The 144179-nt window shown below is 45.3% G+C and overlaps 1 protein-coding gene across 7 annotated transcripts; it reads right to left on the reverse strand.

Moving 5' to 3' along the window:
* Positions 1-1453: 1453 nt before the first annotated feature.
* On the reverse strand, positions 1454-84729 carry kiaa0930. Of its 7 annotated transcripts, none has more exons than XM_086008837.1 (11): positions 84631-84729; positions 47771-47919; positions 40659-40763; positions 37131-37208; positions 34759-34860; positions 32817-32957; positions 21979-22173; positions 19256-19285; positions 14738-14912; positions 11587-11742; positions 1454-9768 (listed from the first exon to the last, which is right to left on the reverse strand). In XM_086008837.1, the coding sequence occupies exons 2-11, from the start codon at positions 47879-47881 to the stop codon at positions 9728-9730; spliced, it is 1134 nt and encodes a 377-aa protein (XP_085864963.1). In that variant the 5' UTR covers positions 47882-47919; positions 84631-84729; the 3' UTR covers positions 1454-9727. The 7 variants fall into 7 exon arrangements, with proteins under 7 accessions (XP_085864963.1, XP_085864962.1, XP_085864961.1 ...); XM_086008836.1 differs by having other exon boundaries at positions 84551-84727; XM_086008835.1 differs by having other exon boundaries at positions 84517-84727.
* Positions 84730-144179: the final 59450 nt, after the last annotated feature.

Genomic DNA, 144179 nt, shown 5'->3' on the forward strand with positions numbered 1-144179 from the left:
TGACCACCAGGATAGTTTCATTGGTACCAACAACCCTTTAGTACCTTGTCTAAGTGGGTATTCTTCAGCAGTCAGGTCATTCACCATGTGAGGCAACACCTATTTCTGTCTTTACCCCTACATGCACTTCCCCACAGGAGTCACTGGGTGGAAGTTTGGAATGAGAGATCATGAAGAACGAACAAACAAATGTGCATTTATAGAACACCTTTCACTATCTCAGGACATCCGAAAGTGCTTTACAGCCAATTAAGTACTTTTGAAGTGTAGTCGCTGTTGTAATGTAGGAAACGTGGTATCTATTTTGTGCACAGCAAGCTCCCACAAACATCAATGTGATAATAACCAGATAATCAGTTTCTGATGTTGTTTGAGATAAATATTAGCCAGAACACAGTTTTCAAAATCATTTTTGTACGGTCTGCACACCTAATTTTGATGGGAGCAAAATTCAGGATCATTTTTAGCACGTTTTATAGCAGGTTGCTAATGGAACATATACTTATTGCTAAAAATGGCAAGCAAATAACCTAATTGAGTTCTCAAAACTTTAACAACTGGTTAAGTATACCAAAAAAACTCAACCTCTCGCACTCCTAATTGAAGAGATGGATACTAATAAATCTGAAAAAATTCTCTCTACTTGTTTCTATCTCTTCCCTATTCCTTCTGTTGTTTTTCCTTCCCTTGCCTCCCTTCTTCTATACTTTAACCACTCCCTGGTACAGTATAACATCTGTGATGCATTGATGCTGTTCGGTTGACTAAATCTTGCAAAAAGAATGGACAGCTAGAATACAAAGATAATTATAGACTGAACAAATATTCTAGGAGACAGAATAGTTCCTATGCTGTTGTCTGATGCATAGCAGGCCAAGGTTGAAACATGCACATGATAATGAATTAATATGGATTTACATTATTCATTTTGGAGATCAGAGTGTATGCAGAACATTCCCACGAGATTAAATGGGTTGGCTAGAGTCTATAAAAAGGTAGTTTGTACATGGTTGATGGAAGGAGTGGGCTTAATATACTGAATAACTTTTTCAATTACCTTTACATTCTTACAGCTTGCCTCCTCTGTCACACAATGGAGCTGTAACATTTTACCACTAGCTTCTTTAGTTTGTGTAAAATAAATCTGGTTAGACAACTGGATTCAGATTAAAAGTTACATTTGGATTTTGTGCAATGAAATACTGGCCTAAAAATACTATTCCACACTTAGTTTCAGCTGCATTTTGTTGTTTTGTTTTTCTACAAGTTATTCAGCAGAGAGCAGACAGTCAGAGGCACAAAGAACGCAAGAAAGCATGGAATGAGAAAAGGCGTTGGCCTATATATCGGAGTATCTTCTAAATGCAAGTTTAACACTTCTTGAAAGAAGTGTCTGTTCCAATCTATCAACATCCCATTTTCAGAGTTATTGAAATCATACAGCAGACTGATAATAGGCTTATCAATTTGTTTATTAAATTGTTTTGAAGCATCAGGACCTTTATAGTACATTTACATAGAAGACTGAAGCCTACTTTTCCACAACTTGACACCATATCTATATTAAATCGGACTGTGTTAAACACATCACTTTTGGCCTCAACACTATTTTTTAGGTAGCAACAGCAGCAGAGCTGTGTCTACAGTCTGTTCCCTTTTACACAACTCAACACAAGGAGAGAGTAAATTACAAGACAAATATGAAGGCTAAAAGAAAGCCTAAATAGGTAAATACTAAAGATTTTGCTTTTTATGAACTATAAAAACAGGTTAAAAAAAACTAGGAGACAAAAGATTGGTGAGCTATAAATTACACATGAAAAGCAGTGGGATTTGAAGACCCCGTGGGGAAATGAACCACAATTCACTGCTCAGCACTGTTCTTGAAATGTCACAATCATTCTTTTGGACATATTCTTTGCTGCTTATTTTCTTCAGGGCAACCTCGGCCCCCAAGTATAGCACCCTCGATCAGTATGTCTATCACAGACCAGTCTCTGCTCTGGGGGGGGGGGGGGGGGGGGGGGGATACAAAAACTCCAAAGAAATTCAAAAAGATTTTGAAAATATGTTTTAAAGCAATAATATACTATTGATGAACTGAAGCAGGACTAGCCTATCCTCAGTTCCACAGTACACAAGCTGCTACTTTATTGCTATTCCATGAAACCTTCAACATGACAGAAGAGAAATGAGTCTTTTGATGATGAAACCAGTTGGGTTTCCCTATTGAAAAATGTCACTGATTCCATTGAAAATTGTAAACCATGCAGCCCAAAGCACAGCAGCATTGTGTCTCAGGAGGGTATCTCCATCTGAATGTTAAAGGGCACTCAAGAGCCAATCGGAACACTGGGATGGCCCACCAGTATTAGTGGATAAGGATACAGAAGCTAGGTAAGAAAATATTTGTTTGATTAAAGTTCTACCATTATTAATATAAAGTTCAGTGCTGCTGTTATTCCCAGCCTACCAAGTTTCAGAAAACAGAAAGCAGCACTTAAGTGTTCAAGACCACCTACTAGTACTGCCTGAAGTGAAAGTTAGTGGGGGGAAAAGAGAGTATTTGTAGCTCTTAAGGAAATACATTTTGTTTTAATATCCTCCCTTTGGATTCCACTGCTGTAGGCAGCAGGTGACCTTTTTTATCGACAAGGCACTGCTGTACATACCTAACCAAGCCAGCATGTTACCATGGCAATGGGCCCTTCCTGTAGAATCACATCACCAACCTTCTAAGCTGTATATTATCTTTCTCTAACTGCATTATTCAGTGGTTGTTTACTTTCAAACCTTTTCATCAAGGATTGGACTCAAATAAAGCAACTAAAACTTTGTAGGAAAAAACCTAACTGGAGTATCACCAGAATGTTTTGCAAAATTTTCCTGCTCTGTGTTGCCTGAAGTGCAGTGGCCAATAAATCAATCCTGGGAACTTTCCCACGGGACGTTATCCCTCACATTGGTAAGACATGAAAAGAAAATCAGGCGGCAGATAAATTTAAATATATCTAAATTTAAGTAGCTGGAAGTTTGTGGGGGGTTATCTGTACAGGACTGCAGGTGATGTGGTGTCTCACTTGCCTCACCTGATGCACCACCTCTGGGAAGCAGTCACAACTATATCCACGGCCAATTCAGTTTTCTACAATAGTAGACTCCATTATAAAGATGGCAGCAGTCATACTCCATTTGAATAGATATGCTCCAACATTTATCTGACCCCAGGCCCTTGCAGAATATCTTCTGATCTGCTGAGCTCCTGGCATCATCCAGTGAGTGGTAATTCATATAAAAAGTGAGAAGCCAGACAGTAATGAGAAACTAAAAGACAGCAAGTCAGGCGCATTCTTCATCCAAATTAAGGTGTGTGTCAATTTTTGATGGGAAGAGAATAAAAGCCAGAACAACCATGCATTTATATTAGATCAAGATCACGCAAAAGTGACATGATGTGTTTTCATGAAGACAATGCCCCCTTTAATAAGGGACCCAATAGGTAGAAATTTGGAGACTTAAAAAAGTGCACAGCAAACCCGTCAACTACCAGTTCCTCTTGAGGGGGTGGGGGGAGAGGGAGAAGAAGGGCAAAGACAATCTAAAGTGCTTTGTTCAGTGGCTCAGCATAAAACTCTAATGATTTGTAACAGCTCACGGTCCTACATAGATTAGATCAATTGGCTATGCAATCACTGCAGACTGCCAAAAAAAAAGGAAAATCTCCAACCTGCAGGGTTCCCTTTAGAAGCTGCAGTTTCCTGTTCCTATTGGCACATTAGAGTTAAAAATAATGTGTTAGCAGACATTGTTACCACATAGGCAATTAATTAAAACAGACATGACAAAGTGTGTATAGATCACACATTTTTCAGCACACATTGGCTTTTGAAAAGTAGGGAATTTCTTGAGGTAATAAATGGCATTTGTCTCAAAAGCCTAAAGATTTATGTAAACAGCTATTTTACACACACAGTACATTCCCCTTTTCTTTGTTCCATTCCAGTCAAATATTGTTACTAACAGAAGTACTTCCAAGGGCTGCATTTCTGGGACCATTTCGGTATTCGTGATAGTCGTGAAGAATACTCGGTATATCAGATGCTATGAAATAGTGTAGTGTAACCTCAATTAATGAGCAATAAACAATGTAAGTTATACCTGAGGCTATGGTTTATCAGAAAGTATCATAAGCATGAACATTCTTTTGCAGGATCCTCGGTTAGAGGCATCATGTGAAAAGGTTTGCAAAAACAAAAAAGTTTGTCAAGCACTAACCCCATTGCATCACTCGTGAGTGATTGCATCATGAAAAAAATGACAGCTCTGAGCTTTGCTTTCCTTCCCAAAGTTTGCCAAACCATTAAGACATTTCCTTTTAATGAAGGAGCCCTAAAACAATTATGAAATAGCAAGAGGCTTACTGGGAGGAGCTATTGTACACCAATAAGAGGGTAGCTTTTACAAGACTCCAAAGCATTGTTCAGGAGGCATTTGAGCCAGTTACAGTGCCCATAACCAACATTTAAAAGATTATTCAATCCTGGGCTTACATCAGATTGTGATTCCAATGGGCATTTAATAGAGAATGCTCACATTGAAGGTTTCAACCAACCTAAAACATCATTGCAACTCTAATAGAATTTCAATCAAAATTAGACAAGAGTCCACACATTGTAGCTGAACACTAGTATTTGTGAAAAACAAAGCTCTGCCAAGGTGGGCACCTATACATTAGTGTGTGTGTCCTGTCCTTGGAAGCACTCTTAACATATTGTTTGACTAGGCTGTCACTTCCAACCTGAAATGATGGGGACGCAATGATACATATCCTGACTGCACAATGCCTGTGGTGCCACGAGAGTTGGGTAGCACTCAGCAACCACTGGATCCCACACAGCAGACGGTTTTGATCTAGGCCTGTGATATTGCACAAGTCTTCAATGTAAATAGATACAAGAAATTTGATAATGAAAAAAAACAGGAGAACAAATGAACCAGCATTTTTGTAGCCTCCATCTGAAAGCATGCACACACACACACTTATGGATAACAATGTTTCAGCTATAGTTTATCCCTTCTTCATTGCCTAGAACAGGGTACACTCTTAAAAAACTGAATCTCCTTCCAGCACATGAAGCAGACCTTTATTTTTCTTTCTTTCGCTCTGAAAGAAATATAATTCCAGGCTGTAGTTGGTGGAAGCACTTCAGCATTTGACAAAGTAGTGAATGCGTATCTTGCACAACTAAGGTGGCTAGTCAATTCCCTGCAAGGTCTCACAGACAACAACTTACTTACCAAAAGCGAGCCATCAGTGATTGATTAAAACCTTAACATTTCCTTTCTTAAAAGTTGAGGTTTTGTAGGTGGTGAGGTAAATATGAAAAAGTTAAACAGAAAGAAGATAGCAGAACACCCCCAAATACAAATCACGCAGGTGGTTTGTGTTAAAAGATAAAAAGGTGCAAATATCTGACCTGAAAGATAACCTACTAAAAATGTGTAGTTTCCTCAAAAATGTACGTTTCTAAAATCCTTTATTATTGGTAAGGTGATTTTTTTTTAAATTCTATTAAGATGCTGGAGGAACTGTGCCTTTATGCTGCACCTCCTAATCTTTTTAAAGTTACTGCCTACGGAAAGGTTGGAGTCTGTTCCTGTGTCTGACATTGGAGCACTTTTACGACTGGAACAGACGTTCATTAGCTGCTGCTTTTCTCTCTCCTGCGAGGAGAATCAGGATTTCATTCAATATCTCCCTCAATTAAATACTGCCCCAATCAAAAACTCAAAGAACATACAAGTCTCACTTTTTTGAAGTGTAAGACAGGACAGGAGAAACAAATAGTGTTTACAAACATGGACGAAAGAAAATGACCCTTCACCTAATCGGAACTTGGCTTTGCCACCTAAACTTAACAAAACAGAGTTTAACATTTCAGGTCACTTTCAGGATTTTACTTCTCAAAATCTTGTGCAGGAACACCTGGCTTTTGCACGGAATTTCTTTTGATAGGAAAAATAGGATCGTGGTCTCCATTTTATCAGCATAATACACATTATTACAGACTAATCCATGCCTTGTGTGTATGAAAATGAGATGGACGGTTATGGTGGAAAGAAGCACAAGGACAAAAGGAGAGAAAACGAAGAATAGAGGACAATGCGAAAATATAAGAGAAAGGCTGCTAAAAACAAATGGCACATTCTTTCTCTTCCCCCAACCAGATATTATGAACTTCTCTCAAAACTCTTACAAATAAGTTTGACATATTCAATGTTACTAAGGGAGCAGTGACTGAATTTATATAATTTCTAAAAGTTTGTACAACATCCCTAAAACTATATATATTGGTTACTACACTTTGGAGATGGCCTTTGTAAATGGTTTCCATTTTATTGCCTTGTAGTTAGCACACACTAATTTAGTTTTCTGAAAAGCACCTGCCAAACTTCTACTAAATTAGAAATCTCAGCCTTTTGGTAAAAAGAATTTTGGTGAAAATTACTTTTATGTCAATCATCGGCTGTGCAAGGAGAGGCAGGGGCACTGCGTAGGTAATGAAGATTTTTTCAAGTAAATACTTGAACACTGTACCAGCGATATTGGTTTGTGCGTCAGCACTTAAAAATCTCACCGTATACAAAGAAAACTACAAGGTGCTGAAATAAGAATTATCATGGAGAAAACTTGATTGCAGTTAACCAAATATTTAGGAAGACTTCTCTATCAAAAGGAAACAATTCTGCCAGTCTTTATATTCCTGTCAGTTTCTTATAATCATACTTCCTTCTACCAAGAGACCAGAGTGGTTTGAGCCACAGATTTCTTGCTGGCCACATTAACATTTTCCCAATTCAGGAAATGACGTTTGCAGGCTTCTTGCTGATTTGTCATATCTGCCTCTTCAACCCCATCCCCCTACTGTGAGGCGCTTCACCTAACGTTACTGCTACAGATAGCAGTGCACAAATGTGAACTGAGAAGATGATTGGAAGACAGCTTCCTGCCAAAGGAATCTAGTGTACTGCTAGAAAATAGACAATATATTAAAAAATTGGACTGCTTTAAGTCAGTATTAGATCACCAATAAAATGCTGCACTGTAAAACAAATCTGTGGCTCATTCAGCAGTGCATGTGGGGCTTCTGTACAAAGCAATGAGCAGTAAATATGCTTCATCACTGTTCAAGTTAGAGGAGAAAATCTGCATACATCAAAAAATGAGCATCAGATTCACGGCTGTGAGCCACTGACCACCCAAACATAAATCAATAAAAAAAATGTCTTGCCCGCACACCATGGTGACTTAAGTGCGGTTCTCCGATTAGAATGTGTTTGGCCTACCATATTTGCTTTTAATAAAAAACATTTCTACGTTTCACACCGAAAGCTCTATCCATCAAAGGTGGCACTGAACCAGTGAAGTTGGCATTCAGCCATTACATAATGGTGGCTTTTTCTCTCTTTCCCCCCCCCCCCCAAAGTGATTGTTCTCTGGGCCTCCTGTTCTATTCGACGCAATATTATACTGGTCCCGTTATTACTTAACGGACAAGTGGCAGGTGCCACACTCACTCCTTTACTTTAATGCCTATTAGTACAAAAGAATAAAGCTTTTTAGCAAACTAAATGAAAATATACAACACAACAGTCTGAAAAAACAGTAAAATATCACAAATCCAATCTAGGGCTTTTTTGGGTAGAGAGATGGATGAGCTTATTTATATATACATTTAATATTCCTTTCAAACTCCCCAATTCTCACACACTGGTTGGGATTAGTACAGTTTTGCTGTATCAACTACTGTTCTTTTTTGCCTTCATGTCAAGTATGCCATCATAAAATCTGGATACTTCAAAAGAGACAGACTGGAATGGATCTAATTTTAGCCTGACCATTACGGTTCCACCTTGCTCCGCATAGAGTTGCCACCTGTTCAGATTGAGTAGTGCATTGAGAAATTTCTAAAATGAAAACCAGATATTAAACGTCTGTTTTTTTAATAAAACTTAGAAGTCCATTTTTTCCTCCATTGACTTCTATGTTTTATGATGTGGAAACATTAGTTATTAATGCTATTGCAGTTCTTGATTTTTTTTAAAATGAACAGCATGGTAAGCATCCAAACTCAACCCATGATCCCAATCTGCCCCTGGTCTGCAATTGGGTGCAGCAAAATGTGGCAACCCTAGCTGAGCACCACAGAAATATGCCATCCAAGCGTTTCTGATTTAACAGCAAATATAATTAACACTGGAAACAAGGCCAAACTGGCTCCTGAAGAGAAAAGGGACAGGTCAGAGTAAAACCTGCCATCAGTCATATTTCCTGGATTGCAGAAGTAGTGGGATTACAAAATAAAATGAAACTTGGCACACAGGGTTTGGTGAACAATTCATTAAATAGTTGCAGCATCCCTATTCCAACAAGCTGTTGGCCAATTTTAGTTCAGTTTTGCTTCATCAAGAAAAAACAGCTTGAATGAGGGGGTCGAAATTGATAATCCACAGGTATGATGGTACAAAGGTATCAACTGGAGAAAAGCTGGATTAAGAATCTCAAGGTGGCAAGATTCCCTCTTCCCCCCACTAAAATTCATTTGTTTTATGGTCCAGTTTGTGTAAAAAGGTCTCAATATTCTTTACTCAACCATTCTCCAGATGTATCCCCATGGGCTGCTGCTGGGACAACCTATTGCAATACTGCTGGGTTCTCACAGTAAAACAATCCTCATTGTACAGATGGATTCACCAGGTAGAAGGACTCCAGCTCACTCCAAGCACCTTTGAGAATTTGCCACTCAAATCATACCTTGACAGTTTGTCGGTTGCGGCAGCTATCTGGACTAGTGGACCAGGGAAAGAAACAAAGTTCCATCTCACCACATGGAAATAAATATTCCAGGAAAAGGGATTCTGCAATAACATTAATTTTTACAGTTTCTGCTAAACACGTTCACACCTGATGTATACACAGGTGCAATGCAACAACCAACATCACACTTGCCTGTAGTATACAAACAGCACAAAACATTTCCCAAACGTTTGTTTCCCTTTCTGAGCACGCTTGGGTTTGACAAGATCAACAAAAGCCATCTTTTTTTTAAAAAGAGAGGAAGGCCACTTTCCCCCTTCCCCCAACAAATCCCTTTGATTATTAGAATTGATCTGCAAAATTTGATAACACTGTGTGGTCCCAGTGATTCCATGTCTTTTGTTGTCCTTTCACCCTATTTTAAAAAAGAGTTCAAGAATTACCCTACAACATTACTGGATATGAGCACTCAAATCAAATGGTTCTTTGACAAAGAATAGGGTATGGGGAGAAAACTGTTATCTACCTACTGAACACAGTTTCTTGAAGATTTAATTTAATGTTTTTAGTTTAATATCAAGTTCAGCAAATAATTCCCCTCCGCCTTTTGTTCTCCTTTACTGTTGTTGCTCGATACAAAGTAATTGTCTTCAGAAATTGTTTGTGAAGCATTCTGTATTGGTTTCTTAGTAAGAAGCAGCTCCTAACTGGATTCTATCAAAACACAAACGCAGTGTGATTGGAAAATGAACACTGGAAATGTCCTGTGGGCAGGTGAAGGAGGCACTTTGATTGGCTGGTATTCTAATTAACTTCCCTTCCATCCCGACACTAGGTGGTAGTATTGTCAAGAATCCAGTTGCAGTTAGGCACTTGGCTGCGAGTTTGTAAGGCAGTGCCTGCTCTCTGCTATGTCATCAAGATTGGTTTCTGCCGTATTTCTAGAATATCTGAGGGGAGATAAAAGCAGATTCATTAGTGTAAACCATTTAAACTCAAGATCAATCCTAAACACTATGTAGAACTTACAATCTCAAACTAATTAAGGTTCTGTGGGTGGGGGAAGAGGGGCTGGTCAATTAATTCCCATCACAATTTTCTCCATTATTTAGAGCTAAGAGATCAGATACAGAGAAACTTGGAATTTGATGGATCCCTATATGAGGAACATTGAATTATTTTTGGCTCACTTAACAGGGATTGATAATTATAATTCAGTCAGTTTGTTGTAAAAAGAAAAAGACTTGCATTTATATAGCGCCTTTCACGACCACCGGACGTCGCAAAGTGCTTTACAGCCAATGAAGTACTTTTGAAGTGGACTCCACTGTTGTAATGTAGGAAACGTGGCAGCCAATTTGCGCACAGCATGGTCCCACAAACAGCAATGTGATAATGACCAGATAATGTGTTTTTGTTGTGTTGGTTGAAGGATAACTATTAAGCCATTTTACTTCAATACTGCATGTAGATATTATGTTTGGGAAAAGATTATAAAAATCGCTGGGATCCGAAAATCTGATGACTAATATGATGTCATCAGGGTTTCTCAGAAAACTGAAAAAAATCATGCATTAAAAATAAAGAGTTCAAAGTAAACTAGGTGTCAGCCTCGTCTCAGTGGTAACACTCATGCCTGTGAGTCAGAAGGTTGTGGGTTCAAGTCCCACTCTGGAGACAATATCTAGTCTAATACTTCAGTGCAGTACTGAGGGAGTGCTGCACTGTCGGAGGTGCTGTCTTTCAGTTGAGACATTAATCCGAGGAGCCATCTTCCCTCTTGGGTGAATGTAAAAGATCCCATGGCACTATTTCGAAGAAGAGCAGGGGAGTTGTCCCAGGTGTCCTGGCCAATATTTATCTCTGAACCAACATCACTAAAGCAGATTATCTGATCATTGGCTGTAAAGCACTTTTGGATGCTCTGAGGTCATGAGAGGCGCTATATAAATGCAAGTCTTTCTTTAAACTGTAAATAATAAGTTTCCCAGTAACTTATAGTATATATGGAGGTTGGGGAGGGAAGTATATTTAAGTTCATTCACAAGCACCACTTAAACACTGGGGAAGCTCTGCCTACCATTCCATGGCACAGTAGGCTGGTAGACCTGTGTGACAATTGGTAGTTGGAGAAACAAAATTAGAAAGGGGGGCACGGTGGCATAGTGGTTAGCACTGTTGCCTCACAGCGCCAGGGACCCGGGTTCAAATCCGGCCTCGGGCGACTGTCTGTGTGGAGTTTGCACATTCTCCCTGTGTCTGCGTGGGTTTCCTCCAGGTGCTCCAGTTTCCTCCCGCAGTCCAAAGATGTGCGGGTTAGGTTGATTTGGCTATGATAAATTGATCCTTAGTGTTAGGGGATTAAATACGTGGGGTTACAGGGATAGGGTGGGATATGTGTCGGTGCAGGCTCGATGGGCCGAAATGGCCTCTATCTGCACTGTGGGGATTCTGGGATTCTGGGAAACCCCCCCAAAAAACTGAAAATGCTGGAAATGAAACCGAAAACTGGGGATACCCAGATGATCAGTCAGCATCTGCAAAGAGAGGTCAACATTTTGAGCAGTGCCCTTCCATTACTTTCATTAATCACATTACATACACCTTTCCTTAATTTAAAAAGGGTGAAGAAAGGTTTGCCATCCATTTTTTCCTTGGTGCCTCCTAAGCAACAATTCATTAATACAAAATCATCAATGCATTTCCTTTTGCATTGGCGTTAGTTGGGGCAGGCTGCCAGACAGCACTGAAGCTCTGACTGAATTTACCTGCTGTGATGCGATGCATTGGTAATGTAACATAGGTGAGGTGTGCATAGAGTAAAAAATTTTCTTCAGTTCGGTTCAACTTTAGCCAAGATCCAACCAAGGACCTCCCAGTCCCCGACAAAGAACGAGATCGTAGGTTGGATACGCCATGCATGTCTGCAAAGAAACAGAACAGGTAAGGAGCGGAAGATTAAGTTTCAAAATGAAAACATTTATTGCATCAGATAGCATTTCAAAATATAATCAAGTAAGAATAAGGGGAAAAAAATGCAAGAATGATGAAACCCAGCAATTTAGAATATTCTTTTAAAAAGTGATAGTAAAGCATAATCATAGCAATGGTAATTAGTAGTGCCTTTATGTAATGGATTTTCCTTCTGGCCTAGGGTAAGAGAAAGCCGGTAATAATGCAATTCCTACATTACAAGGTATCTTCAACTAGCAGTCTTAAGAAAAGGCTCTTACAAATCAATGATAATCCACTGTAAGGCATTAATCCTATTGTATGTCTTGGAAACCAACATTACCAACAACTTGCATTGATGTAGTGTCTTTTAATAGAAAAACATCCCAACGTCCTTCACAAATGTATTAAGAAAACAAACGCTGAGCCAAGGGAGGAGAGATTAGGAGGGGTGGTCAAATGCTGGTTAAAGATGCATGTTTTAGGGAGGGTCTTTAGAGGAGGAGGAGAGGGTGGTGGGGAGGCAGAAGGAATTCCAAAACATGAGGCTTAGGTGGCTGAAGGTACAGTTTGGGGGTTGCATAAGAGGTTTGAGATAAAGGAATGGAAAGTTGGGGCTTGGGGGGGGGGGGGGTGGGCGTGGAGAAGAAGTGGTTACAGAGATAGGGATTTAAACACAAGGATAGGAATTTTAAATTAGAGGCACTGCGAGACTGGAAGCCAACGTAAGCCAGTGAAGATGGGTATAGGCAATTGTAACAATGCAGGATAAGATACAGGCATCAGAGCTTTGAATGAGATGAAGCTTATGGTTGGGGGGGGGGGGGGGGGGGGGGGAAAGAGGGGATTTCAGCCAGGAGAGCACGCAACTAATTAACTCAAGGTGACAAAGGCATAAATGAGGGTTTCAGCGACGGATGGGCCGAGCTCGCGTCGGTTGAGAGATGTTATGCAGGTGCAAGTCTTTGTGATGGAGAGGATATAAATTCAGAAGCTCAGGTCAGGGTCGAACAGAGCTCCAAGGTTGAAAATAGTCTGGTCCAGCCTGAGAGTGGCCACAGAGGGGAATGCAGTTTGTAGTGAAGGTCGAAAACAGTGGCTTTGGATTTCCCAATGTTTAGCTGGAGGAATTTACAGCTCATGCAAAAGTCAGAGAAGTAGTCTGACACTATAGAGGCAGTGGAAATGTCAAAAGAGGTGGTGGAGAAACAGAACTAGGTGTGGTCAGCGTGGAAGCAAATCCCATGGCTTTGGATGTTACAAAGGGGCAGCCTGTAGATGAGGAAAAGGAGGGGGCCAAGGATGGAGCCTTGGGGATCTGCTAAGGTGACAGTCCAGGAATGGGAAGAGAAGTCATTGCTGGAGATTCTCTGGCTACGGTTGGATATATACAAGTAGAACCAAGCAAGGGCAGTCGCACGGAGCGGTGAGGATTGAGAGATCAACTGTGTGGAAGGTTGCAGCTCAATCAGTAAAGCATAATGCCCCACAGTAACAGATTTTTTTTTGTTTTGTTGTGGCTGTTAAGGCCATTTCAGTGCTGTGGAATGGGCAGAAATCTAATTGGAGGGATTCAAACAGGGAGTAGTGGGACAGCTGGATAAGGATCTGGGAAGTAACAGCACGTTCAAACACCATGAATTGCTCGAGCTTTACTTTCATGGTTTGATGTTTCCCGAATTATCACCCATAATTCATTTAGAAACATGCATCTCACAAACACATTACCTGAACACTGGTCCTAAAGTATTGCCTATAATTCATTGAGATATCCAATATATACGTACAGAAATACTCTACTTAAAGCCCAATTTTGGATTATTTCCTGTGTATAATTCACAGGTAATGGAGTTTCAAGAGATAAGAGATCTGGAATTCCTGTGAGGTTATGGTAGGAAACTGATGTAACCCAGGCAGGTAGGTGCCCATTCCACTGCACCACATTTCCCCCCCCCCCCCCCCACTCAAGGCACTTTGTTATTTTACTCAAAGAAATGTTGAACACATTATTGACCTGCCCAAACATGGCCAGGTGCATTATAATCTCAGACAAATGAAGCCGATGTGCCATATGACTTCTTTCCCATCATTTTTACCTTAGTAGCACTGGGGGTGGGAGGGGGAACAAGGCCATGTGTGTGTTCCTGGCATCGAGCGCTCCTAAAGGCAACAGGGTTGGCGGGGAGATGTAAATGTTAAAAGGCCAGTTTCAGCACCACAAACTTAAAAGCTGACAACTTTTTCCCCAAGGCCACATTTACACTGTGGCAAGGTACACAAGCAATTCCCTTTACCCTCTGAAGCAGGCACCCCATCAGTGCCATCAATTGCACCAGTGCCTGCCCAAAATATTTAAATGTGGAGGCAAAGGGTGGGCAACTGTCCCACCCAAGATCTGCCCTTTTTATGTTCCACAAGAATTTCTAACTGCTCAATATTGAAAACTGCAGAACTGAATGAATTTTATTCAAATCCCATCAATCCCACCACACAAAGAATGGAGGCCAATTAACACAATGCAAGTTGAATTTGGAAGTTAGCATTTTCATCTTTTCCCATTGAGCAGCAAAAGGATTAAAAGGGTGAACTTTAACCTCCTTGGGAAGGCCCCGCTTTATTTCATAGCCCCAATAATGACTGGTACTGCCTATCATGGAAAATCTGTGTGCATTGGAGGTTTCTTTCCCATCTTTTTTTGAATGTTATTTTGCTGTTGGTTGATGTCTTGCCCCAAGACCCCTGCCAGAGCAAGGTGCACACTGGCTGTCCTCAGCCCAGCTATGTTTGGAACCTCTCGTGAGGAATCAAGAGTACAACCGCCTCCTCTATCTACTGCCACATGACGGTGCGAGTCAGGACAAAGCAGGTGCGGGTCAGGACAAAAAAGATCAATTCACTACAAGATGCATCATCCAAAAACAAGCATAAGAAACTAGTTAGGAACTGTACAAAAAGCGCAAGCCGCACCTTCCGAGTCTCCATTGTCCGAGCCATGCCTGAAGAACTCCTCACTGTCATTGGCCGAATGAGACTTCTTCATCTCTGCCATCCGATTTTTGGGTGTCTTTCTGCGTAACGAAGGTGAGAAAAAGGATGGACGATTGTTGCGCTCAGGAGTTGGTGGCGTGCTGAAGGAAGTTACCTAAAAATGAACCCAAAAAATGAACTGAGCTCCAGTGTTGTTAGTTAAACATGCCCAAATACTGGATTACAGTGTTCTAATGTATGGGAATGGGAAATCATACAAGGAGATACTGGGACTATTTCCACTGGAACAGAAGGCTGAAGAGATTTAATAGAAGACCTTTTACACTGGTTGGGAATTGGTGATGAGGGGTGATCAATTTAACATCGTCACTAAGGTGTGGAGAGGGGTTGGGATAAATTTCTTCATGCAGAGGGTTATTGGAGCATAGTATGTCTTGTCACAAGGAGTGCTTGAGGCAGAGCGGTTGAATCTTTTAAGGGGAAATTGGATACATTTTTGATACAGGAAAATACAGAGCTACGGGGAGAGAGCAGCGCGGTGGGTTTAACTTTGGATTGTTCTAAAATAAAGAGCTGAAACAGACACACATTTAACTCCTTCCAAGGCTGTTTTCCAACCTATGTACCAGCTTAGTTCAGTTGGTAGCACACTTGCCATGGAGTCAGAAGGTTGCGAGTTCAAGCCCTGCTCCAAGGGCAGATAATCTGGGCTGACACTTCAGTGCAGTATTAAGAGAGTGCTCCATTGTCAATGGTGCGGTCTCTTGGATGAGACGTTAAACTAAGGCTCCACCTGCCTGTTCAGGAGGAGACCGCTTTAATGAGCTAAAGCTGACACTTATGTTCCATTTCCTGTCATTGCCCTTTCAATAATACTGGATATAGTCAAGCCTGTACAAAACAGGCATTGCTAGGGACTGTATAAAAGGTGGAAGTAAATTTAAGAGAGCCACAGCAGGTAATTTAATGAGTCTTGTAAAATCATTAATTTTGAATCATTTTATCAAACATTTCTCCCACTGCTGCTTAAACATCGAGCTTAGTCTCTTGCACCGTGGGGCTTCCCTTTTTGCATTCCTTCCATTTCAAACAGGGCTCTATGGGATTCCCATTTGGAACATCCACGCATCTATATTTGTTGGAGGAAGAGCAGGAGGCCAGACTGCTCAGGCACTGTAGGGCATATGGCACCTGCCCGCCTGCCTATTACCCCCCCCCCCCCCCGAATGTAGAGACCCGAGTGCTCCGACCTCCAGCTGACCCAGGAGCAGTGCTTGAAGAGGTTGCGTTTCACAAAGGAAGCCATCAAATGAGTTATGGTACAACCTGAGCTACAGTCCACCTACTCCACAGGTACATTACCAGTGGCTGTGAAAGTCACCATCATCCTCAACATTTATGGTACAGGGTTATTCTGGGCTGCCACTGGAAACATTAGTAACATTCCTGTAAACAGACGCATTGTTTGCTCGAGCAAGTTCCCCAAGGTCAGCAGAATAACAGGTGTTACCATTTTAGAGTGGCAGGATTTCCCAAAGTACAAGGAGTCACAGATCGCACTTGCATGGCCATATATGCTCCCCTCAATCTCATCACCTGCGTCCACTCGGTTGTGACCAGCTGCACTGCAGCATGCAAGGTTCCATCAGCCACGAGTGTCATCATAGAGCACACTATTGGAATTTTGAAAGCACACTTCAGGTGCCTGGATTGGTCCTTAGGGCCTCCGGGATGAGGCATCAGCTGCAGATCTGCCTGAAGCTGCCACACACTTCAGGATGGATGGCTGTGTTATCACTCAAAGGGCAAAGCATCATCAGGAGCTGTTTTTTTTAAGCTGCTGCAGGCATTTAAATTCTGTGGCAGCACATTATTTCCTCCCCTCCCTCCCACAGTGGTGCACTTCCAATCAGAGGTGGGAGCCCATCGCCACTGTTCAAACTACGCTGACCTTAGAATCTGAGTCAGCGATGAAGTGCTGCTAACTACACTTCAGGCAATTATAGTTGTGGAGGAAACTACTGGTGGCTATGGATTAGGTATTTAGTTAAACCCATAATTTGAAGCAGAGTACTTTCAATCCATTCATATTCAGCTAGGTCACCAAGAGTAGCAAAGGAAACAATGACCCATTTGTTTACTCTCCCAATGGCCCACAACCGCCCCAGCAGAAGAGATGAGTAACACAATCCAATTAATCAGGTACACTGCACAGGGCCCATGAGGAACTGCAGTTAGACCAGCTCAATTATTTCAGAAGCTGGCTTTCTATAAAATTAATATATTCTCCTTCCAAACAAAATTAATATGCTAATTAGAAAACAAACTTAAAATCAATCAATATTTAGAAATGGTGTGGAGATGCCAGTGTTGGACTGGGGTGGACAAATGTAAGAAGTCACACAACACCAGGTTATAGTCCAACAGTTTTATTTGAAATCACAAGCTTTCGGAGCGCTGCTCCTTCGTCAGGTGAAGTGGAGAGATGCCTATAGACACAGATTATATAGTCAGAGAATAATCTGTGTCTATAGGCATCTCTCCACTTCACCTGACGAAGGAGCAGCATTCCGAAAGCTTGTGATTTCAAATAAAACTGTTGGACTATAACCTGGTGTGTGTTGTGTGACTTCTAACATTTAGAAAACGGAAGGTTTTGAGCAGTCAAGGAGTTAATATTCACTGCATGGATTTGTATATGGCAGGCGGTTTCCTGCAGCTCAGGAGAGATCTGATAACACAAAAATGTCGTGCTCAGAGGTTGTACTACACATTCCACATAATGGATTTCAAGGGAATCAAAAGCAAACAGAAAGGGAACCACTCTGGCTCCAAGCCGACAAAACCCAAGCACCTGCTGTCTCTGCTCCAACATCTACTGCAAGCAAACTACAGCCTTGCTAACTCTTTAATTAACTGAACGAGGTACTTGGCAGATCACTGCACTCAGCTCAGTTATACTGCAGTCTTAATCACAGCCGTCATAAGACACAGTTCATTACAATGCAGTACGTAACTCCAGCCTTGCAGCAAAAATAATGACCTTTATAAATCTTGGTATTTCAACAGAGGAGTGAAAGAGAGAGAGCGAGAGAGAGAAGGGAGATGGGGAGAAGAGAACGCGAATGGAGATGGGGAGAGGAGAGAGAGCAACAAGGGAGGCGGAGAGAGAAGAGAGAAGGAGAAAGGAGGCAGGTAGAAGGCAGAGAGAGACCAGTAAAGGGGGGGTGGGGAGGGGACAGAAAGAGTGAGTGAGAAGGGAGGGAGGGAGGGATGGATGAAGAGGAAAAAACCCAAAACATGCACAATTATCATATTTGAATTATTAAGGAAGATCTGCAGTAGACAACATTTTCAATCTCTTGCTCCCATTAATAGCACCTTTGTATTGCACAGAACAATTGAAAATAAAGTGGGTTCAGATCCAGATCAAGCCAATAGGATGGAAGCCTATTTTCTTTGTCAGCTGTACATGAAATGTGTTTGAGCAACCTCAACCTAGCACCTAAAGGATTCCCGTCGACAGCATAAAAGTCACCATAGTTCAGCAGCAATTGACACTAAATACCTATATAACCATAAAAGGTTTATTCATTTGCACAAATAATGATCACAGTCAATTGAATTATCCTCCAGAGGAATCAAAGAGTCTAAATAACTGAGTAACCAAGTTGCAAGCCTGCAACATAACCATATGATATAAAAGATTTCATCGATTGCCACAGTTTCAGTGATTAGTGTCTTTTGCTCAAATTAAGCCTGATTTTGGTTTCAAGCTTCTTGGAAGGCCAAGTGTGCATGTAATGTCATAATTATTGATTACCACACAAGATTAAACAAATGGAGAGGAGGTACTTTTTAAGTTCAAATGCAACATGTGCAAGAAACAAAAAAATTATCTTGCTGACATTACATGCCTGATGAGTGATTCTATTTAGAAAAAATGGAAAGCCTTACCTTCTGGATTCACTAAAACAGGTCCTGTTTATATTTGAGAAGTACCATCATTTCATTCACTGGTTGGGATCAGTGCCGGCCTGATTTGACAGAAAGTTGTTCTGCCAATAACACCAGAAGTTGAATAATGCTCAGGCAGTGGGGAAGGGAGGGGAAGAAAAAGCCAGCAACAGCACATGGATGGTCACGGTGTTGGGTGGCAGGATGGCACGCAGGCATTTCTTAAATGAATGAAACAGATTGATGTTTATGGCCTGCAAACCTAGAGTCAGATAATACTAGCAGCTTGATCTTAATATGCCATGGTAGCTTTTACACTATAGTGAGCAGTACATTGGATTTTAAACAATGTATACACAAATATCCATCACACTCATCTACACATGCAACACTCTAGATCTAGTCACAAGGTAACAAGGATTTGCACAATTGTGAATATTGAGGGAAAGTAATTATCAGGCAGTGTTTTTGAGCCAAACTTTTTTTTTTAAAGGAAGGCACACAACACAACACAGACTAGTGGGGGTGATGTCAACCTACCCAAAATGCACTGCAGGAAGGAGAATCCCCCTGGTGGTGAGAAAGTGCAACGTTACAAGTTGGACAAGGTCACAACACAACAGAACATGCTTCAGAACAACTGTCAAAGGGGCTCCTTGGCAAAGTATTGGCATTTATTTTTGAAAAGACCCATTGCCATGACAGAACTAAACATGAGAGGGGGATAAAAAGTGGTGTGCTTGGGGAAGCACTCTCACATTTCATGAATATCTTTTTTTTTTTTTTTTTTTTTTTTTTAAGTCCACTCTCTCACCAAGTTATCTCCCCATTTCCCCCCTCCTCTCCTGAAGGTAACAATTAATGCTGTCATACAGGCATCAGCTCTCCATCTCACCAAATGGCCATTCTATATTTGTGATTCTTAGCAGTATTCAACTGAGCCTAGGGGAGTAAAGAAACGTTAGAACTGAACTAATCCTATCTTCAACCAGGGTCCACACACGTGCATCATTTCCAGCAGAGGTTACTAGATAGCAATCAGGAGCAGGAATTGCAGTCGATTTTTCTTTTACTTAGCCTGGGGACAATAAGGACAATTGTAGCATCCTAACCGGTGCCCTGGAAACAGCAATGAAAAGTTTTTGATAAGGTCCCGCATAAGAGATTAGCGTGTAAAGTTAAGGCACATGGGATTGGAGGCAAGGTATTGACTTGGATAGAGAACTGGTTGGCAGACAGAAAGCAAAGAGTTGGAATAAACGGGTCTTTTTCCGAGTGGCAGGCAGTGGCTAGTGGAGTACTGCAGAGACCGGTCCTTGGACCCCAGCTATTCACAATATATATTAATGATCTAGACAAGGGAACTAGATGTAATATCTCCAAATTTGCAGACGACACAAAGCTGGGTGGGCATGTGTGCTGTGAGGAGGATGCAGAGAAACTCCAGGATGATTTGGACAGGTTGGGTGATTGGGCAGAAGCTTGGCAGATGCAATAGAATGTGGATAAATGCAAGGTTATCCACTTTGGTGTCAAAAACAGGAAGGCAGATTATCTGAATGGCAATAGATTGGGAGAAGGTAAAGTGCAATGAGACCTGGGTGTCCTTGTGCACCAGTCGCTGAAGGTAAGCATGCAGGTGCAGCAGGCAGTTAAGAAGGCAAATGGTATGTTGGCCTTCGTAGCAAGAGGGTTCGAGTACAGGAACAAGGATGTCTTGCTGCAGTTGTACAGGGCCTTGGTGAGACCACATCTGGAGTATTGTGTGCAGTTTTGGTCACCTTATCTGAGGAAGGATGTTCTTGCCATGGAGGGAGTTCAGCGAAGATTCAGCAGGCTGATACCTGGGATGGCAGGAATGATGTACGAGGAGAGATTGGGTCGATTGGGCTTATACTCGCTGGAGTTTAGAAGAATGAGAGGGGATCTCATTGAAACTTATAAAATTCTGACAGGACTGGACTGGGCAGACTAGATGCAGGAAGGATGTTCCCGATGGCGGGGGAGTCCAGAACCAGGGGTCACAGTCTAAGGATAAGGATTTAGGACAGAAATGAGGAGGAATTTCTTCACCCAGAGAGTGGTGAACCTGTGGAATTCTCTAGCACAGAAGGCAGTAGAGGCCAATTCATTAAATATATTCAAGAAGGAGTTGGATATATTTCTTAAGGCTAAAGGGATCAAGGGATATGGGGAGAAGGCAGGGACAGGGTACTGAATTTGGATGATCAGCCATGATCGCGTTGAATGGTGGAGCAGGCTCGAGGGGCCGAATGGCCTACTCCTGCTCCTATCTTCTATGTTTCTATGTTTCCATGTTCCAGAGTACAACAGTCAATGTCACAGATATAGGCATTTATTCTTCTATTTAATTTATGCATGTGAAGTGGGATAATTAAAATACAGGCATCCATTTATGAATCCAATCCTCTAGTTGTAGTTTCTATGGAATGGCGAGTGTACAGGTAAGACCGCTAATGGATAAAACTGTAACTATTTTGGAACGGGCTGGAATAAAAGGTATGGACCACTTCATCCCAGCGCACATATATTGAATTGCAAGTGACTAAGCTTCTGGCCAATCATCTGACAGAGGTGCCAAAGAACATTCCGAGGATGAATCTCTCACGTTTGCTGCTCCTTTTGGGGAACTGCCCACCTTCATTCAGTTCCTCCTCACCTCCATTCAGTTCCTCCTCACTGACTAAGCTGAGACCAGGCACTCAACAGGTGCATGAACCCACATTCTGCCATTGGGTGGCAATATGCTGCAAGCCATTTCAAGGTAGATTTTCCAAAATAACAACAGAATACGCTGGAAAAACTCAGCAGGCCAGGCAACATCCGTGGAGAGAGAGATAGAGTCAACGTTTCAGGTCGAAACCCTTCTTCTGAACCTTTGCAACTTGCCCCCCACCATGGCATAAAACTAGCATTGCAGATTGCCCGCCCATCATTGGTTTCAAGGACAATGAAAATCAGGTGGTTTCTATAATGGGCATCAGCCAGTTTTACACCCAGGTGACAAGTTAAAAATCTACCCCATTGTTACTTGATCAAACAAAGAAATCTAGTCTAAGGGGCGGTAACACAGCTAAAAGTACGGAGAGATCATTAGATTTCTAAATTGTGGACAGGTCCAAAGTAAAGTCACCATAAATGATAAACCTAACTTCTGTGGATTGCATAAACGTTGGATTGTGGAAAGGCCGAGAGGAGCAGCTGCTTACAAGAGCTACACCCCAATGATTTCCTGTACTTACTTGTTCATGCAGAGGTGATCCTGGCTCAGAACCCTCCTCTGTCCCGTAGGGTGATGTGTCCCCAGTTGCAACACGACTCACAGCCATCTCAGCGTGCCCCTTTCCCTGGGGGCCTTTCATCCGGACAAATTCCATGTTGTTATATTTATAGAAACCAAAGGACATCTTCTGGGCCATCTTAGCAGCCACACTTACCTGAAAGAAAGAAACACACACACAGTGATTTAGTCAATATTCTTTGAGCCCCTCTCAAGGCTGGTGGCCCTCCAGTTGCATAATATTGTTTCTGTGTGAGCCAAACAGTCAGTCCTCACAAGTTACTCTACAGTGGGGATCTCTCAGCTGTGATTCATCTCATACTCCTTTGACATCGACATACTCTCCATTAGGGGGTTACTAGATAGAAACTACATCTAGGAACCACAGCTGACTTCTTCTCTAACCTAGAAACACAGGTCAATTGTAGTGCTCGCTCAACAGAGACCAGGGATCCAATCCTGGGACTGTCTGGCTGAGCGCTCACACCTTGTGGGTTATGCACTGAGCAAAAGGAGCCAGATGTGGTTTTTTTTTTTTATTTTTTTTTTTATAAATGTTAGAAGCCAAGTAGAGGAGATTTTGGAGGGGGGGGGGGGCACATTTTTCAGGAGTGCCAGTCTGTCTAAACTTGAATGAGCACTGCCACTACTTACACTGAGCAGTGAAGGGCAGAGCAACAATTATATATAAGATTTGAAGAAACATCCATGAATCGGAGCAGGATGCCGATCTGATCTCCATTGGGTAGCTTTAAAGCAACACGAACAATATTTACTAAAAGCGGAGAAAAACAGGCACTTTTTAATTAAAATTAGTCAAACAGATGAATGATGTAATTGCTAGTTTACACACATTTAAATATAGAGCAGCTGGGTTAGCTACAAGATGGTGCATAAAATGCATCTGGGAGCTGGTTACTCATCTCTCATTACTAGAACTGCTAGGAGAGCTGCAGTTTACCCAACAGGAGTCAGTCAGTCAGTCTCTTTCTTGATTTCTTTCTTTAAACAACCCATTCCCATGCATTTAACAAAGTAATTCTTCATTAGGGCATGAGTAAGCTAGGCAGTGCTTGAGGGAGAAGCCAGCCCAGCATTCAGCCTCTGAGGCTAGGCACTCTTGGAAGAAAGAGAATTATTGATCTGATGCTGACCCTGCAGTGCATTTCCAGCATTTTCTGTTTTTATGCCAAAGCTATTTTCATGGTCACATAGTTTCCGCTCAATTCACTGCACGTGCTGTAGTTGATGGTTTATCCAACGGACGTGTTCCTCAGGGCTCGGTCTTCACTCCCACTCTGTACTTTTCCCACATAAAAGACTGCCTCCACTCATCATCTACCATTATCCAGTCTAGCTGATTATTTTGCTTTACATTCATTAACTTCCTTTAGATCACACATCCTCTGTACTCACCGTGCAATGTTAAATCATTTTAATCTTGATCTCTGTGCCTTTAGTTTGGCACTGAAAATCTTTTTCAATTTTTCTGACACAGTTTGTTCACGTCTCCAAGCTCAAGTCCATCCAAGATTTGAATTTTGCACCCATATCTGGGGAGACTCTCCACGCACCCAATAGGAACAAGAGTAGGCCATTCCGCCATTCAATTAGAAAGGCTGATCTGTACCTCAACTCCATTTAACTGCCTTTGTTCTATATCTTTTGATATCCTTACCTAACAAAAATCAATCGATCTCAGTCTTGAAAATGTCAGCATCCACAGCCTTTTGGGGGAGTGAGTTATATAGAGTCAGAGTTATACAGCACAGAAAGAGGCCCTTCGGCCCATCGGCCCATCGCGTCCACGCCGGCCATCAAGCCCTGTCTAATCTAATCCCATTTTCCAGCATTTGGTCTGTAGCCTTGTATGCTATGGCATTTCAAGTGCTCATCCAAATGCTTCTTGAATGTTGTGAGGGTTCCTGCCTCTACCACCCTTTCAGGCAGTGAGTTCCAGATTCCAACCACCCTCTGGGTGAAAAAGTTTTTCCTCAAATCCCCTCTAAACCTCCTGCCCCTTACCTTGAATCTATGCCCCCTTGTTATTGACCCCTCTACTAAAAGGGAAAAGTTCCTTTCTATCTACCCTATCTATGCCCCTCATAATTTTGTACACCTCAATCAGGTCCCCCCTCAGCCTTCTCTGCTCCAAGGAAAACAACCCCAGCCTGTCCAGTCTTTCTTCATAGCTGAAGCGCTCCAGCCCAGGTAACATCCTGGTAAATCTCCTCTGCACCCTCTCCAAAGCAATCACATCCTTCCTATAGTGTGGCGACCAGAACTGCACACAGTACTCCAGCTGTGGCCTTACCAGCGTTTTGTACAGCTCCATCATAACCTCCCTGCTCTTATATTCTGTGCCTCGGCTAATGAAGGCAAGTATCCCATATGCCTTGTTAACCACCTTATCCACCTGTTCTGCTGCCTTCAGGGATCTATGTACATGCACACCAAGGTCTCTCTGATCCTCTGTCTTTCCTAGGGTCTTACCATTCATTGTGTATTCCCTTGCCTTGTTAGTCCCTCCAAAATGCATCACCTCACACTTTTCAGGGTTAAATTCCATTTGCCACTGTTCCGCCCATCTGACCAACCCACCTATATCGTCCTGTAGCCTGAGGCTTCCCTCCTCGCTATTTGCCACCCCACCAATTTTCGTGTCATCTGCGAACTTACTGATCATACCTTTTACATTCACATCCAAATCATTAATGTAGACCACAAACAGCAAGGGACCCAGCACCGATCCCTGCGGTACCCCACTGGACACAGGCTTCCAGTCACAAAAACAACCTTCCACCATCACCCTCTGCCTTCTGCCACTAAGCCAGTTTTGGATCCAATGTGCCAAGGCACCCTGGATCCCATGGCCTCTTACCTTCCTGACCAGTCTCCTATGCGGGACTTTATCAAAAGCCTTACTGAAATCCATGTATACCACATCCACTGCACTACCCTCATCCACACACCTAATCACCCCCTCGAAAAATTCAATCAAATTGGTCAGACAAAGCCATGCTGGCTATCCCTAATTAATCCTTGCCTCTCCAAGTGGAGACTAATTCTGTCCCTCAGAATTTTTTCCAATAATTTCCCTACCACTGATGTTAGGCTCACTGGCCTGTAATTCCCTGGTTTATCCCTACTACCCTTCTTGAATAATGGTACTACGTTAGCTGTTCTCCAATCCTCTGGCACATCCCCTGTGGCCAGAGAGGTTCTGAAAATTTGTGTCAGAGCCTCTGCAATCTCCTCCTTTGCCTCACATAATAGCCTGGGGATTTATCCACTTTTAAGCCTGCTAAAACCGCTAGTACCTCCTCCCTCTTGATGCTAATATGTTCAAGTATATCACAGTCCCCCTCCCTGTTCCTATGTCCACATCGTCCTTCTCCATAGTGAACACAGATGCAAAAAATTCATTTAAAACCCCACCTACATCTTCTGAGATCGATTGATTTTTGTTCGGTAAGGATATCAAAAGATATAGAACAAAGGCAGTTAAATGGAGTTGAGGTACAGATCAGCCTTTCTAATTGATTTCCACTACCAATGCTTCTTGATTTCATTCCTAAATGGCCCAGCTCTAATTTTAAGATTCTGCTATTGTTCTAGATCCCCTGACCAGAGGAAATAGCTTCTCTGTATCGAATCCCTTAATCTTTTTAAATATCTTGATTAGATTACCTTCTAAACTCAAAGGATTGCAATCCAAATTTATGCAACCCTTTAAGCCTGATATTATTCTGGTGAATCGGCACTATACCCCTACCAAGGCCAATATACCTTTCCTGAGTAACAACAGAAAATGCTGGAAAAACTCAGCAAGTCAGGCAACATCCATGGAGAGAAATTTGAGTTGACGTTTCGGGTTTGACCCTTCTTCAAAACTGGAGAGAAAAGGAACTAGATCGAAGGCAGGGCTGCGATCGGACAAAAGCCCTGCCTTCGATCTAGTTCCTTTTCTCTCCAGTTTTGAAGAAGGGTCAAACCCGAAACGTCAACTCAAATTTCTCTCCATGGATGTTGCCTGACTTGCTGAGTTTTTCCAGCATTTTCTGTTGTTATTTCGGATTTCCAACATCTGCAGTATTTTGCTATCGTACCTTTCCTGAGGTTCGGTGCCCAGAACTGAATACAGTATTCCAGGTGGGATCTGACCATGACTCTGTACACCCCTCTCACACTCCTGGACAGGATACAAGAACAAGCTTGTAGTCCAATAAAATGTGTCTCTATCACCGTCAGCCTCCAATCTCTCTTTCTGCATTGCAATGTTCCTTGTCTTTTTCTACTTTATGGCTATGGATAGTCATCATTGCTCCTCTGAACTTTGGTAGGTAGATAGTTTGATATACCTACGGTCTATCTTCCAAGCTCCAAATACATATTCTTATGCTCTTCTGCCTTGCTACATCCCTACTGTGCTGAAATTAGGACCCCTCAGTCTTTTACTTACCCAAGACCTTAAAACTGTAGAACTCCTTACCTTTTTAATTCTTTCCTTCTTCCTGCAATGTTCAGGCATTTAAAACTTAAGCTTGGCATTACCCCATTACTACTTCCTTCCCCCCCACTCCCCCACCCCACCCTTGGTGGTGTGATACGCAATGGGCCTTAGCCCTACACCTTAGTTTCTTGCAGTTCTTAAGTCAAAACCACAGCAACAGGGAAAGCCCTAACTGGCCAGTGAGAGTTGCCAGTGGTCCTCACACTTCAGTACACACTGCCCTGGACTCTGGCATCTTAAAATCAGGGTCTTTACGTAATGGAGAAAGGGAAGGGGTAAAACAAAGAAAAATGGGCAGAAACAAATAGAAAAAGGAGAAACTGAACACTAGAAAATTTAAATATTTTCTAACAAAATAGGTATCATAAAATCACAGAAGTGCCTAATCATGGGATGTGGCACAAGCTTGAATATTTAGATGCCTCATCCATTGCACTCTAATAATATGGAGATCCCCGCACAAAGAATTGAGAGCTTTTGTAACATTAAGTTGGCAACAAGCTTCTCTTTAGCCTGCCAATGGGGCATCATGCCCAATTTTTAAAGGGGCCTTCACAGGAGGAGGCAGCAGCATTAGTTTGTAGCCAACACATGAACTAATAAGCTCATTGCTCATATTTTTATTCAACCTTTCTGTCTGAACCACAACTGTTAAGTCTGTGTTCTAGTTATTGTTAATAAGAATCACTGCACACAGACCACAAGAATAAATTCAACAGGTCTTTACTAGTCGAAGGTCAGGCTAAACTGCCCAATAAATCATTACACAGCACTTATATACCGGTGTGGTCACCACCGGTATTACAGTATACAGCAGCCAAGATAAAGTAGTGCATCTCTTAAAATAGTTCTCTTAAAGGTGGAATGGTTACATACACCACAATCCTCCCTTTTTAGCTTAACAGTATATATTCCCCCATTTAACATAACATATATACACAACTTCATGTAAAAACAGTTCACAGATTCAGTCTCTGAGGAGGCCTCCTGATCCGAGACGGATAACGCCTTTCAGGGGTCTCTGGTTCTCGTTGCTGGGGTGACTCATCTAGTTGATCCCCTATGGATAGGACATCATCATCAGGTATATTCACTTCTGAGGTAAATGCTTCAGGTTCACTAACTTCCTCCACGGTTGTCTCTGTCGTAACCATGGGCTCGACCCCACCAGTTGGTCAGCATGACGTCGCATTACGTTTTCACCAACATCTACCATGTACATCAGGGGTCCTTGTCTGGCCCGAATTGTTCCAGATTGCCATTTCTCGTTTTTATAGTCCCTGGCTAACACCGGTTGTCCTATTTCAAAACTCCGAGTGGGCTTGTTATTGATATGCTGGAACTGTTTGTTTTCGACTTCCCTCCGCACATTTGGTTTTAACAAGTCCAACCTGGACCGCAACCTCCTGTTATAGAACATCATGGCAGGACTTTGGTTTGTTGTTGCATGGGTGGCGTTTCGATATGCCAGTAGGAAATTGTCCACCTTGTGTTGCAGTGGAATCTGATCTTCGCTCATGGCCTTTATTGCCTTTTTGAACGTCTGTACAAACCTCTCGGCCAGCCCATTCGTAGCTGGATGATATGGGGCAGAGGTATAATGTTTCACCCCATTCTTCTTCAGGAATTTCTGGAATTCCTCTGACACGAACTGTGGTCCGTTGTCTGAACATATTTGCTCTGGCAATCCATTTCTTGCAAATATCGTTCTTAGCACCGCGATCGTCTTCTCCGAGGTAGTGGTAGTCATTTTAATCACTTCTGGCCATTTAGAATGTGCGTCCACCACAATTAAAAACATGGAATCCATGAATGGACCAGCAAAGTCAATATGTACACGTTGCCATGGGGTTGAAGGCCATTCCCATGGATGCAGCGGTGCAATTGGAGGTGCATTTTGGACTTTTTGGCACCCTGAGCAGCTTTTCGTCAGATCCTCTATCTGTTGGTCGATACCCGGCCACCACACATAAGCCCTAGCAAGGCTTTTCATCTTGACTCCCCCCAGATGACCTTCATGTAGTTCTTTTAGAACTCTCTCTCTTAACTTAGGAGGGATAATCACCCTTGTTCCATACATCAATGTTCCCTGACAGATGGACAGCTGTTCTCGTCTTGCTGAGAATGCCGGTAACAGTGGATCACCATGGGCTGGCCATCCCTTTACTGTCAATTCGTAGACCCGGGACAGTGTCGGGTCATTCCTAGTCTCCCTTTCAATATTTGCATTGGTGACAGGTAAACATTCGATGATGGTCGAGTGAAATAACTCCACCGGGTCAACCGTCGGTGCCTCCTCCTCAGTAGGTAGTGGCAGGCGCGACAGCCCATCAGCATTACCATGCTGCTTTGTACCTTTGAATTCTATCTGATATTGATGTGCCCCTAGGAAAAGGGACCATCTCTGGAGCCTCTGTGCTGTCATCACCGAAACACCCTTCTTAGGGTTAAAAATGGATACCAACGGCTGGTGGTCTGTCAGCAGTGTAAACTTCTGGCCCTGCAGGTAATGATTAAACTTCTTTACTCCCCACACAAGGCTGAGAGCCTCCCTATCTATCTGAGCATAGTTGCGCTCAGCGGAGGTCAATGATCTGGATGCAAATGCGACTGGCCTTTCCAAGCCATTTGGCAACTTGTGTGAGAGTACTGCTCCAATACCATAAGGAGAAGCATCACAAGCTAAACGAATAGGTAGCGTTGGGTTGAAGTGAGCCAACACTTCCTGAGGTGATCAATGCCTTGCTTTTGCGAAAGGCCTTCTTAGTCCTCGCTCCACTTCCATGGTACTTCTTTCTGCAAAAGAGCGTTCAGCGGGTGCAGCACCGTGGATAGATTTGGCAGAAACTTATGGTAATAGTTAATCAACCCTAGGAACGACCTCAACTGGGATACATTTTCCGGAGCGGGAGCCTTCACAACAGCTTCGATTTTGTCAGGTGACTTGTGCAGCCCCTCCTGGTCAATGACATGACCACAGTACGAGATCCGTTTCTGAAAGAACTCACATTTCTGGCGATTAACTCGAAGTCCATATTCCTTCAATCTGGTGAGCACCAGTTTCAAATTTGCAAGGTGTTCCTCATCGTCATCTCCTGTAATCAGGATATCGTCCAAGTAACATTGAGTGCTTGGAATTCCCTGTAATACCTGCTCCATGGCCCTCTGCCAAATTGCTGGAGCCGAAGCCACTCCAAAAACCAGTCTATTATATCGATACAAGCCTCTGTGCGTGTTGATTGTGAGATACTGGCGCGACTCTTCCTCAACTTCCATCTGTAAGTACGCTTGCGCCAGGTCTATCTTGGTGAAGTGTTTCCCGCCAGACAATGAAGCAAAGATATCCTCAATCCGTGGAAGCGGATATTGCACCGTGTGAAGCACCGGATTAACCGTGATCTTGAAGTCTCCACAGATGCGGACCTTCCCCGGTTCCCCTGGCTTGTTACTCGATGAACGCTTCATGATGGGAACAATGGGCATGGCCCACTCACTCCAGTCCACCTTAGACAGTACTCCTGAACGTTCTAGCCCTTCCAGCTCAGCTTCCACAGCAGGTCGTATCGCATAAGGTACCGGTCTGGCTTTGAAAAATTTTGGGTTTGCATGTTCTGCAATCTTGATTTTTGCCTTAATTCCTCTCAGTGTTCCCAGTCCCTGTTGGAACACCTCTTTAGCATCATCCAATATTCTGGACAATCGTTCAGGTTTGACATCTTTTTTTCCGGAATCTACCGTTATTGCTTTTAGGGAGTGCCAGTCCATGTTTATTTTCCTGATCCACTCCTGTCCCAGAAGTGGTGGACCTCCCTCAGGTAGTACATATAAGTCCATTCCTTGGTGTTCTTTGCCCTTGTGTACCACCTTGACTTTTATCTTTCCGATGGGGTATACTCTTTGCCCCGTGTATGTCTGCAATACTATCTCCGTATCCCGTAGGGGAATATGTGTGAATAACCTTTTGTAATCTTGCTTATTCATGACCGTCAACGCCAATCCGGTGTCCAATTCCATCTTCACTTGGACTCCTGCTATCTGAAGTGTGACCCAGATAGTTTGTAGGTCAGCTTCCTTACTCACATTGTGAATTCTCAGACTACCCAGTTCCTTGCTGTTGGAGTCTGAATCCGAATTCTGTTCATCCGAACTCTTCTCAGCCACCTTATGCACCTTTCTGCACTTTTCCTGCGGTGACTTTTTGTTGCTGGTCTTCTTTCCTGACCGGCATACTTTAGCTATGTGACCAAGCTTGCCACATTTTCTACATTCCTGATTTTTAAACCAGCATTGGTTCTGATCGTGTGTTGTCTTTCCACAACGATAACATTTCGCTGTACCCAAAGCCATTTGATCTACGCTGAGTACCGCTGCCTTCAGCTGCATTTCCGCAGTGCCTCTCGCTGCGGCTTCGTGCGATGCTGCAATAGTGACAGCCTTATCAAGTGTAAGATCATTCTCTTCAAGCAGCCGCTTTTGTGTTCCTTCTTTCGACAATCCACACATGAATTTGTCTCTCAGTGCCTCTGTCAGTCTTTCCCCAAACTGACAGTATTTCGCTAGCTTACGCAGTTCAATTAAATACTCCGCGTTGCTTTCCTCTTTCAGTTGCATTCTCGCATAAAATTTAAATCGTTCTGCTAACATCAGCGGTGTGGGATTCAAATGATTTCTCAGGACAGCAACAATATTAGCGAAAGCCTGATCCGCCGGTTTAGCTGGTGATAGAAGATGCTTCAATAGCCCGTATGTCTTCGCACCCATTGAGTTTAGTAAGGTTAGTGCTTTATCTTCATCTGATATTTTATTTGCCTTACAATAAATCTCTATGCGTTCTACATACGTGGCCCAATCTTCAACATCGGCATCGAAATCGTTGATGTTACCACGCTTAGGCATCCTTGCAATCTTCTTGAGAAACAAAAAGAAATTTTTCTTTTTTTTTTTTTTCCAAAATGGCGGTTTCCCGCGCTTGTCTTCTTCCCCCGCCTACGAAAATGGCGGCTTCCCGCGTTTGCCTTTCTCCCCCGCTGGCTGTAATGGTGATTGCCGTATTGCTGCGTTCGCCCTCCCCAGCGGTTCTCAAATCGTGCCTCCCAGCCCCTCTTGCAGTCCGGTCCTTTCCACCGGCTGCGGCTGAGTTCTCCGCGGTTTTTAAAAAAATTATTTTTATTTTCTCCCGCGCCTCGCGGCCTCGGTAGCTGCCCGGCCTTTTTCCCCGGTCGTGGTCGAGCTCTCTCGACGCTGTTGCGTCTCCCAGCCCGCTTGCAGCCCGGTCTTTTACACCGGCTGCGTTTGCATTCACCGCGGCTCCCGTGCCTTACGCTGCCCCAGACTTCTGTCCGGCTCTTTTCCCCAGCCGTGGTCGAGTTCTCCGCCCTTATATCCTTCGTTTTTCCCTCCCCTACTTCACAGCCAACGTGGCCGACTTGCTGCTCGTCGCTGATCGGCTTACCCACCACCTGTGGTAGAAGGGATGATCACTGCCTGTTGCTGATGGAAGGCTTCGTGTCAGGATTCTTCCTTGCTCTTCAGACCCGAGTCTTTTCTCGGCAGGATGATGAGGGCGGATGCCTCTTCTCGACGCCCGTTAAACTGCCTTGGATATATCTCTGCCGCAGGGTAAGATCGTCATCGTCGCCACTGTTAAGTCTGTGTGTTCTAGTTATTGTTAATAAGAATCACTGCACACAGACCACAAGAATAAATTCAACAGGTCTTTACTAGTCGAAGGTCAGGCTGAACTGCCCAATAAATCATTACACAGCACTTATATACCGGTGTGGTCACCACCGGTATTACAGTATACAGCAGCCAAGATAAAGTAGTGCATCTCTTAAAATAGTTCTCTTAAAAGGTGGAATGGTTACATACACCACAACAACCATCTCTGCTGCCACACCACCACCAACTTTCATTTGTATATCACTTTTATCTGTAGAAAAACATCCCAAGACTGTTGATAGAAGCACGTGGGAGGATTGGACAATGAGGGGGTTGTCGGCAGGAGGAGGTTACAAGGATAGGGAGGGGGCAAGGTCATGGAGGGATTTAAACACAAGGATAAGAATTTTAAATTTGAGGCTGGATGGGGGGACCTGGTTGCCAATACCACTTGGTAGGATATGGGGAGAGATTGGACTGCCACTTCGAGACGACTGTAGTTAGGTACACAAGATTGATTGCAGATCAACAATTCTCCTCCCCCCGCCATTCATGAGAAAGAAACCATACTTCCACACAATACAGCAAGCCTACAAGCTCACTCAGGGTTTGTGCAGCTCACTTACCCGGTTATCGTACACCTTCTTCAGTGCTTCATATCTTATGGACCCCTGGAAGATCACTCCCTGAAACGTGTTGTTTTTATCGCTGGCGACTAGCTCGACACAGACCATTTCTCCCTCCCCCACAGACATGTCACTGAATACCTGCAATTGCAGATAGCAGAAGAGGAGCAGGTTACACAGCAACAGCAGTGACAACAGGATAACTGGTTCAGACACATCGGGCAACATAATAGAAGCTACAACTTGTTCTGGGACAATCCACATTTGGCAAAGAACTTAAAAAGCCCTCTTTTGATGGGTTGATTTTTCGGGTGAACCATGCACATTAATCCCATAAGTGGAAATCAAACTTCTTCTTGGGGTACATCTGTAATAGCCCAGCTCCAAGTAGGGTCAGGAAACTGGTGCAACCAAAGTAGATAATATTAATATATACACAGCATGGAGTCATTAAAGAGAGAGTGAGGGAGCAAAATCATATGTCTGCCTCTTCAACCTAGGTGGTCATTATCGGAGAGAGAAAATGGATCTAAATTGCTCTTTGTAGCTTACTTTGAATTATCAAAGCCACAAGTTTATGTCATTGTATCTAGAAGGCTGCAGATCACCTCCCTACCCTCAAATTACAGGCATCTGTCAGTTTTTCATCTATGTGAATAAAACAGTTTACAGTTACAATTAATTCTGCAATTTAGTGCAATCTTAGATGTTTCATTTAGAATTGGGACAGGCAGCAATGTTCTTTCTAGAAAGCCAGATGGTGAAGAATTGCTTATTCTAAAATTCTTCCTTGAATTAATCAACAAACACACCTGAAAACTGAAAAGAACTCTTCCATTAACCAGCACTCCTGCTGCACAATGGCCGGGGTGAAGGCCCATGGACCGTGCCGCTAATCGGCTGTGATACCCAACATGCACTACATCTTAGGGGGAGGGGTTGGGTTAGAAAATCAACAGAGAAAGACTTGTCTCATGAAATATTGCTTCCTGCTGAACAAATAGAAAAACAGCATTGACTGAGGACAAGGAAAACACTTTGTCCCCATGTCCAAGCCCTTTAAAAAAAAAAAAAGCCTGCAAAAAAACTAGGAGATACATAGAAATATTTTGCTTGGCTATCATGCACCAGGTATCACACTTTATATAAATTATAACTGAACAATTTTAAAAAGGTATAAGAGGACAGAGAAACTCGGTTATTGATTTTTTTGTGACATTAAGATAACCTGAAAAGGTTGTTGAACCCCATGTCCTACCGAGCGGTTAAACTAGAGAACCTTCCAACAACAGTGAACTGCCAATTGACCTCAAGATGTGCCCATCTCTAACCGCTCATTCCTCTGTAAAGTTCGCAAACTCTTCAGTACCACGTCGCTCTGTGTCCATCTCTCTCAAAAACTCCCTCCAGTTCTGTTTTCGCCCTGCTTACAGCACCGGCGATGACTCTCATAAGTGGCATCCTTTGTGACTGTGGTGCATTACTACATCTTGTTCTCCTCAACCTCCCTGCAGCATCGGTTTCCCAGTCTATTTTCATTTCTGAAGCACCTTGTGGCATTTTTTACATTGAAGACACTAACTAAATGCAAGTCACCATCGTTGTTTATTGACACCACTTCCCCGTGGGGAATACCTGAGCACTGGTTTAGAGGGATCAGTGCATCGAGTAGAGGGCCATCACACTTCAAAGAGCCACTCTTTGTGGCAGATGCAAAACCGTTTTTAAAGAACCCAGCATTGACCTGGAGCCCGAAATTTACAAGCAGCTACAATTCCCTGAATTTGCCCATTTAGATCAGTGCCCCACAGATAGAACTTGTGCAATGGCCTGTGAGAGACAGGCCAATACAGCAGCTAAACATCACAACCATGCTCCAGGCCCCAGTCTACATGTGAGCATTTCCTCAAGAGGTCTTCCAATAAATAATTAAAAAAATTACCTCTTCAAAACTGTCAATCATGAAGAAGATGTTTGGATAACTGATTTTGGATTCCTCTCCTTTGCTATCCATTGGGTGCTTGCTTGGGGAAGCAAATACTTGCTGTAAAAAAATAACAGGGAAAAGTGATTTGGATTTTAACAGAGGAGAAAGTGCAGTATCCCAATAAACTATGACAACTTAAGTATTACCACGGCCATAAGCCCTGTAGGAAATTAATTTTAAAAAGTCTACTGTTTTATACGTAAACTGAACTACTGCTGTGGGAGTCACTGCCAGCCACTCATTGTCTGCCAGTCGCTCATTACCTTCCAATTGCAACGACGAGTCTGGTGTTGACACCGCTCACCATTTGCAAACAGGCCCAACCGCAGCTGGTAACTAACTGGTCGGACTACCTCTTGTACAATTATTGGCAGTTTTCCCACTAAACCCAGTGACGCAGCCTGCCCAATATACCCATTGAGACGGTACGGCTTTTGTTCACCAGTGCACTGGCTGGTTTATTCATTGCTCAGTAGTGCGGAAGATGGATAGGGAAAGAAACCAGATTTAAACTTGCATGGAAAGGGTTGAAGCAGCACTAAAAACAGGTCAAAATTGAGAGGTGTGTTACACTTGCTTGTGTTCATGCATAATGTGGTGTGTCATTCACTTTAAAGCACCAATTCCACACACACATTAAATATAGGTACAGAGATGGCTTTTATAATTCCTGGTTGTTCCGAATTTTAAACTAGTTCAGTTTAAATGGACCATGACCCCACCACTGAACATCAAGCCACCATTTCCAAGACAGTCACTAAGCTCATCACCTCTGGAGATCTTCTCCCCATGGTCTCCAACCTCAGTCCCCCAATCCCACATAGCTGGCTTCTACCTCCTTCCCAAGATCCACAAACAGGACTGTCCTGGCAGACCCATCATTTCAGCCTGTTCTTGCCCCATGGAACTAATTTCTTCCTATCTCAACTCTATTTTTTCTCCCCTTGTCTAGTCTGTTCCTGCCTATATCCGCAATTCTTCCAACGCCCTCCGCCACTTTAACAGTTTCCAGTTTCCTGGCCCTAACCATCTTTTAACTATGGACGTCCAATCCCTCTACACCTCCAACCCCACCAAGACAACCTGAGGGTGCTCCACTTCTTCCTTGAACAGAGGCCCGACCAGTTCCCATCCACCACCACCCTCCTCCACCTGGCTGAACTTGTTCTCACATTGAACAACCTCTCCTTTAACTCCACTCACTTCCTCCAAAAAGGTGTTGCTATAGGAACCCGTATGGGTCCTAGAAATGCCTGCCTTTTTGTGGTTATGTGGAACATTCTTTGTTACAGTCTTACTTGTGTCCCCACCCTCACCTCTTTTGAAAAATTAATGACTGTATTGGTACCAATTTCATCCCTTCCCGTGCCTTCAAATGGTCCATCTCTGACTCTTCCCTTCCTTTACTTCCATCTCTCTTTCTGGGGATAGACTATCGACCAATATCCACTATAAGTCCACTGACTCCCACAGCTACCTTGGCTAGACTTCCTCCCACCCCATTTCCTGCAAGGACTCTATTCCATTCTCCTAGTTTCTCCATCTCCTTCGCATCAGTTCTGATGATGCCACCTTCCATATCAGTGCTTCAGATAGGTCTTCCTTTTTCCTCAACTGAGGATTCCCCCCCACCGTGGTTGACATGGCCCTCGACCGTGTCCGATCCATTTCCCGCACTTTTGCTCTCACCCCTTCCCCTCCCTCCCAGAACCACAATAGGGTTCTCCTGGTCCTCAACCTTTCACCCCACCAGCCTCCACATTCAATGGATCATCCTCCGCCATTTCCAGCGTGACCCCACCACCAAACACATCTTTCCCTTCCCTCCCCTCTCCTTTCAGCATTCTGAAGGGACCGCTCCCTCCAGGACACCTTGGTCTACTCCTCAATCACCCCCAACAGCCCCTCCCCTCCCCACGGTATCTTCCCGTGCAAGCGCAGGAGATGGAACACCTGCCCTTTTTTCTCCTCCCTTCCCACCATCCAGGACCCCAAACACTCCTTCCAGGTGAAACAGCGATTTACTTGCACTTCTTTTAATTTAGTATACTGTATTCACTTGGTGGAAAATGTTCTGGACATTCCTACTTTTATATAATTTCTTGTGTAGCAATGCAGAAAATGGCAATGCAATACTGAAGTGAGGTTTTAGCAGAAGTAAAATTGGTCTTTTAGGGGTTGGGAGTGAGGTATAGTTACATAAATGTTTCAACTATTTAGACAGTTTTGGAATTTTACATGACTCCTCAGCAAAGCTTCTTAAAAAGCACTCAAGACCACGCTTTCCATATCCCCATTACCTCAGCATGCAAAATGGAGTCACTTACCTGGGATTTCTTCTTATGGATGTGAATGTCTCCTCCATCTGAGCGTGTGCACACAGCACACGTCACTACATATTCTAGCTGCAGAAAGAGAGAAATGCAGGTTTTATACCAGCTTTGCGGCCTTCTGGTACCTTGTCCAAATGGCCATCTGTTACGTGTGAATCTAGACAGTGTTGAAAGGCTATACAACTGTACGGTACATCACGGTCAAGACCAATTCTGTTTTCACCGGACATCCACATGTGTGCCTTTTCTAGCATGCGTCGTTGGAGATAGGAGAGGAATAGGAATGCTGGCAGATTGTTTTTCCCACTCCATAGCCCACTGAGCTCAGTTGTACTGACCCTATTGCTGCCCTGACTAACATCAGCTAATTCAGCAGTGACCAACGTTTGAACCTCCCTGGTCTGGTGGCTCAACACCACAGCAGTAAGGGCTCTTACCCCTGAGCCATCAGGGAGCCAACTGGTTCTCTTCATTGCCATAAAGTAATTGTGAAGGTGAATCTATTACCAGATGTTCTGAATGCCATGATGCTATATCAGAGATTGGCTAATTTGAAGCATTTATGGATGTGACTGTCTCCATCGGAGCGTGCACACGTCACTACATATTCTAGCTGCAGAGAGGAATGCAATTTTTATACCGGTTTTGCAGCCTTCTGGTACCCTGTGCAAGGTAACCCCCCCCACAAAAACTGAGTAGTTGCTAATGATCACAGAGAGAAGAGGCAAGTTGTGAAGAGTTTGACCTCCAGCACTCCTGTAGGGTTGGGGAGGGGGCTCATAGCATCCAGCTCCAGCAGTCAGTGTACCCTCATGTGGGGGGAAAATAACTCTTACAAATTAAAAATACACAAAAATTGAAAAGTGTGCGACTTTGTGCAATAAAATAAAATTGCACAAATAGAAGGTATCCAATTAAAATAAATCAATGCAACAGATTTCAAAGAGAGATACTACTGACAAGTTCAGTGGGTTTCTTCCTCCCAGTTCACCAAGTTTTTAAAAAAATTGCAATCTGACAATTTTTTTCAACCAGATATCCATAATTACATTTTCCCCAACTCCAGTAGTTGTTTTTTTCTGTACTTGGAAATGTGGACAACACTGAGGCATCCCTTGGTGCCCCGAGGGTAATAGAGAGTCAACCAGTGTGGAACTGGAGTCAAATGTAGGCCAGACTGGGTAGGGCTGGCAGGACATTTCTATGCACACCGCACATGTAAAACGACATATTCCAGCTGCAGAAAGAGCGAGAGAAAAAGAGGTTTTATACTTGTGCTTTGCCACACATTGACAGGTTTACATTAATCCAATTTCACAATTTGTCACTGTCGGATTTGAATTCACAGCCTCTGGGTTGTTAATCGAGTACCATAACCGCTAGGCTTCTCCATGTGAAGTAAAGAAGCTCCCTTGTAAAAAGAGTCTTGTCCTATCTCTAATCATTTTAAAATCCTCTCTTTAAAAAAAACCTAAAACTAAAAGCAGAGATCAGTACTGGTTGTGTGGACAGAATCCCTCTCCACCCCCACCCCCCCCATCCACTGGTTAGATTCACTGACTAATGCAGTCCCTGGGGTGAAGATCATAGCTGAGATACCCATCACTGCACAAATCGCAAGCTCCGGTCAATCCCTGTCGGATAAAAAGAAATCTGTACTTTCAGAATATTCCATTTGGTGGTGAAAATAAAAAAGGATTTATTCAATGGAATTTAGGGCAGCGATAACAGAATTGAGCCAAACCCCTTACCCACAAGACTAGCGAAACTGGAATTGTTCTGCTTAGAGCAGAGAAGGTTAACAGGAGATTTGATAGAGGTGTTCAAAATCATGAAGGGTTTTGATAAAGTAAATAAGGAGAAACAGTTTTCACTGGCAGGAGGGCAGATAACCAGAGGACACAGATTTAAGGTAATTGGCAAAAGAACCAGAGGGGTGATAAGGAGAATTTTTCTTGGAAATTCAAAAGTTGCTGTCGGAGATATGCTGCTCCACCATTAGCATCACAAAAACGGCATTTCGCTGTCAGCCTCACCATCGATAGGCATTGAATGTTGTGAAGTTGCTGTATTTGCGCAGTAGGTACAAACTGACCTTGCCACAGAAAGTTGATTTGTCCATTTCGGTCTAAGTACCCTTTTAATGACATAAGTGTTAATTACTGTCAAGCAACCTCCCTGGCACTGAAAATTAACTATTACAAGTGTTGAGTCTCATTCATTCAGATTTTAATTGTTGTTGGAGATTTAAAATTGTAACATTTAATTTTTTTAAATTAATTTTCCTTTGTCTCTTTTCTCTCTTAATCCAATCTTTTTTTCCCGCTCGTTATTTTTCATTCTGTACCTGAATTGGCATTGAATTCATTCACTCTAATTTACACTTCCTTCTCAGTCCTTGTGCTGTTAATTTCACAATCCTTCAATCTGATTGGTTAAGGAGATGCACAGTTGCTTGCCCTGTTCAGTCAGGTCCCAGATGCCCCTCGCTAGATTTGCTCCTACAGCAAATTACGGCCCAGTCAGATTAACAATCAAACATTGAGCTGCCACTAGAGGGTGCTCTGCATCCAGCTGCAATTAGTGTGTGATATTGTAGAAAGCTCTAAAGATTCTCAAGAAATTAGTCCCACCCGTGTGAGTCTCCAAGAAGGAAGCCAAGAAAGAGCTCTTATGGGCAGTGATTATAGCAGTTACATTGTAGTGGGACTGTATGTGGTGTCTGGTCCCAAGGTACTGAACAGAGTATTAAAAGGGTGGGTATTTCTAGTGAAATTTCTCCCTCCTTATTTACAGTTTTGATAAAGAAAAATAACTCTCCAGTTTTGTCCCCTTACCCCTGAAGTTCATGCAAACTTCTTCATGCGCAGTGCTAGAACATGAAGTTTTACTGAGCTATTCAACTAGAAGGACATCACAGTCAAGCCCAATCTGTCTTCAATTTATGTTCACACATACATGATTTCAGCAGGAGTCACTGGACAGTGATCAGGAAAGGATAAAGAAAAACCTTACATAGCACATTATCACATCCTCAGAAAATCCCAAAGTGCTTGACAGCAATTAGTTACTTTTAAAATTCAATTGTTGTTATGTAAGCAAGTTCCAGAAGTGTGAACCCTGGTTGACTTTCCCCTCCCTAGCCCAGAGACACCAAGTCCAATTTTAGCACCCCCATTGTCAACCAGGTTGAGGTCAACTCACTTAGAACAGACCAGGGACTAAATATAGAACCTGCCTGACCTGTTCCTTCAGTACCACATCAGACACTGCATTTAGTCTATTGAGACACTTGGAGCAGGAACACTGTCTTGACTTCCTTTATGCATTAAAAAATATATATAATCAACTGGCAATTGTAAAGATTTCTGACAACACAAAAGGGAACCACTTGACAGGCCAATGGCCAGCAGGATATTATGAGTTTCAGTAAAGCTGGTCCCTTTGGTTTAGAAAGCATCTCAAGTATTGCAGCTCGAGCATGGCGTCTGAGCAGCAAGAAACTATCCAGTCTCACTGTACCTTCTGCAAAACGAGATTCAGGTAAACGCTCTCCTCCCAGTCAATGTCTGGGTCACCGAGACCAGGCAGCTTCTTGGAATCTCTACGGTAAACTTCAACTTCAACCTGGCAGTTCAACGGAAGAGAGGAAAACAAAAAGTTCACACTTGTTAATATTTCCACACTGCACTAATGCCAGATCAGCAGAGCTACTGATTCGCAGTAACTAAAGTCAAATTCGGTTTTGTTTTTGCATGGTATTCTGGGTTTTCTACTGATGTGTTGGGGAATCCAATTCCGTCTTCCCCCCCCCCCATGATTTTGGAAGTGACTCCGGCTGCTGGACACCGAAGGTAGAAATCCTCCCATTCGGCAGAATTACTCAGGAAAGCCGAGGGAAAGAGGGGGGGGGGGGGGGGGGGAAAGGGATGACAATGCAGGGAAGAGTGAAAGCAGAAGGAAAAATGAAGGAAAAGGGACAAGCTCGTGTGGCATTTAGAGGTGGGGAGGAAGGGGAATGCCAGCACTAGCTTGGGGTGGAGAGGGGGGGATCAAAAAGGACAAGGACGAATGAATTGGGAGGGTTGGAGGGGAGAGTATCTGTGAGGTGGGTCTGGGAGAGTCAGTGCCAGTGTGTAGGGGGTTAGAGGGGAGAGCATCTCGGAGGTGGGTCTGGGGGGTTCAGTGCCAGTGTGTAGGGGGTTGGAGGGGAAGAGTATCTCGGAGGTGGGTCTGGGGGAGTTCAGTGCCAGTGTGTAGGGAGTTGGAGGGGAGAGTATCTCTGACGTGGGTCTGGGGGGGGGGGGGGGGGTTCAGTGCCAGTATGTAGGGGGTTGGAGGGGAGAGTATCTCGGAGGTGGGTCTGGGGGAGTCAGAGTGCCGGTGTGTAGGGGGTTGGATGTGGGAGGGTGAAAGTTGAGGACACTTGGAGAAAGGGGTGCCTGTTGAAAATTCAAATATCACTTTGTTTTTCCCCTTTTAACGATTGTAAATCTATTCATTGTGAAGTATAAAAGTCCTTAAAATGAACAAGAAGGCACCTTTTTTAAAATTCTAATGTTTCGGGGGTGCATGCCCCCAGATACCCTACAAATACAATCACCAAATTTGTGGCATCAATATTTGGATTTCCCCCATCGTGTGGTGACTTATTTGAGGAAAAAGCACGGAGAGAAGGGCTTGGTATATCCTGCAGCTCAAATGACAACGCCTGTACAACCTACTTGTTTCCACGTACCAAGGGCTTATAATGGTGCCATTTCTGAGGCTTTCACTTTTTGGGGACAACAGCTTTTCTGAAGATGTTGGGACAGCTTTTATCGTTTCACAACAAAGACGCAAGAGCAGGTTACACATACACCCTCTCAGCCAAGGTGCAAGGAGTCTGGACAAGGGAAAAGGAAGGAAGAGAAGGTCTGTCCAGTAATGAAAAGACATAACACTCGCCGAATCTGGGCTCCATCATTTAGAGGTTCGGGAAATTCCCCGACACTTTCACTTGTAATCTCTGACGTTCCTCGTGAAGCCACTTGGCAGCAAACCCTCTTGTATGTTTTGCTTCGTAACTTACTCGCTTCCTGCCATCAGTGCTGTGTAATCACCGACCAGCAACAGCCAGACAGCATTCTGCCCGGACCTTTCACTCATCATCACCTGGGGACTGGTAAGTACATCACTTCTACCCATTGCTTCAATGACCTGCTTGAGATCTGAGGGTTTTATCCATGTGGGGAGATTACAGTCACTAAACAGCTACATGGCACAGCTGTCAGAGTCAAACAGCCTGAATCCCATCATTTCACAGCCAGATTCCATTCGAGATAACAGTGAGAGCGTGGTCCCTTGTAAAATAGAGAAGATTCACTGAACAGACTGCCACGAGGGCCTTATTAAACAAATTCAAATGTTTGAATATTTTCTTTCTTGCAAGAAAATAAAAAGACATTGAACATTTATCGGGCTGCACAGCCCCCATTTGTACATGGTTGTGTGGCATTTCTGATTTGGTTACTATCCATTGCTTGAACTGTAGTCTTCAATAATTCACAATTGACAGCGGAGGTTCCAACCTGCCGATTCAGGAGCTATGAAGGCATATTCTCGTTACCATGGAAACAAACATGCCCTCTGGAACTAACAAACTTCAGCCATACAGCAGAGGCCATGGTTCAAAAGGTTGCAGATTGTGCTGAATGTCAGACCATCAATCAGAGTAAGCTGCTCAATAGAAGGCAGCCAATCTTTTAAAAAAAACATTTACAGTTCAGAATAGTAACTCGCATCCAATTGATGGCAGCAGAAATATAAAATGTGTATTTTAAAATCATTCCATCCTTCTCAGTCTGCCATCTTCTCTTACCTCCAATGCAGTCTTCCTTCAGCTGGGGGCAGGGCAGCTGGCCAGTTGGAGCCAACTGCCCCCTCTCCAAACCAAACATACTCCACACAAACTGACAGGAGTGGTGAGTGGTGGTGGTGGTGGAAATGAAGAAAAGCCTCAAAAGTAATTGTTCTGCCCAAGATACTGGGATAGATCATTGACAACACTCAGATTAATTCTAAATTGCAGAATGTGAACACTGAATACAATGTATTCACGATAAGAGATCAAATTCACAATCAATTATTCCTCCATGGCTTTATTCAGATATTTCTCCTGTTCTCAGCGTCAAAGACCATTCCCGTAAGTGAGTCCTCACTTCCCATCACCAGAGTGTGACTTTGTGCACACAATATCTGCTTACATTGTGTTGTCCAGGGTCAAATGAAACTTTTGTTACTAAAATACACACTGAATTGATACGAGCCCTCTAGTCTTCAGTGCTGGTTCTTCGACTATCTGATCACGTGATTCGGGTTAAAAGTTAAATCGTAGAATTCGTCAATTTAATTTAATTGCAGAACCTTCTACCTCCGCTGCTATAAAACATGCAACATTTTGCTAACCCTCTTCGCAATAGAGGATCAGCGTCTAACTTAACTTGTATGTGAGGCTTCATCCACCAACAGAGTCTTCAGCATCTATCTCGAAAGGACAAACCTGTGACATCCTAGAAACAATTGGAACTGTTGGTGATTGCTTACAGTCACCTGCCTCAACAAAAGGACAGACCCTGTGGTATTTCCAAACACACGTGAAGAATGTGGATTATCCCCTGACCAGATAATGTAAGCCAACAGTAAGCAAAATTTAAGGTGACTAGTCACATCTCAAATAGGCAATACTGTACAAATATAGAGACTTCATCTTTGCATTGTGACAAAACCCCTATCTGTCACAGGTAGGATAAGTCACATGACATCAGATCACTTCTGTTGGGAAACCACAACAGCCAATCCATTCAAGCTTATGTTTGTGCCGGTTAACTTGTTACTTTATCCAAGGAGACTGGCTGGAGTTTCCACCTAGGCTGCAACCGGGAAATTGCACCCAAAATTGCCCCGAAGCTACACCAATTTTGCCGATATCAAGTTACACCCAAGTATCCTGCCAATCTATTTCGAATACGCCCCAACTTAAAATGGGCAGAAATTAGCATAAACAAACAGGGCCCAAGGAAACACCAACCCCAAACCAATATCTTTCTTCTTTGAGTCTTAACATTTAAAGTTTCAATTCATTTCACCATCATTCATACACATCAGGCACAGCATGGTTAAGAACCTGCAATTGGGGAGCTTTACAATTTTTGTGAATTATACTTTCCAATAAAAATGCATTAAAAGAAACAGAAAATACAGAGCAGGTCTTGGAGGTAAAATTTTTTTGAAAAGGCTCAAAAAATTGCAATTAAACCAGAAAAATGACTGTTTCCTGCTGCACTTGAAAATCTGGACACAATGCTGAGAAACCCGCGAACAAGCACAATCGGAGGACACTCGCAGAGTTGGGGGTGTGACCAGTTTTGTGGGCGGAGACTCATTCAGGCGGATGTAAAAGATCGAGGAGGCTTGGGCGTATTGTAGTTGCACGGGCAACTCACTTACGCCCAAAATTCCGTGATCTGTTAAGCCACGTAATTGGTATGTGCCCAGGTTGCGTGTGCATCGGGGCATGATTGCGGAGGAAACATCTGGCCAGCAGTGGATGTCCAGTGGGTTAGCACACCACCCTTTCACCGGGGAGAAACAGCTTCAAATCCAGCCCAGACTGATGGGAAACTTGTCTTTCTCTGCTGGTTGTAGGAGTTGCTGAGTTTGAACAGTCTGAACCAAGTCATCTTGCTCTTCATTTGTAATCTCCCCCACTCAGATATGGTTGGTGTGTGAAACAGGAACGTCACATTGATGCTCCTCTAGTTTTTTTTAAATTAATAAAAATGTAAAAAAAACTGGCTCAGTTAATTTGCAAGACCAATAACCATAGAAACCATTCTAACAACCATCCATGGTGAAAATGTAATCAGGCCATTCAATTTTATATTAAAAACAAATACACAACTCCGATCTGAAATTAACCTGGTAGCAAAGAATAGTTGGAGAGAGAAACGAAAACCTTTGGGCACAGTATTTGTTTTAGAGCTTGAATGCCGCAGAGTGCATTTCCTAGGAAACGTACATATTGTCCAGTGCTAAATAATTACACTTCAAAATGGAACTAATTAAAATCTATGAGAGAGAATTGTAGTGCTCATGAATAATTATCAAGGTGCACTTATTCCCTAGGCAATTACCACAGAGTTGGATTTTCTGTAGTCCTGAATAATTTGCTGCTTTTAATGGATGGGGGGGGGCACAGAGTAGGGGAGCTGCTTTCAGGCAGGATCAGTCGCTGGAATTAACCCCGCTTGCTGTCTAGCTGTGCCCACAACTTGGATTCCCAGGGGAAACTTGTGATGCCACAGCTGCTGTACCGATCACAAAAAGCAAAAATTAAAAATATTCCAGTGAACTGTACTGAGACCCAGGGGGAGGGGAGGGAGACACACCCATCCCTGGGGTCTATATTTCGTGCCACAAGCCAAAATTGCTGCCCCTGCTCCATCATCCAGTATAAAATCCCACTATTTACTCATCATCTGCTCCAGGATGTGTTGTGCATCACCACTCAGCAAATGCTGATACCACTGGCTTCCTCCCCACTCTGCAATTTGCTCCAATCTCCTCAGGTTGTTGGTGTCAGATTCAATTGGGAAAAAAAAAAATCACTGTTCATGGCTCAATAACTTTTAGTGAAAGTAGTTTTTAAAAATCACATTTGATATGTCAAAGCCTTTTAATCTAAAGCAACATAGACTGCCGCGCGGAGATACACAGCGCATTGGTCGGGTTGCCAACCTGCCAGGATTGTCCTGGAATCTTCAGGAATTAAAGATTTTTAAAAAGCATTCACAGTAAAAAAAAACTACAATCAATGCGTCATGTTTTGGTGTCTCCGAGCACCGAATATCAGAAGGCCAGTAGACGCATCATTAGCACAAGGCAAGTGATTCTATTTGGAGGAATGCTAGGATACAATTTTCAGATCCTAGAGCAGTGTCCTGGAATCTTCCTTTGCAAATAGTGAATCTCGGAGTAAAGGGCCATTCAGCTCATCAAGCCCACTCCTTTCAAATGGAACGCAGACAACGGTCTCTCTCATAGGCTGCACTGAAGTTATTAGAGATGCTTTCACATTTAATGCTTCTGTAGTCTGGGTCACAGGAAGGGAGTGCCGGTTCCCTTATCCGGATAGCAGAATTAGAGACTTACAAAAACATCGGTTTATAATTCTGCCATCAGCATAAAGCTTATAGCAACGACGTGCATTCATATAAAGCCTTTAACAGAGTAAAATGTCCCAAAGCACTTCACAAGAACGTAATCAGACTGAATTTGACAGAGCCACAGAGATATTAGGACAGGTGACCAAAAGCTTGGTCAAAGAGGTAGGTTTTAAACAGTGACTCAAGGTTGTTGTTGTTGTTGTTTATTAGGCTTCTGGAGGAATTTTCTGGGCCTGCAAAAGTAAATGAGTGTGCAGAAGAAGCCAAGGTGATTAATTTGCAGACAGCTATAAAATCTTACACAGGGCCCCCAGGAAAACTTAACTAACTGGAGTTTTGCAAGGTATACAGCTATGGAATTGCCTTTCTGGTGATGGATAAGAATGTTGTTCTGTCTAAAACCCATTAAGCAGCTGTCTTTGAACTGCAGCCTCAGAAAATCTTGTGTGGACAGGAAATTAAGTGTAATGTTGGAACTGTTACTCAGGCATTCTGCTCAGATATCCTGTATGCAACAAAACAAAACAGTTTGGTGCTCAGACACAATGCCCTCAATAAACACTTTTATTTTACACAGAGAACCATCAGATAAGAGGGGGACCCTTAAATAATGAACAAATTAAACTGGTTTGTACTGCATGGTTTACTTTATTTTAAAATGCATTATTTCCACCAGGCAAATACATGAAAATTTTTATTTATTAGGTTAAAACAAATGTATTTTCTCTCCAGTCCTCAGACTACCACTGACTACTGTCAAAAGGACGATGAAATGGCCTGTTCGCTAGTCTTTGTCACTATCAGAAACTACACGCAAGAGCAAGTCTTGGACTTTCCAATTTAGTTTTTTTTGGGGAGAGGTGGGTGAACCATTTCTCGATGTGCCACTTTGATGCATCAATATGCTGCTCTATGTATGAACTACCTTTTAAGAAGAAATGGACGGATCTGCTGGCAGGGCACTTGCTGTCGTGAGCTGGACTCACATGTTGGTGACTTGATCCTGAACCCCAGCCTGCAGTGACATTCCTACCTGCTTCTTCCCAAATGAAGGAGGGAATCAAGTTCATTTGACAGCTTGTGCTCGGGACACTAAACTGAATATTTAGGAGTCAAGAGAAATGCAACACTTTCCTCTCCTAGGTTTTACCAAAAGCTTTTCATTTCACTGGGAGATTAATTAAATTGAGCAAATCCAAAAATGATAACTAGGCTATTTGAAGGAGCAAGCTTTCTTGCCAGTTCTCCAAGTAGCCTTTTCTTGCTCCATATAAGTATGGGATCAATTAGCTAAAACTAAAAGAGGAAGTCCAAAGAGTGGAAAGTTCAGTTAACAGCAAGTTATTTGGTTGAAAAGTTCAGAAAAACAAGGCATAAACTAATTAATAAGAAATTTCTTCAATTGATTTACTCATCTGCTGTGCCTACCTGCTTCTCATCACTGCTGTCTGGACCATCAAAGGTCAACTTTCGACGCACGTAGAACAACATGTCATCCTGTCTTGGGGCCCATTTCTCCATGAAGTAAGTCGAAAACATCCAGGTCCAAAAGACAATCCGATCATCTTTGAAACAGCCTATTAAGCAAATAAATAGTCTCTTAATTGGAAGTCTGAAGTTGAAATGGTCAGTTTACCAATAGCTTGTGTAACTAACTTCTGCCAACAGAACTCCAAACTCTCGTCTCCCCCTGACTGAAATGCTGTTCACACAATACAGTACACAGTTCTAGCCCCATGGCCAAACCTTTTTAATGAAGTAGACCAAACTAATTGAAAAGAGCATAGACAACTGGGTTCTTTCAGCAGTGGTAGGCAGGGATTCTATTGACTTTTCCCTCCCTATTTGAAATACTAAAGATACCTTTATCAGAACATAGTATTGTCTAACAACAGCTCCGAACACTGGAAGACATTGCCATGCTAGGGAGAGTTACTAGCTTACCGTTCCATTATTGTAATAATTTGGCTTTTCCCTACGGTAAGAGGAACACTTGTAAATTAAATTTCATAATGCACTTCCTAAAACATGTTGCTACTAAAATCAAGTTTGGTGAAATGCTGACTCAATGTGCAACCCACAGTTTCAGTTCACTTTCAGTAACTGGAGGGCTGCAGCAAGATGGTTTTACAAACAGCTACTACTATTAGTGTGCAACATGCAAGAAAAGGCCAAACCTTTGTGACTCATGTAAACCTGTAACAGGAAGCCAGAATTTTTTGGATCACAACAGGTATTAAAAGGCACTCAGTTTGATGTTGACCAAAATTGCAGCAGTGATGATTTATGGCTGCCTGAAGTTTTCACCGAGTATGAAGGCAATTGTTGCCTTATAAAAGCACTTTCGCTGAAAGGTCTATGCCAATACAGGATGGCCTTGGTTATCCCATACTATCACATCGCCCCAATATAACACAAAAACTGCATTCATGATTTGCAGATGTGGCATTTGCTGCAATACAGATTAACCAGGAAGTGTTCAAAAATATTTTTAGGACTTTATTGTTCCAATAAATCGAGCCTATTCAAACCATAAAGGGCATTAACTCAGAGCTGGGTTTAAATTGCAAAACCTGGTACTTGGTATTAATGGGCTCTGATTTTGCATATTTGAGTAGATTTGCGTGTTGATAGACAGGACAGTGGTGATGTGGGGAAGAGTCCGTTAGTGTGTCAAGCAGATTCAAGTACTTAAAAACACATACTATATTAAAGCTGGTTTATTTCTTGCAACAACAAAAAAATCAGAAAACAATTGATTGTTATAACCCCACTGCTGTCTCCAGTTATCAGACAATACAAGTTATCTAAACCTACAGTGGGCAAGGCACAATAGAAGTTAGGCGGCTGAGGAGAGCAATACGAGCTGGCAACTTCTCCACAAGCACAATCCAGAGTAATCTGAAGTTGGAGCAGGTAGAACAGTATTTTAATGACTATATGTGGTTACAAGGGTACAAACGAGTCAATTTTGAGAGAAAAAGAAATATTCTCAAATATTTATATTCAGCAGTGTTTGTGTGCATTGAGATTAGGATTGCCAGTACTAAGAATGGAACAATTCCCTAGTGTCGGCTTGGACAATTCCCGTGTCAGGTGTTGTATGTACATACAAGGGGAAAACATACTCTACACTCATCTAATCCCAGTTTTTGCAGACTGCCTCTTACTGTACCACTAACTTTCCATTTTTCACACCACCCATCCAGTGGCCTAAAATTGACAAATGACCAGATTTCTGCTATCGAGTAATCCCACTACAAGTGTAAGAAGTCACACAACACCAGGTTATAGTCCAACAGTTTTATTTGAAATCACAAGTGGGTTGAAACTTCTAACAAAGCCAGGAGGGGAGAGGAAAGAGGAGAGAGCGACGAGAGAATAATGTACATCCCTTCTATTTGAACCTTCCTCCAAAATGAAGTTATTCTAACTCTGTGTCCCCACGTCCTGCAGAAAAAGTTTCAATTGGCTGCAGAGTAATGCAAAACCTACTCTACAATGAATTTGCATAACCCAAGAACCTTCCATCATTTTGTACAAGAGTTCGTGCTGCCAGCAGCAACTGACTGAAAATAAAAACAATGTAATAGAAAATGTCCAGATCTACAATTTTATGGAAACTGTAAACTCCAACTTCAATAAACGTTAGATTTTTACTTCACTAGTGTTCATTACACCATTTGGCTTTACTTTGTATAGAACGGTTTTATGTAGGTTCTCCTACGCAATACACATCATTGTAAATTAGACCATTGTGGGATTCTACTAACCCACAACGCGCTTAAGTCCTTAGCAAATTCTGGCCAGCTCTGGGACAGGCAGAATGAAAAGCTAAGCCACTTTAATATATAATGGGCCGGATATTCCGATGCCTACGGGTGTGTACACAACCGTAGGGACATCGGAAAAGCCAGTTTCAGGCATGCACAGCCCATGCGCTGAAAACCGGCATTTCCGATCCGTCAAGAATGTTCTTGACAGATCGGACGCCTGCCCTGGAGAAGGGCCTCTGCGGGCGGATAGTTCCGCTTTCTGGAGAACCTCCGCCTGCAGAAAACCCTTAGAAATCTTACACCTGGTAAAAGCAGGCGTAAGGCCTGCTTTTTCCAGCATAAGATTTGAAAAAAAGAACACTTTTCCCCCCACTCATTTATCATTTAAAAATACTTTTAAAAAAAGTTTATTTTTAACTCTTAAAAAAAAGTAATTATTTTTTTCAAAAAAATTTAATTTGTTTAAAATATTTAATTTATTGTAATTTCAACTAATTTTAAAAATGTGATTAAGAAATGTATTTAATGTTTTAGTGTTTTTGGGGTGATCTCCATTCATATATTTGACAGGTTTGTCTGTCAAGTGTATGAAGGGAGAGTCCCTTCTTTGATTGGTTCCCCATGGCCCACGTGATCCCAGGGACGCTTGCGAACCGCATGTGCCTCTGGGATATGTGGGCCCTGCACATTTCAAGTTGGAGGCGCCCAGGATTGGATGTGGAGGCGCCTCGGGAGCCCTCAGGGAAGTTCGTAGATTTTTTCCAGATTGGAGGCCTCCGCACGCAGGAAGCCTCCGATTGGAAAATATGGCCCATAATATGTGCAGGTTGTTGGGGGGGGCGGGGGGATGGTTGGGGAACGCAGAGAAATGAAGTACTGTAACCTAAACACCCAGCATCACCAATTACTGTTCCATCGATCAGTTGAAGCTTTCCTTCACAGCACGCCAAGCGTTTTTGTACACAATAAAATTTGGGGTCAGTTGGGAAAATTTTAGGACTTTTAACTGCTTCTGCTGATTGTTCCTCCTCCAACCACTGAGTGGAGGCAACAAGTCTCTCTGCCCATCAGCCACAAATCTCCAATCAGCAGTTAAAAGAACAGCGACCTAGGTCCCAGGAATCTTAAACTTTCTCATCTCTCATTTGGTATAGAGTGACAGGCAGTGACTAGTGGGGTACCGCAGGGATCGGTGCTAGGACCCCAGCTATTCACAATATATATTAATGATCTAGACGAGGGAACTAGATGTACTATTTCCAAGTTTGCAGACAACACAAATCTGGGTGGGCGTGTGTGTGCTGTGAGGAGGATGCCGAGAAACTCCAGTATGATTTGGACAGGTTGGGTGATTGGGCAGATGTATGGCAGATGCAGTATAATGTGGATAAATGCAAGGTTATCCACTTTAGTGGCAAAAACAGGAAGGCAGATTATCTGAACGGCAATAGATTGAACGGCAATAGATTGAGCGAAGTGGAAGTGCAACGAGACCTGGGTGTCCTTGTGCACCAGTCGCTGAAGGTAAGCATGCAGGTGCAGCAGGCGGTTAAGAAGGCAAATGGTATGTTGGCCTTTGTAGCGAGAGGATTCGAGTACAGGAACAAGGATGTCTTGCTGCAGTTGTACAGGGCCTTGGTGAGACCACACCTTGAGTATTGTGTGCAGTTTTGGTCGCCTTATCTGAGGAAGGATGTTCTTGCCATGGAGGGAGTGCAGCGAAGGTTCACCAGGCTGATACCTGGGATGGCAGGAATGACGTATGAGGAGAGATTGGGTCGATTGGGCTTATACTCGCTGGAGTTTAGAAGGATGAGAGGGGATCTCATTGAAACTTATAAAATTCTAACAGGACTAGACAGACTAGATGCAGGAAGGATGTTCCAGATGGCGGGGGAGTCCAGAGCCAGGGGTCACAGTCTAAAGATAAGGGGTAAGCCATTTAGGACAGAGATGAGGAGGTGGTGAACCTGTGAAATTCTCTACCACAGAAGGCAGTTGAGGCCAATTCATTAAATATATTCAAGAAGGAGTTAGATATATTTCTTAAGGCTAAAGGGATCAAGGGATATGAGGAGAAGGCAGGGACAGGATACTGAGTTTGGATGATCAGCCATGATCTCATTGAATGGCGGAGCAGGCTCGAGGGGCCGAATGGCCTACTCCTGCTCCTATCTTCTATGTTTCTATGTGCATCTTGTAGTTAGATTGATGTACTTGTTGAATTGGTGCAAAGAGCCTCTTAAAGACACTTGTTCTCTTCCTATACCATTTAGAGTCTGTGTTGAGCTTTGTCCCCTTTCCCAACATTATCTTTGTATTGTGTACTGGGAAAATCCAATCTCAAAAACAAGTCAAATATATCTGAACTTAAAAATTAATAATGCATTAACTGCAATGCAAATGACATACACTGGTTTAAAACTGAATATTAGTGCTGAAATAATAAACAAAAGTCATAAATAATCATTATATGAGCGGAACATGTCAGAGCATTATAGTGATGGAACAGGTTGTAGAGAGGGCATTTTATTAGGTTCTCTATTAATAAGGGAGTCATAAACAAATGTCAGAGGTCAGAGCAATGGAGGAATGATGACCTGTCCCTCATGAATGAGTGAAATATGATCTCTATAAATCTGCAATGCTTCATATTCCCGTGATGGCCTCACTCATGGGATTTTTAAGCATAAATCATGTTATGTTGCTTTAACACAACGAAACATCTCTTTTGGAAACAAGTTGCTCTTCAAAAAATAATTAAACATGCACATGGGTCAAAATTTGCAACAGGTGGGCACTGAACCAAGCAGCAATAAAAAAATCACCCATCATAAAGTTCAGAAAAAACACAAATTAAAAAAGGGCAGTCAGCAACCAATTAAAAAAAATTTGAATCAATGAAATTGCTTCATTTTTCTTGTGCAGTTGGTTGGAGCTGCCAGTTGGACTTCTGCCAGTTGAAAAGTTATAAGTAAAAGTAACACTTACAACAAAAGGCATTAACCGATTCTGCATAAAATGTAGATTCTCTCTCAGGGTTTCCTGTGTAGTAAATCCATGAAAAAAAATCTTGGACCGTCATACTCCTGTGTCATGATCTTGAAGCTCAACTTGGAGTACTTGGCTACGGCTTGAATTATTGGGTGGATCTACTCCCAACCGATTCCTGTAAATCCTTGGTTCCTCTTAGTTGACCACAGACCATATCAATTGTAACAAGTCTAGCCAGTGCCTTCTCTCTTCATTTTGGCTCCATAGTGCAGCTATACCTTTCCCTTCTGAGTCAAATTAACATTCACAAAGCATGCTGGCATTTGTTATTTGTAAGCCCCATCCTCTTGCAGTGACACTGAGGTAACTAAATTTTTTTGTATGAAAATGTCAAGTCAATGTATATCATGACCTTTTGGATTTTATGTGACGTATGTGATGCACATCAGAGTTAACTCCCAGAAATTGTTAAATGATTGTCCAGAAGATTCACCATTCACCAAGTATACTAGGATTTAGTGTTAGTAATAACAACAGAAAATGCTGGAAAAACTCAGCAAGTCAGGCAACATCCGTGGAGAGAAATTTGAGTTGACGTTTCGGGTTTGACCCTTCTTCAAAACTGGAGAGAAAAGGAACTAGATCGAAGGCAGGGCTGCGATCGGACAAAAGAATAAAAGAACCAAAAGAAGTAAAAGAGATTAGAAGCTAGACGAGATGGTAATAGGCTGTGATTAGGTGTAAAGTGTACTGGCAGGGCAAAAGATAGCTGCCAGGTGTGAGAGAGAAACAAAAGGAAAGGGGGGGGGGGCGGAAAGGAAAGGAGTGGAAAAATATAAGTGAAAATGAACATTTCGGATTTCCAACATCTGCAGTATTTTGCTATCGTTTTAGTGTTAGTAACCCCATCTCCTCACCCTACTTGTGAAATCAGTTTTTTTTGGACTGCCCTGATGGAAGAAAGACAGCAAACCATTTTGGGGTCTTGAAGGTTAAAAATTGTATAAAAATATTAGGACTTTAAAAAGGTAAAAATAAATGATTTTGATATAAAACATGAAAGCAGAGTAAAGCATTAACTTTGTGAGCTAATTTAACAGAGAAAAAATATATTCATTTTGAGGGGGTATTTATTCATCCAATGTACATCTATTAAAAGCAGCCATGTATTTATTTACTGTTCCTCCATACTCCATCTCAAGGCAAAGCATGACTCCCAATTTTTACTGAGCAATTCTTTCATTAAGAAATGCAATTTAGGTTACTATATTCAAGGTGGTTCTGCCAAATTTCAAAGTGGAATCAATAATCTTTGTAATATGCTCTAAAATAGTACTTGCCTTATTCGTCTGTAAGGAATGTAAAAGAAATGATTATTCATGTAAATACAGCACAGAAGGAGGCCATTCAGCCCATCGTATCTGTGCTGGCTTTTTCAAAGAGCTGTCCAATTAGTGTCCACAGCCCTGCAAATGTCTTCTTTTCAAGTATATATTCAATTCCCTTTTGAAAGTTACATTGAATCTGCTTCCACCACCTTTTTAGGCAGTGCATTTCAGAACATATCTCTCTGCGTAAAAAAAACTAATTTCCCCCTGGATTTTTTGGCAATTATCTTAAATCCTCTGGTTACCAACCCTTCTGCCAGTGGAAACAGTTTCTCCCTATTTACTCTGTCAAAACCCCTCATAATTTTGAACACCTCTATCAAATCTCCCTTTAACCTTCTCTGCTCTAAGGCGATTTACTTCTTTAGTTGCCATGATTAAGAAAAATGTTTATTTTCCAGTTACTGATCAAAAAACATTTACTTTGCCATCTCAAAGGAGATCTCTTAAAAACTTCTTTGCAAAATCTCTTTAGATATATGCACCCCTCCCTCACACCCACCATTTAATGAGGGAAGAGGTCTGCAGGGTTGTGGCAGGCAGTACAATCTGCTCATCAAGTACCAGTGAGTGAAACCAAGGGGGCACCCACACACCCAGCCACCCCAGAAAGGGCTTCAGAGATTCCAGCCTGCAGCGAGCTGGGACTCAGTGGAGTGAGAGTCAGGTTCCCAGAGAGTTACCTTCAGGTAATCAGTCATGCTGCAGAAATGCCAATGACTGACTCTGCTCGCCCTCTGTAGCACGAGAGTATGCGCAACGCACATGCAGTTTAAATTGTTTATTAATATGCATAACTGCATGCAGTTAGAAACAAACAAACTGACCATGGTGGCTGCTGGGAATACAGAAAGACTTGTAGAAATTGAACAAGGCTGCAATCGAGGAGCAGATTTCTCAAAGCTCAACACATGGTGCAGCAACCTTGGTTCACCGAGTAATAATTAAACTCTATCTGAACGTCTGCATGCAAGCAACAGAGTTCCAGACCGGCAGAAGGGATTTGTGAAGTTCTATACATAGACTTTTTTTTAAATAAGAAAGTGAACACAGAATAGTGAGGTACAGCTGCAGCAGCTTTTCTGTTCCAATATAAATGTGGTCGTCTGACTTAAGGACCTACAAGCTCATGTGATGCTTTCCCAGTCATATGTTCCAGTGGTCGCACAAACTGACCACTTGTGTCAGCTGTGGCTCAGTGGGTAGCACACTCGCCTCTGAGTCAGAAGGTTGTGGGTTCAAGTTCCCACTCCAGGGATTTGAGGACATAAAACTAGGCTGACACTCCAGCGCAGTGCTGAGGGAGTGCTGCACTGTCGGAGGTGCCGTCTTTTGGATGAGACGTTAAACCGAGGCTCCGTCTGCCCTCTCGGGTGGATGTAAAAGATTCCAAGGCACTATTTCAAAGAAGAGCAGAGGAGTTATCCCCGGTGTCCTGGCCAATATTTATCCCTCAATCAACATAACAAAAACAGATTATCTGGTCATTATCACATTGCTGTTTGTGGGAGCTTGCTGTGCTTCCCACATTAGAACAGTGACTACGCTTCAAAAATACTTAATTGGCTATAAAGCACTTTGGGACTTCCTGAGGTTGTGAAAGGCGTTATAAATAATGCAAATCTTTCTTTTGAACAAGAGAAAAATGCGGTGGACCTCGTAAGTAGAAGTAGATGGCTTTTGGATTTGATTTGATAGTATATTAAGTTTAAATTAAAAAACACAACTTTGCTTTAAAAGGAAAAATTGCAAAAAATAAAAAAAGTTTGTATTATGTACAAACTGATATTGCACCGAAATTCACAACAAGTAGGTTACAAATTTGTTTTGAATTGCCGGGAAATAGTGGCCTACACCAGGGATGTCTGAACAGTGGCTCCAGGCCTTGCAAACAAGCACTATTTGTTCTTAAATTTTTCATTTGCTGGCTTCTTCGACTTAAATTTTGTGAGCCTGGCAGTTTAGAAAAGTTGTGTTTAGCACTGTTGCCTCTTTGGTAACTAAATTTGAAATCAGAACAGCAAGATTTGTTCCCCTAGCAACTGGAGATAAATGCAGACGATTGGGAACCTGGATTAGAACTTTATATGTGGCCCCGGAGGCTCCATGGTAAACCAATGTGGCTGATGAAGACAAAAAGCTCAGGCAGCCTGGCATACACCATAGCTACCAATCAATTTAGTACCCAGCCATTACTGATGTGCGTACCACAGACAACCAAACAGGCACCAACGGATTTCTTCTTGGGAGACCAGACCAAACTAAACATTCAGTTCTTTTTTTAAAGTGACATCAATTATCAGCTTCCTTAAATCCGGTGCAATAAGCAGTTCGACAATGGAAATCTCCCTCAGGAATAATTCAAGATGCTGCCTCATGGCAAAGGCTATGCAAAATAAACCAAATGAGAATCAAACAGGAAGATGTCAAAGCAAAAGCTCGCATCTATCGCACGGTTCAGACCTGGAAGGATGGGTAATCGCTGAAGGTACATTTCAATGCAAAAGTAAAATAATGAGGATGGGGAATAGGGATGTTTTTACATTAGGAATAAATTCCAGAATGATGCCGTTGGACATAGTAAGCATCCTGAAGTATTCCTTTGAATTGGTACGTTACCCAAGTGATAATGGACACATGTACACTGTTGGCAAGACACTATAACCAACTACAGAATAAAATAGATATACTGGTTTGCCAGATTCTTCACAGGCCTTACAGCCATTCATGTGCAGAACACGTCCCTATAGAGATACAGATAGAGCTCTCGCAATTAGCCATGCTGTAAACCTTTGCAGGCATTCCGATTGTAGATTCAAATCCCATCCTGAAAACTCCACCACAGGCTGTGCTGGCACACAAGACGGAGATGCCCTCTCTGCAATGACCATGTAATGTAAGAAGTCACACAACACCCCAGTCCAACACCAGCATCTCCACACCACGACCATGTAAGGGAGGATGCTGCATATTTTTTTCTTACTTGAAACCTAGTTGAAGAATAATCAATCCATTTTCAGTGAAAAAGTTTTAACCTTCACTCTGCTGAACAGGAGCTCGATAGATTTACACAACAAATAGTGTAACTCACATTTTCACTATTACTGTGTCAAACAGAAGCTCCACAGGGTCAGCATAAATACTACAATTAATGACCAACAACTAATTTGAAAATCAAAAACTGATCCTTGTATTGGCTTTAGGACAAAGTGCATTTCTGATATTTTCCTTTGGTCACAATGTCACTCAAGAAATGATGTTACACCAGTATATCACATCATCTCTTTTCAACACCTCACAACTCCCCATTAGCCCAATAATCCCATTACGATTGCATTCGAAAGCTGGAGGACAGGTGCACATGACACTGATTAGCAATGAAGCACAATATCATCTTACCACAGAGCAACATCCCAACTAAGTCACAAAAGCAGCCTGGCTATGGGAAGTTGTAAAAGATTAAGAAACATTTATTAGAAGGTTTAGTAAGCGGGTGTACCTGGTTCAGCTGAAAAGTTAATTTTTTTCCTTTTTCATTAAAACGGCCCTTCATAAGTCTCTGAAGGGGGCCTCAGTAATAATGTCATGAAAGTTGCTCCCCAATCTGGCATTTTAATATTTGTGACTATTTAAGGGCCAATTTCCTGATCTACTGCTTGGGGAGTGACCTTGTGCCCACAGAGTGGCAGCAGCGCTGACGTGGGCAGGTAGGTCTGCGTGCAAATAGTGCCACAAGCTGGGTTCGTCGATCCCAAAAAGGCCAAACAGCCTCTAGGATAGACACTTGAAAGGGGCCTTTATTTAAGAGGTGACTGACTAGATGGGGAAAGTCGCATTTCCAGATTTATTTTAAGAAACTTGTATTATTGCCACTTGTTCTACTGTTTTCTGCAGTACAGGATTCCTTCTGCACTGATCGCCAGCCACAGTATTTGTGCTACCAATTGCTGCCAACTTCAGCTAAAACCATACTGGTCATGCAAGCACTCCATTGGGTCTGCTGATGGCTGTCCTGGAATTGAGAGGCATGGCAGAAGGAAGAGGCAAATACACTGGCATCTCAAGGGCTGGATTTTACTCACTGAGACATGTTGGGGGCAGGATTGCTGCCTTCCAGGTTCTAGTCGGGCCCCCAGCGACATCCGACGCACAGACGCTATTTTCCCGATTGGCCTTGTTAAGCCTGCCCTGCGGGCTTGCTAGCCAATTAAGGGAAAGCCAGTGTCAGATGATGTCAGTTGATGACGCTTCATCTGCCGGTTTTCTTAAAGACACATGAACCATAAATCTTTGACAGATGATTTGAGTGTGTTTGACAGCATGGAGGTGCTGTCAAACACAATCACTGTACACAGGTGAGCCCTTGCACCTAGGCTCTCCAGTGAGTCTCTCCTTAGGATGAAACAGATGGCAGCTGCAGGTGAGGGTACAGAAGCGATCTGTCACTTCTCCCGTTGAGGTGAGGTGAGGTGAGGTGAGGCCACACAAACACTTCAAAGCTCATCACCTACAGAAAAATCTAAACACATTAAAAATGACTTTCCGAACATTTCCTTACTCTGATATTCACCAGTGTCCCACTGCATCCTTCACACCACTTCTGCAGCTGTCACCTATACACCAACATAACATATTCACAGCACGCCTCACTTACCCTGGTGGGGTTCCCAGACGTCGGGAAGCCCGCAGAAGTCTAAAAATTGGAAAAAGCCTGTTAACAGACAGTTAAGTGGCTATAATACTCTTTCCGCTGCTAGGAGTCAGGTCCCTGCGCAAATCGGGGACCCAACTCCTGGAAAGATTGGTTGGGAGTGGGTTCGGGACCCGCTCCCATTCTTTTTGACTTTCCCAGCAGTCCCACCTCCTCAGGGCTGGTAAAATCCAGCCCTAAGTGTCTGCAATCTAATTGGCCGAGGAACAATGTTCTCCGAACCATACCCTTAGCCATCACTAGTTTGTGACTTATTGGGGCACCTCTAGTCTTGTATGCCAATGCCGTTTGTTCATATACAGAACAGCATTGGCATGGAGCACAAGGAGCACCCCAATGAGGAGCCAGCATTTCATCTGGGTTGAAAGATGGAGTACAAAGCCTGCAAGTAGCTTGAGGAGTCACAATGAGGTGAAGGTGGCCTTTGCTTTTGCCTGCCACTAATTGGAACGGGGACATCAGATATTGTGTTTATGGAGTGGAAAATGCAAGTGGTGGGGCCCGTGCTTTGCAGGCTGCATTGTTGATGTAGAGCATATTGTTGCTGAAGTACTTGTTGCATGCACAGTATAGGCATTCCTTTCCTTTGAGCAAGAACATTTTATTCAAGCTTTAAACACTCCTTAGCCTGGAGAATTTTATTCTCCATTTACACCCATACCCTGTGCACATTTAAGACTCTGTTGACCATTTCGTGTCCATTCCTTTCAGCTCCAAAAAGGTGCCTATTTTTCTCTTTGCAACCACCGCCAGTGGGATTTCGAAGCTTCCTTCAGGTGTTGTTGCTGCTCCCCCAGGCATCTTCACTTCCCCAGTCAGGATTCTTGAAAATAAATGCTGCCTCCCTTTAAAGTGTAGCAGTCCATAAAGAGCTGCTGCACCACAGATACCCCCATCAGACACAGCATTCACACTGTGCAAAGCATGATCAGATTTGAATGTCAATTTTACCAAAACTGACATTGTTTGCACACTAGACAATATATCACTTTCAGTGCACTTATACTAATTATTTGAATTAGTTAACCCCAGGAGATACAACAAGGTCAGCCAGCCACTCCTACACCAAGGTTATCAGGCTACCGCACTCCCGCCAAAACTTTTATTCCATCCAGCATATTGCATTGAGTGCATCATAACAGTAGAATCAATAGACCATAGAAGACAGATTGACTCTTACTCCCTGAACAAATTGCTTTTTTGAAGAGTTAAATCCATTTTGCCTCCAAGTGGTCAGCAAGCCACATACAGAGAAACAATTCAAGCAACCCATTTATTAAGTGCTGTAGAACCATCAGGAACATGCACCAAAGTGCAAACACAAACACTGTCCCTATCCATCCTGAATATCTACTGCTTAGAAGCCAAACATACTAGTTTGATACAAAATGTTCCATTTCTACCCTTCATATAACTCGTATACAGATCCTATGCCTCACCAGTACCCTCTTGATCAATATCACTTGCTCCACAACTGCAGTGCTTGCCCATTTGCACATCCAATTTTTACAAATCCATGATAAAAGAAAGGACACCTTAAATGCTTCCCAACATGAGTCATTATAAAGTTGGAGGTTGAAAGATTCACACTGTCTAGTGTGCAAACAATTTCAGCTTGGGTATACAGGAAACTTTCGATTAACCAGCCCCTAAATAATCGGAACGCTCTATCCACCGGCAAAATTCAGGAGTCGGTTCAGGTAACTTTTTTTTTTTTTTACTTTTATTACTTTTTTTACTCCATTTGTTGCTGTGCAAGGGTGTAGCTGAAGCTGTTGCTAAGCTACAGAGATGCTTGCAACTTGTGCCGATTGTTTTGAAGCTGTTTAAGCAACAGGGTATACGGAGCTCTGAGCTCCGTATCTTTTACTATAGCGTTCGGTTATCCGGAATTGTTGATGAACCGGCACCACGTCGGTCCCTTCCGTGCCAGATACCAGAAAGTTTCCTGTATTTAGCATTCAAACCTGATATTTGTGTTACTGCTCACTGCGAAAAGCGTAACATTTTAAGAATAGATGTAGCATTCAGAGGTAGGGAACAAGGATCAAAGTGCCACACTTCGCGGGCTCACACCCGCACATTATTTCTTTCTGCGCTTGCCGTGGCTAATGTACGAGAAACTGCAGCAGAAATGTTATTAAAATGGACATCAAAATTGCGTTTGTGGAGTGTCCACTCTTTTTAAGCTTTAATTTGCCTGAAATCACCGATTCATTTTACTGGCCTTACATGCTGATAACTGCAAGTTCAGACTGAATATAATTAGCACAATGTGGAACAAAAGAATGAATTGGCATGTTGATTGGATGGTGGGAAACATGCTGAGTCAGGGATATTGCACAACTGGCTGAATGTCAATACAGAGGTCAAAGGCCACATGCTCTTTCTAAAAGCACTTCTGTTCCTTTTGTAACTCTCATGTGTCATGGACAATTTGGTGCCGCCTGGTCCCAGTGCTCTGCCAAATCAAGAACAGCCATGAGGAAGTGCTTGAGCCCAACTTCAGAAAGACTAATCATTTCCCCTCAATGGAACAGTGCAAAGCTTCCCTTTAAAAAGAACAGGTTTTGTTCTCAAAGAAAAACACAGCATTTCTGTGTGTGGTGGGGTGGGGGTGGGGGGCGATTAGAGCATAGGGGAGGTTTTAACTTTTCACAAACACGTGTTATCCTACAATACTACACTGAATAGTTAAGCGATTTTATGCCTCTTTATGTCAACACTTGACGTGGTGGAATGGCATAAGTTGGAAGCCTGGGACATCTGCAATACAACTGTATAAGGAAGCGATGAATGGGGAGTAATCTAAAAAGGACAATTTGCTTACACCAGTGTTGTCCAATAGAAATCACTGACTAACCACAGGTGTGGCTACAGTGACACCATTTCAACCACATGCACTCATTTTAGTAGAAAATGCCTTACATACACTAACACAATACAGGTAAATGCATTTCACATGTGTATGTTTACTTAACATCTACCACCATTCAGTAACCAAGGAAGTAAAGCACTCAACGATCAAAAAACACTGGCACACTCTGCTTTTCGTCTTACCATTTTACCAACAAATGCACAAAAAGGTCAACATACTTGCACATACGCTGTGTGAATAGGAGTAGTGAGGTTACATGCCCAGCAGTGACGGTGTCTTATTATTCGATTTTTACTTACTAATCAGAAATGCAATCCACCACAACTGGATTCCCAATTCGCCACAAAGGCTGGTGGCTAACACATTGTACAACATTGACTTATATTGCAAGGCTCAATATCAACCCACCATCCCACTGCCCCCATTGTCTTCTGTGTATAGTACTCACATTGCTTGTACATTATGGTGCCAAAATCCAATAAACCTGCAGTGGTTGGAAAGTTCCTTGCCAGAGACAACCTGTAGATTGTGCATGAAGACCCCTGCTCTAAACAGTGAGTGCATGAAGACCCCTGCTCTAAACAGAGAGTGCATGAAGACCCCTGCTCTAAACAGTGAGTGCATGAAGACCCCTGCTCTAAACAGAGAGTGCATGAAGACCCCTGCTCTAAACAGAGAGTGCATGAAGACCCCTGCTCTAAACAGTGAGTATCAGCTCAAATTTAAAGCAACAGACCAGTAATTTGATCAAAATAGCTTATTGGATTGCCCATCACAAACTGAGTAATTCATGTTTCCTAATAGAATAGCCCTAATTTTTTTTTAAATCCGTTATGTTTGCCCTACAGCCAGCTTCTCACAATGCTTGTGTGAATGAGGTGACCTATTTTAGAGTTTCTAAAAGAAAAAGTGCTTTGAAAGTCAAAAATATTTCGTCAAATTAAAAATCACCATATGCACCCCAAACAGAAGGGGCAGGAGGCACATGACCTGGGTTCGAGTCTCTTCTGATGCTCCTGCTGCCAGTTTCTCAGCTACCCTCCGATGAGATTGCCAGATTTGACCATCAAAAGACCTCCAATGCTCTGCTACTCAACGGGCAACTTGCTGGAAATGTAGTCTAAAAAAATAGTTGAACTGCATTAAACAAGAGGAAGGATCTCACTTTGCTTTGCCAGGAAAGGAAAGCCACTGTAAGCAGAAAGATAAAATGTTTGAGCAGAGAGGAAGATTCTGTCTTCCATGAAACAATTTCAAAGCAAAATAAAATAGACCCCCCGCATACTTTGTCCTATAGTGAAACCATTGCACAGCAATGCAAAGAAAATTAAATACATTTGTAGCAAGGGCAGAAATAACCACATCTTGGTGAGAATCCTGAATGCAGTCCGCAGGATCAGCCACTACAGTACAACTGTCCATTAGATCTTCATTGAGTTCACTCTGACCCCATTTACTCAACTGCTCTAAATTAGGAGAAATGAGTCAACAACTGTCCAAAGCACAATTCAAATAAATATAGAAAAATAAATTGGGAAGAAAACAATGTGGGAAATTTGTTTTTTTTTGCTAATCTACCACTAAAGGATTAATTTCTTTGCAAATAATTTGTTGACAAGGCAAAATGGCAACATATTATGAACCCTGATAAGTAACGACAATAAATATAGAGATATATAATTTGAGGTATATGTAGAAGTAATAAACTGAGATCTCTCAAGATAGTCATCACCCTTAACGGAGTTCAGAGACAACTATAGCTGATTATCTGCTGGTATTCTGGTAACTCCGACTGGTCACCTGAAATGAGGCACAAAAATCAAGGACATTGTTTTTCTATTCACACCTTGTTGCATCTAATAAACAAATGGAATCAGCCAAGTTTGTGGAACAAGCATAGTAAAATTTTTACTATGTCAACTTCTGAGTACAGGGAGAAGTGGAGAATCTGCACGTAGTTCAAGTACATATGAGATAGTGCGATAGCAAAATACTGCAGATGCTGAAATCCGAAATAACAGAAAATGCTGGAAAAACTCAGCAGGCCAGGCAACATCCGTGGAGAGAAAATAGAGTCAACGTTTTGGGTGAAAACCCTTTATCAAGACTAAAGAAGCACAGGAAATGAAATAGATTAAGAGGCCAGGCTGGGAGAGAACAAAAAAAAGAGACATTAAGAGGTATTCAAAACGAGACGAGATGGTGATAGGACTAGTGGAGACAAAAGACGGCTCTAGATTAGGTGTGAAATGCGCTGGATACTTTGGCTCATTTACCTCATCCTTCCAAAGGAACCTACTGTTGTACACCATCACTGCATCCAACTGCCCTTAACCAATTCCCCCATATTTACCTCCACAACCCAACCCAGAAGGCTAATATCTGCATAAAGTGCTTCCTGAGCTCAGTCCTAAACTGACCATTTATTAATTTGTATCTGTGTCAGCCTTGGCTCAGTGGTAGCTTTAGTGCAGTACCGAGGGACGGCAGCATCGTTGGAAGTGTTATCAGTCAGAGGAGACCTTAAATCAAGGCTCTGTCTGCCCTCTCAGGTGGACATAAAAGAGCAGGGGAGTCCTCCCATATCAAAGCCAATATTTAGCTCCCAACCAACAGCACTAAAAAAAAATTATCTGGTCATTTATCTCATTGCTGTTTGTGGGACCTTGCTGTATGCAAATTGGCTGCAGCCTTTCCCTACATTACAACAGTGACTATAGTTCAAAAGAATAACTTCATTGGCTGTGAACCACTTTGGGATGTCCTGAGGTCTGTAAGGCACTATATAAATGTAAATTCTCTCTATGTCCTACAATCATGGTTTAACTTGAAAAATGTTCTAGATTCATCTTTTATATTCTGCTCAGTCTTGAATAGCTCTCAAATATTCCCTCATTCTCCTCTTTTCAATATTTTTTCCTAAATTTTTCTAACCTTTCCTCAAAACCCAGTCCACTGCTGTTAGGGATCAGCCTTGGGGCCCTTCTCGACTGCTTCCGAGGCTTGACGGTTTCCCTCTTGCCTCAGTGACCAGAACCGAACACATCAGAACACTATACAGCTTCAGCTTGATGCCACAAACATATAATCTACTGATTTGATAATAAAAGCACAGCATGCTGTTTGCTTTGTTGATTGCACCTGTGCAGGGACTGGACATGATCAATGTTGACCCCAACATCACTCCCAGTCCCAGGCCTCTCATCATCTCTCCTAACCAGATCAATGCCATTTGGTAATCATGGATCCCATTTGTTCTCCCAATCTGCAACACCCTGCACTTATTGGCATTGAATAACATTTCCCATAGTTATGCCCACTTCAAAATTTTGTGCAGGTCCTTCAGTAATTCTTTGGCTGCTTCATCAAGTCCCGCCCCCCCCCACCCACACACATACCAATTAATTATCATAAATTTGATTGAGTTGTATTGCATTTCTGAATCTAGGTCAATTATGTCACTTCCAAGTTTTACACTGCCTTAAGCTTGCATAGTTTGCTTTTCATGCAGGTCTTCATCAAAAGGCTTTGTGGAAATCGAGAGACACTGCATCCTAGAGTTTTCCATCGTCCACTTGGGATGTCACTCCCTCAAAGTCCAGGAGGCTGGTCGAGTACGAGCTCACCTGTCTGCGTGGGAATGTAAGTTGTGAGGAGGATGCAAAGAGGCTTCAAGGGGATATAGACAGGCTAAGTGAGTGGGCAAGAACATGGCAAATGGAATATAATGTGGAGAAATGTGAAGTTATCCACTTTGGTAGGAAAAATAGAAAAGCAGAGTATTTTTTTAAATGGAGATTGGGAAATGTTGGTGTTCAGAGGGACCTGGGTGTCCTTGTACACGAATCACTGAAAGTTAACATGTAGGTACAGCAGGCAATTAGGAAAGCAAATGTTCTGTTGGCCTTTACTACAAGAGGATTTGAGTACAAGAGTAAAGACATCTTACTGCAATTATATAGGGCCCTGGTGAGACCACACCTGGAGTATTGGGTACAGTTTTGGCCTCCTTACCCAAGGAAGGATATACTTGCCATAGAGGGAGTGCAACAGAGGTTCACCAAACTGATTCCTGGGATGGGGGGGATTGTCCTATGAGGAGAGATTGAGTAGACTAGGCCTATATTCTCTAGAGTTTAGAAGAATGAGAGGTGATCTCACTGAAACATACAAAATTCTTACAGGGCTTGACAGGGTAATGCAGGGAGGATATTTCCCCTGGCTGGGGAGTCTAGAGCCAGGGGTGACAGTCTCAGAATATGGGATCGGCCATTTAGGACTGAGATGAAGATAAATTTCTTCACTCAGAATCTTTGGAATTCTCTACCCCAGAGGGCTGTGGAGGCTCAGTCATTGAGTATATTCAAGACAGAGATCAATAGATTTTTGGATATGAAAGGAATCAAGGGATATGGGGATAGTGCAGGAAAGTGGAGATGAGGTAGAAGATCAGCCATAATCTTATTGAATAGTGGAGCAGGTTCAAAGGGCCAAATGGCCTACTCCTGCTCCTATTTCTTATGTTCTTATGAAGCCATTTAACTGCCATTTACTGAGTTATTTTCACATGAGTAAATCTCAAGTTTGATCCAAATGATCAATTCCATTATTTTGCCTGTTACTGATGCAAGAAAAATGGGTTGAGTTACCCGGACTTCTTTTGTTGCCTAGTTTGAAAAATCGGTACCACGTTGGCTTGCTCCAACAGTGGGACCTCCCTGTTATTATCAACTCTCTCATTGTGACTGTCAGCACGTTGTAGAATTCATCCTTAGTCTGAGAATGTAGCTCTCTCGAATATCTGCTGTCCATCTCTCGAATTGGTCAACTGAAAGGGATGGATGTGTTCTCAGCGATCAAGAGTCAGATGTTGTGCAGGCAAAAATTGACAACTTCATACATACTGATGTGTTTGACAGATGTGAGAGATAAAAACAAATTCCAAACTTGAAGGGATTCATGATGTGTCAGATTGTCTGAAGTGGCTTTTGATCTAAAGAGGCCCTTAAAAAAGGGTTGATTTTTACTTTAAAAATTTAAGATCTTTTGAGCTAAAGCACAGAGCCAATTAGAAGAGGAAATTTCAGATTGTTAGAGGAAAAGAAGTGTTTAAATATTAAAACTATCAATACAAATGAAGTGTGAAGAAGATTCATCCGGCAGTTAACTCAAGCACAAGTTCACTGAAATATAAGAACTACAGTACAACAGTTAAATACTTGCAAAGTGTCACTCAGAAGATAGGGAAAGATGACACACCAGGAAACGATACATATTCCCAAGGTGGAATCAGTAAACTTAAACAGAAACCTGATTGCTACCCATTACACTGCTGAATGAGCGAAAAAAAGATCAGCATACCATAATTCAGGAAGCTAAATAGTTGTATTCAATTATATGAAGTTGGACCCAACTAAATCTGAGAGACAGTAATTCTGAACCGAGACATGTCATGTCAAACTGAACGCAGCTAAGGATGTGTTTCTGTAATGCTGAACCTTGTAATTACACCATGTTAAATTGAACCCAGCGAAAGCTGTATTACTGTAATGCTGAAATGAGTTACATCATATTATGTTGAACCTATTCAATGGGGTTCTGTTGCAATTCTGAAACCATGTACTGTCAATGAACATCACTTTGGACAATCATCGTATATTTACCTGTGCGGAAGTAGCAAAATAAAATGGTTGCTGGTAATACAATTTTACATCTTTTTGGTACTCGAGTTGAGCAAACAGCACTCATTGTTCTACTGCATTCCCGCAGACGGCTAAAATGGCGGTTGGATCATTTAAATTTTAATCAGTTTATATGGGAAAACTCCAAGCTAATTTTTTTTCCTATAATACAATCGAAGCAATATGGAATTTTGCAACCTGGCCTTCCTAAAATGGAGCCAGTAGCTTGTTTATCTACACAGGATATTGAACTCTTATCTCTCCATTTATACCACAGGCACACACATTGTACCCACTGCAAAGTTAAATGGAGGGTGGGGGAGAGGGGGGTGTTGGGGGTGGTGACGGATGCAGGAGAGAGGAAGAAGTTGTGTTAAATCAAGGCAAAGGATGCCAGTGCTGGGAACAGACATTTCCCCACTTTAAGCCAGCAGGGTCAGCTTCCAGCACTTCCAGACCAAATGAAGCACAGGCCAAATCCAAAGTAAAGCTCTCATCACTCTACCCCAACAACATTTTAATTCAATCATGGGGCTGGAACAATTGTTATATTTTACTCCACTCTACCTTTAACAGTCTTGGTCCTAACTTCTGGAACTCTCCTTAAATTGTTCAGCCTCGCACCCAGCTCAAAACTTAGCGCTTCGACCATGCCAGACCAGACTGTTTGCACTTGGTGTCATATTTGATCCCAAGATATGCTTCCAACCACATACCCGCGCCATCACCAAGACTGCCTATTTCCACCTCCAGAACATCACCCAACTCTGCCCTTGCCTCAGCTCATCTGCTGCCGAAACCCTCATCCATGCCTTTCTTACCTCGAGACTTAATTATTCCAATGCACTCCTGGCTGGCCTCTCACGTTCTATCCTCCATAAACTTGGTCATCCAAAACTCTGCTGCCCGTGTCCTAACTCGCACCAAGTCCCGTTCACCCATCACCTCTGTGCTCGCTGACCTACCTTGGCTCCCAGTTAAGCAGCACCTCAATTTTAAAATTCTCATCCTTGTTTTCAAATCGCTCCATGGCCTCACCCCTCCCTATCTCTGTAATCTCCTCCAGCCTTACAACCCTCCGAGATATCTGTGCTCCTCCAATTCTGGCAGGCTGAATTTTAATCACTCCATCATTGGCGGCCGTGCCTTCAGCTGCCGAGGCCCTAAGTTCTGGAATTTCCTCCCTAAACCTCGCCGCCTCTCTTCTTCAAGTTACTTCTTAAATTCTACCTCTTTGACCAAGCTTTTAGGTCATCTGCCCTAATAGCTACTTACGTGGCTCGGCGTCAAATTTTGTTTTTTTGACAACTCTCCTGTGAAGCACTTTGGGACAGTTTACTACGTTAAAGGTGCTATAAAAATACAAGTTGTTGCTTTCAGCCATCGATCCTTATTCTTCTCCCACACAAGCCTCTATTTTGCCTCTGTGAAGCACCTTAGGACATTTATGGTATTAAAGGTCAGTGTATGGCTTAGCATCGTTCCATATAATACATTTCCCCACCGTCTGCCTCTTAAATGTTTGTAACTTTGAACAGTTTGCATTTTGAAGTAATTCACCGTCTGTGAAGTGCTTTGGGATGTAAGGCGTTATATAAATGCAAGTTCTTTCTTTCAAGTCTGTCGGTGTGGTTGGTTTAATAGTACTGTGAAAACCACTCTCACTCTATTTGAAAACCACTGTCAAAGGTGTGACAGTTAAGAACAACCTAATTCTCACATGATAATAGAATCAAGCGCCTCACAGTCAGTTCTTCTTTATGGAACAATACACCAGCACATCAAGCTCCAATAACCACTCGCCTCTGGCAAGCAAACAGGGAACTCATTTCAACAGGAACCACTGTCATAAGTTGCATCAATTGTTTCATGCAAAACACATCAAGACACAAATAAACAGCATTCTTCAGTTTGATAAAACTAAATCTATTTGGGATGTATTTTCTTCTAATTCAAGTCAATTTTTTTTTGGTCGTTTATTTGAAAGATAAATGGGTTGAATTAAATTGAAAAAATTAAAATCTTAACAACGTGTTTGAAAAACAATACTAGAATTTTAAGGGAAACCTAGGTAAAAGCCCAAACTGTTTGGCTGGGTCAGATTTTATTCAGTTATTGAAAAGATCAGCAACTTGCAATTGATGAAACTGTAGAGAGAATATTCTGATTCAATGTGACACAGAATTCTATGTCCGTCCCATTCTGGGTGCACACTCCTATGAAGAACTGCAACCACAACTCCCTGTAACCCCTCATTCACTCCTAATCAAACCTCACCATAAACACCCCCAACCCTTCGTTTTTAGTGTAAAAGTTATTACAGATCCAGAGATCCGGACAAGTCCAATCAATTGCATCAATAACTATTATTCGCTACTTAAACAAAGACTTCTCCAATCTCCTTTATGAAAATATAATTCACACTTCTGTTGGAATCATTTACATTAATTGCCTAAACTGAATCTCGATTCTGTTTCTGTCCTGATGTTCAAGGACAAGAGTGTTAAAATATACATTCCTTTTAGATCAAATACTGCACCGAGTTAAACATTTGCAATAAAATGCACACATCACTTGCACAGATTTACTTTACAAAAACCCACAATATCAGCTGTATTTAGTCCTGTACATGAAACAATCACCTCTATAATCTGGAATGTTTAAAGAGCAACGCCAAAAGGGTATGGAGAGTAGGCAGGCACATGGGATTGGATATGGTGGCTCACATGCAGCAAAACACCAGCAAGACCTGATGGGCAAAATGGCTGGCTTCCATGTTGTAACGTTCTCTCATCACATTTCAATCTATGTATTTGAGATTGCTGCAGTCACTCCCATGAAGTGTGTCAATTCTTCCTTTCTTCCAAACATACATATACTTCACCTTTCAAACTATTGCAAATATGAAATTGTTTCATTTTAGAAAAACCTTCCATTAGAATTGGGGAACTAGAACATGACATCATTGTACGTGTTAACCATCCACTTCCTATATGGACAACAGCATAAGGGGTCCCATTACACAACTCTGTGGAAATCAAACTCTTGGCATTCATTTCATATGATAAAGCAGCACCTGTTGTTCTGCACATGCTCAAAGTTTCCTTGCATTTGACCAGATCAGTGCACAGAAAAAGAGAGGCTGGTAAGTGGGGCACCTTCATTTTCCCATTTTTTGCTGCTACCATATTTTCCAGCCTGAATTTAACACAAATGGTTAAGTTTCCATTCTAGGATAGTAGACATCATGCCCATAGTTTCCCCACACAGCTAGTTTCCAATGTTAGCTGGTGTATTAGGGAGAAAAAGGCAGGCTGGAGGCTTCTCTACAAGACAAGTTGGAAAGGGATGTTCTTGTGCACCTCCTCTGGGCTGTCCCAATAGCAGCTTGGCAAAAGGTTGAAATTAAATTGCCTGCTTAACCTCTCAGCAAGGGAATAATACATGGCATGGATCAAGCTAGAGGGGAAACAAAAACATAGAAACTGAAAAAACCAATTGCAGTAAACCAAGTTCTCCACTTGACAGGAATTGACTGATGTGCTTTGCAACACTGCATCATTCTGTAAAGATTAGACAGAGCTACAACAGTGCCATTGTTTCATTAATCACTATAGCAACAAGCACTACCGCAGTTCCAAAGCGGCATTGTTGCCCGGCTGAAGGAGAGACTGATTAAGTTATCTTTATATCAGACACGGGTTCTGGATCCTCACTAAACCCAGTATAAAAGCAGCTTCTGTTAGGTGTCCACCTCGGTCCAGAATTGGTGGGAACTGGTGCAATCTTCACATGGAATCTTCCTTTTCCCCCAATGAATCATGTTTCAGTGCAGTTTTCAGGTGGCAATACATTGTATAAATATTTGGGAATTTGGGGTGCAGAAATTGTGTTACTAAAAATGGAGTTAAGGGACCCGTTAAGTACATTGCATAATCTATTGGAAAACAGTCTTACCACTAAAATCTGGCCTCCAATCACCCCTTCCTCAGGAGCAGCAATTGTAACTTGTATTTATATAGCGCCTTTAACACAGTAAAATGTCCCAAGGCACTTCACAGGAGCATTATAAAATAAAATTTAACACCGAGCCACATAAGGAGATATTAGGGCAGGTGACCAAAAGCTTGGTCAAAGAGGTAGGTTTTAAGGAGCGTCTTAAAAAGGAGGAAAAAAAGAGGGGTAGAGAGGCATAGAGATATGGGTAGGGAATCCCAGAGCTTAGGGCCCTGGCAGCTGAAGGCATGACCACCAACGGTGGAGCGATTAAAATTGGGGATGCCCAGGAGGCCAGAATTAGAGGAGTGCAGATATCTTGGAGGGTTGTGGGGCAGGAGGAGATTACAGAGATAGGGAGGGGCGAAGCCATGGAGGGATTAGAAAACAAGGGTGAGAATTTAAAAATCAAGGCTAATGTAGGTCAGCGAGCACAGTGGTGATGGGTAGAACATGGGAGGCCAGCCAGGAGTGCACTGGAATAGTTAAGTCTAGAGGTAACAAAGACATGGATGAGGGTTTCAACAGCAGGTGTGCTGAGGCGGGGCCGAGTTGGGCGATGTTCCGGAGGTGGGATTGGGCGGTCTTAGTGATGGCGCGGTTATGTGGTTGGAAGCTCATCTCGGGGTCAAATATGTCACCAAGGTTGCGAACAGTCTGGTTCAGCCTCACACAGTTGCCAAGGAGAGGGATGGAGTTGGTGGCATGGACCAAAGACCTTCCTTAAAACTTACCTCTTTCATTTGCCCTAATATCTCATGTGGCTCATGTCAAATTTTGTTTGATAACGTTCCTGTAAAGCACCTTGGGATGTTTTACTGCATTAAAGGTGCCATATAAATGTTGTTACTGCTGTTGTTGAGTCACCCACCATTCCCATAATGTAGTGAGCAGAAAGCTGTGTCCTGTTTTCGATCAATGCCACTTGAAACAGCCACCGAGGAGTACACAATATTGTGAGCTAGTGTGATTTCTCACTTTTTCTAGTCCTACGGGGAAAGGGTTTAGTCCCCAGTAGCACGGCAGAGGCGAGGACTCAACATGTAGCAAATAGCAATCAAAAAACCCTTATTGTGGTACAGTACCTCACAGCACACAGTGCCAACCCAATTTCTCATTTACACCTAGAGAAACAGATCTCTTGTTGTAGTATATACACAGCCTGGTTAATCCCATCATAGGGAGAAGATTTCCCCCAAGTATCATGCACAGCAAAATGGTAAATTAAAAAAATAGATTTACAAACTTTGTTACATGGAGGAAATCACTCAATTGTTTCAAGGTAAAATGAACACTCCAGCAAAGGCTCACGAAAATCCCATGAGCTTTGCCGTATTAACTTTCGGATACTACGATGAATAAAAAAGAAAAAAAAAAAAAAAAAAAAACCCAAAAAACATACCTTTCTTTATATTTTTAATAATCTTCCAAATTCTATCCTGTATGTCGCTATATTCACAGTGATCAGATATTCCCATGTCCATTTGCAGAGCACTACACCAATGACCCATGATGCCATAAGACTACGCTGCCTCAGCACCAACAATCCCCACCTGACCTCAGAATGGACTGCAAGTAATATTGCAGAACAAGCAGTCTTCCCACGAGGTCCAAAGTCAAAGTGCCAGTGGATTGTAGGGATGCTAATTTAATCTCTCACTTCAGTGAGTTCACAGTCTCAGTTTTACTGCACAGAGTAGGAGTCTCCACCAGGCCTGCTTGTGGTGGGCTGGGAGAAGCCCATCCGACCTGCGCAGACTGTTGCAGGAGTTGGATGGCTTGGTTAAGGGGCATAGAGGAATAAACCAGGTAGGTAGTGCTGGAGTTCTTTGAGGATGTAATGAGCAGGGTGGATAAAAGGGAACCAGTAGATGTCGTGTATTTGGATTTCCAGAAGGCATTCGATAAGGTGCCACATAAAAGGTTACTACACAAGATAAGAGCTCACAGGGTTGGGGGTAATATATTAGTTAGCCAATCCTCTATCTATGCTAACAGAAAACAGAGAGTCAGGACAAATGGGTCATTTTCAGGTTGGCAAACAGTAACTAGTGGGGTGCCACAGGGATCAGTGCTGGGGCCTCAACTATTTACAATCTATATTAATGACTTGGATGAAGGAACTGAGTGTAATGTAGCCAAATTTGCTGATGATACAAAGATAGGTGGGAAAGCAAATTGTGTGGAGGACGCAAAGACTCTCCAAAGGGATATAGATAGGTTAAGTGAGTGAGCAAAAATCTGGCAGATGGAGTTTAATGTGGGAAAATGAGAGATTATCCACTTTGGTAGGAAAAATAAAAAAGCAAATTATTTAAATGAGGAGATATTACAAAATGCTGAGGTACAGAGGGATCTGGGGGTCCTTGTACATGAATCACAAAAAGTTAGCATGCAGGTACAGCAAGTAATTAGGAAGGCAAATGGCATGTTGGCCTTTATTGCAAAGGGAATGGAGTATAAAAGTAAGGAAGTCCTGTTAAACTGTTGGTGAGACCACACCTGGAGTACCGCATTCAGTTTTGGTCTCCTTGTTTAAGGAAGGATATACTTGCATTGCAGGCAGTTCAGAGAAGGTTCATGAGGTTGATTCCAGAGATGAAGGGGTTGTCTTATGAAGAAAGGTTAAGCAGGTTGGGCCTATACTCATTGGAGCTTAGAAGAATGAGAGGGGATCTTATTGAAACATAAAGGATCTGAGGGGCTTGACAGGGTAGATGCAAAGAGGATGTTTCCCCTCATGGGGGAATCTAGAACAAGGGTGCATAATTTCAGAATAAGGGGGCACCCTTTTAAATCGGAAATGAGGAGGAATTTCTTCTCTCAGAGGGTCGTGAATTTTTGGAATTCTCTTCCCCAGAGAGCTGTGGAGGCTGAGTCATTGAATATATTTAAGGTGGAGATAGACAGATTTTTGAAAGGTAAGGGAGTCAATGGTTATGGGAGCAGGCGGGGAAGTGGAGTTGAGGCCAAGATCAGATCAGCCATGATCTTATTGAATGGCAGAGCAGGCTCGAGGGGCCAAATGACCTACTGCTGCTTCTACATCTTACGTACATTCTTATGAAATAAAGAAGAAAATTATAGTGTGATTGCTATAGTTGGCTAGTGTACTTGGGAATAAAAAAATAATTAGCCAGGGTTCCTGCTCTTGATCATTGCATGTTGACCTCTACTGGAAAGGGCATGTGGATGCCAGAGAAGGGCAGGAGCAGGCTTGGTTATGATTTTCTAAGGTCCAATTGATCACCAGCACTCACTGCTTAAGATCACACAAGAAAATCAATGTGAGGGAGAGACTGAAAAGTGTCTGGTACTCGTGAAACTATTCCAGTATGAGTCAGACAGAAAGGAAATGGTAGGGAGATTTGCAGAAGTACTGCCCGGTTGAAAGACAGTCTGAATACTGCTGTTAATAAAATTCATGTGTAATTAGCCAAATGCGTAAATTAGATGAAAGTATCTTGATTCAGTGTCCAGCATGACCGCATCATTTGCATTTTAAAAATGGGCTGGAAAATGTCTTATCTGCAGCCATAAAATAGACATCACCTTTGTATCTGATGCTCAAATGCAAACTCCTTTAAAGACTGAGTCATACTCCGCTAAAAAGACCAGACACATTGAATTCAAGCCATGTGCTTGATTATCAAGGTCCATGGAATAATGAAAGGCAGATGAAGAGGCCAGTGTCTGATTACAGACAGCACACTTTGTTTTTTACTGTGAGCATTTCAAAATTTTTTCCTTCACCTGGCCTTTACTATAAACTTACAGATTTCTCTCAGTGTTTGGAGCTGAATGTCTTACTTCAGCCATTAACTTCTCCTGTCATGTTGTGTCTTTCTGTAAAGTATAACTATTCCAGCTAGTTTTTCTTCCCCAAGCCCTCAAAAATATGAGTTTCCACTTTCGTAAGGTCCTCCGTGTTGAAGTCCAGTCAGATGAAACTGGCCCAATTATAGCATTTCAACTCCAGTAGATGCTAAAATTCACACCCTCTGTTTGGAAGTCTCACCACTATGCCTTGGAAGCTATTTGTCAACTGTTGCTATCAGGTTGCAAAAGATGTGATTTACAAGGACACAGAACTGCAGCCCTCCTGTCAACGACATGTTCGGAAATAATTAAAAACAATGCGATGGAACAAGTTCGTGCCTCTGCTCTCTCAGGTGGACGTAAAAGATCCCATAGCACTATTTCAAAGAAGAGCAGGGGAGTTATCCCTGGTGTCCGGGCCAATATTTATTCCTCAAATCAACATAACAAAAACAAATTATCTGGTCATTATCACATTGCTGTTTGTGGGACCTTGCTGTGTGCAAATTGGCCGCCACGTTTCCTACATTACAACAGTAAGTACACTTCAAAATTACTTAATTGGCTGTGAAGCGCTTTGGGACACACACAAAGTTTTTTCCTAGAGATTTGGACTTGAGCCTACATTTATCCTGCGCAGTCCAGCACTGTATGCTATAAAACAAAAATTCACACAACAGAAACATTCTTTGGCCATAATTCCCCGGCTAACAATGGAACACTTTGGAATCTTTCACTTAACCCTTTCACCAGCATAAACCCAATTTTGGTCTCAACACATTGCAGCCAAGATGGCTCAGCTCACTGTCATAATTATATACATTTCTTTTGTAAGCGTCACCTCAACTGCACAATGGTGCTGCAAAATGTTTGAAATACTCAAAGAAAATGAAAGATCTTCAAAAAAAAGATTAAAATGTCAAAATCTGCATTGTAAAGAAGTTGATGTTGCAACAGTAGTGGCAGAATTTGTTGCAGCACAAGCGTCTCCCAGGAACCAAGCTGTACAGCAGAGCTCAGGGCATCAAGTTCAGCCTTGGCTGTAACGCTCTTTATGACCAAACAGCTTGTCCACACCAATAGCATTAAATGATGCTGTCTCTCGCAACTAGTACATCAAGCACAATTTATAACTACTCTGGCTGACATGGATAAGTCCAGGTGTTTGGCACTAGCAGTGGTGACTGGAGGGTGGAGTGTGGGCAAGACGAGATTAAGTGCATTAATGTTAAAGGAATAATCCCATCAATTGTATAAAAAAATAACTAAAGAGGAACTAAATTATAAAAGTTACAAAGCATTTGCAGCACAGAAACAGGCCATTTGGCCCAACAGGTCCATGCTGGTGTCGATGGTCCACATGAACCTCCTCCCACCCCTCTTCATCTAACCCCATCAACATATCCTTCTATTTCTTTCTCCCTCATGTGCTTATCTAGCTTTCTCTTGAATTCGTCTATGCTATTTGTCTCAACTACACCCGGTGGTAGCGAGTTCCACATTATAAATCACTCTCTGGGTAAAGAAGTTTCTCCTGAATTCCCTATTTGATTTATTAGTGACCATCTTATATTTATGGCCCCTAGTTCTGGTCTTGCCCACAAGTAGAAACATCTTCTCTATGTCTACCATATCAAACTCTTTCAGAACATCGAAGACCTCCATCAGGTCACCCCTCAGTCTTCCCTTTTCTAGAGAAGAGCCCCAAAGTGTTCCAAAAGAGCATCAACACCGGCATGGACTTGTTGGGCTGAATGGCCCGTTACTGTGTTGCAATTACTTTTCAATCTTTCCTGATTGATACCAGATCTATCTGGTTATACCTTTCTAGTAAATCTGTTTTACACCTTCTCTATATTCTTTTTATAATATGGGGATCAGAACTGTTTTCAGTACTCCAAAGTCTAACCAAGGTTCCAAAAAAGTTTAACATAACTTCTCTGCTTTTCAATTCTATTCCTTCAGAAATGAACCCCAGAGCTTTGCTTGCTTTTTTAAAAAGTGGCTTTATTAACCTGCGTCACTACTTTTAGTGATTTGTGCATCTGTACCCCAGATCCCTCTGTTCCTCTATTCCATTTAGACACTTCCAGGGAGTATGTGGCCTCCTTATTCTTCCTACCAAAATTTATTACCTTGTACTCAATCTATATTAAAGTTCATTTGCCAATTACACACCCATTCTGCAAGTTAATACTTTACTGTATTTTGTTGCAGTCCTCCTCTGTATTAACTGCACCCCCCAATTTAGTGTTATCTGCAAATTTTGAAATTGTAATTCTGATTCCCAAGTTCAAATCATTTATGTAAATATTGAACAACAGTGGTCCCAGCACCGATCCTTGTGGAACACCACTTCCCACCAATTGCTAGTTTGAGTAACTACCTCAAGTCCAGAGACTCGAACACAAAAATCTAGGCTGACACTCCAGTGCAGTGCTGAGGGAGAGCTGCACTGTCCGAGGTGGTGTCTTTCGGATGAGACGTTAAACTGAGGCCCTATCCCAAGGCACTATTCCAAAGAAGAGCAGGGGAGTTATCTCCGGTGTCCTGGCTAATATTTATCGCTCAATCAACATAACAAAAAGAGATTATCTGGTCATCATCACATTACTGTTTGTGGGAGCTTGCTGTACACAACTGGCTGTCGCATTTCCTACATTACAACAGTGACTACAATTCAAAAGTACTTCATTGGCTGTAAAGTGCTTTGGGACGTCATGAGGTAGTGAAAGGCACTATATAAATGCAAGTCTTTCTTTTAACTCCTACTCTGTTATCTAGCCAGCTTGCTATCCATTCTGCTACTTGTCCCCTGACTTCGCGTGTTCTGACCTTTGTCATGAGTTTACTATGCGGTACCTTATCAAAGGCTTTTTGGAAATCCAAATATATTATGTCTATTACATTACCCTTATCTGCCTTTTCTGTTACTTCTCCAAAGAGTTCAATAAAGTTGGTCAAGCATGACTTTGCCCTTTTGGAATCCGTGCTGGATACTCCATTATATTTTCAGTTCCTGGATGTTTCCCCATTCCTAACTTCCGGAATGAATCCATCCAGATTAGGAGTCTTATCATCTCCAAGTTTTATTAATTTATCAATTACCTGCCCCCTTTCTATTTTAAATGTTTTCATATCCTTTTTGATTTCTTCTAATGTCATGTCCACCATATTAGTTCACCTGGTAAATACAGAGGCAAAGTAATTATAGGAACAAGAAAAAATAGGAGCAGCAGTAGGCCATTCGGCCCTTTGAGCCTACTCCGCCATTCAATATGATCATGGCTGATCCTCTATCTCAATACCATATTCCTACTCTCTCCCCATACCCCTTGATACCTTTTGTGTCTAGAAATCTATCTATCTCCTTCTTAAATATATTCAGTGAATTGGCCTCCACAGTTTTCTGTGGTAGAGAATTCCACAGGTTCACCACCCTTTGAGTGAAGACATTTCTCCTCATCTCAGTCCTAAATATCCTACCATGTATCTTGAGACTGTGACCCCTCGTTCGAGAGCCCCCAGCCAGGGGAAACATCCTCCCTGCAACCAGTCTGTCTAGCCCTGTCAGAATTTTATACGTTTCAATGAGATCCCCTCTCATTCTTCTAAACTCTAGTGAATACAGGTCTAGTCAACCCAATCTCTCCTCAAAAGACAGTCCTGCCATCCCAGGAATCAGTCTGGTCAACCTTCGCTGCACTCCCTCTATGGCAAGTATATCCTCTCTCAGGTAAGGAGACCAAAACTGCACACTGTACTCCAGGTGTGGTCTAACCAAGGCCCTGTATAACTGTAGTAAGACATCCCTGCTCCTGTACTCAAATCCTCTTGCAATGAAGGCCAACATACCATTTGCCTTCCTAGCTGCTTGCTGCACCTGTATGTTTGCTTTCAGTGACTGGTGAAAATGATTTAATATTTCTGCCATTTCGCTGTCATTACCTGTCAGTTTATCATGTGTATCCCTGTTTGGCTCTATCCTGATTTTTCTTTTGTTTTTCTGTTATAGTCAGCAGACTTTCTTGGTTCTCAAGCGTCTAACAGAAAGCATTAAAGTGTGATGACTAAAATACATGTCCTAGAGATTTCCATAACTTTGCCCCCATAAAAGATATTGTTGACGTCATGGCGTAAGATGTGCCTCTCTTGTTGTGTGGGACACTGTACTTGTTTACTGAGCAACACATTAATTCAGTACATTATAGCCCAGTTTATTCCACAATCATTTGTGTATCCCAAGCCCCAGTTTTGTCTTTGGCTTGCTCACAAGAAAAGGAGTCTCCTGTGCTGTTCCCAAAAACCCTAACTGCAGTCGTCAAATGCAAAAAATAAGTCCAAGTACAATTGTCAATGAGTTGACATAACTATTGAAAAATACAATTAACTCACAGGAGACACTTCTTCAGTGATAATGGGGTAAAACACCACATGCGGACGGCACAAAAGCTTAGAACGCAGTAAAGTCTGTTTTGAGTATTTTAAGGCACATCTCAGCAAATATGAAACATAAATTAAATAATAGGATTCGGGTCATAACCATAAACTGCTGAAGCTTCATTCTTCTCATTTAGGTCATTATCCAAATTCCATGACTGAATTATTGTCTCAGTCATGAAGAGGAACCCAGAATCTAAGGGAACACCAATTTTAAAGTTGCAGTTAGGCCATTCAGAAGTGAAATCAGGAAGCACTTCTTCCCACACAAAGTGTAATGGAAATGTGGAACTTTCTCCCCCAAAGGGCAGTGGATGCTGGTTCAATTGAAATTTGCAAGACAGAAAGCGACAGATTTCTATTAGGTAAGGGTATCGGGATATGGATCAAAGGCGGGTGAATGGAGTTGAGGTACAGATCAACCATGGTCTAATTGAATGGCAGAACAGGCTCGAGGGGCTGAATGACCTACACCTGTTCCTATGACAACATTATTTATATCCAATGACAGAGTACTCTATATTTCAATGAGAAGACCACACATTTGATTACCCAGGAGGCCTCTCCCCCTGTGAAGCCTCAGTCTTCGAATCCTTTGCCTCTTGTAACATAACTCAGTCACACAAAATAATTTGATTAGGAACAAATCTCAGTAGAATTTGACCTAAAATTATTCAAAAACATATCAAGCAAAATAAAAGCTTTCTGACAGTTTATTAAACAATCTCAGAGTCCTGTGGAGTCTGAGGACTGTCGCTGCTTACGGTGCGTTCGCATAGCTTCTAACCTGATCCAAACCCAAGTGCGTTGCAGCCTCACACCACACTTCATCTCTCAGTTATTTAGGACAGACAAAGCTGTGATTTAAAAATTTTTTTTTTTATAAAAGAGTTTATGAATAGTGAAAACAGAATTGTCTAAATTAAATGCAAATTATTCTATTGCATCTCTACAGAGAGCATCATAACCCATTAATGACATACAATTTATCTGGAGACCCTGTTCTATTAAATATGCAGATTAATTGCTATTAGAAGGGACTCGTTATTTTATCAAAATCTCTTATTTGATTGAGATCCACTCATTAACCAATGTTAAACCTCCTGTTACAGCAGCCTGAAAGTAAAAAATTTAAAATACAAATTATGGGGAAAACTTTAACAAAAGTGTTCTCCAGCATATTTAATAGTCTTCCCTACTTTCTGTGCGCATATTGGAAAAACGGAAAGTTAGAAAGACTCCTGTTTGACCCAATTCAGTGCCAGTGAAATCGCAGACCAATTACCCACAGTAATAGTTAGCTGCCGCACGGAGCAGCAATTACATCTATTTAAATGCAGCAGAGGACTATCACATAAATGCCACCTCTGTTGTTTTCCTAGAGTTTCCCTTTAGGGGAGAATTTCCAGATAAAGTACTGGTTTTCATTATAAATTTTCTGCCAACATCACACTATTTTATTACAATAACCCAAGTACTCATTTTTAGATACATCTTAAACTCTAAGGCAGTAAATGGTCCTTCATGTTGTATCTACAAATGACAGTGTCAAGACAGGCCCTCCCTAATAGTTTAGTGGATAAATGCATGGATAATGACCCAGAAAGACTAGCAAAGTTTTGTCTCTGGTCTGTCCAGAGTTAACGGATTTCACCAAATGGTCATTGGCACAGGGCAGGGGGGGTGGGGGTCTACAATTAGCAGCATTGACCCTTTGGCTGTGTGATGGGGGTGAAAAGCCATAGTTCCTATTCCTGGTTACAACCCAGTAACCCTTGTTAATTCCTGGTCACAACCCAGTAACCCTCGTTAATAGGTAGTCACTGGGTTGTAACTAGGTACAGTAAAAGTCAACTGTGATGCCCCCACTCCCCATAACTAAATAGCTGACCAATATTCACAGTCTAGGCTCACATATAATAAATCTATTAAGCCAAAAAAATTGACCATCTTGAGCATCACTTTTGAGTAAGCTGTGATGTAAATAACAATTGCGTCACTCAGGAAAGCATCACAAAGCTGCTCCAAAGGGAGATTTTTCAGGTTACATGCTAACCAGCCTTTGCAAATCTGCCAAAAGGTTGGAAGCCATTACTGAATAATATACCTGTCTGTGGCAGGCTTCATGAAAGATTTCATTCCATCTTGTACAGTAAAGATTTAATACCTATGCATCTTTTTAGAATGGAAAGATTTGATGTTATTTATCTTTTCAATCACGGTGCCCATACCCTTGGCAGTTCCAAGACACCCAGCAGGAAGATGTCAGAGAAAGTTTAATTTTATTGAAAGGACTTGTAAACATGTTTTTATTTATTCATTCACAGAATGCGGGCATCGCTGGCAATACTGCATTTATTGTCCAGCCCTAGTTTCCCCAAGGTGGTGGTGGCGGGTTGTCTCCTTGAACCGCTGGTTGTAGTTTGATGCAACTGAGTGCAGCCACTCAGAGGGCAGTTAACAGTCAACCATGTGAGTGTGGGACTGGAGTCGCAAGTAGGCCAGACCGGATAAGAATAGCAGGTTTCCTTCCCTAAAGGGCATTAGCAAACCAGTTAGGTTTATACACAATCCCACAGCTTCATGGTCACTTTTACTGATACCAGCTTTTTATTTCCAGATTTTGACCAAATGCTTCACAATGAATTTTTCTGGAGTACAATAAATATTACGCAGGTGGTGAATATCCACTTATTGGAGGTGCAGCGAGAACATTGGGGGAAAAAAATAGCATTCACAATATTATATATTCCTGTCACCTGAATGCTCAATTAACTAGGCAGCGATTCAGTTTATCACAGTTTTTTTTTAAAAAATGCGCAAGGCATTTCGTTAAGGTACTGGTGCATAAATATGCCGCAAAAGCTTGCAGATCATAAAAGTCTGCAACAAGTCCCAGTATGAGGGTATTGGATGAATGGAGCTGCCCTGATATCAGCCCAGTTCAGGGTGGCTCCGCTAACAATGACATCATCCTGTTCAGTGAGGATGGGCGACAATGTGCGCGCTCCGTCGCCGCCGTGCACTCTGGGAGTTGTAGTCCGACTCGCTTTCCGCTCCTGCGCCCACCTCACAGCAAACCAGGCTCCTCGAGACTACAGCTTCCAGCAGGCGCTGCGCCCCGGCGCATGCTCAATACACACCTGCGGCTTCCTTTGAAATTGCAGGTTACCTCATCGTGAGCTTTACACACAGGGTAATTGAATCAATCACGGGCAAGGCGAGAGGTTTCTTGCTCTTTTCTCCCCTTTTTCAAAACCCGAAACTGAATGCAACTGACAGATTTCCTGAAGCTGGGTCATAAATGCAAGTCTGTCTTTCTTTTTCCAAAAACTAGCCATTTAAAGATGATGCAGCTGAGCTGAGCTCCCAGCCCAGACAAGTCCCACAGTGAAGACAAGTAGTAAAACATTTCAATAAAGAAACCCATCACTGCAGCACACTGATCTTCAAGCACATAATCTTCATCATTTGGTTTTAATTGAAGACCTACAATTAGTACAAACCTTCCCACTGGCCAGCCGGGATGGCTGGGGATTCTGACACTGCCTCCACACCTACATATTAATGTAGATGATAAAACCCAGCATGTATAACAGCGCACGATATGAATACAGCATGGATGGAGGCAATTTTGCAGCTCAAAATTTCCGAATGTAATATTCAGTGGAAACATAGTTCAAAGACGAGGAGAGAACGCAGCACTCGAGAGAACATTAATTGGGGGTGGGAGAGCAGCCAACAAAACGCCCCGTCATGACCAAAAATCCTCTGTAATCTCCCAGCACTCCTTTACCCGGTTATAACTCCTGAACACCCGTCAGCTCAATCACCTAGTGGCTCTAAAATAGGGTCCTTAACAGGTCATCACGAAAGTGAAGAGACAGTTTCGTGTTTAAAAACCAATCATTTATATAGCAGATATTACAAGCTGGATTCAATTAAAACTAAGAATAAACGGCTCCAGTCCACTGAAGATCAACTCGAGCAAGACCAACTTTGGAAAGTCAGCAGTCCATTGTTTCTCTCCGAGAAGGAAAAGGATCTGTTCTGAATCGCCCCAGAATTTGAAAAGTGGAGCTTGTAGTATCACAGCAGAAACATTCGACTAATCTCAGTAGCAAACACCCCCCCAGTCTGGGCAGGAAAATGAAGAGCCATGGAGGAGCTCGCTACAACCCAACAACACCCAGCTCAAGTCTGACAGTCAATTCGAGGCGAGGCGAGGAAACGGGTCTCTTGCACTTACCCAGCCCACTCATCTCCTGCTTGAGGCTGGCTCTGATCCTCTCCTCCTCTATCGCCGTTAGCATTTTGTGCAGAGAGCCGTCCTCGCCGTCCTCTCCTTCCTCTCCAGTTCGCCTCTGCTGAATGGATGCCATCCCTGACCCTCTGACACTCTTCTCATTGCAGGTACCTCGTCCTCCTCCTGCCCGCTTTAATTCCCTGACACACAACCCCTGCCCTGACGGCGGGTCTCCCCTGACTCACGGGTGAAGTGACGGGAAACCTCGGCTCCTCTCACCCCAACATGCCTTTCTTTTTTGGAAAGGCAGACATTCAAAGTAAAACTGACAGACTCGGCGCCTGAGACTCACGACTCACTTCCGTCTCTGAGAGATCAGCTGAGACATGGAAGGAGGTAACAACATCTCCACTTCCTGCTCTAAGCAACCAATTGAAACTAACAGATACCAGACAACACTGGCCATGGATATTGACCTCGCACAGCCGAGGTCCCAACTGTCTGCCTTGTCTTTCCAACCCATAAGGACACCCAGTGTCATCAATCCAAAAAATCTAACAGAAGTGCCCCCTTTTTAGAGGGGCACAACTAATGAAACCCCAAATCATTTAATAATGTAATTTGCACTCTGCACTGCGCACTCCGGTGCCCATCGGTCGGCGAAATCTAAGTGTGTGCCTTTGGATTCCTGATCTGTCTACAGACCTGGTTATAAATAACTTCTTTTGAATCCCACCTGACTTTTTTCATATTTTCCTGCAGTGACCGAACTCCACAATATCCGACCGAACTACGACTTTGTCTTGGTTAATAGATTATGCGGCGAACATCATTAATACACAATAAACTGCTCAAACTAAGCGTGCGTGTGGGCAATGTTAACCAACAACTTGGTCAATGAAGCAGGGGATTCCCTGCAATGCCCGCGGATCAGAGATGGCTCCAAGTGAACCGGTGGGTAATTACAGGGTTCCATGCGTGCACACATCATTCTTTCCCAGCCAAGACTATAACAATCAAACTTCACACAATGTGTTTGTATCTACTCGGCATCATCAAATTGACTCAATCACATTTTCGAAAGTGAATTTAAATGTTCTGCTTTTGAGATCCTATATTTCTGCCCAGGTATATTCAGCTCATTTATATTAAGATGCATACTTGATCTTGTGTACTTGCTTAATTTTCTTCTTTACCCGATTGTTGCCTCCTGTTATTATTTATTCATATTGAACGAAGCATCAATAGCTCCAATTAATGAAGCTTTGAAATTAATTTTCTAATTTTTAACCATCAGTGCACCAACACTTTCGTATCACTATTCCCACAGTATCCTATCACCATTCCCACAGTATCCAGTCAACAATCCCACAGAATCCTATCACCATTCCCACAGTATCCTATCACCAATCCTACAGTATCCAGTCAATAATCCCACAGAATCCGATCACCATTCCCACAGTATCCAGTCAATAATCCCACAGAATCCTATCACCATTCCCACAGTATCCAATCAACATTCCCACAGAATCCTATCACCATTCCCACAGTATCCTATCGCCATTCCCACAGTATCCTATCACCATTCCCACAGAATCCTGTCACCATTCCCACAGAATCCTATCACCATTCCCACAGAATCCTATCACCATTCCCACAGTATCCTATCACCATTCCCACAGAATCCTATCACCATTCCCACAGTATCCTATCACCATTCCCACAGAATCCGATTACCATTCCCACAGTATCCTATCACCATTCCCACAGTATCCAATCACCAATAACGCAGTATCCACTCATCAATCCCACAGTATCCTACCTTCAATCCCACAGTATCCTATCACCAATCGCACAGTATCCTATCACCAATTGCACAGTATCCTATCACCTTTCCCATGATATCGTATCACCTGTCAAGACCACCTACGGCCCAAGCACCGAAGGTCCTACCCAGCTGCGGGCCAAGAACGGAGAGGTACTCATCAAGGGCAGCGAGGCAGTCTGTGCCCGCTGGAAGGAGCACTTCGAAGATCTCCTTAACTGAGACTCTGTCTTCGACGCGAGTGTCCTCAGCTCCATCCCACAGCACGCTACCCACCACCATCTCAGCACAACCCCAGCCCGGCATGAAGTTGAAAAGACCATCCGACAACTGAAGAACAACAAGGCCTCAGGAGCAGATGGAATCCCCGCCGAGGCGCTAAAACATGGCGGAGAAGCTCTATTGGCATGAATTCATGAACTCATTTCTCTTATTAGGAGAGCATGCCAGGGGATCTCAGAGACACCGTAATCGTGACCATCTTCAAGAAAGCTGACAAGTCCGATTGCGGTAATTACAGAGGAGTCTCCCTGCTGTCTGCCACAGGGAAAGTCATTGCAAGAATCCTCCTCAACCACCTTCTCCCAGTGGCTGAAGAGCTCTTCCCAGAGTCGCAATGCGGATTCCGCCCACTAAGGGGCACAATGGACATGATCTTCACCGCGCATCAACTACAAGAGAAATGCAGGGAACAGCACCAACCACTGTACATGGCCTTCTTTGACCTCACAAAGGCCTTCGACACTATCAACCATGAGCGATTATGGAGTGTCTTCCTCAAATTCGGCTGCCCTCAAAAGTTTGTCACCATCCTCTGCCTGCTTCACGACGACATGCAAGCCATGTCCTGACCAATGGATCCACCACAGGCCCAATTCACGTATGGACCGGGGTCAAGCAAGGCTGTGTCATCGCACCAATGCTCTTCTCGATCTTCCTGGCTGCAATGCTCCATCTCATCCCCAGTAAGCTCCCCGCTGGAGTGGAGCTAATCTACAGAACAAACGGGAAACTGTTCAACCTCCGTCGCCTCCAGTCCAGATCCAATGTCGTCCCATCCTCTGTCATCGAATTACAGTATGCACTTGCGTCTGCGCACATTCTGAGGTCGAACTCCAAACCATCGTCAACACCTTCACCGAAGCATACGAGAGCATGGGCCTTACACTAAACATCCATAAGACAAAGGTCCTCTACCAATCTGCCCCCGCAACACAGTACTGCTCACCAATGATCAAAATCCATGATGAGGCCTTGGACAACGTGGACCACTTTCCATACATCGGGAGCCTACGGTCAACAAGGGCAGACGTCGATGACGAAGTCCAACACTGCCTTCAGTGTGCCAGTGCAGCCTTCGGTTGCCTGAGGAAGAGAGTGTTTGAAGACGAGGACCTCAAACCCAGCACCAAGCTCATGGTCTACAGAGCAGCAGTGATAGCCGCCCTGCTGTATGCTTCAGAGACATGGTCCATGTACAGCAGGCACCTCAAAGCACTGGAGAGGTACCACCAACGCTGCCTCCGCAAGGTCCTGCAAATCCATTGGCAGGATAGGAGCACCAACATCAGTGTTCTCGCTCAGGCCAATATCCCCAGCATCGAAGCTTTGACCACGCTTGATCAGCTCCGATGGATGGGCCACATCGTCCACATGCCCGATACGAGACTCCCAAAGCTCTACTTGGAGCTCCAACATGGCAAGAGAGCCCCAGGTGGGCAGAGGAAATGCTTCAAGGACATCCTCAAAGCCTCCTTGAAAAAGTGCAACATCCCCACCGACACCTGGGAATCCCTGGCCCAAGACCGCACAAAGTGAAGGAGAAGAACATGGGAAGGCACCGAACACCTCAAGTCTCTTCCTCGGGAGCAAACGGAAGCCAAGCACAAATAGCGGAAGGAGCGCAAGTCAACCCAAGAACCCCACCCACCCGCCCCTTCAACCACCATCTGCCCCACCTGTGACGGAGACTGTAGGTCCAGCATTGGACTCATTAGTCATCTGAGAACTCATTTTTAATGTGGAAGCAAGTCATCCTCGGTTCCGAGGGACTGCCGAAGAAGAGAAGAGTACTGTCACCATTCCCGCAGTATCGTATCTCCAATCCCGCTGCAGTTTCCTACCGCCGTTCCCGTAGTATCTTGTCACCAATCCCACAGTATCTTATTATCACTCCCGCAGAATCCTATCACCATTCCCACAGTATCCTATCACCATTCCCACAATATCCTATCACCATTCCCACAGTATCCTATCACCATTCCCGCAGTATCCTATCACCATCCCCACAGTATCCTATCACCATCCCCACAGTATCCTATCACCATTCCCACAGTATCCTATCACCATTCCCACAGAATCCTATCACCATTCCCACAGAATCCTATCACCATTCCCACAATATCCTATCACCATTCCCACAGTATCCTATCACCATTCCCGCAGTATCCTATCACCATCCCCACAGTATCCTATCACCATCCCCACAGTATCCTATCACCATTCCCGCAGTATCCTATCACCATTCCCGCAGTATCTTGTCACCATCCCCACAGTATCCTATCACCATTCCCACAGTATCCTATCACCATTCCCGCAGTATCCTATCACCATTCCCGCAGTATCCTATCACCATTCCCGCAGTATCCTATCACCATTCCCGCAGTATCCTATCACCATTCCCGCAGTATCTTGTCACCAATCCCACAGTATCCTCTCATCAATTCCATAGTATTCTATACCAATCATGCAATATCTTGTTCAGTTACACAGTATCCTATAACTGATCGCTGGGTATGCTATCACTGACCCTACAGTATCCTATCACTGATCGCCTAGCATCCTATTATGAAATCCTATAATATAAACAGAACTGCTGGAAATACTCAGTAGGTCAGGCACAGAGAATCAGAGTTAATGTTTCAGGTCGATGACCTTTCGTCAGAACTGGAAAAAGGTTAGAGATGTACCAGGTCTTAAGGAAGTGCAGTGGCAGGGCAGGCAAAGGCGGGAAGGAGAGGAAAGAACAAAAGGGAAGGTCTGTGATAGGGTGGAAGACAGGAGTGATTAAATGACAAAAGGGATGATAGTATAAAGCAGAAGGGGGATGGTAATGGGACAAGTAAAGAAAAAAAAGATAAGTTTAGAAGAGGTGTAAATGGGAATGGCAGAATCATCATGCGGCCATGTGAAAAAATAGGGACAGAGGTTATGATCTGAAATTGTTGAACTCGATGTTGAGTCCAGAAGGTTGTAAAGTGTCTAATCGAAAGAAGAGGTGCTGTTCCTCGAGCTTACGTTGAGCTTTATTGGAACAGTGTAAGAGGCCGAGGACAGAGAGGTCAGAGTTGGAGAGAAGCGGATAATTAAAGTGACAGGCGACCGGAAGCTCGGGGTAACGCTTACGGACTGAACAGAGGTGGTGTGAAAAGCAGTCATCCAATCTGCATTTGGTCTCCCCAATGTAGAGGAGACCGCATCGTGAGCAGCGAATACTGTATACTAAATTGCAAGAAGTACAAGTAAATCGCTGTTTCACACGGAAGGAGTGTTTGGGGCCCTTGGCAGTGGGAAGCGAGGAGGTAAAAGGGCAGGTGTTACATCTCCTGCGCTTGCATGGGAAGGTGCATGGGAAGGAGAGCTGGTGTTGGGGGTGATTGAGGAGCGGACCAGGGTGTTGCGGAGTGTTGAATCCGTGATTCTTAAAGTATGATGTTTTCTAATAACTACACGGAGGCTGTAACTTAACAATCAACAAGTGTTTACTGGAGGAGGGTAGTCTAAAGACTGACAGTACAGAGGCATGCTCAAGGCTTATATACAGGTGTGGTCACTGCCAGTACTACAGCATACAGGAGCTGTAAAAGTAGTTCTCTCTTAAAGGTACATACACTACAATTCCTCCCCTTTTAGATTAGCAGTACCCATAATACTCAAATAACAATTAATACTTTAACATGCACATTAAATTGAAATAGTCCATTTATAGATTCAGTCTTTGGGGCGGCTTCCTGATCCTTTCTGGATAGCGCCTTTCCTGAGGTTCTTGTTCTTGGTGCGGAGGCGATTCTGGCCCCCTTTCGTCGGTTAGTTCATCAGTTTCCACTGCTACTGTTTCTGAGGTAGATGCTACCGGTATGTTGGGTTCATCCCCAGGTACGCGAGACATGGGGTTGACACGTTCCTGTGACGCTAAGATCTGGTCGACTTGGTGTCTCACAATGTTCTCCCCGAAATCCACTGTGTACATTAATGGCCCCTGCCGTGTGCATATCTTTCCGGGTTGCCATTTCTCTGTTCGGTAGTCATGGGCCAAGACTGGTTGTCCTACATTGAAGCTCCTTGTCGGCTTCTCATTGATGTGCTGGAATTGTTTATCCTCAACATTTCTTCGCACATTTGGTCTGAGCAAATCCAGACGAGATCTCAACCTTCGGTTAAAGAACATCATGGCCGGGGTCTGGTTGGTAACTGCATGTGTCACATTTCTGTAGGCTAACAGGAAATTGTCCACCTTATGCAGTAGCGGAATTTCATCATCGCACATGGCCTTTATCGCCTTTTTAAAGGTTTGTACGAACCTCTCAGCCAATCCATTTGTGGCTGGATGATACGGGGCGGATGTGTAATGCCTTACCCCATTCATTCTCATAAATTTCCGTAACTCTTCGGACACAAACTGTGGTCCATTATCAGAGCAAATCTGCTCTGGCAAGCTGTTCCTGACAAATATGGTCCGTAGGACTGCAATCGTTTTCTCTGTAGTGGTTGAGGACATTTTGATCACCTCAGGCCATTTCGAGTGCGCATCCACTGCTATTAAGAACATTGAGTCCATGAATGGACCAGCAAAATCAATATGCACCCGTTGCCATGGAGAGGAGGGCCACTCCCATGGGTGTAGAGGGGCATGTGGTGGTGCATTTTGGACCTTCTGGCATCCTGAGCAGCTCTTGGTTAGGTCCTCGATTTGTTGATCGATCCCCGGCCACCACACATAAGCCCTAGCAAGGCTTTTCATTTTCACCCCTCCCAGATGACCTTCGTGAAGCTCATTGAGCACTCTCTCCCTTAACTTGGGTGGAATTACCACTCGGGATCCACACATCAAGGTCCCCTGGCATACTGACAGCTGTTCTCTTCTGGATGAGAATGCTGGCAACAATGAGTCGCCATGTGTTGGCCATCCCCTCACCGTCAAATCATATACCCGAGACAGTGTCGGATCATTGCGGGTCTCCTTCTCTATATCCGCGTTAGTTACTGGCAATCGTTCAATTATCGACGAATAAAATATTTCGATAGGGTCCACTGCTGATGCTTCCTCCACAGTAGGCAGTGGCAGGCGTGATAGCCCATCAGCGATTCCATGCTGTTTCGTGCCTTTATACTCTATTTCATATTGGTTCGCCCCTAGAAAAAGGGACCATCTTTGTAGCTGTTGTGCAGTCATCACCGGAACGCCCTTCTTTGGATTAAAGATGGAGACAAGTGGTTGGTGGTCAGTCAGCAAGGTGAACTTCTGCCCATGCAGATAGTGGTTGAATTTTTTTACTCCCCATACTAGGCTGGGGGCCTCCCTGTCGATCTGGGCGTAGTTGCACTTGGCTGAGGTTAGTGACCGAGACGCAAAGGCTACTGGCCTCTCCAACCCGTCTGGGAATTTGTGCGACAGCACCGCTCCAATACCAGAGGGTGATGCATCACATGCCAACCGAATTGGTAGTGCTGGGTTGAAATGGGCCAACACCTCCTTTGATGTGATCAATGCTTTGCACTCCTGGAAAGCTCGTTTACATTCGTCATTCCACTTCCATGGTACCCCCGTTTGCAGTAGGGTGTTCAGTGGGTGTAATACTGTAGACAAATTTGGTAAGAACTTATGGTAGTAGTTTACCAGCCCGAGGAACGACCTCAGTTGTGACACATTTTCTGGTGCTGGAGCCTTGACTACTGCCTCAATCTTTTCAGGGGACTTATGTAACCCCTCTTTATCAATAACGTGGCCACAATACGAGATCTGCTTCTGGAAAAACTCGCACTTGTGGCGATTAGCTCGTAGCCCATATTCCTTTAATCTAGTGAGCACCTTCTCCAGGTTGGCGAGGTGATCACCGTCATTTTCGCCCGTGACCAGGATGTCGTCCAAATAACACTGGGTCCCTGGAATCCCTTGCAGGACTTGATCCATCGCCCTTTGCCAAATAGCCGGAGCCGATGCTACCCCGAACACCAGCCGGTTGTATTGGTAGAGACCTTTATGAGTGTTGATCGTGAGGTATTGTTTCGAGGCTTCTTCTACCTCCATTTGCAAGTACGCCTGGGCCAGATCAATTTTGGTGAAGCGTTTACCTCCAGATAGCGAGGCGAAAATATCCTCAATTCGTGGAAGTGGATATTGTACCGTGTGAAGGACTGGGTTCACTGTCACCTTAAAATCCCCACAGATGCAGACCTTCTTTGGTTCCCCAGGCGTATTACTCAACGACCTCTTCATTACAGGAATGATGGGTGTAGCCCACTCGCTCCAGTCTACTTTGGACAGTACTCCTGAATGTTCCAACCCTTCCAGCTCTGCTTCAACGGCTGGTCGGATCGCATAAGGCACCGGTCTGGCCTTAAAAAACTTTGGGCTTGCATTTTCCTCTATTTTAATCGTTGCTGTTATGCCTTTTAGTGTTCCGAGTCCCTCCTGGAACACTTCTTGTATGTCAGTTAGCATTTTTGACAGTCGTCCAGGTGTGACATCGTCATCCTTTTTGGCCTCAACCTTCAGTGCCTGTATGGAATGCCAATCCAATTGTATCTTCCGGATCCATTCACGTCCGAGTAGTGGTGGTCCTCCATCTGGCAATACATATAGGTCCATTTTAGTTATTTCCTGGCCTTTGTATATCACTTTCACCCTTATTTTTCCTTTGGGGTAGACTTTTTGCCCCGTGTACATCTTCAAGACAATCTCTGTAGCTTTCAAGGGTATGTGTGAAAATAGCCGCTTGTAGTCCCTTTGGTTTATGACTGTTAGGGCTGATCCTGTGTCCAATTCCATTTTCACTTGGACTCCGTCTATCTTGAGTGTGACCCAGATAGTCTGGTGATCCTCCATTTTGGTTACCTTATGTCGTTTCAGACAACCCAGCTCCTTGCTTCCGGAGTCTGTATCACTTTTCTGTTCGTCTGAACAACTGTCCATCACCTTATGTACCTTTTTGTACTTCTCCTGTGGAGATTTGTTGCTGTTGATTTTTTTCCCTGACCTGCAGACTCTTGCTATGTGTCCTGCTTTTCCACGCTGTCTGCACACTTGGTCCTTGAACCAACAATCCTTCTGGTCGTGTGTTGTTCTGCCGCAGCGATAACACTTCCCTGCTCCATATGACATTTCATTGGTGCCATATTCTTGCGGTCTCCGTTGTATCTCTGCAGCGCCCCTTGCGGCTGCTTCGTATGATACTGCCATGCTGAAAGCCTTGTCCAGCGTAAGATCCTTTTCTGATAGAAGCCGTTTCTGGGTTCCTTCACTTTGAAGCCCACACACAAACTTGTCCCTTAACGTATCTGCTAATCCCACTCCAAACTGGCAGTGTTTCGAGAGCTTGTGCAGTTCCGTTAAGTACTCAGCATTACTTTCGTCTTTATGCTGGTTCCTTTTGTGGAACTTAAATCTTTCTGCTATCAGCAGCGGTGTGGGGTTTAAGTGGTCCTGTAGGATTTCCACTATGCTTTCGAAATTCTTATCCACCGGCTTCTCTGGGGTTATTAGGTTTCTCAGTAAGCCATAAGTTTTTGCACCCATGGAATTTAACAAAACCAGTGCTTTCCTAGCATCTGGCACTTCATTCGCCCTGCAGTACACCTCAATGCGTTCCACATATGTCGCCCAATCTTTGACTTCATTGTCAAACGCAGTGATACTGCCACTCTTCGGCATCCCTAGGTGTGATTTAACTGTCTAAAATGGCGTCTCCTGTGCTCTCCCTTCTTCCCGCACTCACCCTTCTTCTCTGCTGCGGCTTCTAAAATGGCGTCTCCCGCGCTATCCCTTCTTCTCCGCGGCTCAATGGCGTCTCCCGCGCTCTCCCTTCTTCTCCCTGTGGATGCTGTTCAGCCCTTGAGCCCTGGCTGTGCTCTGCGCATTCTCCTGTGCGCCTCTCCCATTGCCGCCGTTCGGTCCTGAACCCGGCTGCTGCTTTACCCTCTGTCTCTCTGTTTTGTTTTTCCTCGATGCCGCTCGGTTTTCAACCCCCGGCTGCGCCCTGTGCGCTTCACCCTCTCTCTTACCCCGTCGACGCTGCTCGGCTTTTTCTATGCCGTCAGTCAGCTCCAGCTGCCGCTGTCCGGGAAGGGTCTGCGCTGTACCTGTTGCCAGTCTGTTGCTGGATCGTCGTGGCTGGGGAACCAAGCCCGGCTCTCAACAGCCTCCCCTGTGATGTTCACTCTCTGCCGGATGACTGGGCGGCTGCTCGTGGTCGACGCCCGTGCTTCTGGCCTCGACTTTCTTCCACCGCCCTCCCGGAGCGAATCCTTGAAGGGAAATGCAGAGTTGCAGGTAGATTCGAATCGACCTCGTCGCCACTGTTGAATCCGTGATTCTTAAAGTATGATGTTTTCCAATAACTACACGGAGGCTGTAACTTAACAATCAACAGGTGTTTACTGGAGGAGGGTATTCTAAAGACTGACAGTACAGAGGCATACTCAAGGCTTATATACAGGTGTGGTCACTGCCGGTACTACAGTATACAGGAGCTGTAAAAGTAGTTCCCTCTTAAAGGTACATACACTACACGGAGGGAGCGGTCCCTTAAGAATGCTGAAAGGAGAGGGAAGGGGAAGATGTGTTTGGTGATGGGATCACACTGGAGGTGGCGGAAATGGCGGAGGATGATCTGTTGAATGTCGAGGCTGGTGGGCTGAATGGTGAAGCCAAGGGGAATCCTATTGTGGTTCTGTGAGGGAGGGGAAGGAGTGAGAGCAGAAGTATGGGAAATTGTACGGACACGGTCGAGGGCCATGTCAACCACAGTAGAGGGGAATCCTCAGTTGAGGAAAAAGGAAGACATATCGGAAGCACTAGTATGGAAGTAGTATCCTATGACTGATCCCAGCATATCATCAATCCCAAGGTATTTAATCACTGATCCCATGGTATCCCATCAGCAGTTCCACGTTATCCAATCACCAATCTCATAGTTTTTGTCATCAATCCTGTGGTATCCTATCATTGAACCCATAGCCTTCTATCACTGAATCCATAGTATCTTGCCCTCAATCCCACGTATCTGATTACCAATCCCATAGTATCCTTTCATCGATCTCACAGTATCCTTTCACCTATCACAAAGTATCCTAGCATTGATCCTATAGTACCTATCATTGATCCTTTGGCATCCAATCATCAAACTCATAGTATACTATCACTAATCCCATGGTATCTGAGCACCAATTCCCTGATATCCGATCACCCTCATAGTTTCTGTCATCAACCCATCCTATCTCATGGTATCCCATAGAATCCTGTCATAGATTCCATGGTATGCTAGCACCAATTCCACAGTATCCTATTGTCAATCCCACGGTATCCAATTACCGATTCCATAGGATTCTCTCATCAATCTTAGTTTTTTTTATTCATGGGATGTGGGCGTTGCTGGCAAGGCCAGCATTTATTGCCCATCCCTAATTGCCCATGAGAAGGTGGGGGTGAGCCGTCTTCTTGAAACGTATCCTATACTTGATAGTCAAGCACAGAAAAAGTTAATTCTTATTCTGTGGAGTCAGGGCCATGCATCCTATGAAATATTCAGAAATTTCCATGTAAAATTGTGTAATCTGTCCACTGTATTTCCTTGTTTTGATTTATGTTCCATCAGCACAGCATAATACACAAGGCAAAGGTTCACAGTTATATCAGACAAGGTCAACTTACCTTATTGATCTTGCTGAGGCCTGGCTGAAACAGTACCACAATCCTGGTTTTTATGAGGTTAATAAATTCTCTTTCTCTGCACAAATTTTAGCAAAACAATGCACCTGAACTTAAGCTGTGTTTCCTCCAGAAAATGCACAAAGTTCCACTCCTCTTGAATCTTTCTGTTACAGTACTTTCTCTGCTTCTTTCTTTCTCTCTCAGAGAAGAGCAAGGTCTGTAATGTTTTTCTAAGTTAAAGACACTATATAAATGCAAATTGCATTTGTTGTTCTTGGAACATAGGTAACACTGTCATGGCAGTAATTACAGCCAATTCCTATAGTAGCAGACTTCATCGGTGACATAGACTGGTAAAATGGGCAGACACATGGCAGATGAAATTTAATGCAGAGAAGTGTGAAGTAATGCATTTTGGAAGGAAAAATTATGAGAGGCAATATAAATTAAATGGTACAATTTTAAAGGAGCTGCAGGGACAGAGAGACCTGGGGGTTCACATACACAAATCCTAGAAGGGGGCAGCACAAGCTAATAAGGTTGTTAAAAAAGCATATGGGATCCTTGGGTTTATAAATAGAGGTACAAAGGAAGGAAGTTATGGTAAACCTTTATGAAACACTGGTTAGGCCTCAGTTAGAGTATTGTGTCCAATTCTGGGCACCACACTTTAGGGAGGATGTCAAGGCCTTGGAGAGGGCGCAGAGATGTACCAGAATGGTACCACAGAGTTGAGGGACTTCACTTGTGTAGAGAGACTAGAGAAGCTGGGATTGTTCTTCCTGGAGCAGAAAAGGTTAAGGGGAGATTTAGTAGATGTGTTCAAAATTATGAGGGGTTTTGATAGAGTAGATAGTTTCCAGTGCCAGAAGGGTTGGTAACCAGAGGACACAGATGTAAGATAATTGGCAAAAAATCCAGGGTGGAAATTAGGAGAATTTTTATTACGCAGCGAGTTGTTATGATCTGAAATGCACTACCTGAAAGGGTGGTGGAAGCAGATTCTGATTCAGTAGTAACTTTCAAAAGGGAATTGGATATATACTTGAAAATGAGAAATTTGCAGGGCTATGGGGAAAGAGCAGCCGAGTGGGATTAATGGGATAGCTATTCCAAAGAGGTGGCACAGAGATGATGGGCCAAATGGCCTCCTTCTGTGCCATATTATTCTATGATTCCTAGGTTCCTTAAGGACCTTAAGAGTCAACCACATAGTGTAGAATGGAGTCACATGTAGACCAGACCAGATAGAGGCAGCAGATTCCTTTCCCTGAAGGCCATTAGTAAACCAGTTGGGTTTTACGACAATTCGATAGTTTTCATGGTGACATAGCAAATCAGTAAACTTGGAAAGAAAGAGCAGTAAAACTTATGCAGCTTGGTTTCAGGGAACCCCTCTTCGAGTTGGGGTTCCTTGCGGCCGCAGGATTCGCAGGTGCCTTAAGCCGAATCTGTGTGCAGCCTATGGAATGCTTTGGATCCTGCAGGATAATCCCTGCCTCTGAAGCTAGACACACGTTCTCTTTGATCCCTTGTCCTGTTGATCACACTGATCACTGATGTCTGATTATGTAACATTCACTTGGCAAGGATGATGTCTAAATGAGTCTGGAAGTATCACATGCAGAGTGAATCAGACAAAAGCGGCCCTGCCAAAGCTAAATCTGTCAAGGAATTGACAGTTTGAGACAAATTAGATTCATAGTCATTATTACACAGCTGGCACTAAGACAAGTAAAGGAGAATGATAAAATGGTGCAATTTCTTGCAAAAGCCACTGGGGGAGAAATTCAGTATCACCCCATTTGGGGCGCGATTATCGGCAGGGCGCAAAGTTTAGCGCCTGGCGCAAATTATTGCCTCCGACTGCAAACTTGGCTTTTATCGCCCCTGGAGGTGATTGGAGCGCTAAATCAGGCGCTGCACACCTGTCTTAAGGCGCAAAGGCCGAGGAGCGAGGCGCTAACTCAGAGCACGGGCGCAGTGCAGGTGATGTCAGTTAGCGATGGAACACAGACAGACTGGCACTGGACAGTTCTTAAAGGGGAGTTCTTGCTCTCCAGCTACACCCTCCTCATTGGAGCCTTGAATCTCGGCCTGGAGAGACCTGTGACTACATTTTCCAGCCAAGGACTATGGAGAGGGTGAGAGAACGAGATCAGCGCTTCAGCGAGCGGGCCTTGGAGGCTCTGGTTGGCCCGGTGGAACACAGAAGATCTATACTGTTCCCTGAGAGTGGCAGGAGGCCTTTGCCGCGCGAGTACAGAAGAGTGTGGAGGGAGGTGGCTCAGAGCATCTCCTCCAGGAGCATGGTGACCAGGACCCATACTCAATGTAGAAAAAAGTTCAGCGACCTCACTCGGGTTGTCAGGGTGAGTGTTTTTTTTTCAATACCTCTCCATCCCTCCATCTCAACCTCACTCTATGGCCAGAGGGTCTTAAAACCCCAATGCCCAACACTCATCCAACACCTATGGCCCTCTCATGAAACACACACACATATTCCACACTTTGCATACAGTAAGGGCTATTCAATTATGGCAGGCACATCAGGCAAGACCTTGGCTGTATATTTACTCAGACGCTGTCCTTTTTCTTGCAGGCCAAGCTATCTCATAATAGGAGACAGCAGCAACGGACGGGTGGAGGGCGGCCTCAGCTCCAACCCCTCAGCGATCTTGAGGCGCGCGTCCACAGGATTGTGGCAAGCCAGGTGATCGGTCCCATCGCCCCTGGAGAGGCCAACCCCGTTCTGGACAGCAATGGTAAGGTCATCACCTTTTTCTCCTCTCTCATTCCACTTGTCCCTCACACCACCAGCCTTTGACACTTTTAATCCAACTTACTAAATCACTGCACTCCTTCCTCCCTTACTGCCCCCCTGTCTTCACGCTAAAGCCACTCTTGCACCTCCCTGCTTTCAGATGGTGATTCACCAGCTGAGGAGACGGGCCCGCAAGCTACCAGTGGGAGTGAAGCTGCAGGCGAGGGGGAAGAGGAAGCAGGAGCATCAGTGCCACCCTCTCCCGAGGAAGCCCATGCCCACACTGGGAACATGTCTTCCCTGGAGGGGAGTTGGGGGGAAGGGTCTGATGAGGGTGAAGCTCCAGGACCCAGCGGGCTGCAGCAACACGATGTGGCTAGGGAAGCTCGGGGGCCTTCTCCCTGGAGGGAGAGTAAGCCAGTGAGTCCTGCTGTACTTGACGCAGTGAAGGAGCGGCTCATCGCTGAAATGAACACCCAGGTAGTGGACATGCACACTGCGCTCATGGGTGCAGTGGGAAGGGTGCCTGACATGAATCTTGTCATTCATGTGGAAATGACTTATGAAATAATACTGGGCGGCCTGCTGGTGGCGCTGTCCAGGGAGAGTATAAATACTCGGGCATGGGCCCAGCTTGCTCAGGACATTCCTTAACAGGAACTAGTGAAGGGCACAACTAGATCTCCATGTTGAAAAACAGTTGATTAAAGCCTTGTCAAATCAAAAAGTACCTGCAAAGTGATGCTCAGTAGCCAAAACTACTTCACACAGCGTTGACTGTATGCAGAAGTCTCTCCTTCTCTCTCTCAGAATCTCTCTCTCTGTCAGAATGAGTGGTGCAAAAATGTCTACCACAGAAAAAGCCAGGAAGAGGCCGCCTTTAAATAGCGCCCCCCCAGCCCCTCACCGACTGGGAAGCATTCCAGTCTCCCTGTCGTTGCTTGCGCCAGGCGGAAAGGAGGAGGGCGCCACTCAATATCCGGTCCGGGGCGCCACAAGGGCATTGCACGCTCGACTGACGTCAAGATCTGCGGGCGCAGGAGATCGGGGCGGTATTGTTTAGCGCCACCGCAAAATGTCTGGCCAATTTCGCGAGCGGCGCAGACATTGCCGCGCCCGGGCGCTAGTTGCTTTGCGCCTCATTAGCGCCCTCTTAAGGCGCTAACGGGAGGCACAAACCAACCAAATTTTTCCCCTACTGTGTCTTGCAACAACTAAGAGATTGGTAAAGCCAATAGGATAGAATTATTGGGCTAGATTTTAATGTGCAGACGTGCTGGGAGTGGGTCCAATTGCGTGTGGGAATTCAGAAATATGTTAAGCGCATCTGTCAGTTGCTTTTTAACTCAGCCACCTCATTATCATTTTCCTTCCGGGTGTCCCATCCAATCAGCAGCAGCGGCGTACGTGATGTGAACCCACATGATGCGATCTCAACTCCAGTATTTAAAGGGACAATCCAAACATGCAAGTTGAAGGAGTTGGATCTGGCTGTCAGAGAACTGGAAGTGTTGCAATGGAGTCGAGACAGGCAAAGACTGCACCCCGCTTCCTGGATGTGCTGCTGGGGACTATGAGGAGCCGGAGGAAGATACTCTTCCCTAGCAACGGGAGGACGAAGCCTACTATTGAGACAAAGAAGGTGTGGTTAGAAGTTGCTGAGGAGGTCAGCAGCAGGAGCGTGGTGCCACACTCCTGGAATCAATGCAGAAAGTGACTTAATGACATAACCAGAGCAGGAAACTTTAGTACAGTACCACATTCACCTACATCCTGCTGTGCGTATCACCCCAACCCACTCACTCTGACTTCTCCAGCCTATTCCATCACATAATTCCTCACACTCCCTTACCTTGCACGCGCAACCATCCTTCTCTTTCCTATGCACTTCCTCACATCCCCATCTATCTAGTCACTACGCCCACTTACCCTTATCCTTATGCAACGTCATGCCTCTCCCTCATAGTCACCCTTACCAATTGCACTCCATCCATCGGATGAACACACGCCATAACACTCACTCATAAATTATATTTACACATTACCCTTGTCTACTCTCTCTGTTACCTCTTCAAAAATGCAATTAGGTTGGTCAAGCAAGACTTTCCCTTTTGAAATCCATGCTGACTATTTATTATTATATTTTTGGTTTCTAGATGTTCTTCTATTTTCTCCTTTAGTAGGGATTCCATTATTTTTCATATCACTGATGTTAAGCTGACTGGTCTATAGTTCCCTGGACATGTTCTATCTCCCTTCTTAAATATAGGGATTACATTAGCTATCCACCAGTCCTCTGGCACTACACCTTGTTCTAACGAATTACTAAATATGTGTTGTAATGCCTCTGCTATCTCTTCTCTAGATTCTTTTAAAATGCGTGGATGTAATCCGTCCGGACCAGGGGTTTTAACCTCTTTGAGTTTCATTAGTTTATTTAATATATCTCCTCGTTTTATTTTAAATGCAGTTATCTCATTGCTAATCTCATCATCTGATGTCATCCCCACCTGTTCTAGTTCCCTGGTAAATACTGAAGCAAATTAATTATTTAATATCTCTGCCATCTCTCTATCGCTGCCCGTGGTATTATCCTGTCCATCTCTTAATGGCCCTATTCCCATCCCGACCTTCCTTTTTTTTATTTATGTTCCTGTAAAATGTTTTACTATTTTGTTTTATGTTCCTTGATAATTTAATTTCACAGGGGGTGATTTTGCCAATGGGGAGCTTTTGGAGGCGGGACTCCCACTTGTCGGGTTTCAGTCCCGCCTCCATCAACTTCTGGCCAACCCAGGCTATTTTCCCTTTCCAGCAGGCTTAGCAGACCAATTAAGGGAAAGCCGGTTGCAGAGAACATCAACGTATGATGTTTCATCTCTTTGAATTTGAATTCAAGACCTCATCACACAGCTTCCTTTTGCAGAAATGAGATGGTTGTTGCATTGGAGAGTGCAATGGTCATCTCTCATCTCCAATGCGGAGGTGCGAGACTCTCCGCATACACACCGACTGAAGTCTACAGGAAGAAACAATGGTAAGTACACTCTTACTGACACTTTGCACTTACCTCAGATACTCACTTCTCCACTCTTGCACCCATCACTTACCTTCACAGCACACCTTTTCACCCCCCGACCCCCGCAGACCCACTACTCGCCTCGCTGACTTGGCAGGTTTCAGAGCCTTCGGGAAGCCCGCACTTGTGAGGGCAAAAAGGGGATAATTCTATTTTCTGCTTGTTAACCAGCTGTTAACAAGCAGTTAATAGGCTTTAATCCCTTTCTGTCTCCAAGGAAACGGGACCCGGCGCGGGATGGCTACTTGCCTCCTGGGAAGATGGCATGGAGGCGGGTTGGGCACCCGGACCCAAATTCTGCCACTTTCCCGGCAGTCCCGCCTCCATACCTGCCTCCCCAGGGCTGGCAAGATCGCGCCCTAAGTTCCACTTTGCCTTCCTAATTGTTTTTTTTGTCTTCTCCCCTAATCTCTTCATATTCTCCCTTATCATGCTCGCATCTGCTGTCCATGTACTTAATGTATGCCTCTTTCCTTACCCTCAATTTTTCCCATACAGCTTTATTTATCCATGGTGTGTCATTAGTGTTTAGCTTGTTTTTGTTTTTTAGCGGAATATATTTTTCCTGGACTCTTGAATACCGTTTTAAATGTTTCCCATTGCTGTTCTATGTCACTATTTGCCAATATTGTTGTCCATTTTATTTTCCCAAGTTCTATTCTCAGCCCCTCAAAATCAGCTTTTCTCCAATCTATTACCCTGGTCTTTGTCAAACTTATATCTTTCTCAATTAATATCTTAAAGCATATTATATTATGGTCACTACTGCCTAGATGTTCCCCTACTTTTACTTCTCTTATCTGCTCTAGTTCATTCCCCATTACTAGATCCAATAGCGAATCCTCCCTTGTTGGGCCTTTTACATATTGGGTAAGAAAGGAGTCCTGTACACATTGTAGGAACTCCATTCCCTTATCCCCTTTACCTACCTATTCTGTCCAATTACTATCTGGGTAGTTGAAATCCCCCATGATTATTATTCTGTTTTTGACTCATTTCCTTAATTTGTTTGCATATTTCTTCCTCCACCTCCGTTCCACTATTAGGTGGTCTGTAGACTACCCCTATTAGTGTGAGTGATCCTTTATTATCTTTTATCTCTATCCACATGGGTTCCATATCTGCTTTGTTGATAGTTGCCTTACTTTTTTCTATTGACATTATGTTATCCCTAATAAGTACAGTAATCCACCGCCCCTTTTTCCCTCCCTATCTTTTCTAAATATGTTATACCCTGCAATGTTTAATTCCCATTAATTAATTAGTTTCTCGAGTTAAGTTAATATTTAATAACGTAATAGTTATAGTTTCCCAGCTCTTAGTTTAAAGAAAAAAACTGTAATACTCACCAACCAATCACCTACCTGCTGTCCTGTGACGTTACTCCTTTTTATTTTGTTTTTTAAATCGCCGCTCTGGTCCGCTGTGTCCTGGGCCGTCTCCTCTCCCGCTCTTTATGTTGCTGCCGCCGCTCCCGCTCTGGTCCGCTGTGTCCTGGGCCTTCTCCTCTCATGCTCTTTATGTTGCTGCCGCCGCTCCCGCTCTGCTCCGCTGTGTCCTGGGCCTTCTCCTCTCCCGCTCTTTATGTTGCTGCCGCCGCTCCCGCTCTGGTCCGCTGTGTCCTGGGCCTTCTCCTCTCCCGCTCTTTATGTTGCTGCCGCCGCTCCCGCTCTGGTCCGCTGTGTCCTGGGCCGTCTCCTCTCCCGCTCTTTATGTTCCTGCTGCCGCTCCCGCTCTGGTCCGCTGTGTCCTGGGCCGTCTCCTCTCCCGCTCTTTATGTTGCTACCACCACTCTGGTCCGCTGTGTCCTGGGCCTTCTCCGCTCCCGCTCTGGTCCGCTGTGTCCTGGGCCGTCTCCTCTCCCGCTCTTTATGTTGCTGCCGCCGCTCCCGCTCTGGTCCGCTGTGTCCTGGGCCTTCTCCTCTCATGCTCTTTATGTTGCTGCCGCCGCTCCCGCTCTGGTCCGCTGTGTCCTGGGCCTTCTCCTCTCCCGCTCTTTATGTTGCTGCCGCCGCTCCCGCTCTGGTCCGCTGTGTCCTGGGCCTTCTCCTCTCCCGCTCTTTATGTTGCTGCCGCCGCTCCCGCTCTGGTCCGCTGTGTCCTGGGCCGTCTCCTCTCCCGCTCTTTATGTTGCTGCCGCCGCTCCCGCTCTGGTCCGCTGTGTCCTGGGCCGTCTCCTCTCCCGCTCTTTATGTTGCTGCCGCCGCTCCCACTCTGGTCCGCTGTGTCCTGGGCCGTCTCCTCTCCCGCTCTTTATGTTCCTGCTGCCGCTCCCGCTCTGGTCCGCTGTGTCCTGGGCCGTCTCCTCTCCCGCTCTTTATGTTGCTACCACCACTCTGGTCCGCTGTGTCCTGGGCCTTCTCCGCTCCCGCTCTGGTCCGCTGTGTCCTGGGCCTTCTCCGCTCCTGCTCTTTATGTTGCTACCACCACTCTGGTCCGCTGTGTCCTGGGCCTTCTCCGCTCCCGCTCTGGTCCGCTGTGTCCTGGGCCTTCTCCGCTCCCGCTCTGGTCCGTTGTGTCCTGGGCTTTCTCCGCTCCTGCTCTTTATGTTGCTACCACCACTCTGGTCCGCTGTGTCCTGGGCCTTCTCCTCTCCCACTCTTTATGTTGCTGCCGCTGCTCCCACTCTGGTCCGCTGTGTCCTGGGCCGTCTCCTCTCCCGCTCTTTATGTTGCTGCTGCCGCTCCCGCTCTGGTCCGCTGTGTCCTGGGCCTTCTCCGCTCCTGCTCTTTATGTTGCTACCACCACTCTGGTCCGCTGTGTCCTGGGCCTTCTCCGCTCCCGCTCTGGTCCGCTGTGTCCTGGGCTTTCTCCGCTCCCGCTCTTTATGTTTCTGCCGCCGCTCCCGCTCAGGACCTTCTAAGTTGTTTGATGATGAATGTGAGGACCTGAATTGATGGGGACAAAAGGGGAACTGTTGAAGGAGTGGTTGGTTTGTTGCAGGACTGCTTTGTGTCAGTGGCATTGGTGGGGGGGCGTGGTGGGGGGGGCGTGGTGGGAAGCGGAGAGCAGGGAGCAGGAAGAGTGGCATTTCCTTGTGACATGGGTCCACTGGTGCAGCCTAAGCGAACATTGAATTAATTAAGAACATCCCTGGCATCCCAGGCAGCAATATGAGCAGCTGGTGGTATATTGCCCTCATCACCATCCTCCTCTTCTTCCTCCTCCCCCTCCGAATCATAGAACCATAGAACATAGGAGCAGGAGTAGGCCATTCGGCCCTTCGAGCCTGCTCCGCCATTCAATGAGATCATGGCTGATCATCCAAATTCAGTACCCTGTCCCTGCCTTCTCCCCATATCCCTTGATCCCTTTAGCCTCAAGAAATATATCCAACTCTTTCTTGAATATATTTAATGAACTGGCCTCCACCGCCCTCTGTGGCAGAGAATTCCACAGGTTCACCACTCTCTGGGTGAAGAAATTCCTCCTCATTTCAGTCCTAAATGGCTTACCCCTTATCCTTAGACTATGACCCCTGGTTCTGGACTCCCCGGCCATCAGAAACATCCTTTCTGCATCTAGTCTGTCCAGACCTGACAGAATTTTGTAGGTTTCGATGAGATCCCCTCTCAATCTTCTAAACTCCAGTGAGTATAAGCCCAATTGACACAATCTCTCCTCATACGTCATTCCTGCCATCCCAGGTATCAGCCTGGTGAATCTTCGCTGCACTCCCTCCATGGCAAGAACGTCCTTCCTCAGGTAAGGTGACCAAAACTGCACACAATACTCAAGGTGCGGTCTCACCAAGGCCCTGTACAACTGCAGCAAGACATCCTTGTTCTTGTACTCGAACCCTCTTGCTACGAAGGCCAACATACCATTTGCCTTCTTAACCGTCTGCTGCACCTGCATGCTTACCTTCAGCGACTGGTGCACAAGAACACCCAGGTCTCTTTGCAATTCCCCTTCTCCCAATCTATTGCCATTCAAATAATAATCTGCCTTCCTGTTTTTGCCACCAAAGTGGATAACCTCACATTTATCCACATTATAGTGCATTTGCCATGTTTCTGCCCAATCACCCAACCTGTCCAAATCGTACTGGAGTTTCATGACATCCTCCTCACAGCATACCCTCCCACCCAGCTTTGTGTCATCTGCAAATTTGGAGATATTACATCCAATTCCCTCGTCCAGATCATTAATATATATTGTGAACAGCTGGGGTCCCAGGACCGATCCTTGCGGTACCCCACTAGTCACTGCCTGCCACTCGGAAAACGACCCGTTTATTCCAACTCTTTGCTTTCTGTCCGCCAACCAGTTCTCTATCCAAGTCAATACCTTGCCCCCAATCCCATGTGCCTTAATTTTGCACGCTAACCTCTTATGCGGGACCTTATCGAAAGCCTTCTGAAAGTCCAAATACACCACATCCACTGGTTCTCCCTTATCTCTTTTGCCAGTTACATCCTCAAAAAATTCCAGTAGATTAGTCAAGCATTTTGTAAATCCATGTTGACTTTGTCCGATCCTGTCACTGCTATCCAAGTGCTCTGCTATTACATCTTTTATAATGGACTCTAGCATTTTCCCCACTACCGATGTCAGGCTTACCGGTCTATAATTCCCCGCTTTTTCTCTGCCACCTTTTTTGAATAGTGGGGTAACATTAGCTACCCTCCAATCCATGGGTACTGTTCCAGAATCTATCGAGTTCTGGAAGATGACCAGCAATGCATCTACTATTTCTAGGGCCACTTCCTTAAGTACCCTGGGATGTAGATTATCAGGCCCTGGGGATTTATCGGTCTTCAGTCCCATCAATTTTCCTAACAGCATTTCCCTACAAATACTGATTTCTTTCAGTTCCACCCTTTCATCAGACCCTATGTTCTGCGGTATTTCTGGGAGGTTATTTGTGTCCTCCTTTGTGAAGACAGAACCAAAATATGTATTTAATTGGTCTGCCATTTCTTTGCTCCCCATTATAAATTCCCCCGATCCTGACTGCAAGAGACCTACGCTTGACTTCACCAATCTTTTTCTCTTCACATATCTATAAAAGCTTTTACAGTCAGTTTTTATGTTCCCTGAAAGCTTACTCTCATATTCTATTTTCCCTTTCTTAATTAATCCCTTTGTCCTCCTTTGTTGAATCCTAAACTGCTCCCAATCCTCAGGATTATTGCTTTTTCTGGCCAATTTATATGTCCTCTCCTTGGATCTTATGCTATCCCTAATTTCCCTTGTTAGCCACGGTTGAGTCACCTTTTTTGTTTTATTTTTATGCCAAACTGGGATGAACAACTTCTGTAGTTCATCCATTCGGTCTTTGAATGTTTGTCATTGCCTATCCACCGTCAACCCTTTGAGTGCCATTCCCCAATCAATCCGACCCAACTCGCTCCTCAGACCATCGTAGTTTCCTTTATTTAAATTGAGGACCCTAGTTTCTGAGTCAACTACTTCATTCTCCATCTTAATGAAGAATTTGATCATATTATAATCGCTCCGACCCAAGGGGCCTCGTACAACAAGATTGCTAATTAATCCTTTCTCGTTACATAATACCCAGTCTAAGATGGCCTGATCTCTGGTTGGTTCCTCGACATATTGGTCCAGGAAACCATCCCGTAAACACTCCAGGAATTCCTCCTCCACAGTATTGTTACTAATTTGGTTAGCCCAATCTATATGTAGATTAAAGTCACCCATGATGACTGCTGTGCCCTTATTGCACGCTTCTTTAATCTCCCTTTTAATGCCATCCCCAACCTCCGCCTTACTGTTGGCTGAGGAGGATCTGAGCTCTTCGCATTGTTCCTCCTGCAGGTCCAAGCCTCGCTGTTGTGTAATGTTGTGCAGAGCACAGCAAATCACAACCACTCTGGAGATCCTGGCTGGTGTGTACTGAAGGGCGCTGCCAGATCTGTCCAGGCACCTGAAGTGCATCGTCAGCATACCGATAGCCTGTTCAATCACAGATCTGGTGCTGATATGGCATTCATTGTGGCGCTGTTGGGTTTCAGTGGTTGGGTTTCTGACGGGTGTCTTGCGCCAAGTTTGCAGTGGGTATCCCTTGTTGCCTATCAGCCACCCCTTAAGTCTGCTTCCAAGTCCAAAGAGATTAGTGAGCTTGGACTGCCACAGGACAAAAGCATCCTGGCAGCTGCCCAGGAATCCTTCGCACACTTGGATAAACATCTTTTTGTGGTTGCACACCAGCCGCACATTGACGGAGTGGAAGCCCTTGCGGTTGATGAACACTCCTGGTTGATCAGGGGTGCCCAGATTGCCACATGTGTGCAGTCAATGGCGTCCTGCACCTGTGGGAAGCCAGCCAGAGCCACAAACCCGAACACCATCTCATTCTGACTGGCATCATCGGTGGCAAAATTGATATAATTGCCGGCGCTGGCAAACAAGCCATCGGTCACCTGTCTTATGCATTTGTGGGCAGCAACTAGGAGATCCTGCATATGAGCCCTGGAAGGATCCAGAGGCTAAAATGTTGAGGGCGGTGGTGACTTTGAGAGCAACTGGTAACGCGTGGCCACCAGTTCTAGCAGGCAGTAGGTCTTCTTCTAGGACATCCTGATGTGACATCCTGAGCCTCCTGAGACATGGCTGTTCAGACATGACAAGGGAACTCAGCCTCCCGTTTCATGGGTAGTGCCTCCTGCAAGCTGCACCTTTCTGTTGGCCGCGTGTCTGCTGCTCCCCTCTCTGCTGCTGCCCTCTGTCCTGTGGAGCTACAGGTCTGTGAGCAGCAGGCTGCTGTTGCTGGTTATCCTGGTCCTCATCTGAGGTCCAATCCAAGGCAGCATAAGCGGCACCCAAAGACCAAATCTCCAAAGTGTAGAAAGTAACTTCCACAGTGTGGAAAGTAATCGCTCAGCAAAAGTACTGTGAACAAACCCTTTCCCACAAGCAGGTAAGAAAGCAGATGTGAGTACTGAGTATTTATCGGCATATTTCCCTACGATTGCTTCAACCCCCTCAATTGCCGCTGTGTACTCGCCTTGTTGTCTCTGGCGAGTTTCAGGAAGACCGGGAAACCCGTGGACCCCGATGTTAAAGTCAAATATGTGTTGAAATATCGCTCTAATTGAGCCATTAACAGATGGTAATTGACAACCCGCCTCTCCCGAGGGGGTTGCGTGCACGAAGCCTGACGCGCTCGAGTGAAATGCGTTGACAGTTTTCAAGGTGTTAACCCCCACCCACCCGCACCCAAACCCACGCAGCTTAAAATTCAGCCCGTTATTTGTATCACCATAAAATTTATTATTTTCATTTTGATTTTAATAACAAAACTGAATCGGGTAAATTAAGTTGTTCTGCTCTGCAAATAATTTTTCAGAGCAGGCTATTCTCAGAGAATCCAATGAAATAAATGTATTTCTCGCACGTCTGACGGCACAGTGAGATCCCCAAATACCGATTTTCTCTGAATAGAATCAGTAAAACATCCTCTCAGACTTCAGAATGACCCAGCTTCCAGATTACTTTTTGGTTTACCTAAAGTAGGGGTTTATTGTCTCTATCTACCCAATGCGCATTACTGCCCCTAAAGTCAAAAAACTAAGAGACAATGAAAAAGAGAAACATTGGAAGATCATGACAAAAATATTGAGATTTTAATGCATTTAATATTCTTACTGCTTTAAAATGGGTAAAAGTACATGAATCAAAATTCCACAACAACCAGTTTAAATATAAAGATAGCAGAACAAGCTTCTCCATAAGCTAAATTGATAAAAGCAACGTGTAACTAAGTCACACAGACCAGGAGGTCCCACATGTTGTTCTGAATTAGCTGAGACTATTAGGATGGCAGTTAATCTCGCTCCCGATAGCTATTCAGTGACTCCTGAAAAGTACATGTGTTGTTGTTGTATAAGAATAGGATGGAACTAGTTTGCGATGCTAATCACATCATTTTGCCCGTCAGTACCTGCTACTCAGGAAGCTGCCGGGACTCGTTTAAACTTCATCAAACAACTTATAAGGCATCCAAATTCATCCGGGGACAACAGGCACAAGGAAGCCCTTGGAACAGCTCGAACTGTAATTAAGAAGACAGTTGGAAAACTGAAATCTTGTTTCAGGTGCCTTGGTGGAGCCGTGCAATACTACCCAGCAAGGGGCTGAAGAATCACTGTGTCCTGCTGTGTGCTGCACAACTGCACATTTTAAAAAGGCTTTTTTGTCCTTCTAAATGCAGATGAGGTTGATGAAGAGGAAGAAATAACAGATCTGACAGCTGCAGTTAATACGGTGCTTGCCCAAGAGGGAAATGGGTGGTTCATCGAAACCTGTTATCTACAGCTTGAGGGCGACGCCACAGAATTATTACCAACTGCTTTCAATAAAGCTAACTCAGATAAAACATCTAAAATCGTGGTCCTCTGGATGAACCCGCTCCATTGGCCAGTTATGAACACTATTCCCCAAAGCTTCTAATCTTTGTCCCTATCAGGGGGGATGTCATTCTCTCACTGTACAACAGATGTCCACATACTGCAGCTGAAAAAAAAACACTTTTAGCTGGCAAATATGCAATATATTTAATTTCACCACAAACTATAACAACGCCTTACCAGGAAGTCTACCCCTTGTGCTTATAACCTTGCTAACTCTGCTGCTAACTTCTTAAGGAGGCTCTAAGCTGGGTGACTGGAGCCTTTGAGGACTGATACAACTCTTGTCTCACTTCCAGCTCTTTCCTGCCTGGTATAATTGCTGCTGGTAGCTGCTTTTATACTGCAGTCTGGATCTTGAGTGACCAAACTATGATGTTCTCCTAAATCTACCAGTAATGTGCTGCTTGTTTTGCATCTCCTACTCCTTCTCCACACCTCCCTCCAATTATTCTCTCTCTTCCCTCCTTTCCTCTTCCCTCTCCTTCCAGTCCCTCTTCCTCTGTCCTTCTCCCCTCATCCCTTCCTCTACTCTCTCTTAACCATCCTCTCCCTCTCCCCTCATCCCTCCCTACCCTTATCCCTTCCTCCATCCTCACCATCTCCTTCCTCTCCCCTCCCCATCTCACCCTCTCCTACCCCCCTCCCTTCCTGCCTCCCTCCTCTCCTTGGGCCCCCTCTACTCCCTCCCTCCATTTTGACCCTTTACCACCACAACCACATCTCTCACATGGGCCAGTTGTGGCTCAGTGGGTAGCACTCTCTCGCCTCTGAGTCAGAAGGTAGTGGGTTCAAGTCTCACTCCTGGGATTTGAGCACATAAAGCTAGGCTGACACTCCAATGCAGTGCTGAGGGAGTGCTGCACTGTCGGAGGTGCCGTCTTTTGGATGAGACATTAAACCGAAGCCCCGTCTGCGCTCTCAGGTGGACGTAAAAGATCCCATGGCACTATTTCGAAGAAGAGCAGGGTAGTTATCCCTGGTGTCATGGCCAATATTTATCCCTCAATCAACATAACAAAAAACATTATCTGGTCATTATCACATTGCTGTTTGTGGGACCTTGCTGTGCGCAAATTGGCTGCCGCGTTTCCTACATTACAACAGTGACTACACTTCAAAAGTACTTCACTGACTGTAAAGCACTTTGAAACATCCGGGGGTCATGAAAGGCGCTATATAAATGCAAGTCTCCCTCTGCATGCTCTTGCCGTTCCTTCCCATCTCTCCTTTCTCTCTTTCTCCTCCTCCCCTTCCCTACCTCCTCATTTTCCCCTCCTTTCCCTCTTCTTTCTTTCCCGCCCGTCCTTTCTGCTCCCCTCCTTGGCTTCCCCTTCCTTCCTCTCCGTCCCCTCTCTCCCTCTCCTCTCTCTCTCCCCCTGCCTCCTCTCTTCCCACTGTCACCCTCTCTCTACCCCTACCTCCATCCACTCCCTCTCCTCCTCCCCTTCCCTTCCCCATTCCTCCTCTCCTTCTCACCTCTTCCTTTCATCTTCCTTCTTCCCGCTATCTCTCACACCCCCTTATTTCCCTCTCCCCTCCTCCTCGTCTCCCTCTCTCCTCCTCCTCATCTCTCTCCCCCCTCCTCGTCTCCCTCTCGCCTCCTCCTCGTCTCTCTCCCCCTCCTCGTCTCCCTCTCCCCTCCTCCTCGACTCCCTCTCCCCTCCTCATCTCCCTCTCCCCCTCCTCCTCGACTCCCTCTCCCCTCCTCCTCGTCTCCCTCTCCCCTCCTCCTCGTCTCCCTCATCTCTCTCCCCTCCTCCTCGTCTCCCTCTCCCCTCCTCCTCGTCTCCCTCTCCCCTCCTCGCCTCCCTCTCCCCCTCCTCCTCGTCTCCCACTCCCCTCCTCCTCGTCTCTCTCCCCCCTCCTCGTCTCCCTCTCCCCTCCTCCTCGTCTCTCTCCCCCCTCCTCGTCTCCCTCTCCCCTCCTCCTCAACTCCCTCTCCCCTCAGCTCCCTCTCCCCCCTCATCTCCCTCTCCCCTCCTCCTCATCTCCCTCTCCCCTCCTCCTCGTCTCCCTCTCCCCTCCTCCTCGTCTCCCTCTCCTCCCTCCTCGTCTCTCTCCCCTCCTCCTCGTCTCCCTCTCCCCCACTCCTCGTCTCCCTCTCCCCTCCTCGTCTCCCTCTCCCCCTCCTCCTTGTCTCCCACTCCCCTCCTCCTCGTCTCTCTCCCCCTCCTCGTCTCTCTCCCTCCTCCTCATCTCCCTCGCCCCTCCTCCTCGTCTCCCTCCTCCTCGTCTCCCTCTCCCCTCCTCGTCTCCCTCTCCCCTCCTCCTCATCCCCCTCTCCCCTCCTCCTCGTCTCTCTCCCTCCTCCCCTCCCTCTCCCCCCTCCTCGTCACCCTCTCCCCTCCTCCTCGTCACCTCTCCCCTCCTCCTTGTCTCACTCTCCCTCTCCTCGTCTCCCTCTCCCCTCCTCCTCGTCTCCCTCTCCCCTCCTCGTCTCCCTCTCCCCTCCTCCTCGTCTCCCTCTCCCCTCCTCCTCGTCTCCCTCTCCTCCCTCCTCGTCTCTCTCCCCTCCTCCTCGTCTCCCTCTCCCCCACTCCTCGTCTCCCTCTCCCCTCCTCGTCTCCCTCTCCCCCTCCTCCTTGTCTCCCACTCCCCTCCTCCTCGTCTCTCTCCCCCTCCTCGTCTCTCTCCCTCCTCCTCATCTCCCTCGCCCCTCCTCCTCGTCTCCCTCTCCCCTCCTCGTCTCCCTCTCCCCTCCTCCTCATCCCCCTCTTCCCTCCTCCTCGTCTCTCTCCCTCCTCCCCTCCCTCTCCCCCCTCCTCGTCACCCTCTCCCCTCCTCCTCGTCTCCTCTCCCCTCCTCCTTGTCTCACTCTCCCTCTCCTCGTCTCCCTCTCCCCTCCTCCTCGTCTCCCTCTCCCCTCCTCGTCTCCCTCTCCCCTCCTCCTCGTCTCCCTCTCCCCTCCTCCTCGTCTCCCTCACCCCTCCTTCTCGTCTCTCTCTCCCTCTCCTCGTCTCCCTCTCCTCCCTCCTCGGCTCCTTCTCCCCTCCTCCTCGTCTCCCTCTCTCTCTCCTCATCTCCCTCTCCTCCCTCCTCGTGTCCATCTCCCCTCCTCCTCGTCTCACTCCCCTCCTCCTCGTCTCCCTCTCCCCCACCTCATCTCCCTCTCCCCTCCTCCTCATCTCCCTCTCCCTTCCTCCTCCCCTCCCTCTCCCCCTCCTCGTCTCCCTCTCCCCCTCCTCCTCGTCTCCCTCTCTCCTCCTCCTCGTCTCCCTCTCCTCTCCCCCTCATCTCCCTCTCCCCCTCCTCGTCTCCCTCTCCCCTCCTCCTTGTCTCCCTCTCCCCTCCTCCTTGTCTCCCTATCCCCTCCTCCTCGTCTCCCTCTCCCCCCTCTTCGTCTCCCTCTCCTGTCCTCCTCGTCTCCCTCTCCTCCCTCCTCGTCTCCCTCTCCCCTCCTCCTCGTCTCCCTATCCCCTCCTTGTCTCCCTCTCCCCTCCTCCTCGTCTCCGTCTCCTCTCCTCCTCGTCTCCCGCTCCCCCTCCTCGTCTCCCTCTCCCCTCCTCCTCGTCTCCCTATCCCCTCCTCCTCGTCTCCCTCTCCCCCTCCTCGTCTCCCTCTCCCCGCCTCCTCATCTCCTCGTCTCCCTCTCCCCTCCTCCTCATCTCCCTCTCCTCCATCCTCATCTCCCTCTTCCCTCCTCATCTCCCTCTCCCCTCGTCCTCGTCTCCCTCTCCCCCTCCTCGTCTCCCTCTCCCCTCCTCGTCTCCCCGCCTCCTCGTCTCCCTCTCCCCTCCTCCTCGTCTCCCTCTCCTCCCTCCTCGTCTCCCTCTCCCCTCCTCCTCATCTCCCTCTCCCCTCGTCCTCATCTCCCTCTCCCCCCTCCTCGTCTCCCTCTCCCCTCCTCCTCGTCTCCCCTCCTCCTCGTCTCCCTCTCCCCTCCTCCTCATCTCCCTCTCCCCTCCTCCTCGTCTCCCTCTCCCCTCCTCCTCGTCTCCCTCTCCCCTCCTCCTCGTCTCCCTCTCCCCTCCTCCTCATCTCCCTCTCCCCTCGTCCTCGTCTCCCTCTCCCCCCTCCTCATCTCCCTCTCCCCTCCTCCTCGTCTCTCTCCCTCCTCCCCTCCCTCTCCCCCCTCCTCGTCTCCCTCTCCCCTCCTCCTCATCTCCCTCTCCCCTCGTCCTCGTCTCCCTCTCCCCCCTCCTCGTCTCCCTCTCCCCTCCTCCTCATCTCCCCTCCTCCTCGTCTCCCTCTCCCCTCCTCCTCGTCTCCCTCTCCCCTCCTCCTCGTCTCCCTCTCCCCTCCTCCTCATCTCCCTCTCCCCTCCTCCTCATCTCCTCTCCCCTCCTCCTCGTCTCCCTCTCCCCTCCTCCTCGCCTTCCTCTCCCTCTCCTCGTCTCTCTCCCCCTCCTCCTCATCTCTCTCTCCCCTCCTCCTCATCTCCCTCTCCCCTCCTCCTCATCTCCCTCTCCCCTCCTCCTCGTCTCCCTCTCCCCTCCTCCTCGTCTCCCTCTCCCCTCCTCCTCGTCTCCCTCTCCCCTCCTCATCTGCCTCACCCCTCCTTCTCGTCTCTCTCTCCCTCTCCTCGTCTCCCTCCCCTCCTCCTCGTCTCCCTCTCCCTCTCATCTCCCTCTCCTCCCTCCTCGTCTCCCTCTCCCCTCCTCGTCTCCCTCTCCCCTCCTCCTCGTCTCTCTCCCCTCCTCCTCATCTCCCTCCCCTCCTCATCTCCCTCTCCCCTCTCCTCGTCTCCCTCTCCCCTCCTCGTCTCCCTCTCCTCTCCTCGTCTCCCTCTCACCCTCCTCATCTCCCTCTCTCCTCCTCCTCGTCTCCCTATCCCCTCCTCATCTCCCTCTCCCCCCTCCTCGTCTCCCTCTCCTGTCCTCCTCGTCTCCCTCTCCTCCCTCCTCGTCTCCCTCTCCCCTCCTCCTCATCTCCCTATCCCCTCCTCCTTGTCTCCCTCTCCCCTCCTCCTTGTCTCCCTCTCCCCTCCTCCTCGTCTCCCTCTCCCCTCCTCCTCGTCTCCCTCTCCCCTCCTCGTCTCCCTCTCCCCTCCTCCTCGTCTCCCTATCCCCTCCTCGTCTCCCTCTCCCCCCTCCTCGTCTCCCTCTCCCCGCCTCCTCGTCTCCTCGTCTCCCTCTCCCCTCCTCCTCATCTCCCTCTCCTCCCTCCTCGTCTCCCTCTCCCCTCCTCGTCCCCCTCTCCCCTCGTCCTCGTCTCCCTCTCCCCCCTCCTCGTCTCCCTCTCCCCTCCTCCTCGTCTCCCCGCCTCCTCGTCTCCCTCTCCCCTCCTCCTCGCCTCCCTCTCCTCCCTCCTCGTCTCCCTCTCCCCTCCTCCTCATCTCTCTCTCCCCTCGTCCTCGTCTCCCTCTCCCCCCCTCCTCGTCTCCCTCTCCCCTCCTCCTTGTCTCCCTCTCCCCTCCTCCTTGTCTCCCTATCCCCTCCTCCTCGTCTCCCTCTCCCCCCTCTTCGTCTCCCTCTCCTGTCCTCCTCGTCTCCCTCTCCTCCCTCCTCGTCTCCCTCTCCCCTCCTCCTCGTCTCCCTATCCCCTCCTTGTCTCCCTCTCCCCTCCTCCTCGTCTCCGTCTCCTCTCCTCCTCGTCTCCCGCTCCCCCTCCTCGTCTCCCTCTCCCCTCCTCCTCGTCTCCCTATCCCCTCCTCCTCGTCTCCCTCTCCCCCTCCTCGTCTCCCTCTCCCCGCCTCCTCATCTCCTCGTCTCCCTCTCCCCTCCTCCTCATCTCCCTCTCCTCCATCCTCATCTCCCTCTTCCCTCCTCATCTCCCTCTCCCCTCGTCCTCGTCTCCCTCTCCCCCTCCTCGTCTCCCTCTCCCCTCCTCGTCTCCCCGCCTCCTCGTCTCCCTCTCCCCCTCCTCCTCGTCTCCCTCTCCTCCCTCCTCGTCTCCCTCTCCCCTCCTCCTCATCTCCCTCTCCCCTCGTCCTCATCTCCCTCTCCCCCCTCCTCGTCTCCCTCTCCCCTCCTCCTCGTCTCCCCTCCTCCTCGTCTCCCTCTCCCCTCCTCCTCATCTCCCTCTCCCCTCCTCCTCGTCTCCCTCTCCCCTCCTCCTCGTCTCCCTCTCCCCTCCTCCTCGTCTCCCTCTCCCCTCCTCCTCATCTCCCTCTCCCCTCGTCCTCGTCTCCCTCTCCCCCCTCCTCATCTCCCTCTCCCCTCCTCCTCGTCTCTCTCCCTCCTCCCCTCCCTCTCCCCCCTCCTCGTCTCCCTCTCCCCTCCTCCTCATCTCCCTCTCCCCTCGTCCTCGTCTCCCTCTCCCCCCTCCTCGTCTCCCTCTCCCCTCCTCCTCATCTCCCCTCCTCCTCGTCTCCCTCTCCCCTCCTCCTCGTCTCCCTCTCCCCTCCTCCTCGTCTCCCTCTCCCCTCCTCCTCATCTCCCTCTCCCCTCCTCCTCATCTCCTCTCCCCTCCTCCTCGTCTCCCTCTCCCCTCCTCCTCGCCTTCCTCTCCCTCTCCTCGTCTCTCTCCCCCTCCTCCTCATCTCTCTCTCCCCTCCTCCTCATCTCCCTCTCCCCTCCTCCTCATCTCCCTCTCCCCTCCTCCTCGTCTCCCTCTCCCCTCCTCCTCGTCTCCCTCTCCCCTCCTCCTCGTCTCCCTCTCCCCTCCTCATCTCCCTCACCCCTCCTTCTCGTCTCTCTCTCCCTCTCCTCGTCTCCCTCCCCTCCTCCTCGTCTCCCTCTCCCTCTCATCTCCCTCTCCTCCCTCCTCGTCTCCCTCTCCCCTCCTCGTCTCCCTCTCCCCTCCTCCTCGTCTCTCTCCCCTCCTCCTCATCTCCCTCCCCTCCTCATCTCCCTCTCCCCTCCTCCTCGTCTCCCTCTCCCCTCCTCGTCTCCCTCTCCTCTCCTCGTCTCCCTCTCACCCTCCTCATCTCCCTCTCTCCTCCTCCTCGTCTCCCTATCCCCTCCTCATCTCCCTCTCCCCCCTCCTCGTCTCCCTCTCCTGTCCTCCTCGTCTCCCTCTCCTCCCTCCTCGTCTCCCTCTCCCCTCCTCCTCATCTCCCTATCCCCTCCTCCTTGTCTCCCTCTCCCCTCCTCCTTGTCTCCCTCTCCCCTCCTCCTCGTCTCCCTCTCCCCTCCTCCTCGTCTCCCTCTCCCCTCCTCGTCTCCCTCTCCCCTCCTCCTCGTCTCCCTATCCCCTCCTCGTCTCCCTCTCCCCCCTCCTCGTCTCCCTCTCCCCGCCTCCTCGTCTCCTCGTCTCCCTCTCCCCTCCTCCTCATCTCCCTCTCCTCCCTCCTCGTCTCCCTCTCCCCTCCTCGTCCCCCTCTCCCCTCGTCCTCGTCTCCCTCTCCCCCCTCCTCGTCTCCCTCTCCCCTCCTCCTCGTCTCCCCGCCTCCTCGTCTCCCTCTCCCCTCCTCCTCGCCTCCCTCTCCTCCCTCCTCGTCTCCCTCTCCCCTCCTCCTCATCTCTCTCTCCCCTCGTCCTCGTCTCCCTCTCCCCCCCTCCTCGTCCCCCTCTCCCCTCCTCCTCGTCTCCCCTCCTCCTCGTCTCCCTCTCCCCTCCTCGTCTCCCTCTCCCCTCCTCATCTCCCTCTCCCCTCCTCGTCGTCTCCCTCTCCCCTCCTCGTCGTCTCCCTCTCCCCTCCTCCTCGTCTCCCTCTCCCCTCGTCCTTGTCTCCCTCTCCCCCCTCCTCGTCTCCCTCTCCCCTCCTCCTCGTCTCCCCTCCTCGTCTCCCTCTCCCCTCCTCCTCGTCTCCCTCTCCCCTCCTCCTCGTCTCCCTCTCCCCTCCTCCTCGTCTCCCTCTCCCCTCCTCATCTCCCTCTCCTCCTCCTCCTCGTCTCCCTCTCCCCTCCTCCTCGTCTCCCTCTCCCCTCCTCCTCGTCTCCCTCTCCCCTCCTCCTCGTCTCCCTCTCTTTCCTCCTTGTCGCCCTCTCCCCTCCTCCTCGTCTCCCTCTCTTTCCTCCTTGTCTCCCTCTCCTCCCTCCTCGTCTCCCTCTCCCCTCCTCCTCGTCTCCCTATCCCCTCCTCCTCGTCTCTCTCTCCCCCCTCCTCGTCTCCCTCTCCCCTCCTCCTCGTCTCCCTCTCCCCTCCTCCTCGTCTCCCTCTCCCCTCCTCCTCGCCTCCCTCTCCCCTCCTCCTCGGTCTCCCTCTCCCCTCCTCCTCATCTCCCTCTCCCCCCTCCTCGTCTCCCTTTCCCCTCCTCCTCGTCTCCCTCCCCTCCTCCTCCTCTCCATCTCCTCTCCTCCTCGTCTCCCTCTCCCCTCCTCCTCATCTCCCTCTCCCCTCCTCCTCGTCTCCCTTTCCCCATCCTCGTCTCCCTCTCCCCTCCTCCTCGTCTCCCTCTCCCCTCCTCCTCATCTCCCTCTCCCCTCCACCTCATCTCCCTCTCCCCCCTCCTTGTCTCCCTCTCCCCTCCTCGTCTCCCTCTCCCCTCCTCCTCGTCTCCCTCTCCCCTCCTTCTTGTCTCCCTCTCCCCTCCTCCTCGGTCTCCCTCTCCCCTCCTTTCTGCACTTCTGGAAGTGTGACAAAGTGAAACTTCCTCCTGTTGTTTAGCTCCTGCCATGACCCTTCCCAAATCCCAGGAACACAGACGTTTAAGTAAAAGATGGGCGCCTATGCCTGTAGCAATGCAAGAGTGCTTCCCACCCCCACATAGGCAGTGTAATCCTGAGTGGCATCCTGTGACCCTGAGAGGGGAGCCAGGGGCCATCTGGGGCAAAGGAGCTAAGACAGCAACAGTTTTACTTACTGGTCACCCATATTGTCAGACTCTTCTTTCAGAGGCGATCAATCCCTCTGGGAATGATTGTCATTTGTTTTAATGACAGGGGGCCCAGGTTAGGCCCAGAATCAAACCCACAGCTGCTCTGAGCTGGCATAGTTCTGCTGGGCCAATCACAGGTGCATCTGGCGAGTTTCCCAGCAGAGCATGGACTGCCCCCAGACTCACCCCAAACTGCTGCTGGGATGTAAGGGGTGTCAGAAGTAGCCCCAGCCCCCTACTCTCCCTCAATCACAATCTGTTGTGCACCTCAGAAAGGGTGGAATTCCAGCAGAAGCAGACACCGCCCCATTTACCACCCCCTTCGATGGATTTCTGCCAGAATTGTGTGATCTACTTTATGAGGTTGCTGTTGGTTGCACTCCTGTGGTCAGAGATAAGCCAGTAAAGTAAATGGGGTATCAGTTATTAGCAGCAGACAGCCTCATTGTTTGACAGCCTAAACAAACCGAAGTGAAAATCCGTGCCTGGTAATATATTGACCTTCAGCTTATCCTCCTTATGTGACCTTGCTGTACAACTAATCACAAGCTTGTTGACAGGAATCTCATTAAATGTTAACGTTTCACTGTTTGTATATTCCCCTCTACAGCCACCGGCTCCCTTAGTGTATGTCTCATAAATTCGGTGACAATGTCAAGTTAAACTTACTGGATTTTTTAAAAGATTGGCAGCCAGGAAGACTTGTATTTTGCAGAATTCGGAACTGCTGCTGAGCTTCCTGGGCCTGTGCTTGTGCTGCTCCAGCTGCAGCAGCGAGTTCACTTGTAGCCACGATCCAAGAACAACACTGCATTGATACAGTGCCTGTACTGCCGTGGAATGTCCCAGGTGCTTCACAAATTGGAGCAAGGAAATCAATGCCGAGCCAGGAAAGGAGGAGATTAGGAAAAGGGTCGAAATAACTGAAGGCTCTGCCACCAATGGGGCTGAGGAAAGAATGTACAAGGTATCAGAGACAGAGGAAAGGGACATTTTGGGAGAACATATAAGGCTGGGGGCGATTGCAGAGATAGGGTGGGGTGAAATCATAGAGAGATTTTGTGATAAATCCAGAAAGTGGAACAAGGAACTCAAAGAGGCTAGATGTTAGAATTAACACGAGTACTTTATTAACAAATGGGAAAAACATTTACAGACAGCCTGCATCAGCATCCTGGCATTCCACCTTGTGCTGACCTATGCAGGAAGCAAACCTCTGACCTTAACAGGAAGCAAACCTCTGATCTTAGCAGCAGCATTGGCTACAGCACCACCTGGTGGATAACCTTAATCATAACATCCCAGATTACTATATCCCTCCTCCCTTAAGGTTTCAGTATGAATTTCTTAACAAACAACCATTCCTGAGGGTCACATAAGGAGTCTTCATTCATCATGTTCCATACTTGACAAATCTAACAGTTCAGTATCAATCTCTCTGGTGGCTTGCGAGCCCTTTGTGAACGTCTAACAGTAAAGTCCCTGATTGTTTGTGGTGAAGCCACCAGCTGCTCCTGAGCAGTGCTCAGAGTATCTGACTCTGCAACAATGGTTTCCTCTTGACGAATAGGTTCCTGTGTAATCGTCTCTGTCCCTGGTGGTGGCACCACAGGTGCACTTGGATAACTGGGGGCAACCCTGTCTTCAGTCATTGCATCTGGAACCTTCATTTCAATTTCCCCTTGTCTGGTAAGTATCTGATCTACATGTCTGCGTACTACCCTACCATCTCCCAACATGACCTTGTATGATACTGGACCTGTCATTGAGTCGATGAAGCCAGGAATCCACTTTGGTCCATAACTGAAATTCCTGGTAAGGACTGCATCTCCTTCTCCAAAACTTCGGCTCTTTGTTCTTTTGTCATGGTTCTCTTTTTGTTTGTTTTGTCTGTTTTCCATTTTCCTTTTTAGGTCTGGGTGGACAAGGTCAAGAGTGGAGCGTAGTCTACGACCTAATAACATCTCAGCAGGAGAGAGTCCTGTGGTGGATTGAGGTGTTATTCTGTAGCTGAACAGAACCCGTGACACTTTGGCTGCTAAACTCCGTTCTGCACTTTTTTTCATCATCTCCTTAAATGTTTGTACGGCTCTCTCCGCAAGTCCATTCGAGGACGGATGATATGGAGCTGAGGTCACCTGCACTATGCCATTTTTTCTCAAGAACTCTTGTCTCTGTACTCACAAAACAAGTGGCATTGTCACTCACCACGATCTCCGGTAGCCCTTGATTACTGAAGCTCCGACGCAGGCAGTCTATAGTAGTAGTGGCGGAAGCAGAATTTACAGGATAAACATCCATCCATTTGGAATGTGCATCAATGATTATGAGGAACATCTTCCCCATGAATGGACCCGCATAATCTAAGTGCAATCTTCTCCATCGTTTACCCGGCCACTCCCAGGGGTGGAGAGGAGCCGCTGCTGGTGCCTTCCAGTGTTCCTGACAAGTGCTGTATGTCTTGACCAGATTTTCTATCTCCTCACCTAGTTTTGGCCACCACAAGTAACTCCTAGCCAAGGCTTTCATACGCGAGACCCCAGGATGACACTGATGTAGTTGTTCTAGGATAGACTGTCGTGCTGGCTGTAGAATAATCACTCGTGCTCCCCACAACACGCAACCATTCTGCACACTCAGCTCTGTTTTCCTGACACTGTAGGGTGTGAAGTCAGCCCCTTCCGGATGCTGTGGCCATCCCCTCAACACATATTCTTGAACTCTAGACAGTACTGGATCTTTTCCTGTCCATGTTCTTACTTGCTCTGCAGTGACAAGTGCCGTGTCAGTGTCCTCCAACATCAAAACTCTGTCCTCTGGAGCTGCACGGATAGGTGTGCCTGGCAGTGGAAGACGGCTCAAGGCATCTGCGTTCCCATGGTACTTGCCCGCCTTGTAGACGATGACATACTCATATGCCCTCAATGTCACTGCCCACCTCTGGATCCGGGGTGACACCATCTGTGGAACTGCTTTCATTTCATTGAAAAGAGAGAGAAGAGGTTTATGATCGGTGCATATGGTGAACTTCCTGCCATATATGTACTTGTGGAACCTCTGTAACCCAAACATTACTGCTAACCCCTCTTTGTCTAACTGGGAATAGTTTTTTTCCGCTGGTGTTAGAGTTCGGGACATAAACCCTATTGGTCTTTCAGTTCCATCTTCCATGCAGTGTGAAAGAACTGCCCCACCCCGTAAGGTGAAGCGTCACAAGAGAGAATGATGTCTTTCTCTGCATTGTAGTGAACCAGCACATCCGACGACAACATCAGTTTCTTGGACTGTTCAAATGAAATCCCCTGCTCCTCTCTCCACTGCCACTGTGTCTCCTTGTGCAGTAGTTTGTGAAGAGGTGCTAACCACTGTTGACAAGTTTGGTAAAAACCTGTTATAATAGTTCAGCAGTCCCAGGTAAGCTTTTAACTGAGCCACATTTGTAGGAGCAGGGGCATCCTGCAGTGCTTGTACCTTCTCCTTGAGTGGATGGAGCCCAGTGGCTTCCACTCTGTGTCCCAGGAACACTGCCTCATTCCCCAGGAAAGTGCACTTACTCCTCTTGAGCCGGAACCCTGCCCTCTCCAATCTCTGTAGTACCTCTCTCAGAGTGCTCAGATGCTCCTGGTCGGTTCTTCCCGTCACCAGAATGTCATCCAGAGAGATGGAAACATGTGGAATCCCTTGCAGTACACCTTTGATTGTCCTCTGGAAGATAGCTGGACTAGATGAGACACCAAACGGTAAGCGGTTATATGTAAACAAGCCCTTGTGTGTATTTATGGTGACATACTTCTTTGATTCGTCATCCAGTGTAATCTGCAAGTAGGCATGACTCATATCCAACTTTGTGAATTTCTTTCCTCCAGCCAGGTTTGCAAAGAGATCCTCTTTTTTGGGAATCGGATACTGCTCTAGTTTGGACACCCGATTGACAGTCAATTTATAGTCTCCACAGAGTCTTACCGAATTGTCTGGTTTTAAAACAGGTACTATGGGAGCTGCCCATTCCGAACATTTCACCGGCTCCAGTATGTTCTCTCTCAATAGACGGTCAAGCTCAGCCTCTACCTTTGGCTTCATGGCATAAGGCACAGGTCGTTGTTTAATAAACCTTGGCAGTGCCTCCTTGTCGACATAAATCTTAGCTGGGGAGCCATTAAATGTGCCAAGTTCCTCCTTGAACACACTCTCATGTTCACTCAACACTTCTTGCAAAGTCAACTGTTTGCCCGCATCTATTTGATGTACTGGTCCCCAGTCCAATTTAAGTTCTTTTATCCAGCTCCGACCTAACAGGTTTGGTCCGGTACCCGATACTATAACTACAGGTAGCTGTTCCACTGTGTCCCTGTGTTGCACAGTTACCTTAGCTGTACCTAATGTCGCTATTCGTTCACCTGTATATGTTTTAAGATGCAGGGAGCAATGCTTTAACTCTGGAACTTTTGCACGGTTCCACAATTTTGAGTACTCTGCCTTGTTCATTATGGTCACGCCGCACCCTGTATCCACTTCAAAGTTCACCTTAGAGTCATTTACTGTCAGTTGCAATGTGATAGGAGCCACTTTTGGAATGTTCTCTAACATGCTATACATTATGAACATGTCCTCTTCTTCCTCAGCTTCCCCGCTGATGTGGTGTGTTCCATGTTTTTCCACTTCTCTCCCTTGGTTTTGCTGTCCTCCCCCTTTTGGTTTGGATTCCTCCACAGGTGATTTTGCCCTGCAAGCTCATTTTATGTGTCCTTGTTTCCCACACTTGTAGCACTTTTCCTCCAGAAACCGGCATTCACTCGCCAGGTGATCGCCCTTGCATCTATAACATGCCTTCACATGCTCACGTTGTGGTTTCTGACGCATGTTCAACTTGTGCACAACAACCTGACCTGCAACTTGCGTAGCATTAGCCCTGTCTGAACCCTGTATTTCTTTTACATCTCGGTTCGCTGTCTCTATGGCTTGAGCAAGTTCCTATGCTTTTTCATAAGTAAGCCCAGTCTCGGATAATAATCTACGCTGCATTCGGTTGTCCATAATTCCGCAAACTAGCCTATCTCGCAGCATTTCCTTCAGGTTGCTCCCATAATTGCAATCTTGTGCTAATTTATGCAACACCGCTACATAGTCCATTACGCTCTCTTCCTCTTTCCTGTTCCTTGAATTAAACTTGAACCGCTGTACAATCTCATTAGGCTTAGGGTTGAAATGTTCTTTTAGCAAGGCCACTAATTCAACAAATGATTTGTCTCCAGGCTTTTCAGGACTGAGCAGATTCTTCATCAAACTGTAGGTTTGGCTTCCCACTGAACTAAGCAGAATGGCTTCCCTTTTTCCGGCATCATTTATTTCATTTGCTTCGAAAAAATAACCCAACACTTAACAGTATTCTTCCCAGGTTTGTGCTTGAATATCAAATGCAGAAACCGTTCCTACCGTGGCAGCCATGCTCTCTTCCAGCTTGTAGCTAACTTTAGCTCGTGATTTTGTTGTTTAAACGTCCCGGCAGACTTTTCTTCTTTATGCAGGGTCCTTTAGTTGCCTCATCGCCAAATGTGATAAATCCAGAAAGAGGCTAGATGTTAGAATTAGCACAAGTACTTTATTAACAACTGGGAAACACATTTACAGACAGCCTGCATCAGCATCCTGGCATTCCACCTTGCGCGAACCTATGCAGGAAGCAAACCTCTGACCTTAACTGGAAGGAAACCTCTGACATTAACAGCAGAATTGGCTACAGCACCACCTGGTGGATAATCTTAATCATAACATCCCAGATTACTGTAGGTTTATAGATGAGAACAAGGATTTTAGATTTAACGCGTGGGTTTGGGGACCCAGCAAGGATAGGGTGATCGACAAGTTTGGGAAAGGTCAGAAGTGACAGAATTTTGGACAAGTTGTAGTTTATGGAAGGTGAAGGATGGGAGGCCAGCAAGGTGATGTTTAATGTGGAGCTAACTAAAGTAGGCCTGAGGGTTTCAGCAACGGAGGAGCTGAGATACGGACAGAGGTGGACAATGGTGACATCAGAATTTTGTGCACAAACATTGGCCAAACTGTCACGGCCAGTCTGTTGTGCCTGTGCAAAATAACAAGCCCCACATTACTGGTTAATGCTGGAGAGAGGCATAGTTTAGTCACTCTCAAGAACCTGGCTGTAGTATAAGAGCAGCCACTGGAATCATAGAATGATACAGCACAGAAGGAGGCCATTCAGCCCATCGTGCCTGTGCCGGCTCTTTGGTAGAGCTATCCAATTAGTTCCACTCCCCTGCTCTTTTCCCATAGTCCTGTAATTTTTTTTTCCCTTCAAGTATTTATCTTATTCTCTTTCGAATCTGCTTCCACCACCCTTTCAGGCAGTGCATTCCAGATTACAACTCGCTGCATAAAAAAGGTTTCCTCATGTCGTCTTTGGTTCTTTGCCAATCATCTTAAATCTGTGTCCTCTGGTTATCAACCCTTCAGCCATTGGAAACAGTTTCTCTTTATTTACTCTGTCAAAACCATTCATGATTTTGAACACCTCTATCAAATCTCCTCTTAGCCTTCTCTGCTCCAAGGAGAACAGCCCCAGCTTCTCCAGTCTCTCTACATAACCGAAATCCTGCACCCCCAGTACCATTCTAGTAAATCTCCTCAGCACCCTCTCCAAGGCCTTGACATCCTTCCAAAAGTGCGGTGCCAGAATTGAACACAGTACTCCAGCTGAGGCCTAACCAGTGTTTTATAAAGGTTTAACATAACCTTCATGCTTTTGTACTCTGTGCGTCTATTTATGAAGCCAAGGATCTCATTTTTTTAAAAACCACCTTATCAACTTGTCCTGCCACCTTCAAAGATTTCTGTACGTGCACCCCCTTTAAAATTGTACTATTTAGTTTATATTGCCTCTCCTCATTCTTCCTACCAAAATGTATCACTTCACACTTCCCTGTGTTAAATTTCATCTTCCATGTGTCTGCCCATTTCACTCGTCTGCCTATGTCCTCCTGAAGTCTGTTACTATCCTGCTCATTGTTTACTACATTTCCGAGTTTTGTGCCATCTGCAAACTTTGAAATTATGACCTGTAAACCCAAGTCCAGATCATTAATATATATCAAAAGGAGCAGTGGTTCCAACACTGACCCCTGGGGAACATCACTGTGTACTTTCCAAATAAAAACAGAAAATGCTGGAAATACTCAGCAGGTCAGACAGCATCTGTGGAGAGAGAAACAGAGTTAATGGCTCAGAAATTCGGGTCGGGGGCTTCCCGCGGGTGCAAGCCTCCGACCTGCACTTACCTAGCACGCCGGCCGTTGAGCTGTGGGCCCGTGTGGGATTCCAATCCTGGGCCTCCTCCAACTGCCGGCGCGCAGTGCTTGCGTATCCCAGGGGCGCAGTTAGTTCGATGCGTCCCCTGGGATCACGTGGGCCATGGAGAGCCAATGGTAGCAGGGAATGCTTCATTCATAAGTTTGACAGGAAGAGCTGTCAAACCTATAAATACTATAAGCCCCAAAACATCACTAAAACCTCAAATAAATTTTTTTTAAATCACATTTTTAAAATAAACTATAAATTACATGAAATAACTATTTTAAACAATAATTTAAATTTTTGAAAAAATTAATTACACTTTCTAACAGGGCTAAAAATTAACTTACCTTTCTTTAAAGTATTTAAAAATAATAAACCTGTGGAAAAAATGTTTTAATTTTAATTAATTCACCACTTACCTTGTTAAAAACAGATCTTGCGCCTGCTTTTTAAAAGTGTAACTGCTGGAGACTTACCCTCCCAGAGAAAGCTGCAAAAAAAGTAAGTTCAATGTGCACGCGCTGCCTCTCCGGCGCACGAGTTCAACTTCTGAACCCCTTCTTTCAGGGGAACGGAAGTGCCGGTTTCCCGCGCATGCGCAGTGCATGCACAAAACCAGCACTTTCGTTGGGCCTACGCATGCGTACTCACGCGTTGGGACCCGAATTTCTGGGCCAATGTTTCAGGTCCATGACCTTACAACAGAACTGGAAAAAGTTGGAGATGCAACAGGTTTTAAGCAAGTGCAGGGGCAGGAAAAGTGGGGTGGGGGTGGGGTGGGGGGGGTGCGAGGAAAGAACAAAAGGGAAGGTCTGTGATGGGGGAAGACAGAAGAGATTAAATGACAAAAGGGATGATGGTGCAAAGCAAATGGGGGTGGTAATGGGATAAGAAAAGAAACAAAAGATGGGTCTAGAGGAGCAGCAAATGACCACAGCAAAATCATTACCAACAACTGCTGTCCGAAAAAATGGGAACAGTGGTTATGGTCTGAAATTGTTGAACTCAGTGTTGAATCCGGAAGGCTGTAAAGTGTTTAATCGAAAGATGAGCTGCTGTTCCTCGAGTTTATGTTGAGCTTCATTAGAACAGTGTAGGAGGCTGAGGACAAAGAGGTCAGAGTGGGAGTGGGGCGAAGAATTAAAATGATAAGCAAATACTTCCCTGCAGTCTGAAATATAACCATTAACCACTATTACGATAGCAAAATACTGCAGATGCTGGAAATCCGAAATAACAACAGAAAATGCTGGAAAACTCAGCAGGCCAGGCAACATCCGTGGAGAGAAATTAGAGTCGACATTTCGGGTCGAAACCCTTTTTCAAACCTGGAAAGGAAATGAAATAGATCGAAGGCAGGGCTGCGATAGAACAAAAGAAGTAAAGGGACATTAAGAGGTATTCAAAACCAGACGAGATGGTAATAGGACAGTGGAGACAAAAGACGGCTCAGATTAGGTGTGAAGTGTACTGGCAGGATCAGAGACAGCTGCCATGTGGGAGAGAGAAAAAAAAGGAAAGGGGGGGGGAGGGAAGACCCAAAACAAAGGGGTGGAAAAAAAATATAAGTAAAAATGTAATAGGGGCCGAGGTTATGATCTGAAATTGTTGAACTCGATATTGAGTCCAGAAGGCTGCAACGTGCTTCATCAACTCTTGGACACCAATGCCCCTCCGGAACCTTCTTCCCCTTCACTTTCCTCTGACCCCCCTTCTCCCAATCTCATCCCCTGCCGCATTTTCACTATCCCCTCTAACCTTCCACTCTCTGACCCCGAACGATCAGTCCTCAGCAAAGGCCTGAGCTTCATCCCCTTACGCCCCCACCTCAATGAATTTCGAGCTCGGCACGATGTTGAGCTCTTTTGAAGAACATAAGAAATAGGAGCAGGAGTAGGCCAATCGGCCCCTCGAGCCTACTCCACCATTCAATAAGATCATGGCTGATCTGGTCCTAACCTCGAATCTACTATCACTCTACATCCCACCCAAACCATGCTAGTGAGTATAGGAATAGGAGGATGGAGCAGATGAATGCGTGGCTAAAGAGTTGGTGCAGGAGGGAGGGCTTTAGTTTCCTGGATCACTGGGCCTGCTTCTGGGAAAGGTGGGACTTGTACAAGTCGGACGGGTTGCACCTGAACCAGAGCGGGATAAATATCCTTGCGGGGAGGTTTGCTAGCACTGTTCGGGGGGGTTTAAACTAAAATGGCAGGGGGTTGGGAACCTGAGCAGGGAGACAGAGGAAAGGAAAACAGGGATAAAAGCAAAAGATAGGAAGGAGAAAAACAAAAGTGGCAGTCAGAGAAATCAACGGTTTAAATCAAACGTGGCCACAGTAAATAATAATTCTAATAGGTCTAAGAGCGTTAAAAAAACAAGCCTGAAGGCTTTGTGTCTTAATGCGAGGAGCATTTGTAATAAGGTGGATGAATTGGCTGCGCAAATAGAGGTAAACGAATACGATTTGGTTGGGATTACAGAAACGTGGCTCAAGGATGGCCAAGACTGGGAACTCAACATCCAGGGGTATTCGATATTCAGGAAAGATAGGCAAAAAGGAAAGGGAGGTGGGGTAGCATTACTGGTTAAAGAAGGGATTAATACAATTGTAATGAAGGATATTAGCTCTGATGATGTGGAATCTGTATGGGTAGAATTGAGAAATACTAAGGGGAAAAACACATCAGTGGGAGTGGTATATAGACCTCCAAACAGTAAGGTGGAGGTTGGGGATGGCATTAAAAGGGAAATTATAGAAGCGTGCAATAAGGGCACAGCAGTCATCATGGGTGACTTTAACCTACATATAGATTGGGCCAACCAAATTAGTAACAATACTGTGGAGGAGGAATTCCTGGAGTGTTTACGGGATGGTTTCCTGGACCAATATGTCGAGGAACCAACCAGAGATCAGGCCATCTTAGACTGGGTATTATGCAACGAGAAAGGATTAATTAGCAATCTTGTTGTACGAGGCCCCTTGGGTCGGAGCGATCATAATATGATCGAATTCTTCATTAAGATGGAGAATGAAGTAGTTGACTCAGAGACAAGGGTCCTCAATTTAAATAAAGGAAACTACGATGGTCTGAGGAGCGAGTTGGGTAGGATTGAGTGGGGAATGGCGCTCAAAGGGTTGATGGTGGATAGGCAATGGCAAACATTCAAAGACCGAATGGATGAGCTACAGAATTTGTTCATCCCAGTTTGGCGTAAAAATAAAACAAAAAAGGTGACCCAACCGTGGCTAACAAGGGAAATTAGGGATAGCATAAGATCCAAGGAGAGGACATATAAATTGGCTAGAAAAAGCAATAATCCTGAGGATTGGGAGCAGTTTAGGAGTCAACAAAGGAGGGCAAAGGGATTAATTAAGAAAGGGAAAATAGAATATGAGAGTAAGCTAGCAGGGAACATAAAAACTGACTGTAAAAGCTTTTATAGATATGTGAAGAGAAAAAGATTAGTGAAGTCAAGCGTAGGTCCCTTACAGTCAGAATCAGGGGAATTTATAATGGGAAACAAGGAAATGGCAGACCAACTAAATACATACTTTGGTTCTGTCTTCACAAAGGAGGACACAAATAACCTCCCAGAGATGCCGGGGAACATAGGGTCTGATGAAGGCGAGGAACTGAAAGAAATCAGTATTTGTAGGAAAATGGTGTTAGGAAAATTGATGGGACTGAAGGCCGATAAATCCCCAGGGCCTGATGGTCTACATCCCAGGGTACTTAAGGAAGTGGCCCTAGAGATAGTAGATGCATTACTGATCATCTTCCAGAACTCGATAGACTCTGGAACGGTACCCATGGATTGGAGGGTAGCTAATGTTACCCCACTATTCAAAAAAGTTGGTAGAGAAAAAGCGGGGAATTATAGACCGGTAAGCCTGACATCGGTAGTGGGGAAAATGCTGGAGTCTATTATAAAAGATGTAATAGCAGAGCACTTGGAAAGCAGTGACAGGATCGGACAAAGTCAACATGGATTTACAAAAGGTAAATCATGCTTGACTAATCTACTGGAATTTTTTGAGGATGTAACTGGTAAAATAGATAAGGGAGAACCAGTGGATGTGGTGTATTTGGACTTTCAGAAGGCTTTCGATAAGGTCCCACACAAGAGATTAGCGTGCAAAATTAAGGCACATGGGATTGGGGGCAAGGTATTTGTAGTGTCCGTGTGTAGATAAAGACACTGAAGACAGGAGTTGGTTCATAGGTATTTACTAAGCAAGTCTGGGGGGGGGTTCTAAAGGATATACACAATACACAGGCTTATATAGCCCAAGTGGCAATTACCGGCATTACGCACACCTGGGGCTCTTAAAGGCACATACACCACAATTCCTCCCCTTCTAGCTAACTAGTACATCATATTTTAAGTAATTATTAATTACATGTTATATGCAAAATAATATACATTGCTGTATTAATTAATTATAAGTTAGTCTCTCAGGAGGCTTCCTGACTCGGTCCGGATAACGCCTCGGGGGTGTAGTACTTTCTGGTGGTGTAGTAGGTTCTTCTGGCAAGGCTGATTCGGCTTGAAGACCAGTGTCGGGTTCATCGGGTTCCAGTATCACCGGATCGGAGGTAGATATGGGTATCTCTACTTCATCGTTAGATGTATAGTGTGGTGGTGTAGGTTGTCCCTTTTCGGATGACTTGATGATTTGGTCAGCATGGCGCCTTATTATGCTTTCTCCGATGTCCACGGTATACATCAGTGGTCCTAGTCGTGTGCACATAGTTCCAGGCTGCCATTTCTCGGTACGGTAGTCCCGGGCCAAAACCGGTTGGCCTATCTGGAAGGCCCTAGTTGGCCTTTCATTCATGCCCTGAAACTGCCGGTTCTCCACATCCCTTCGGATGTTGGGCTTGACCAAATCCAGCCGGCATCTTAGGTTTCTATTGTAGAACATCATGGCGGGAGTTTGGTTTGTAACCATATGTGTTGCATTCCTATATGCAAATAAGAAGTTATCCACCTTGTGCTGAAGTTTTATGTCTTCATTACCCATGGCCTTTATGGCCTTCTTAAAGGTCTGGACAAACCTTTCAGCCAATCCATTGGTGGCGGGATGGTATGGGGCGGACGTGTAGTGCTTTACCCCATTGTTCTTTAAGAACTTTCTGAATTCTTCGGACACAAATTGCGGTCCATTATCAGAACATATCTGTTCCGGCAGCCCATTCCTGGCAAATATGGTCCTTAATACTGTGATGGTTTTTTCCGTGGTGGTGGAGGACATCTTTATTACCTCCGGCCACTTGGAGTGTGCATCAACTGCGATTAAGAACATTGAGTCCATAAATGGACCAGCAAAGTCGATGTGCACCCTTTGCCAGGGAGATGAGAGCCACTCCCATGGATGTAGAGGGGCCTGTGGCAGAGCATTTTGGACCTTCTGGCATCCTAGGCAGCTCTTGGTCATGTCTTCGATGTCTCCATCGATGCCTGGCCACCATACAAACGCCCTAGCTAAGTTCTTCATTTTCACTCCACCCAGATGCCCCTCGTGAAGCTCCTTTAGCACTTTATCCTGGAGTTTGGGTGGAATCACCACTCTGGATCCACACATCAAGGTTCCTCGGCACACTGACAGCTGTTCTCTTCTTTGCGAGAATGCTGGCAACAGTGGTTCGCCACGTGCTGGCCATCCCTTCATTGTTAAATCGTAGACCCGTGAGAGAGTAGGGTCATTTCTGGTCTCCCTTTCAATGGCAGAATTTGTCACCGGTAGACATTCCACTATGGTAGAGTGGAATATCTCTACTGGGTCTACTGTAGGTGCCTCTTCTATCGTTGGCAACGGCAGGCGCGATAAACCGTCAGCATTCCCATGCTGTTTTGACCCTTTGTATTCAATGTTGTATTGGTGTGCCCCTAGAAAAAGGGACCACCTCTGTAGTCTTTGTGCCTTCATAATGGGGACACCTTTCTTAGGGTTGAATATGGAGATGAGGGGTTGATGGTCAGTCAGCAAGGTAAATTTTTGTCCGTGTAGGTAATGGTTGAATTTCTTCACTCCCCATACCAGGCTGAGTGCTTCCCTGTCTATCTGGGAATAGTTACGCTCAGCTGAGTTCAATGAGCGTGACGCAAAAGCTATCAGCCGTTCCGAGCCATCAGGGAATCTATGGGACAATACCGCTCCTATGCCGTAAGGGGATGCATCGCACGCCAGTCTGATTGGTAGTGATGGGTTGTAATGAGCCAAAACTTTCTCGGATGTGATTAAGTCTTTACATTTATGGAAGGCACGTTTACAGTCTTCGTTCCATTTCCAAATCACTCCTGTGTGTAGAAGATCATTAAGAGGGTGTGGAATAGTTGATAAGTTCGGTAAAAATTTATGATAGTAATTTATTAATCCCAGGAATGACCTCAATTGTGAAACATTTTCAGGTGCTGGGGCTTTTATAACTGCTTCAATTTTTTCAGGTGACTTATGCAACCCTTCCTTATTAATTATGTGGCCACAATATGATATCTGATTTTGGAAAAATTCGCACTTGGGGCGATTTGCTTGTAGGCCCCGTTCTTTCAGCCTAGTGAGCACCTGCTCCAAATTGGCAAGGTGCTCGTTGTCATTTTCTCCTGTTATAAGGATGTCATCTAGGTAACACTGAGTCCCCGGAATCCCTTGCAGGACTTGCTCCATAGCTCTTTGCCAGATAGCTGGAGCTGATGCTACTCCAAAAACCAGTCGATTGTACTGGTACAGGCCTTTGTGTGTGTTTATTGTGAGATACTTTTTAGAGGTCTCCTCAACCTCCATCTGTAGATATGCCTGTGCCAAGTCAATTTTTGTGAAACGTTTTCCTCCGGATAGTGAGGCGAAAATATCTTCTATCCTCGGAAGAGGATACTGTACCGTGTGAAGGACCGGGTTTACAGTCACCTTAAAGTCCCCACAGATGCGAATTTTTCTCTGTTCCTCAGAGTTATTTTTCAATGCTTTTTTCATGACTGGAACGATGGGTGTTGCCCATTCGCTCCAATCTATTTTGGATAATACGCCTGCCTTTTCCAAATTCTCCAGCTCTGCCTCGACTGCCGGACGTATTGCGTATGGCACCGGTCTTGCCTTAAAAATTTTTGGAATTGCTGCATCTTCCACTTTTATTGAGGCGGTGATGCCTTTCAAGGTTCCTAGTTTCTCTTGAAACACTTCTTTGGCGTTGGCCAAGATGTCTTTTAATCGTTCAGGTATGATGTCATCGTTGTTTTTTTCCTTACTGGTCACCGTCAGTGCCTGAATGGAGTGCCAGTCTAAACGTATCTTCCTTATCCATTCACGTCCCAACAATGGTGGACCACCATCTTGTAGAATGTATAAATACAACTTTTGTATTTCTTTGCCGTTGTATACCACAGGCACCTTTATTTTTCCTTTGGGGTATACTTTCTGCCCCGTATATGTTTTTAAGATAATGGATGTGTCTTTTAGAGGTATATGCGAAAATAGCCTCTCGTAATCTCGTCGATTTATTACGGTTAGAGCTGATCCTGTATCTAGCTCCATTTTAACTGGGGACCCTGCTATTATGAGGGTAACCCAAATGGTCTGGTAATCTTCATTGGCAATTACATTATGTAATTTGAGAGAGCTTAGTCTCTTGTTCCCGGAGTCGCTATCGCTCTTCTGGTCTTTGGAGCTACTGTCCGTCATCATTTGTACCTTTCTGTGCTTTTTCTTATTGATTCTTTTCCCGTTAGTGGATTTTTTATTTTCAGATCGGCATACACGTGGAATGTGTCCCATCTTTCCGCATCGACTGCATGCTTTTTCTTTGAACCAGCAATCCCTCTGGTCATGGTTGGATCTGCCGCAGCGATAACATCTCTCGAAACCCCGTGTCATTTTATGGGTGCCGAAGTCCTGTGGCCTTTGCTGTATCTTTGCCGCTCCTATTGCACTGAAAGCCTTGTCCAGTGTTAAATCTTTTCCAGAAGATACCTTTTTTTGTGTTTCTACACTTAGGGGATCGCAGATAAATTTGTCTTGCAGAGAATCTGCCAATCCTGCCTCGAATTGGCAGTGTAGGGTATCAACAATCTCCTCAAAATTCTTGTCCATCGGTTCGGCTGGAGTGATTAAGTTGCGTAACAGCTTGTATGTTTCTGCGCCCATTAGATCCAGAAGCACTGAAGCTTTTTTTTCATCTTCTATTCCATTTGCGGTGCAAAACACCTCCACTCTTTCTACATATGTGGTCCAATCCTCTATCTTGTTATCAAAAACATCAATATTGCCAAAGTTAGGCTCTGTTTCGTTATCAAAAGCATCAATATTGCCAGACTTAGGCATTTCAAAAAAAAGATATGGCGCTTCCCGCGCTTTTTTTTTTTCTCTCTGTAGCAACGATATGGCGCTTCCTGCGCTTTCCCGCCGCTGCTACCGATAACAACGCTGTGGTTTCCGTTTATTCACTGTTGGAGACTCGTTCCCGACGGAGGTCTAAACGCTGACCTGCTTGCCGCGCCGGCCGTCTCCCGAGTGCACCCTCCCAGTCCGTTATTGCTTGCCTCCGATTTCGCTGCCTGTCTCAGCTGTAGAGCCCGACACTGGAGCCCCAGCCTGACGCCCAGGAAGGATTAGCGCAGTACCTGCCACCAGCTTGGCCAGCTGGTGAAACCACAGTTTCTATTACTTCCTTGAGTCTTCTGGACGCTGGAGGAATCGATGTCCTTGAGGTGCTGCCGAATTGCAGGTAAGTCCGTTTCCACTTCGTCGCCACTGTAGTGTCCGTGTGTAGATAAAGACACTGAAGACAGGAGTTGGTTCATAGGTATTTACTAAGCAAGTCTGGGGGGGGGTTCTAAAGGATATACACAATACACAGGCTTATATAGCCCAAGTGGCAATTACCGGCGTTACGCACACCTGGGGCTCTTAAAGGCACATACACCACAGTATTGACTTGGATAGAGAACTGGTTGGCGGACAGAAAGCAAAGAGTTGGAATAAACGGGTCGTTTTCCGAGTGGCAGGCAGTGACTAGTGGGGTACCACAAGGATCGGTCCTAGGACCCCAGCTGTTCACAATATATATTAATGATCTGGACGAGGGAATTGGATGTAATATCTCCAAATTTGCAGACGACACAAAGCTGGGCGGGAGGGTAAGCTGCGAGGAGGATGTCGGGAAACTCCAGTACGATTTGGACAGGTTGGGTGATTGGGCAGAAACATGGCAAATGCACTATAATGTGGATAAATGTGAGGTTATCCACTTTGGTGGCAAAAACAGGAAGGCAGATTATTATTTGAATGGCAATAGATTGGGAGAAGGGGAAGTGCAAAGAGACCTGGGTGTCCTTGTGCACCAGTCGCTGAAGGTAAGCATGCAGGTGCAGCAGGCGGTTAAGAAGGCAAATGGTATGTTGGCCTTCGTAGCAAGAGGGTTCGAGTACAGGAACAAGGATGTCTTGCTACAGTTGTACAGGGCCTTGGTGAAACCACACCTTGAGAATTGTGTGCAGTTTTGGTCACCATACCTGAGGAAGGACGTTCTTGCCATGGAGGGAGTGCAGCGAAGATTCACCAGGCTGATACCTGGGATGGCAGGAATGTCGTATGAGGAGAGATTGTTTCGATTGGGCTTATACTCACTGGAGTTTAGAAGATTGAGAGGGGATCGCATCGAAACCTATAAAATTCTGTCAGGTCTGGACAGACTAGATGCAGGAAGGATGTTTCTGATGGCCGGGGAGTCCAGAACCAGGGGTCATAGTCTAAGGATAAGGGGTAAGCCATTTAGGACTGAAATGAGGAGGAATTTCTTCACCCAGAGAGTGGTGAACCTGTGGAATTCTCTGCCACAGAGGGCGGTGGAGGCCAGTTCATTAAATATATTCAAGAAAGAGTTGGATATGTTTCTTGAGGCTGAAGGGATCAAGGGATATGGGGAAAAGGCAGGGACAGGGTACTGAATTTGGATGATCAGCCATGATCACATTGAATGGCGGAGCAGGCTCGAAGGGCCGAATGGCCTACTCCTGCTCCTATCTTCTATGTTTCTATGTTTCTATGTGATCGCCTGGGAGAGGCGAAAAACCAGATAAAAAACCCAATGGCCAATTTGGGAGAAAAAATCTGGGAAATTCCTCTCCGACCCATCTAGGCGATCGAAACTTGTCCAGGAGATCACTCTGTCCCTATATTTTCTACAGTACTTACCTTCTGTAAAAGGTGATCTCCACCCCAGCCAGGAACAGGAATAGAACCATCTCCTGAAATCTAACACATAATTAGAACACAAGAAGTAGAAGCAAAACCAGGCTACATGGCCCCTGGGCCCGCTCCGCTACCCATAGGGCCATGACCGTTCCGAACCTAGACTCATGTCCAATTTCCTGCCCGCTCCCCGTAACCCCTAATTCCCTTTACTTTTAAGAAACCGTCTATTTCTGTTTTAAATTTATTTAATGATGTAGCTTCCACAGCTTTCTGGGGCAGCAAATTCCACAGACCTACTACCCTCTGAGTGAAGAAGTTTCTCCTCATCTCAGTTTTGAAAGAGCAGCCCCTTATTCTAAGATTATGCCCCCTAGTTCTAGTTTCACCCATCATTGGGAACATCCTCACCGGATCAAGCCCCTTCACAATCTTATATGTTTCAATAAGATCGCCTCTCATTCTTCTGAACTCCAATGAGTAGAGTCCCAGTCTACTCAACCTCTCCTCATATGTCCACCCCCTCATCCCCGGGATTAACCGAGTGAACCTTCATTGTACTGACTCGAGAGCAAGTATGTCTTTTCTTAAGTATGGACACCAAAACTGTATGCAGTATTCCAGGTGTGGTCTCACCAATATCTTGTACAACTGCAACAATACCTCCCTGTTTTTATATTCCATCCCCCTAGCAATGAAAGCCAACATTCCATTGGCCTTCTTGATCACTTGCTGCACCTGCATACTAACTTTTTGAGTTTCGTGCACCAGGACCCCCAGATCCCTTTGTACTACAGTACTTTCCAGTTTCTTGCCATTAAGATAATAACTTGCTCTATGATTTTTCCTGCCAAAGTGCATAACCTCACACTTTCCAGTATTGTATTCCATCTGCCAAATCTCTGCCCACTTACTTAGCCTGTCTATGTCCCTTTGCAGGTTTTTTATGTCCTCCTCACTCACTACTTTCCTTCCCATCTTTGTATCATCTGCAAACTTTGGCCAGGAGTTTTCCCCCCCGCAAGACTGACCCTTTCTCCCGCTTGCAGAATTCCCGTTCTACCTGGACCCCTCCCCCTGGCCTCTTACCCTCTCTAGATCTTTTCATCGCTAACTGCCGCCGTGACATCGGCCGCCTCCATGTCTCTGCTCCCCTCACTCACTCCAACCTACCTCCCTCTGAACTCACAGCACTCCATTCTCTTAGCTCCAACCCTGACATTGTCATTAAACCTGCTGACAAAGGTGGTGCTGTTGTTGTTTGGCGAACTGACCTCTACCTAGCGGAAGCTGAATGCCAACTCTCCGACACCTCCTCCTACCTCCACCTGGACCATGACCCCACTACCGAACATCAAACCACCGTTTCCAAGACTGTCACTGACCTCATCTCCTCTGGAGATCTTCCCCCCGCGGCCACCAACCTCATAGTTCCCCAACCCCGCACAGCCCACTTCTACCTCCTTCCCAAGATCCACAAACAGGACTGCCCTGGTAGACCCATCGTTTCAGCCTGTTCTTGCCCCACGGAACTTACCTCTTTCTATCTCGACTCTATCTTTTCTCCCCTTGTCCAGTCTCTTCCCACCTACATCCGCGACTCTTCGGACGCCCTCCGCCACTTTAACAGTTTCCAGTTTCCTGGCCCCAACCGCTTCCTTTTCACCATGGACGTACAATCCCTCTACACCTCCATCCCCCACCAGGATGGCCTGAGGGCGCTCCGCTTCTTCCTTGAACAGAGGCCCGACCAGTCCCCATCCACCACCACCCTCCTCCGCCTGGCTGAACTTGTTCTCACATTGAACAAATTCTCCTTTGACTCCACTCATTTCCTCCAAATCAAAGGTGTTGCTATGGGTACCCGCATGGGTCCTAGCTATGCCTGCCTTTTCATGGGATATGTGGAACACTCTTTGTTCCAGTCCTACTCAGGCCCTCTCCCTCACCTCTTTTTCCGATACATTGATGACTGTATTGGTGCTGTTTCCTGCTCTCACCCCGAATTAGACAATTTCATTCACTTTGCCTCCAATTTCCACCCTTCCCTCACCTTCACATGGTCCATCTCTGACTCTTCCATTCCCTTCCTTGACTTCTCCGTCTCCATCTCTGGGGATAGGTTATCGACCAATATTTACTACAAGCCCACTGACTCCCACAGCTACCTGGACTACACTTCCTCCCACCCCTCCTCCTGTAAGGACTCTATTCCACTCTCCCAGTTTCTCCGTCTCCGCCGTATCTGCTCCAACGATGCCACCTTCCACACCAGTGCTTCCGACATGTCTTCCTTTTCCCTCAACCGAGGATTCCCCTCTACCGTGGTTGACGCGGCCCTCGACCGTGTCCGTTCTATCTCCTACACTTCTGCCCTCACCCCTGCCCCTCCCTCCCGGAACCACGATAGGGTTCCCCTTGTCCTCACCTTTCACCCCACCAGCCTCCACATTCAACGGATCATCCTCCGCCATTTCCGCTACCTCCAAAGTGATCCCACCACCAAACACATCTTCCCCTCCCCTCCCCTCCCCTTTCAGCATTCCATAGGGACCGCTCCCTCCGAGACACCCTGGTCCACTCCTCTATCACCCCCAACAGCCCTTCCCCTTCGCCTGGCACCTTCCCGTGCAAGCGCAGGAGATGTTACACCTGCCCCTATACCTCCCCCCTTCCCACTGTCCAGGGCCCCAAACACCCCTTCCAGGTGAAACAGCGATTTACTTGTACTTCTTGCAATCTAGTATACTGTATTCGCTGCTCACGATGTGGTCCCCTCTACATTGGGGAGACCAAATGTAGATTGGGTGACCGCTTTGCGGAACACCTCCGTTCAGTCCGTAAGGGTGACCCCGAGCTTCCGGTCGCCTGTCATTTTAATTCACCGTTCCATTCCCACTCGGACCTCACCGTCCTTGGCCTCTTGCATTGTTCCACGGAAGCTCAACGTAAACTCGAGGAACAGCACCTCATCTTCCGATTAGGCACGTTGCAGCCTTCCGGACTCAATATCGAGTTCAACAATTTCAGATCATAACCTCGGCCCCTATTACATTTTTACTTATATTTTTTTTCCACCCCTTTGTTTTGGGTCTTCCCTTTCCCCCCCCTTTCCTTTTTTTCTCTCTCCCACATGGCAGCTGTCTCTGATCCTGCCAGTACACTTCACGCCTAATCTGAGCCGCCTCCTGTCTCCACTGTCCTATTACCATCTCGTCTGGTTTTGAATACCTCTTAATGTCTCTTTTACTTCTTTTGTTCTATCGCAGCCTTGCCTTCGATCTATTTCATTTCCTTTCCAGTTTTGAAAAAGGGTTTCGACCCGAAACGTCGACTCTAATTTCTCTCCACGGATGTTGCCTGGCCTGCTGAGTTTTCCAGCATTTTCTGTTGTTATTTCATTAACCACTATTCTCTGCTTGCAGTCCCTTAGGCAATTGTGTAGTAGCAATTATACTGGGCAAAAAAGAGCTCAGCAGTTTGGCTGATTTACACAAAAAAGAATTAGACAGATTGTGCTTTGTGGTTTGTCCTTCATTGTTGGGAATATGTATGACTGATAAATCTGTGTTGAATTTCTCAATTAAATTAGTTCGAAGAAAAAACTCTAGCTGACATTTACCTAATATATCATGTTGACAGCTGGTTTCTACGATATCCAAGCTCTGAGACAATTCATTCACTGCCAAATGGAACCATTTGGTGATCTCACTGTATATTCCCTGGTCCAGGGGAAAAGGCAGCTGGGGTCTGTGTTGCGCTGCAGATATTTGGAGTGGATGGAGGCTGTAGAGAGCGACACCACAGAGAAGGTGCATTGGGACCTTGTGGAGTAGAGCGCACTTTATGAGTTAAAGGGTGTGAGGCAGGGCAGGTTGGTCAAAGTGTTCTTCATCGTATTTAGCACACTGCAAATTCCAAACAATCTGTGAAGATTCTGCGATTGTGAATTGAATTGTGAGCTGTTTTGAGGATGTTAACAGTGTTGAGCCAGACCAGACCAGGAATGTAAATTTGAGTTTGTTGTATCTGAGGAAATGAAAAGTATAATTCCACAATAGCTCGGGATGAATTTCTTTTAAGAAAAAGTGAGAGAATTCCTGATTTTCATAATGACCCTCTAGAAAAATCAGATTGTATGAAATCACGCATTTCAAACCTGTCTATTCCTGTAATTTTATTAGCAGGTCTTTCATTTTGGGGAAAATGAGCATTTGTTTGATTTTCATTAAAAGAAAAACTTCAGGCCATTGGATAAGGCAGCATCTTATTTATAATCACAAACAGGAACCACGGTAGCAAAAACATTGGGCGGGTCGGGTTAATTATACAACTATATTTAAACAAGTTACAGATCACAAAAGTAGTGAGGCACTTGCAGCTTCACCCATGTTTTGGTCAGGTCAGTTTGTTATTTAAATGCTGTATTACAGTAGGATCTGGGGGAGGCTCCTATGTGGACCAACATGGACACCCACAAGGCCCTCGGGCTGCTTTCTAGTGCTGGAGCTTTGGGTTATGAGGAAAGATTGGAGAGACTTGAACTGGTTTACCTTGTAAGAGGATGGCTGAGAGGTGATATTCTGGAGCTACATAAGATAGTAAACGGTATGGAGAAGGTAAATCCAGAAATTTCCGTTAAATAAAATTGTGAGAATAGCACAAAGAGCCACAGGTTTAAATTAGCAAAAGGCAAATTTAGGACCGATATCAGGAAGCTCTTCACACACACAGAATGATCAATTCATGGAACAAACTAATGGGCAGAACAGTGGAGGAAAAAAGTCCTGAATCATTTAAGAAAAAAATTAGATACTGCACTGGGGGAATTGGAGGGCCTTTCTGGATGGATGAACTGAAAGGAGCCAAATCGCCGTCCTTGTGTGGAACTTACCTTGTGAGAATTTTGTTCAAATGGCTAAAGTATCACGAAGGGCCAGTAGGTGGAGCCACTGCTCAGTGCCAGTTTCAAGAGGTTCTGAAATGCAGATGGAGTTTTTTTGTCTGATTACCCCGTGGCAGCATGTTGCTTAATTTTACTGATTTGTTGGTGGTGATGAATTTTTGGGGAATTCAATGTCTGAATCAAACCATTTCTAAGCCCCTTGGAAAAAGGCAGAAAGTTAATCTACTGCCAGCCAATTCATTTCAGATTTAGTTTAGATAGAGGAGAACAAGGTACTATGGAAAGAGGGCAAGAACTGGATGTAAACCCACACCCACTGGTTGGTGAGAGGGCGAGGGGGAGGAAGCTAGTCCCCAGCACAGGCAACCAAAAAACCCCTCTAAATATTGCGATTAGCTTCTATTGCATGTCAGTTGATGAACATTTTGATAAGCTCAATTTGTAAATTCACCACGAGGTGTGCTGTTGAGCCAAATGGATTAGAAGTTTATGGATTCAATTCCTAGTCTGTGCTGAATTAACTGATACCCCCTCCCGCTCCTCACCTCCCTTCCTTTCTCCCTCTTGCTTCCCTTCTTCATTCTCCCTTCCTCTCATTTCAACTGAAGAATGCTAACTATAAGCATATAGATTTTAATCTATTCAATAGACTGGCTCTCTAATGTTGTTAACTTGTCAGTTATCTAAGGAGTCTAATCTTAAATTAATCTTACCAATTTATATCAATCTCAGACACTGACCTCAACTGTAAATTTTTAATTAGCAAACAGTTAATGCTGAATTGCTGTGACATGTCTGAATTACCTTTGTAACCTTTGTCATTTATTTAATCAATTAACCCTATCTATTAATAAGAGGGACTCACTGTACGGAGGGACTCACTGTACAGAGGGACTCACTGTATAGAGGGACTCACTGTACAGAGGGACTCACTGTACAGAGAGACTCACTATACAGAGAGACTCACTATACAGAGGGACTCACTGTATAGAGGGACTCACTATACAGAGGGACTCACTGTACAGAGGGACTCACTGTACAGAGGGACTCACTGTACAGAGGGACTCACTGTATAGAGGGACTCACTGCACAGAGGGACTCACTGCACAGAGGGACTCACTGCACAGAGGGACTCACTGCACAGAGGGACTCACTGCACAGAGGGACTCACTGTACAGAGGGACTCACTGTATAGAGAGACTCACTGTACAGAGGGACTCACTGTATAGAGGGACTCACTGTGTGGAGGGACTCACTGTATAGAGGGACTCACTGTACAGAGGGACTCACTGTACAAAGGGACTCACTGTACAGAGGGACTCACTGTATGGAGGGACTCACTGTACGGAGGGACTCACTGTACAGAGGGGCTCACTGTACAGAGGGACTCACTGTATAGAGGGACTCTGTATAGAGGGACTCACTGTACAGAGGGGCTCACTGTACTGAGGGCCTCACCGTACAGAGGGACTCACTGTACGGAGGGACTCACTGTACAGAGGGGATCACTGTATGGAGAGACTCACTGTATAGAGGGACTCACTGTATAGAGGGACTCACTGTACAGAGGGACTCACTGTACAGAGGGACTCACTGTACAGAGGGACTCACTGTGCAGAGGGACTCACTGTGCAGAGGGACTCACTGTACAGAGGGGATCACTGTACAGAGGGGATCACTGTATGGAGAGACTCACTGTATAGAGGGACTCACTGTATAGAGGGACTCACTGTACAGAGGGAATCACTGCACAGAGGGAATCACTGCACAGAGGGGCTCACTGTACAGAGGGACTCAATATATAGAGAGACTTACAGTACGGAGGGACTCACTGTACAGAGGAGCTCACTGTACAGAGGGTCTCACTGTACAGAGGGACTCACTGTACAGAGGGATTCACTGTACAGAGGGGCTTACAGTACGGAGGGACTCACTGTACAGAGGGACTCACTGTACAGAGAGACTCACTGTACAGAGGGACTCACTATATAGAGAGACTCACTGTATAGAGGGACTCACTGTACAGAGGGACTCACTGTACAGAGGGACTCACTGTACAGAGGGACTCACTGTACAGAGGGACTCACTGTACAGAGGGATTCACTGTACAGAGGGACTCACTGTACGGCGGGACTCACTGTAAGGAGGGACTCACTGTATGGAGGAACTCACTGTATGGAGGGACTCACTGTATGGAGGGACTCACTGTACGGAGGGGTTCACTGTATGGAGGGGTTCACTGTACAAAGGGGCTCCCCGTCTAGAGAGACTCACTGTATGGAGAGAATCACTGTACAGAGGGTCTCACTGCCACCACCTCAGCACAACCCCAGCCCGGCATGAGGTTGAAAAGGCCATCCGACAACTGAAGAACAACAAGGCCTCAGGAGCAGATGCCCTGCAAGGCACTAAAGCATTGCGGAGAAGCTCTATTGGCGCGAATACATGAACTCATTTCTCTTATTTGGAAGGAGGAGAGCATGCCAGGGGATCTCAGATGCCATAATCGTGACCATCATCAAGAAAGGTGACAAGTCTGATTGCGGTAATTACAGAGGAGTCTCCCTGCTGTCTGCCACAGGAAAAGTCATCGCAAGAATCCTCCTCACTCATCTTCTCCCAGTGGCTGAAGAGCTCCTCCCAGAGTGTCAATGCGGATTCCGCCCACTAAGGGGCACAATGGACATGATCTTCACCGCACGTCAATTACAAGAGAAATGCAGGGAACAGCACCAACCGCTGTACATGGCCTTCTTTGACCTCACAAAGGCCTTCGACACTGTCAACCGTGAGGGATTATGGAGTGTCCTCCTCAAATTCGACTGCCCTCAAAAGTTTGTCACCATCTTCCGCCTGCTTCACAACGACATGCAAGCCATGATCCTGACCAA

Source organism: Somniosus microcephalus, chromosome 16 (genome assembly GCF_052327205.1).
Source record: "Somniosus microcephalus isolate GS21.2 chromosome 16, FLI_Smic_1.0, whole genome shotgun sequence".
NCBI lineage: Eukaryota > Metazoa > Chordata > Chondrichthyes > Squaliformes > Somniosidae > Somniosus > Somniosus microcephalus.

Bases quoted from the DNA above. Each gene is read 5' to 3' on its own strand.
- kiaa0930 (XM_086008831.1), bottom strand. From the start codon at position 84,407: ATGGCATCCATTCAGCAGAGGCGAACTGGAGAGGAAGGAGAGGACGGC. The intron at 19,286-21,978 runs GTAAGTACAGGA...TCTCACCACCAG, and splicing joins GATCACCTCTGCATGAACAA to GGGGATTCTCCTTCCTGCAG. The intron at 9,769-11,586 runs GTAAATTCAGTC...ATCTCCCCTCAG, and splicing joins AATGCATCGCATCACAGCAG to ATATTCTAGAAATACGGCAG.